The sequence below is a fragment of the Neodiprion fabricii genome, chromosome 5 (assembly GCF_021155785.1).
Source record: "Neodiprion fabricii isolate iyNeoFabr1 chromosome 5, iyNeoFabr1.1, whole genome shotgun sequence".
Lineage (NCBI taxonomy): Eukaryota > Metazoa > Arthropoda > Insecta > Hymenoptera > Diprionidae > Neodiprion > Neodiprion fabricii.
In genome coordinates, this window is record NC_060243.1 from 10,265,625 (window position 1) to 10,409,803 (window position 144,179).

The 144,179-nt window shown below is 38.4% G+C and overlaps 2 protein-coding genes across 2 annotated transcripts; both read right to left on the minus strand.

Moving 5' to 3' along the window:
- Positions 1–801: 801 nt before the first annotated feature.
- On the minus strand, positions 802–110,829 carry LOC124182667 (probable G-protein coupled receptor Mth-like 1). The gene is made up of 6 exons (XM_046570208.1): positions 109,806–110,829; positions 103,132–103,370; positions 62,821–62,899; positions 21,477–21,661; positions 11,750–11,888; positions 802–3,037 (listed from the first exon to the last, which is right to left on the minus strand). Exons 1-6 carry the CDS (start codon positions 110,555–110,557, stop codon positions 2,704–2,706), a joined length of 1,728 nt encoding a protein of 575 aa, XP_046426164.1. The 5' UTR covers positions 110,558–110,829; the 3' UTR covers positions 802–2,703.
- Positions 53,726–55,575, minus strand: LOC124182668 (sodium/potassium-transporting ATPase subunit beta-3-like). The gene is made up of 3 exons (XM_046570209.1): positions 55,299–55,575; positions 55,029–55,229; positions 53,726–54,818 (listed from the first exon to the last, which is right to left on the minus strand). Exons 1-3 carry the CDS (start codon positions 55,432–55,434, stop codon positions 54,781–54,783), a joined length of 375 nt encoding a protein of 124 aa, XP_046426165.1. The 5' UTR covers positions 55,435–55,575; the 3' UTR covers positions 53,726–54,780.
- Positions 110,830–144,179: the final 33,350 nt, after the last annotated feature.

The following is a 144,179-nucleotide window of genomic DNA, read 5'->3' on the forward strand; positions in this document are numbered from 1 at the left end:
ATGATATACTAACGGCATAACATTCTACGTCATGATGTCATCTGCTCAGTCTTAAGGTGCACACCTGAAGAAACAATGATGATTTCAATAAATTTTATGCACATACTGTTGTTACTAAATGACGTAAAGTAGCCTTCGTGAGAGTTGATTTTCTAGTGTCGAGGGGGTGTATTAAGTATCATGGGTCAAGTTGTAAAAATTGATAGTATTTTTATGAATTATACAGAACTGTAAGAAGAAAGAAGAGAGCGCTTCTTAACGGCAAGTTATTATAAGTAACTGCAGATAGCTCTTCATTTGATGAAACTATGAAAACTGCTAATTTCAAAAAAAATTGTTGAAAATTAATGCGCCGTGTAAGCATCTGAAATGCAAAAAATCTGCTCAGTGGATGAGCTTCAAAACCATATTGAGTAAATAAATTGCGAAAATTTCTATTTCTTAATTCTTAGGTCAGCATTCGTGATCAGTTCTTCTATATTCCTGATGATATTATTTCAAAAAGATTTTCACTAATCATTTCACCCTTAAAATTAACTTGAAATCGCCTTCGACACAAAACACTGACTACTAATACCGGAAATCTATGGGATTTTGACTTATGTCAAAAAATTTCATCACACATTAAACACAAACTACTAAGATGAGTTAAACTGCAGGACTATTAAAATACTTCAGTCATATTCGATGCGGAAACATCGGTGCTCTCTTTGTGAAATAATTTGAGGTTCCTTTTTTGGCAAATCTCAGTTCCTTCAAATTACCATTTTATATTATAAAATTAACGAGCACTCATCGCACTCTGATCGGTACAGTTTTTTATTTCGGAAGCGCAAGCTTCCAAAACTGAATACATGAAGTAAAAGTCCTAGAAACAGTTAAATGGGACACCTATTTTTTACGCATGAATACATTTCATTTATCATAATTGTTAGCAAATGAGTAAATACCATGATATATAATTTATGAGCGTTATAAACTTACTTCCATAAAGAAGAAGAAGCTAATATCTACATGTAACCTTACATCAGAGGTGTACTATATACATAGTAATAAATACACGGTTAAAACTGTCAAACGTTTACTCGGATAAAAGTATTGGCAGTCAAACGCGTCATCTTGAGAGGTTATCGCCATAAGGCGATATCTTACTCCTTTTCGCAAACACATGTACATGAGCATACAAGCGAATTTCGTTGCTTGAATTCTCAAAAAAGATGAGGTATTTTTCAAGTTGTTGGTGGATTAATTGTCCGCAACAAGATAAAATTCGACATTCCGTTGGAATTCAGAAAAAAATGTTTGTAAAATATTTTGTAGCTGGTGCAAAATCAAAATGGCTACTGTTGAGAAACTTGTAACTTTACTTTGGCTCAAAATTGAGAATTCATTCAACGAAATTTATGTGCATATGCGTACATGTTGAAGTGCAGTCACGCAAAGGAACGAATCTCCTATCACGGTTTTTCCGTTATTCTTTGAACTTTCATTTCATTCATTTATCAATTTTTCGCAACGTCAACGCAGTTGCAATAACGCATTGTACGTTTACGTCAGTTGCGGTGACAGTTTGTTTAATTTTTCAAACTTGGACTTTGAATTTTTCATATCTGTTAAACGTCAAAATTCTAACTGGACGCAATATCTTAGACGCATTGGCTTCAGGCGTGAAATTTTTTGAATACAATTCGTTTCGGTAAACACTGACGTGTTATATAAAGGCATTTCAAAAGGCATTGATTTCCTCGTTCATATTGTCAGTATCTAATAATATTCACGTATGATTACGCTTGGTCTTCTTACCGCCATTTCCTCCTTGAATGCGCGAAGAGTTTGACTTTATTCTCAAATTTGGAATTCGCACATGTTTCGAAACGGGGATAAAATTTTGTGCGATAACGTAATCTATACAAATAGTATTATACTTTCTTATTCGGTTCGTGAAAACTTTCGACTTCCCCGATGCTTGCGTCATTTGATATGAACCGCATTCTCGATGTATGGAAGAACGAAGTCGTATTTCAATTCTCTTTCCCATGTTGCAGTGCTAAATTAACCTAGGAGGTTAATTTTTTTTCTATTCGTCGTTAAAATCAAACTGATTGAAAAATCCTTGACTACTCATTAACGAACGCTAGTTAAAAATGGGCCGGTACACGTAAAAGAAACAAGAATGTCAATATAATAATATTAGACCGCCGCGATGCCAATTATTTCGCAATCTCGATTAGCTGACGTCCGCTGCAAACGCGTACCAACATTTCGATTGCACAACGAAGGTCAGTTGGTCATCAAGAATTGTGCTAGGATATTCTTTGAGAGTAAAAACGCATTGAATACGTAATATTACGTGTCGGACAATGAATTTGCAAATATTAATCCAAAATTACGATCCAGGATTGTTCACAGATTTACCTCGATGGTGAGTGATACTTTTAACACAATAGAGGTCGAAGTACTCTTTTCATCGTCTGTTTAGCATATGTTAATTGAGATTATAAATAACCATGCGGTAATTTTCTCTTCCTTAAGACTTGTCAAGACAGATACAGTTCATTCCCCTTTCGTCGTTCCGATTCCTCTGTTTTTCCACTAAAAAATGGTCGTCATCGATGACATACTCTGGTACCCATTCCACTGTTTGGTGGTAAAAGGAACTTTTCAAATTTCATCGTAGTATGTCTACCTCGTCCGTTTCTTTCTTTAGCAGATAGTTTCTAACGGCACAGATTTCGTGCTCTGATTCTGTGTGACGCTGTCACCCATGCTCGGCATTCCGTTGCTCGTTGTGCTCACCGCGTTTCCTTGTCTTCCGGCATTCGTACGCGGATTTCTGTTGCACAGTCTTTTCAAAGCGGTCCAAACTTGAGGCTGACAGCCAACAACAGCGAATATGAAGACTCCCTGGAGCGCGTTGACCATGTCTGGGAAGTACCATAGATACTGGGGTCCTCCGGCGATCCACGAAATAAGGTCTACAACCCAAGTCACTCCCATCACGACGACCAGCTTCATGCAAACGCGTCCTAGTGCGGCTCTGAAAAATTGAAGGAAAAATTCTCGTTAACATCGGCGACAGTAGGATCTCTAAGACGCTTGTTCATCAACGAACGACCATTTAAGTCAAGGATTAAAGCTTCGTTACATTTAAAATACTGTTAGCCAGGTCTTTAGACTATCGATTATATCACGAGTCAGGCTCTGGTATTCCCTGATTACACAATGGCCTTTGGTTCCGTGCAAAGTATCGGTTGCATCAAATCGTATCTAATTCTAGTACTGTCAGAAATTGCTGTAGCGATTTGAAGCTTGGAATTCTGATTTTACGAATCATGTAGACATTAGAAAGTTTTGATCCCCAACGTCAAGAGGTGTTTGCCTGTCAAAGACCGAGTCAAAGGCTATCTTTCCATGGTCAATGACAATATTTTTTAATCATGTGACAGATTCGGTGTATGTTTAGAGATGGGACACACTTGTGGGTACTTGGCCCCACGATCAATTCCTACGCGTAGTATAAATAAAACAGTACGTGATCAATTTCCCTTCAACTGCAATATACGTATAACTTCAACTTTCGTTATGTATAGTAAAACACTCCCGAGCTAAGTCTATAAGAAGATACCACTTCGATAAAGCGATCCTAAAATTCTCACGTACGTTTTATTCTATATAAAGTCTTGTTCATAATTTTGATGATGCGTGTTATGGATTAGTGTTAAGACATGAGGATAAGCCGTTCAACACACAAGTAGTGAGAAAATTGAATGAGTGAACGCTGTATTTGCACGTTTAATGTATGAGAAGTAAAACTTTGGGTGGCATCTGCTCGCGGAGGTAAAAATTCTCATTGAGTTGTTTTACCAACTCGAATTGACGTATAAATGGCACAATTTTCACAATTATAAGCAACTGGCACCTGATCTGGCAATCTAAGCTGGTGTATTTCCAATAGAATGCTCACAACGGTGACGGTAATGTGTATCTGTTTATGTTAACGTATGTGTAAGCGTGTGATTGAGGATTGGAAAAGAATTGGAATTGTTATAAGTGAGAACTTATACCTAGCAAAACAACCAGAAGAAAATCGAGATGAGAATGCTTCGCTGTGGGTGGTTCTGACATATCAGCACCGCTTCTAAAATCACCCTTTTCTTCTCCACTTAATCCTGCAGGCAACTATCTGGTTTAGTTTAATCACAGATTGTAAAGCAATAACTTCACTTGACACGATCGATTTTGCAGGAGCCAAGAAACTACTAGTTCTTCATATTTCAAAATCAAGGAACACAAATATTATCCATGTCCGTACACCTTTATCTTTTTCGATAAAAGTTGCAGTTCAATTTTGTCAATGGTCTCACTCTCGTCTGCCTGTCGACTGTTGAACTTTACTTGAAAAGTATCGATTGTGCCATTGTATAGATGAGAAATTTGGAAATAATATGAACAAATTTACGTAACTTCAATACGTTTAAGACCTCACGTGATCATGAATATGGTAAAATTGTGCTGAGAATGACTTGGACGCGGTCGTTAGGATGGAACGAATGTCTGAAATCCGGTATTCGGTGAGGCTAGTCTCTTTTGTTTTAGGAGGGCGTATAAATTACCCTCAGATTCTAGAGATGGCGTGATAGATTGAGGATAATGACGTTTTAATGAGCGCTATTTGCTCCGAAATGTAGCTAGCGCCGGGGACCTGTGACAACTGTCTTTTAGAGAGTCGAGCGACGCCTTCGGAACGATCTTCTGTAGAGTTTCCTCTGCGCGGACCATTCACGAACCACGAACTACAGCCAGTTTATTTTGGATGGCGCATCGCTAATTATTATAAACGACTGGCACTTACGCGGTCAAAGAGTACACCAAAAAACAGTCGGAGAAACTAACAGAAACACGATGGCATTTCGAGTCGTCGTTCGGAAATAAGCGTCAGCTTTACTCAGACTGGTATGTTGCGCTCCGTCCTAGACGAGCCGACGTCCGAAATGACAGAATTGTTTTGTTATCTTTCCATGCACTGCATAAATTCCAAATGTATGAGTACGATGTACAGGGTGAACTTTTTCAATCACGCCAGGCGAATATCTCGAAACCCTGAAGAGATACAAGAAAAAGTTTGACACCAAATCTGGGGGAAAGATAATGCTGATGTGGGTTGACTTGTGAATTGGGGCACTTTCGAGATTGTTTTTAGTACTTCGTGATTTTAGGTAAGGAACGCGTATTTTGACTATGACCGGCCGATGGCGGGTTGCAAGCCAAATTTAAAAACGTAAGAAAAAAAATACAAATTTAATTTATGTTCCTTGTTCTTCGCGTTAAACACCGAGTGATCTCAAAGCTCTAGAATTCGTCCAGAATTTTCACGAATTATAACTGGTGGGCGAATTGAAATGTTGGCCACGGGGTTCTGTAGTTAATAAGAAATCATGTCTGATTATTTCTTTACCATATCAATTTTCAATTTTCTTAATCATAACTTCTCATTGCCAATACATTATGTTTCTTTTCTTTTATAAAAAATGGAAGCGATACTTATATTTGAGATCCAGTTCTGTCACTGATTGCAAATAGTTATTATTTATTGCATGAGATTCTATGCACGTCTAACAATTTAAAATTATCCAAAATACGTTCAGTAAGAACTCAATCGATTCTCGGGATTGACTATAAAGCTATTTCTAAATTCTGGATTTATTTGACAGTTCGTTCAGTCAACTTATTCTGCCAGAAGATGTACATTTCAGCTATTTTATCTGTCTGAATAGTACGCAGAATTTATATCATCGGGATAAAGGGATGTGAATATTCTGAAAAACGATTCAATACACATTATGGTATTTATTATGGATCTCCCACTCGATAAACAGTTTGCATGAATTCTATACGGTGATGTGAGATAAAAAATTAATGTCGGCGCAAGTTTTTTTTTTCACAGAACCGTGGATCTCCTACATATATCAATGACAAAGCATTCCGTGTAAATTTTGCCAAATCAATTTTTTTTTTTTTTTTTAATACATAGGTACAGAAGTACCGATTTTATCGAAAATCGGCGATGTGTTGAAAGGAAAAGGTTGTTTAATATCACTCCTGGGAAAAAATAGCTCTTCTCAATACGTCTCCAATAATTTATCGTATCTACCGCATGAATGTATTTACCATCTAAAAAAAAAAAGTAGTTTTAGTGACGTCAAAACGAATTTGGATACTGGATAATAAACATGACATTATTGCAATGGAACGTATGCCTGTGCGTAAAAATATAAAATAAGTTTATTGCAACGGTGTGTATCATTTCTCGCTGTGTGATCTGCAGAAGGAAGCAATTATTGTATAGAACTGCAGGCATAGAGTGAATTTGCAATAAAAAACAAATTCCGCTGCAGCGAACGCTGCGTGAAAAATAAACCGCGATACCGTGTCTGGTAAGTTGTACAACTTGTGTATACAGCGAACATATTACGATCGGTAAATTCAGTTGGAATATAAATTAAGCAAGATTTGAGAAACGATGTCAGATTTACCATTTATCCGTAGGCGGCGTCGCGCCGGTCGTTTCGATGGCTACTTTGAGGGTGAATCTTGTCACCCGATTGGACGCAAGGTACAAATACGTCAAAACGAAAAGCGTAGCGTCGCGACCAACAGGAAACAAGAAATACATCTATAAATATTGAATGACGTGTTTACGAGAAACTGAAAACATCCAAGGACGAATTCTTCGATCAAAAATATGCTTGTGTCCTAACGGGCATACGTCCACGACTTGGACTCCAAACACTTGTTCCAATCACGTCGATGTTCTGTGTCACAGGGATAGAATCTAACACTTCGGGTTATCCACAATCAGCCAGGCTTCGATATCAAAAGCATTAAACGAGGTTCTACAGGCGTCCGTCTGCGGGCTATTCGAATGGACGCGGTTACGAGAGCGGAGACAGACATCCACTTGGCTACTGCAGGTTAAATGAAAATTTATTTTCTCAGACACCATACGCTCCGTGACCTTCGATCGTGGTATAAAACCAGGCACCTCTGAAACGCCAGGATCGTTGTTTATTTTTACTCTGCAATAATACTTAGATATCGTCGGGTTACAAGTGTTTGTTTTAATGTATCCATCTTATAACGTCCGCGAGAAATTGAGCAGATTTTTGAAATCGTTGGCCAGTTAGAAATAGCCAATCTCGATGGTTAATACGAACTTCAAAGAACTGGGCAAAATTTGTTCATTTTTTTCGAAGTGCATTCTTTATGCCCTCGTAGATGTAAAAGAAAAAATTACCGAAACAATATCCGTTGAAATTTATGCATTTTTTCACGTTTCTATATCTATTATAGATATGCATGCCGTGAGTGAATTCATCGGGTTTCAAACATTTTCAGTATATTTAACAATTGACGATTTCTGGATTACAAAATATTTCACCTTCAAGTTAGTTCGAAAAAAAAAAAATGGTTAAAAGAGTTTAAAATTTTTTCGCATCACATGTGCGTCTCTGTATTTAAAAGGATACCGTGGCATTTTGACGGTTTCAATTGAACTGACAGTGGAAAAAAATCTTTGCGAAACCGCTGCTGAGGGTGCAGTTTTCAATAATTGCTGCACACGCGCTGAAATGTTCAGGTTGAAAATATTCTTTCGCTGTCATTTGACCATGAAGACACTATGGAAAAGATTGAGTGTAGCGCCGCGCGATGCGAAACTTCTCACGCGATCCGGAAGATGGCGCAAGGTGCAAGTACGAGTGATGACGTAAATAAGGTCATGACCAATAGCAGCCATTTGAGGAACTGCGCGGGATATTTTGAAACTAAAAATCGAATACAACCAAAGTTCCCGAAAGACTAAAACAATATACGTTCGTTCCACTGCAATGTATTTCGATTGTATACGAATTCAAGAAGCGTTCGAAGTTTAATAAAGCATAAATTTTTTGCGGGCACAAATCAATAGAGCTGCACGAAGAGGAAGATTTGTAGGCAAACAATTAATCTTGAGAGATCAAGCACAGCTGTTGCCGCGTTGTATAGTTCAATCTTTTAAATCGTTACCGAGGGACTCGCAGGCATCTGCAACAATTTTGTGATAATAAACAGGATCATTAATCAAAGGTGAAGAGCAGGAAGATAATAGTGCTGCAGCACACTCTCGCTCGCAGAGGAGGGTTGGCAAATTATAAATGATCGAGTACCAGCGTAAAAGTTACGATGTCAATTTCGCTAAACCAGGTACCGTGATCACTGTGTTTATGTGATTGATTTATTGATACATTTCATACATTCGTTTGAATTACTGACAATGAGCAATAGACTATTTAATTCGCGTTTACGCGTGTTTTTTTTAGACCAGCCGGCTGCTTTGATCGTCGGCCTTGAACCGAAATTAAATTCAGATTTAGTCGTCTACATCCATCGTTGACCTGGGGTATAACGACGTCTTCGAACGACTGGCGTCCGGTATCACGACACAATAAAACGTGTCGTTTGAAATCGCGTGGGACAAGGGAACGCTGCTCATTCCATACCTATGTTTTTTTTCTAAATTCCTCGTAGGCCGAGTCTTCTATGGAAAAGCTCTGATTTGCCCAGGCGAGCAAACTGTGCCTTATAACTGATACGGTTCACTGTTATTTTTCAACTGGCACAACGCGGTTCGCTGAATATTTTATACTTTCAATCAGATAGATGTTGCCCTCTCATCCGGTGTACGAGACGATGATTTTTTTATGTGTAAATTTTCACTTCAACGTGTCAAGGGGACCAGCATAAGTTAAATTTGATATTAATAGAGAATATACAGATTCGGTCACGCTAATAATATTATGTTCTATAATGTTACGTTTCTCTACTGTAGACGGCATAAATCACAGAGATAGGAGTAAACAGTTCAGGCATCCTTGAACTGGTTTTAGCTTATTAATAATCGGAAACTAATGACACTCATAAAGAATTGAAAAGGTGCAATTTTTTTTCGATTAATGTCTGTCTTTCAATACAATCTATGATCTGATTTCAGTTGACAAGATGGCTATCAGAAAGAAAGCAAGTTCTGCTAAGATTTGTCGTGACAAAGCTATTCTTAAGAATGCCATTTTTTTTACCATTGTAAAATTGAAATAAAATTATTTTGCAAGAAAATAAACCCATTCATAAAACTTCACTAATACCGATTTCCGTTGGTAATATTTTAATTTATTATGTGTACTGTTTCCAAAAATAGCAAACAATTTGATGTTTCTTACAAGGGTGTCTAATTTTTGAGAAAATACAGTCGTTATAAAAAAGCACATGATAGGGTGTAAGGTTTCAGCTTTGTACTATAAGTCCGGAAAAGTTTTCAGAGATACAATAATTTCTTAGCTGGTAGGTCTATCCCGAGTTGAAACTTTGTTTGCTTGCGTAATTTTTTTCACTCAAGTTTGAAAATAAAATAAATCCTTATCTTACAGAAGAGTTGAATAGGTTTCACAAGGTTCTCAGGGATTCGAGAACTTTTATCTTACCCTGAGATGCAAAGGGAAAATGTGTTTATTGGCTAATTTAGGTGAACTCAATTCACGAATTCGATCATCTTCTATACAAGCGTCTAGTTTTATTATAAGCCACATGCCTAAAAAATGGAATGACTAAAATAGAATACAAATGAAAAACAGAATATCATAAGCATCAGTCTCAAATTTCAGAAAAAAATTCACTTCTGGTGAAAGGAATTGTGATAAACTGAAGTCCAGCGAAAAAAATGGATCGCAGACGATTTTTAGGATATTCGTTCACAAAACAAATTGGCCCCTGACCTACCAAAATTGGACAAATAATACGATTTTGATAATAAAAAAAGACGACAATGTGACGTCATTCAAATTTTTATTAACTCTAGTTTCTTTATTTTAATTTTTTTGTTCCGCGTTGAGAAGAAACTCTGTTGACACGATTAAACTCGATTAACCGGATCTTAACTTTCCGAACCCAGCTATCTATCTTGTTATTTTTTTTTTTCAACTTATGTTTCCACAGGACTGTACGGTCTGTAAACATCCTTAAGAACTTCTGCATCCTGGATAAAAGTCACAACGCGCATGTAGCAAAGTGTTAAATTGTGTCCCCTGAATTGTGAATACCGTTTCCAAAAATAGTAGAAGAGGAGTGCAGGAAAGAGTTGACTCACAATCGGACGGAGGGAACAGCGCGAGGTAAACAAGTAAGAAAATTTGCGTGGCTTACGAATTTTTCACGTAAGATATATAATGCCTGGTGACCGTCAAAGTTCGTGTTCACTCGTTCAGCGCGTTCGCTCTCCCGTCTGCTCTTTCTCGAATGTAAATATAATATCACAGAGTGCTGTCGTAAATATTATTTCGTCTGAGATGGGTGGGCAAGATTTTCAGGATACCAATACTAGCGTGTATTTCATTTTATCCGAGTGTACAAGGCGCTACTGCAACATCGTCGCTCTCAGGCAACGTTGGATTGCGACTTTCTTGGATTTCAAATACAGTAGATAATCACGTCAATAACAAGAATGAAATGCATTAAAATTTCGACGGAATATCAACCGATAGAAAATGAGGAGGACGAACCTCAAGTCGATTGTGATACTATATTTTAGGTGCACGAAAAAAAGTCCTGGATTATTTTCAGGTGGTGTCCTGGTCCAGTAAAGATTCCGATAAAATTATAAAATCGATCGAAATTGAATTGAAATCGATTGAAATTTTGCGTCGTATGATCGGAAAATGTGCGCGTGCACTTATGGCCGTTAAGATCTGAGCTTAGTTGACTTTTATCTAAAAAACAGCATAAAACCACCATTCTACATGATATTCTGAACAGATAGATCCCAAGAAGAATTGTATTTCACGCTGAAGAAAAGAAACCGTAAGCTTTTTAGAAAATGGTGACAATTGGCGATTGTCAATTGTTCGCAGGTGCCTAGGCTCAGATTCTAATCGACGTAAGTGTACGCCTACATTTTACAATTCACACGACGTAACATTTTCTCGATTTAGATTGATTTTATAATATCATCGGAATATATTTCTTATGAAAAATCGAACGCCGCAAGAACGAACGAAAAAATTTTGGGCCCAGTATTTTTCGACCAGGGCACCCTCGTAAAAAAAATTCTGACCATAAGCTATATAAATCGTGAGAATTGCTTCGTTCTTCGCTTTCAGGTATTCATGTATATTCAATTTTCCTTCTCAATGTGTATCATTCGCACGCATAATTAAGCAGCTTCTCGCGAAAAATTTCATTTTGCGAAACCAATTTACTGACGTCACATTATTTAGTCGCATCGAGATAATTATATACAACATAAAGAGACGAAAAGCAATCTAATGTCTATCGTCACTTCTTTAGAAATAATATCTACATAAATGAATATTGTTCGTTTTACTTTCAAAAGGTGCAGAGATGCGATCTCATTTTGTTAAAGTTACCTACTCAGGGTAACGCAGTTAATTAGTAATTATTTCACAATTAGTCAACACGCTTTGGTTCACTTTCTCCCTTTCTCTCTTTTTCTCTCGTTACAATATTCAGTTCCCTGCTACTACATCCTTATCTTTTGTCGTTAAGGTGTAATTCCAGGACACACAAACATTCAAATTCATATTCTCGCTCTCTATCTCTTTCACTTTCTCTTTGAAGGTGAGAGAAGAATCGCTTCTCTGCACCCTCGTTGCAGTGTAGCTAATTTGGATGATAATTTAGGAGTACAATTAGATTGGCTTACCTCTCCGTTGTGCTCTTGACTACTTCACGTTTCCATAGGCCACAGGTAAGCTCGCGAGCTGTAGCAGCGAAAAGCAGAACGTTGATTGTCAGCAGAATGCCGACTGGTCCAAAGAAGTAAGTCAGACTCTCCATGCTTCCTGAACAAATAAAACACACGATATTATTATCAGAGATTTGAGCATAGCAGCTCAAGAGTGACTTCAAATTACGGCCGAGCGTTCCTTGGTTGGCCGTGCGCCCAGCTTACCGTCAGAGCATTTTTTATTTAAAAAATTATTGTAATTCCTGGTTCTCGTCTAGCGACCTTAATATTGCATGAATACAGTATCACGATGGCTCATTTTACTCCTCATTCTATCCGGAATTGCGCAAACTGTGCACGTTTTCGTCCCTGAAATCCGTGAAATGTGGGAATAGTAACACCTGTCAAAAAACTTTTAATTTTTTGGACGATTTCGGGATATGAGTAACTTTCCTGAATTCCGCTACAAAAGAGCGATGTACCGTCGAAATTTGAACCCTTTCCGTTCGTTTGTTTACTTAATATAGGAAGTCAAAGGGTGAGTTTGCTCAGTCAGTAAAGGTAGGAGTGCTACATGACCTTAACAAATATCATTTCAACGAAACTGCGAGCTCTCGCATCTCACTGATGCGGTTATACTTTCTGTTTTTCATAACTTGCGGTCGCAACTTGATTCTTAACAACATTTTCCCACTGAGTGCATCGTCTTTCCGGCTGTTACAACGCGTACCTTTTTTATCACTATGCCCCGCTTAACCGATTGCATGTAGAATTATCGAAAGCGGCGGTATACGTGGAATTTCCAGCTCTACTTGTGGCGCAATAAATGGAAGACATTTGGAGTGAAGTCGGAAAAATAATTTCACCGTTGTTCAGGTCGATAACCGTATAATCGCGGAAGAATGTAAATTGCTAGGTAGACGCGGAGATCCAGAATTGAGAATGTGTAGAAATAGCAATCGGGTCCCGCGATATAATTCGCACGTTGTGTAATGTTTGGTTACGTTAAAGATCGTTTACGATTAATTTATTTCACATAGCTCGGCAGAAAATTGGCAACGGCAGCGTTTATTTAGAACGCGATTTAGCAGGCTTGGCGAATCGATGGAGTTTGGAAAATTCGCGAATAATCGGTTATCGCGGCGTTGCTACTCAGCTCGATCGGTAAAAACGAATAACTGAATATTCACTCTGGACAATTTCCATGGTTCAATTTCTTAAAATCAGTCGTTTGGTCAATCTATGCAGGACGTAACGCAGACGTGAACGTGAAATGATTTTCTTCTTTCACAATTTCAAGAGATAACAGACGTATAGTATAAATGGCCAAAAACTTCGAAGCACGCCAGCCGCGTTTATTTCTAAATCACAGTTAACTTCTCAAGAATAATTCATACGTCAATTGGTCTGGTTCTGGGGAAACTGACTCAAAAAATATACGGATAATATAGCTTCTTACACATCTACGACAGACAGTCACTGAAGTCTATATTTACCGTATATGAAAATCAATTTTTCATTGACTTGTCCCATGCTGCAAAAGCTATTTTAATATACTCGTTATTTTACCTAAAACTACGGAAGTGGTTTCTGGGTGTTCTCAAAAAAATTCAGTAAAGCGGTTCATATCATTGGTTTCTGAATTTGCGATATTTTTCCAACAGTCTTACATCAAGCCAGTCGCGTGTTTGTAAATTTTGTAAACTCCCGGTTGTATGTATTCAGAGCGGAAGTAAAGTTATTAGTATCACCCTGAAGATGAAACGTTGAATTTTCATTGGATCTCAATGTTTTGGTTCGTTAGTTTTGCTTCGTTTAACTTACAGGTTTGATCAGATATCTGGTAAAATCGACCGATCCATCTTAGAGTGTATCGCAAAAATAAAAAACTTTTGTTGAAAATTCAATTTTTTCCAAGACAACGTAAATAGTGGGAATTTCCGAGACCGGCTCTAAACTCGGACCAATCAGTTTTCCCCGTTTGCTTCGCAAGTGATCACGGTTTGTCGAAATCTAGACAAGTATTAGATTTACCCTCAAAATCGCAATGCTTTTTCCCAGTTTTTCCCATACTCATTTCCATCGAGTTCTTACCCCGCGAGGTGTGAACGAAAAAATACTTCAATAGGCGCGATAGAATTAGCACGATTAATTTATAAACGTGGTAGCGCGATACGAGATCAGACTTGTATATTTAGACGAAGGGAGAACTGCTTACACAGTTGAAAATTACGAGCCGGAAACCAGAATCTAATGGTTTCAGAATTCGGCGCGGAGTTCGTTTTGATTAGCTGTCAAGTCTCTGCGTGCATTATTAGAACCTGAGCCGGGATTGTGGCGCCTGGTAAACGTTATGGGGTGTCTTGCATGGGGCGTGCCAGGACGTACCGGGAGCTGCCAGGTTATCAGTCGTCAAAATCAATGTCCGTGCATCGCGTTAACGGAAGTCGCGCTATTAATGCAGCTGAAAAGGGTGAATTTATTCCATATAGCAAATTACTCGTCAGCAACGGCATCGGGTTTGTTTATTACCGGCATTCGATCGGGGAGTCGAATGTGATTTTCAATTTGATGTGATTTCGATAACTTGAGAGTGGAATGTTGAAAATTAGGAGGATATATACGCACATTCTTGTTGCAACAACATTTAAACATTAGTTACTGCCGCTTTTTTGTACCTTTTGTTTATGATGTTTTTAAAAAATTTTCTTCGACTTACTTCAATCAACCGGCAAATCAACTTCTGTAAAATCAATATAGTTTGCAAATAATAAATGAAGAGGTGCTTTACTTTGAAATATGTTCATATTAACGAAAAAATATGTCAACCGATTTGTGTTGGGTTCATAGCTAAAAAAATTAGCTATTATTCGTTGAAATTGAAGAAACTGATTTAGCATTATCATAAAGTATCTGATAATGTGTTCCACCACAGATCAGCAATTAATGAAGTAATTCTATCAAAATTCACGGTTTTCAATTCTTTACGGTACCAAGGGGATAGTTTTTTGACAAAATATAAAATGTTTTTTTTTTTTTTTTGAACTGTACACCTCAAGTAAACGGAATACTGTATACTGCATACGAAGCAATTTATTAATCTATTTTGACAATTTTGCCTTCCTATGCCATTCTTATATAATATTAGACGCCTTCATATTCTGTAATAAATTCCACTCGTAGGCCGTTTAAGAAAACCAGCATCTGTAAGTTTGATTGAATTCACACTTTCTATCAATGTTTTGAATGATAAAAAGAACAATTTTATCATATCGGAGTTTTTGCATTTGTTGACCGACTCTATTATTCCTAATTACCTTGTCAGCTATTTGTCTAGAAGAATAACGATAATTCTGCTTTCATTTTCCACGGAAATTCAGTAATCCCCGAATAGACCAAGAGCAGCTGTAGTAGAATGGATACTGGAAAAGTTTAATTTAAAGTTCTCATCACCGCGTGAAATCGTTTTCGGAGAATCAAAAGACAAACAATGCTTCTGACTGGTATTGGTTTATGACTAAAATGTTTAAGAAACAATCAATTCAATTTTTAGCAAGTGTAAATCTATAAAATAATTTAAAACTGACACAAATATAAGTTGCAGATTTGATAAAAGTTGTACAAATGGCGATGTCGACTTCGCACGGTAACGATTCAAAAACAGATTATTGTTCCAACGATTCAATGTAAAACAATTTTGAAGGTGGGGCAGAATTTACTTTCGCCTTTGCATTGAGTTGCCGTATAAATATAGCAGTAAGATATAGCTTGCTCGGTCTCTGCAAAAATAAACTTATACATACGCAAAGGAATCGACTCGTTCGAAAATATTCTTCGAACAAATAAAGACAGGTACAGTTTTGAAGCTGAAACAATAAACATCAAGAACATGCAACAACCTCAATATCGTAATTCGTAGCTGTTCTTGTAATTCCTGTTTCGATCTACCGAACGGCAGAGTAAGTTGAATTATAATTATGGAGGTTGGTTGGCCGACAACCGATCGGTCGTGCGTTGAGCATTCACCAAATCACGATATTGAGAAACTACGACGATCTACTCAGAAATACGGAAGTAAAAATTGGGGGAATTATAAGCAAGGGCTTATATAAATATGCTTCATTTTAAATAGATTCCAAATAGCTCAAAAATTAGTGGGTTCCTTCTATTTCACTCTATGATGCCCCATCTTAATGCGGAAAATTGTTTTCGATAAATTCACTGAAAAACTTTGTTTTGGTTATATTGACATCGTTAGATATTCAATTTTTTTCAACGCTTCCTTGGAAAGTTCGATTTTCGAATCCTGTGCAGTTCGCGTAAATCGCCCCATTCCCGAACAGTGCGGTAAACCGACGTTGGCGCATGCGCACAAGTAAAGTGCTCAATTTTACACACTAGGATTATCTTTTTTGGTGCGTTTCAAAAAAATCAATTGTATGCACTGTTTCAATGGCGGTAAATTACCAAACCGCAATTTCACATGCTGTCTATGGCACCGTCGCGACGGTGCTTCTCAAGTAATACTTTCCTTCAAAGGTATTGCAAAAATAGCGTGTGTCAAACGTATGGGCAATATCTGCCAATATTCGTCTAAACGGAAATCGCCCACTTTCCACATTGGTAATACAATATAATATGACAATATTACACCGGTATTGATTATGATCAACAAATGGCAGTATTAAATCGACTTCTGATAAAATAGGATAACTGTTTCACGTTTGGACAAAATGAGCCATGTAGAGTGAAATGGAATGACTCTATACCGACTTTAAAAAAGTTTGAAGATATTTGAAATAAAGAATCGAAATCTACGCTTTTGTACATAGTCCCGGTATATATTTTATTTTATGTAACATCGAGAATGTTTTACGCGATTTTTCATGTGTGTTTTCCGAACACGAACGCGTTTCTATGACGGTCGAGTGAAACTGCGAATGCGCATGCGCGGAGTACTGCACGCATGCGCTGTCGCGAACAAATCTGATGTTACGCGACCCTAACCTCAATTTCGTACTTCGTGCAAAAACGCGTAACATACGCTTGCAATACAATGAATCGTTTGCAACAAGGTGGCAAGGGTATTTTCGCCTCGCATATTTGCAATATTCATCTACGGCTCACCTTCAACCCATATTGCAAACTTACGCTCGGTCCGAAAAGACCGAGTTGTCCTCCTTGTTACACAATATAATATTTATTTATTTTTTTGTATATTTCGGAAGAGATCTTGATGCTAATTTGCGACTAGAATAATGTGATAAATACTCGATCTACGACTACGTCTTACCGAATTTAACGAACAGTATCGGTTTTTAGCCAATCAATCTCCTTGAGTATGTGGAGCGAGAACGAGAGAGAGAAATGGTAATGAAAAAATAATAAGAACAATAGTACAACAAGTGTAATTGTCGGGCGGTGAACTATGGAAGTAAAGCGGAAGTCGAAGCGATGGGAGAAATTGGAGCGAGGGGTGCGGCGCTCCAGCTTATAGAATAGAATAGCGATTACTAACTACATCCCTCCGTCTATCCAGTATAACGTTATCAGCTGTGTCACCCCATGGAAGACAAACCCATAAATAATCTCCCGGCTGGAGTCGCTGGCCCTTTTGCTCGCAAAGAGTATCGCATTATCGTAATAAGTGGAGAATAGTAGCTTGCATTGTAATCGACCCAGTTTTACTCTCTCGCAATTTACGTACTTGCTGGCCAATTCGCGTATGGTAAACACGCCTGTGTGTGCTGGGAAATCTCGTGCGTTTGTCGGCGCGAAGCGATGTTGGTCGCACTGATGCACCCAAGTAGTGCTGGGTGGCCGGCCGTATATCTGGGGGTCTATTTTTAAATATAGGTGACCGATAAATCATCGACGCCGTAGGTGTGCTCTGTGCATTTATCAATTCCTTTAAACGAATCATAGGTGAGATCAAGCGGGGACGTGTAAATTATTCATTGTACAATTTTTCCGCAGAATTAAGTTATAAAAATTATACACATGCACCGCGTATTACTTTCAACCCCATTTTACGACGTTGCGTGACTGGTGTGTATCGTTTACATATATTTTCTAAAATTTTATTCATAAGACTGACTTTTCCCGCATACCAATTACCTACCTAAAATATAGCTCAATTTTCTTGAAAACAATGAAAAATAAATTCGCCATTGAATTTTACAATACGGAGATTTTTCTGTTTGGTATTCAATTTTTTTCTACACCACGGTCTACATTATTTTCAATTTTGATTTCGCTGACATTAAGTCCACTGCGAATTAGTCAAGGAATTAATGCGGTTAGTGATAATTCGAAAATATTAAATATAGACTTAAGATTCAGATTAAAAATTTTCATTTTTGTAATTTTATGATCAACGACTTTTGTTTTATCAAAAAAACATTTGAGTCCATAACTCAATGATGTCGTGAAAATGATTATTAATCATTCTTGATCACATTGTGGATAGTAGGAATACTTTTCAGAAGATGTAAAATTCCAGCCAATAATTCATTAAATTTGTTTCATTGTTGCATGGAAACTTGTATACGAACGTTCGTCTATAGACATACGGAAAAAGATTTCCTTCATTTCAATCTGTCAGCCTGGCAGAAGATAAACACAACAGATGTACAGACGGTGAGCAATATTCAACGTTTGGTGACATAGACGCTTTCTGATCAGAAGACATGCACCAAAAGATTTTAAGTAAAGCTCATTGCGATCTCACCCTCGAAGCAACTTAGAGCGCTTATCCTCTGCAATTTTTTTTTTTTTTTGAGAGGAATAGCTTCTCCCACCCATTCTAGTGAATGGTTGAGCAAAGAGAGGGAGGGAGGGAAAGAGAGAGGTAGAGAGAGAGAAAGAAAAGAAGAGCTCTCGGTCTATGCTCCCTCCATAAAACCAAACCGAAAAAACAATTTTCAATTGGTCTGTTCGACAAACTTCGATGACGGCGATTTCGAAAACAGCCGAGTGAGAAATCTGATACTGATAAAACTTGGCAGCCAAATGAAAAAGATTTGAAAGAAAAATGAGAATAACAAAAATTTTTGGAAAACCAAAAATTTATACATTTTTCAAAAATAAATATATAACTGAGAAAAAAATGATCGTTTATTTAGAAAAATAATAAGAGGAAAAGTATACGTTTGTCTGTAGAACATTGAAAATCGATTTATTTTCGGTATAACCGGAAGTTTAAATTAAACTGGACGTGGCAATTTTTCATGCCGATCATTAGATTGTAAAATCCTCTAAGTTTCAAATTTTTTCATCCAGCTATTTTCAAGATCATTGCGGAAGTTTGTCGGTCAGACCGACATACCGGCAGATCGACATTTTCTGAAAACCTATTTTTCGGATTCCATAGGTTCGAATCTCAAAGATTCGTTGAATTTAGAACAAGTGATTTTCGACCGAAATCAATACTTTTCTTATATCACTAAAGATGATGAAGAGTAAAATTGTTTATCCCGGGATTACTTCTAAAAATTGCTAAATGGAATGATTGAATGTTCGGTACTTGACTTTTATACCAGCTTTCCAACTCTGAAATTATTAAATAGATAAAAGTCAGAGAGCGGGTTAGAGAGACGAGGTGAATGTCTGAAGAATTTTTTGTCCGGATGAAGAAAAGTTTAGATGCCAAAAATTTCTGGCTTTTTATTGTCTAACGTTATTTGTACAGAACCGTAATAACGTTTCAGAGACAGGGAGTTCCTGTGGACATTAAGAAAGTTTCTATCTGCAAGACGTGTAGACATTGTAACGTTGTATAGAGGCGATTCTTCCGTCAGGGATACGGTTGCGTGCGGACTTATCTCTATATATCCGCTTGGATTTGGCCGTTGGCCAACGATAGCTGTTTCCCTAGTTATATCTCACTCAGTGGCAAACCATAACAAACACAAGTGTCTTATTGCTACACCGGTCAATACCTGATGCAATGGGCCACAATTTCGTTTCCCGTTTGTCTTCGCCTCTCTCGTTAATGTGTAGAAATTGAAATATGACCACAGTACATACCAATAGAATCTGTGACTGGACGTGCAATGGGGACAAACTTTGAACTGTCATTTGGCTAGCAGACCTAGAGTTATCAACTAAAGAGTACTATGTAAGTTACTAAGTGTTAGGAATAGGTACCTCTGCAGATATCAAACGGTAAAATCTCACTATTATAGCTTGTTGCAGAAAATATTGAAAACTGAGAAGGTGAAGTGTTTCATCCTAACGATGCATATCAATAATCGTAGGCAAATGACGACGGGATGAATGGTAACAGTATTTTGGTATACTAGTTTCAAGATAGATGGAACTTTGGTCATTTTTATCAAAAGCATATAAGACATACACTGTTTAAAAATTCAGGTATCAATGCAAGTTAACATCGTTTGGTGTAAAATTTATACCGCCAATCGGATTAAGAGAGTCAAATTCACATCAAGTAATTTTAAAATCACCACCAAAATGGTGTAGAATTTAATAGAACATTTTTAGCACTACGTATTTTCAACATTATCATTCCAACAGTCTATCTTTGGAGCCATGGTGGTTTGGTTGACCAACTCATTGGTAGACGAAAAAAAGTAGGAAAATCGGAAGTGCAAATCTGAATTATTACCTAGGGGAAGTATCATCAAGATGGGCTATGGAAAGGCAAAAAGGGAATTCGCTTCGACAGCTATGTATAATATATGCTATGCATTCGTAACATTTATCACACAAGCACCATGCAGAATTGCGGACTAGTTATTTACCCTATAAGAGGATTAGTCTGCGACGGTGGTTCAAAAACGCTCTGAAAATACTCTAAAAACATTTTGTACGATTTTGCACTGATTATCCGAAGAGCCACGCCAGTGTTTTTATTATTCAGAAAAAATTAACAGTATTCCGTTTTGATGAATGTATATTGAAAAAAAAAACAAATGTTATCGAATTTAAATACTATTATCTACACTTATTTTAAATTGATCGAATTCTAAAGTTTGAAGAGAAGCTGAATTTCGTCGAGATGACGAACCACGAAAAACTTTCCCAACTTCAACGACTTCGTTCAGCCAATTGGACCTTCCCCTATTCTGAAGTTTTACAGGGTCAGAGGGACGGTTGGCCTTTCGGGGATAATAACGATTTTCATCCCGGGGCATAAATTTATATCAGTCACCGTACATTAACGAATCGCATGGATCTTTCGAAATGGCTCTTCCTATAGGGACCGTGCAGTGGTAGTTGGATCCATTTCGTTAAATCCCCTCTTGGAATGCCGGATTTCTGCCTGCTCTCTCATGTCCCGCGAACGTGTGGAAGGCATTTACGCGTATTCAGAGCCATCACACACGGTGGATGCATGTGTGCGTGGGTATTTATATACTTTTAGATCTACCCCTCGGTTTGGCCGCGGGTCGACTGTGTATCGCCAAGCGCCAGGGTGTCTTCGGATGGCCGGCTGGCGCCGGATTTATATCTACCCCATAGCCGGTATTCTCTGTGACGAGATAGGCAGTCGACGCCAAGGGCCATTGCATCGGTAAGCGAGACTCGGAAGGAAGGAAAAGTGGTGTTCTTGGAGTAACGGAGAAAGAAATACCCGGACTTATCGTGCCGAAAATTTTTTGAATGGCCCTTAGGAAACTTCTTTCACGGAACAAGCAAGATCGCATATCGCTGTCATTGTTAATGTAGACTTTTCACCTACCGTAAAACCAGCAGTATTTCTCGCCGAAACGTGGTCTGAGGAATATGAGTCCAGGTTGTTCCGGCAGATTGTCAAGCAGTGCCGCTAAACCGGCTATAAAGAGAGGACCGCCCCAAGCGTAACAGGCGTACACCCTAAGCCTCAAAATTTCCTGGCCCTTTTCCAGACTCGCCGGCCTCAAGTCTCTGCAAGAGAAAAAGAAAACACTTTACTTCACCAGTTTATTCCGCATGACGGACCGTGTCAACGTGTAGAAGGATTAGAAAGACACAGAGGGAATTTCAATGAGAATTTGTTATTTAGTGAGTTCAAATGACTCACGTAGAGAATCGAGGAGATTATCTAACGATCGGATTTGCTGTTTTTCTGGTCTCGTGTATCCGAAAGTACGTATCGCTAATTGATATGTTGAGCCAATGTTAGACGGTCTCCATAATATGGTGCGACTGTTTCGTTGAATTACGTGACCAGACTAGTAACGATTTAAGAAGATTATTTTACACCGGACGCAATTGTGCGTGAATGACGTGTTTCATTCAACCGAGAAAATGGCATATTTAAAATTCACGTACAATTCTTGCAGTCTCAATCGAACTGCAAGCCAAGATGGATAAGGATTACCGTTTGGTGTTCTGTGATGTATACAACTGAAGTCGTAGGTATTAATTGGCTCATTAGTTTCGATCATTCATCTTGCCATTAGAAAGTTGTAGTGCCGATTTTTTGATCTCTTTCTTGAAAGTGAGCCACGACCGACTGAGAGAATGTAGGGTGAGGACGTCATTAGGGATTTGGGTCTCCTGTAGTACGGATGTAAGACCTGCATCGATCATGTGCGAGCTGGCTTTGCCAAGTGGGAGAGGTAATAAATAAGAGTGATGTTGGCATTAGCGTTAGTGACAGGTCGTTGCTACTCAGGTATAAGTGTATACGTTATAGCATGTGGGCATGTACGCGGTTGTCAAGACGTCGCTTTATTAGGGACGGGACATGGCAGTGGTCATCGTCGCAGACGCCAGCGAATCACCACCTTGAAATAAATGTCTGGATTAAAAATACTCTGTCGATGTCGTCCCTGTGCCGACTATAAAATCTTGGAGCTGTAAAAAATCAATGCCCCTGGTATATGTATAGCAACAGTACGCTCTACGGGGCGGTTATCCACAACGTTCCCCTCAGCCAGAAGCTGATCGCATATTAAAATCGATCAATAGATGTATCACGTTTCTGACGCACAAGGAAAAGAAACTGCTTCTAGACGTTTATTGGATCATTGCATAATGGCGCTTGATCGGCCAGATCTGTATCGAGATTTTCTAAGCTGGGAAATGGGCTCACTCGGTGACTACTTATAATACCAATGCAATATTGTAAGCAAAATTTAGTAGTTCCTAACTAGGTTCAAGTCACGCACAAGTACGACTCGCACTGTCAAGACGATGCTATATTCCTTCATAACTTGACCAACTGAAATTACTTTTGTTACACTTCTTAGTAACGACAAATCAGTGAGACTGTAATATAGGTTATATCACTGGGCCAAGTAGGAAAATAGAATCACCTTAAGATCGTGTATCTCATTGAAGAATTTGTGAAATGCAGTATTAAAGATATGTGGCATCAGTCAGAGTCACAGAAGTCGTTACATATGATTTAAAGTCACCTGCAGATTTATATAATCATGTGTCGGGTGAAGTTGTAGCCTGGTAATCCAATATCAATTATTGCAGCTTGGAATTAGGTACACAGACTGATTGAACTTGATTCTATATAAAAGCGTAATTTTTAGAAAATTCTACTCCGGCTTTTCAGTTTTTTACATGGTGTTATGGTCAGGGTGGATGTCGGAGATTCGATAACGGGAGACAATGCGACGTCAATCAGTTGAAGCATCGTGTCGTATTCACCTCGCGACGCTGCGGTAATTTCCCGCAGAATACCGATCAGCGTGAATGACGTCATTAAAACGGAGCTCGAACAATGACTACGGACACAGGTTTACGGTTATAATTATTACTCGGCAGGTTAGCACGACGAGACTGGGAAGGTGCTAGAAATTTTAACGGGTTTGAAATCATTCCATCGCCCCATCTCGGCGAGATCATAAACTGAACCCAACAATGCGCTCGTAACGATCTAGTCGGTGAAATTTGTATCCAGAATCGAACCAGTTTAGGCCCATGAATTCTGAATGTTGCTTTGCAATACTACAGATTTCGGAACCATGCCTTACTCTTGATACTTAAACCTTAATGACGGATACTTAGAATCTAGCAATCATCAAGATTATTGAGTAACAAGGTTCTATATCCTAGCTTTGTGAAATGACTTTGCTAAAAAAATGTATTATGATTCGTCAAAATTCCATATACGAAAAAACCATGATTAATTTCGGGGAAATATGAAGAGACGTAATATTGGAGAGCTTTTCGCCCTGCGGATGAAAGCGATGAGGGGTAGAGCATGGTTGGACTTAATACGCGTATCGATTGGGTATAGAATAATACACCAGTTGCGTTAAGTTTCGATGGATTAGGATAGGTTAGGATTAACGACACGAACTGTAAACGAGCTCAAGTGTGAGTTCCGTGGTGACAATTGCAGGATATTGGCAGGAGGGCCCAGGTTCACTGTCGTTCGTGAGCATCGCGTGTCGCACGGAAGCGAATTTCTTTCGGCTCGATCTTGCGCGCGTTCTATACCCAGTGTGGAACAGAAGCTGGTATAGAAAGGTATCACATAACGTACCGCTACGTCGTCGTAGTGCTTCCATCCTTCGGGTTAGGCTGAATTTACAACGACTGTCAACGAGTCTCATTCCACAGTCTCACTAAGATCCGGTTTTGGGCCAACCTCTTATCAAAGGATGAAAATCGAGGAAGATGATCGTGATGGGTAAATTACGAATTCGACTTGAGTCGGTGTGAACGAAAGAACGTTCAAGTTCTGGAGCCGGATCCCGCAGTGTGAATTCTACTGCAGCCACTGAACGCGAATGCGGGAACAAAGCGAGTGCAAACTCGTTTCACCAGATTGAAGGATACTTGGAATCGTGAGGTCACGAGAGCTCGATGGGATAATAGGTGAGAGGGTCGCAGGAGAGGGTTGAAGCGGAGATTTACGCGCGGCAAGAAACCGTCCGCGAAATTGTACAGAGCGTCATAAGAATGTTAGGAATTAAAATTTTTACCCTTTGAGCAACGTAAAATATTCAAACCGAGTTCTACGCTGCCTTTAGGGACTCCCTATCCCCCGGACAGGAGCTCTCCAAAGTCCTCGAGACGGTTCTACAGTCCAAACAAACGGCTTCGAATCCGGAGTAAAGAGTGCCAAGGGAGTTTACGGTTGTCTCTGACAAGTGGTCATTTGTTGATGAAGGGAAAGGACGCTTAGCCGTGAAACTCGGAGGACTCAGACTGGGAGACTGATCATCAAATCGGTGCTAGATTTTGGAACGGGGAACACGTCGGTGTCCTTTGTGATGTGATAATGGCCTCTTGTTGTTTTCGAGGAACACTTCGTAACACGATCCTTCAACAGGATTGTTAAGCATCCAATGAAACCTACAATGACAGTGAGCGAAGCTTGTGAAGGACAGCAATCTGCAGGTACGAATGAAAAGGTCATAGTTACGCGGACTTCTCTAAGCCGTACTATAATTACAGTACGTGAACTAGGTACAAGCTGGTCTAACTGGCTGCAAGCATATCTTTTGCGGTACGCTATCTGCGCGTGATTGGTCGTATCGATTTAAGTTGTGGTTAACCAGACTACCATGAAGAGTCGACGCTACTACATTCTAATGTACCGTGGAGTAATTATTTATAACACAGGGGTTACTTTCACATATTACCTACATTTTTTGTTGCATTTCTCAATTGAAAGTTCTAGATTTGAATTTTTTTCAAAGTAACATTTTGACGTTCACAGTTCTTGACGACACTAATTCTTCAATTATGGCGTAGCTGGTGGTTCTATACATGCACGTTGGAGATGAACATGAATGCATATACTAAACGAAAGTGTGTCCATAACTCAATGTTTGTAAATATTTTTTTGATTTGTAGATCGCGTCATGTTTAATACACCGTAGTGCAAATGCAGACTTGCAAAACTGCTGTGTCTTGAAAAAATCTAACTTCTATGAATTTGGTGCACACAGTACATGCGAGACTTCTTGGGTAGCTCACAGCTCGTCCTTGACAGTCGGAGGACAAGGACATTCTCGAATCATTAAACCGCAACACACGACCTTTCCGAGCGGCATGCTCAGAGAAGACGGAATAAATTTTCATCGGATGTACATGTATAGGTGTAGCGGCAGCCTCTCTCGGACGTGGAAGACCAGAATCTATACTCCGCGTGTATACTGTACACTCAACGACTCTTGAAGGTTTCCCATTTGCGAAGAAGCGGAATGTGCGTTTTATACTACTGCACTTACGGTAGTCCCAGCATCTTGTGTAAAAACGTTGAAGTATAAGCTATAAGTATATGAGTGGTAACGAGGGCTGATGGCAGAGCAAGAAGTGCAGAGTTAAAAAAAAAAAAACGTCGGAAAAAGGATGGAAAAACAACATGAACTGACTGCATGGCGTGGCGGCGTTTTTTAGCCGTGTAATTATTTACCTCATAAATACATTCCATATTGTCACTTATTTTTTCGATCTTACTCATCTTCTTCCTGCAGTTATCTACGCGTTTGGCATTGCGCAAAATTCCACTTTGACTTTTCCATGCCAGTGTTCGTTGCGAACGCGCGGGATTAAAAGACGAGGGAAAATTCATATTGTATGGATCACATACAGTATTATACACGCACGGAGTAAGATCAGGCGACTTCTTTTCTTTCAAGACAGAAATCATATTTCAGATGTGCTGCACGAAGAATGCTCATATTCGTGAAAAAATGTCCGTAGACAATTTCTGTTCAAACTCTGTCCAAGGATTTCATTGCCGCCTTTGGAAGATACGATTCTATGAATAAAGTCGAAGCATAATGCGCCTCATTAAATCCAAAGTAGCGACTTATAACTTGGCGCCTGCACTCGTGGAGGCTTAGGTTCAAGGGGGGAGTCTGCACGTTCCTGACGTGGCATTACAGAGGATTTGGATAGGAATGAAAGCCTGGCGTAGGGATTATTATACCCCGAACAAATCATTGCAACCGAACGGCTGGAAAAGACCCGGCAAGTTCAGGTCCCCCGGATCCATTGTCGACCGTATATCTTTACAAAACTGTATTATATATATTCACCAGTTCCGAATCCTCACCCCGTAAGGTCTTATTCCGCTGGGGGATCTTCCCACATCGGGATTTATTTGACGGTCGCACTGCATCATATTTCAGTTTAATGAAAACCTTTTCTTCCTTATGAAAAGAGCCCATCTGCTGATGCTCGACGGCCGTTCGAAGCGAATCTTTATTCATAGGACTCGCCTTTTTCCTAATGACAAACGGAAAAGTCTTCGGCTAACAACGTCCCGTTTCTCTTATACGACAACCTCAATTACCGATTCTGTACCCAGACCCGGGGTTGCCGAGTAACCTTGGTTTAAAAATACGCGAACCCATCTCTCAGCACATGGTCTGAAAATTCGCGCGTGCTTGCAGACTGCAGCCACAAATGGACCACTCGAAAAGCAGGTTGTGGATCGTAGGAAACGGATAGCAGGCTTTCTGCGTCGATGTTTGTAGTACGCAATGCAGAAAGCTACACGCGATTGCGGCACAGCAAGCGGACGCGAGAGCTGTGATGTGAAAGTGTTCCAGGAAGCAGAGGAACGCCTGCAGACAGTAGACTGGTTCAAAAAGCGACGAGAACGTTTCAAGCCGGACAGATACTCCATTCATTCATTGGCGCGAGTCAAAAGGTAATGCGCTTTTAAGTAGATGAAATTAATGCACTGAAGTTGCGAAGACGAGTCGTTGGAGATGCTCGTCTGCTTTCTGCTGCTACCGTGCTGGTGCGATCTCGTGTCTGGGACTGCGATTAATTCCTCTCTTGCATTCAGAGCGGTTTAATGTATTCCTCAAGTCTCTAAGGTCGCCGTATTACGCGTTACTGGCTGGCTATTCTGCAGTCGCGGCGAAGTTGCTTATAATTACGCTGATTATGTCGACGATACATGTTCATCGGCCTTGCGTCTTGGAACAAAACCGAATAGACAACTAAGCTACGCGTGGTACGCAAACAATTCCAAGATACGGAAAGATGCGGGAGGAAAAGGATTCTTTGAATGTATATAAAATTGAGTCTGAAAAATTAAGTTCACATACCATCAATCTCATTAGAATCTAATCAGAGTTGAAACAATTTACTGGTAAAACCTTTTTCTACATTTTTTATATATCATCTATGATCCAACTATTCAAATTTTCTTTTATTCATTTCCATTAATTTCTATTACAATAGACATGTTTTTTTTTTCATTCGTGGTCACTGTCATTGGGGCAAATAAGATTGCTTGAGCTTAATTAAACGGTGCTTCATCTTTTCTCAACTTTTGATGTGGACTATAGGTGTAATTCTATCTCGATATAGTGCACTACTGAAACCCTCATACGGGCCCCGAATTTGATTCCTTATGAATAATAGTTTTTGGAATGACAGGCAACTTTTTGACCATCGGTATTGAAACGACCCTCTTCTAAGCAATATTTTATCATTAATTGGCGCGTGTGGCTCAATCACACAGGTCCTTTCTGCAGACTTGAAATCACAAGGACGGGGTGTTTTTTACAGCGGTACCGTCCTTTGTGCCTTTGCATTCACAAGTTCTAGGCAGTCGTTGAATATTAATAAGCTACCAGTCACGCTGGCGCGAGCGAAGGGTTCTTCTTGCTCCAATGTACAACGCGATATGTATGTACATGCATCGATCGGAACAGCTACCCCACAACCTTAAATTGCATAAATGTATGCGTCGCGTCTCATATAAAGTCGTTCAAGTTCCCGACGAAGACCAATTTTGTAGAGCCAACATGTACACCTTTCGAGATTTTGTGTTATTCCAGGCAGCATTTTATTACCCTCTATTACATCTGGAGGTCGAGTTTTCTCATAACTATCCATGCGCAGATGTTGCAACACTAACCGGCAAGAAATGCATACATATATATATATATATGTTTATAAATATATGTATATATTTATGACTCTGGAATGAGGTGTCGAGCGGTTATATAAACAGTTTCTGCGCAAAAATTATATAGTAGCGCAGGAAATATCGAGCAACGCTCTTACGCTTTTACGCTTTTTGTCGGTTTTCAAAAAGGTTTCATCATTCTATACTTTCATACTTATTTAACGATACAGAGAACCGCTCTCAAGTTTTGATTTCGATTATCCTGCAATGAGACCGCATCTTACTTCAACTCTCAAAATGGTCCTAAATTTCCTGACATGATATTATGCCATAATCTTCCGTCATTGAGTATTTAATTGGCTAAAAAATACTTCGAAACCGATTCATACTGCTATTCAATTATAACAGGTCAGGGTATTTTACTAACGAATTCTGAAAATTTCAAAACCGTAGAATCGTCACAGAAAACGAGTTATAAGCGTTAGTTTTTTTATTTCAGTGCCCTGATTTATGAACAACTAATTCCAGTTCTGATTAGTTTAAATTTCAATTAGATTTAATACTAAAAAGAAGTAAAGTCTACGCAAAACGGTTTGGCAACTCTGTCATCGTCTATCATAACACTTCTCCATTTAAATAGTAGCCTAATTTTGAATCAATAATTAATTGTTAGAAATTGGACGTTGAAAAAACAAGTAAGTAAATAGATGAATGAAAAGAAGAATATTGAAAAATAATCATGAATTTGATATTAGTATTCTTATTAAAAATTTTGGATTTTTTGATGTAAGCATGGGGGTTAAATGGAGAATATATACACAAAATCTAAAGTGACGATTTTTTCCTCGCGAAAATTGCGATAAATAAAAAAAGCATGCGTTCAAGCTATATTTATCGTCCCACTTAAACGATTTTGATAAAATAATTTGAACAGAAACAAGTAGAAAACATTAGGATGAATACTATCTTTGTTAAAATAAAACATAGACAACAATGTACAAAGGAGATGGCTGAATTGCATAAGAAAACGAGGTCACGAGGTGGCATGGTGCACGCCTATTTTGTGTTTTGGCCAACGAATATATAAACCAGGAGTATCGTTCGTTTTTCTTTCCGTGCATTCAACGGCGATTAGCCCGTCTTCGAGTCGTCTTATCGTGCGAAGTTAAACAGCAACAATTGTTGCCTCGCATCGCGCGTTGGAACCGCTGCGTGGTAGCGATGAAGTAAACTCATTCCTGTCACGTACTCCTTCATTGGAGCAGCCGATCGGACTGTCCATTTAATTGCGCCTTTGAACTCTGTTGGTATAAGTGACGTGGCTAGTCACAGAAGATCCTTTCACGCTTATGGGATACTCCCGCGGAGGTGGAAGTGGAGGCGGAGGCGGAGAAGCCGCACTATGTGCAGACGGTCGTTGCAGAGGTCAACCACAGCGGATGTTATCCGATTTTTCACGCAGCCGTATGAAGCCTCCTGACGCCTACGCTGCTTTTAGATGATATTTCCGAACCTCCCACTTATGGAATCGGTAATACACTCGAATCTATCAGAGGCTGGATAGTTAAAATATTCGAATACTGCTGTCCGACTATTTTCACGCGATTAGTCCAGTCAAAATAGGTCTGAATTAAAAATACTCAGGATATAGGGGTTTTTGATCTTCACGAACTTAAATCTCAAGTCATTTTTGAGCTGCATAGCCGGCGTTTCGAGAAAACAGCAAAATTTGACGTTTTTTGCGTGTTTCTCAAAAACTGCTATCGATGGGTAAAAAATGAGTTGACCATCGTGTAGAACGGAAAATTCTACATCGAATTATGCCCGCACATGTCGGAAACGGAGTCGGATTAACCAATTGAGAAAACCGGAATTAGTGTACCAAAATTCCCCAGATGGCATCGATAAGTAGGATTTCTGTTTTCTTAATTTGTTATTCGACTCCGTTTTCGACGTGTGAGGACATATTTCGATGTAGAATTTCCCGCACTCCGCGATGGTCAAGACATCTTTCATCTATAGATAGTAGTTTTTGAGGACAACGCACAAAGCACCATATATTGCTGTTTTATCGAGACGCCGGCTATGCAGCTTAAAAACGACTACAGATTTGAGTTCCTGAAGGTCGAAGACCCCTATACACAAAAATGCAGCCATATCCTGAATATTTTTAAGTCAGACCTAGGTCAACTGGACTATCATACAGAATTTGTATGCAGAATGCAGCACATTACTCAACTCAATTGTTACTCAACATTGTAAAGAAATGTGATTTTGTCAGTTAGTGCTTGATTGAGTTAATGCTGCGTAAAAAATAAAGGCTTTTCAAAATGTCCATTAACGACCATCCACTGTAGTCCATCAAAGAGTGTATCACGAATGTTCAATCGCTTGATTTAACTTTACTGCAAAGGTTTAAGCTTCAGGTATGAGATTTCTAAGCGATTCATTTCACCCGTAACTGCGATACCTTTGCAAATGGTTTTGATTAAAATTGGCCGCAGGGTGGCGAATCCTGAGAGTCTGGCTACCCTTCCCGATATTCAAATCAGCACTTGACCATTTCTGCATGCACCGTGGCTCCTGGCGTCAGCTGACCAAATGCGAGGAGCGTTGAAAGAAGATTCTTCTCGGTCATTTCCCTCTCTCTTTGCAACGTAAGCTTATCTTGTGCTCAATCTTTCGCAAGAGGTCGCAGCCAAATTGAAAATTTATAGCAGTTGAAGAATTCTCGCAGGATTTTCGCAGAAATTCAATAGATGGGTAGCAGCTTAGTTATAGGGAATTGTTACATCACACTAATGGAATTTTATGAGGGGTATTAGCGCGTGAGATTGAAAAAGTGCGCCCACTCGCAATGGCAGCAATTTTGCACGTATGTTATATATTGAAGTAAATAATTGAGTTGTGATGTCACCGGACAGACTTAGATCAAGTGCTGAGCATTGATTTGCTCACCGAATATTATACTCTGAAATGATTTCACGAGTGTAAATAGCATCGATAGAAGTTTAATTTGTAAAAAAAGAAACAAGACGGTTTAACATAATATTATGACTGTAAATGAATAATGATTTTCAATAAAGCTATTCGTACCGTATACTCTTTACTGATACATATTTTAGGATGTAAAATTTCGCAACGGGGCAAGATAAAAATTAGGCCTTGAGAATACAATAAAGATTAATAAATATTTCAGCACAGTATGCGCTTTTATGTGTCTTTCTTAACTGTGCCTGTCCAACATGCGATAAATAATAATTCCCACCTTCAGTCATTGCTACAGATTACTCCGAAACTATCGCTTCACCACAATTTTCAGGTTCTCATATGAGATGAATTTTTGATAATATCGACAATTTTCAATAGTTATACAAATAAAGTTTTCGAAGAGTACACAGACAGAACAAAATTGAAAAAGTTGCAAAAGCCTCGTGATGACTTTTTCAGTTTTTCAAGCATATTCGCGAGTACCCCGGTTTACTCAATTTCCATTTTGTGTATGAACACTGTCCACATTTTATCAATATTAAATGTTTGCTCGAGTCATTCACATATGCGGGAGGGAAAGCGTACAGTTTTACTCGATTTTACCAACAAAAATTCGACATGCTCGCGATATTAAATTTGCGATCTCTATTAGCCGGGTTTAGCTACCGACCCGCGAAGCGCGCGAGCAAGGGCTTCGTCGCTCACAATCAGAGAGTAATTAACAGAGTTACCACACGAAAGCTAATCAATTGCCAGCAAAGCCAGCGTGTAGGTGTATAGACCGACCAGGAAATATTAATTACTGTTTGGTCAGAGCTGAGGCATTATATACGGTTGCTATTGACGTGCTTCGATCAAAAGTTCATTATGAAGAATTCTGAATTCGGAAGCCACGGAGCTACATATTTCTGACTTTCCGTGGAAAGCCTGGCGACTTGGGACGGGGTTGAATTTCCGAATTTCAAAATTTCCGAAAGCTCAAAATTCCGAATTTTTGGTTACGTAACTTGAACTGAAGAAATCAAACTTTGACGAAACATCAAAGTTTTGAATGGTCTGAAACCCAACGCTCAAAGTTCCGAAAGTGCAGAGTTCCGAAGGGGCATAACGCCGACACGCTAAAGTTCCGAAAGTGCGACAATGAGAAAATTTGAATCTGAAACATCGAAATTCTGAATGATCAAAGATTTTCAGTTCTGTGAATTTCTGGTTTGGTGAAATTTCACCACTTCGATATTTCTTGGTTTTGCATCCTGGTCGTACTAATTTTCGTTTTCTTTTTCATTTTTTACACCCACTCATTGAGAAAACTATACTGTCTAAGTACATTTTAATTTTCGGAATTTTGCTCTATCGTAACGTGAATTTTCAGAATCTTACATTTGGGAACTTTGAGTCGTCGGGTTTCGAACCATTCGAAACTTTGATCTTTCGTTAGAGTTTGATTTCTTCACTTCGAGTCTAGCCACCAAAAATTTCGGTTTTTGGCATTTTCGAAACTTTTCAAATTCGGAACTTCAACGCCGCCCCATTCGAGTGAACATTAGAACGTTTGGCTGCTAATTCCGGCTGCTACCTTCAGCCTCGTAATTCCCCCCACAAGTACATGACAAGAAAGAGTTCGCGAATCAGTGTCTCACTACAGCAGCGCGTTTCAAATTTTGGAATCCCCGCATTTTGGGGATCGCGCAGACTTCGGACTGGAAGGCGCGAATGATAGATCCCTGTAGTTGCAGGAACAAAACCTTCCCGGATTCACGTCCACTCACCTAGTAACAGGGTAATCATCCCACGTACGCTTGGGTCTATGGTGGAGGAGGATCGCGCAATGATCAAGCACACTAACACACTCTCGGAAACATCGATAGGCCCGGAAGCGCATCGTGCACACCTCAGTCGGTATCGGAAAGCGATTACCGCTGAAACGTATGGCCATCATTATTGTCACGGTCATTATTATTAGCGCGGATGCTGCGCTGCACCGTTGCACCGGTGCCTAGGTATGTACCTACAACAAATGGGCATGAATATCCCACGTAAGCGAGACCGTTATTCAGCAAACTACGTTATTAACCGCTGTTACACGTATCTGCGACGGCGCAATCCCTGCGATTTACTGGATTTTTATATTCCCTGGTTTAATGTTTTCACCATTTCCACAAAGCCCACGAAACGATATTTTTCGCTGCTGGTACTCCCCGTTGTACGTTGTTCCACTGTACCATGCTGTCCGTCAACTTCTTGTCTACGGAAACAGGTGACGCATACCGTTCGACGATTCGTAAGAGACGAATTAGTCCGTAGAAGTTGAATCGTTGATTTCCAGTATCATGGACGAAGAACGTGTATTACAGTTTGCTAATTTTTTGCTGCGTACGATTTTAAAATCGAATGAGTGGATATTTTCATCTCAATTATAACTATGAGATCTTCAGAATAAACGCAGTAATATCAAAAAATATACGAATTCAGGTTGAACTATAGGATTCGAAAATTAAAATGGTTAGAATAAATACAGACTTAAAAAGAAAAAGAAAAAAAAATAGGGGAATTTAGGCAATTGTATTTTTTGGCTTCCTAGATTTTTACCCTTTTACAGTTTCAAGTTCTGTTCTTATTGTCGCTTCTTTCGGTATTCGACACAAGAGATTGCAGTGATTCTTGTATCGTGTGGCCATTGTACTTTTTGACCATTGGCTGTCGGAAAAACTTTGAATTTGACAAACATGTGATATCCTGTAATTTCACAATATTCCTGACTAAAAATTACTAGACTAGGAAACTGTGTATTTGCATCTGAAATTCGATAAGTTAAGATGACAGATATGTAAATTAGGGGTGCGAAATAAAATAGAATATAATATATTGCACAAGAAGAAAATTGCTTATTGGACAAATTGTATGCTAAGATTGAACTGATTGTAATGTGGCGTCACGTATCATACAGTGTTTGTAGACGAAGTTTAAATCAGTTTCGAGAGAGATCAATTATTTGATAACGACCTTTACATCGTAAACGATCCAGTACTGTAACCGAAAACTGATAATAATTCTAACTAATAATCAAAATTAGTTATTTTAGAGCTGCGTCGACTTTTCCGGACCAAATCATGCACCCAGAAGTACATACAATTTGAATATCCGAATCTGTTGACCTATTTAGTTGTACATCAGGCGTAATAATTTCTACTCATCACGGTTCAGGGGCCACATTAATACTAATAACAGAAGCCCCTACATTCAAACGAGTTGATTTTTCCATCCGAATTATCGGCTAGTTAATCATTTATCCAAACGAACGAGTCTCTTCCACTATATAAAGAAGATTATACAAATTTAAAAATACCACTCGTTATTGAAAGCTTGCTTCTTGTATTGAAGTACAATTCATATGTTACGCTGAATTGAACTGTGAACAGTTGAACATTTCCATGGGTTTTGGATAGTGCGGGTGTTGACGTGTCTATCAAAGAAAAGAAATTTTCATTTCAATATACGAATTCTACAGAATTGTTTTTCCGCTACATAACTCGTGATTTAAAAACAGTTACCATCGCAAATTTCGGAGCTCTTGTTTTTTGTTTCCGGTCCCCGGTGGGATTTACAGCTTGGTCCGACGGTATCGTGCAGGTATTCGCAACGGTCGAAGCATTCCAGTGACCAGCGTCATCTGGCATCCGTTCGTCGTGCGTTCCTTTTTTCGCTATTCTTTTGCTCCTTTTTCTACATTCTACTTGTCGCAGTTCTGCGAACGTCGGAGCCTTCCAACGGCCTTGCATCCTCACCACGTATAGACCTGGACCGAGGAAACCGAGACCGAGGTCGCCACACTAAGGTGCAAGTCGTAGGTATTCTTACGGTCCATCGGAACATCTACCCAACCACTAGGCGTATAAGGAAAGATGACTCAGCGTGTAATCACGGCAATAGCTCTAAAATGTCACTACGTGTGAATTGGTACGTGATAGTTAGTTCACGCAGATCAATGGAGAATTTCACTCTTTCACTTTCACGCTGTTACAAATTTATTTACTAAAAAACTGGTCATTTTTGTATCCTCCGTTTATACTTCGTTCTCGGAGTGTCAATTCTTCGAAAAGTACGTTTGTGTTTTAAAACTTATCTTCTCACAATCGACTAAACGTGACTCATTGTCAGACCCCTTGCCATGCTATATAGTGTATTTAGTGCACGCGGTCGAGCTGTGTATGCAAGGGCATCATCTATGAAAGAACTTGACACCCTGGCCAGGTAGTTATAATTGTTTTATCGAGCGCAGGGAGTCTTTGATAATGAAAGCGAGGCTTCGACCGTCTCGTATGGTGTCGGATGCCGGGTTTAAAGTTTCCAGAAATATATCGAGTTACTAGCTACATGTGGAGCTTATTAGAAGGCCTGGATGAAAAAGTGTTCTGAGGCCCCTTTGAAGTGAGTTACCAACGAAAATTTACAATAGTTGTTTCAAGTAATGCTTTCAGCGTTGAATTAATTTCAGCATGTTTGTAATAAGAGTTATGGGCAGGGCGTGTATGACCTCTGGCAAAGAGGTGAACAATGACAGGATCAGTGCTGTGGATCACGAGCAACGTCAAACCGGACAAAAATTTGGCTTTTTGGGAATTCAGGAAACTCGCTACAGGTGCAGGTAAAAACTTGTTGGGTCGTATCGCTGCGGACGATGGAAATCTCGGTCGCGAGTTCATCAAACTTGGAAGGCTAACCTCCACGCACGACGGGAGATGCGAACGTGTTTGTGGGTTGGGAGAGAGTGAATGGCACGGGAAGAGATAAAGAGAAAGTTTGAAAATAAACCTGGGATAAGTAACTGTGTTCAGAACCCATCGGATGGAATACCGTCGTATTAAAAACAGATTCAAGTCCCTACCTATGCTGGCCTCCACCCTCTAACCGCGTCCGTATTGTGGTCAGAAAACAGTGCTACTCGTGTAACGCGATCGTAACCTTTATTGACCGTATTGCATTCGCAAGGGGATCGAGAACACAGGGGCGTTAAAAACTGCGGAAGTATCAACGCCGCATTGTTCACAATTACTTATCAACGTTCCTGTTGTTCTGCAATCGTTAGGACACCCATCCGTAGAGATGTCGATACGTCGTTTATATATGGTAGGAATGTGAAAAGGTGAAAAGTTGTCCCTGAAAAATTCTGAAACTAAGTGCTTTAGATTATCTCTCTGTGAATTATTTCACGCAAAGTTCGAAATTTTACATTCTAACAAAAGTTTTTCACAGATTCAACGCAACGTTATACGGTTGGAAGTACCGAACAAACTCAAGGTTGTCAGTGGGTTTCAGCAGAATTTAGATTTGCAATAAAACTTCGACGTTTCCATATATTAGAAATTTAGCTCGGTGCACTTTTGATTATGACTGTTCAGAAATCGCTGGAAACTTGTTGAAATTAATTTCAAATGGCTTGGAGTCATTTTTAAAGTGCTCGAAACATTTCGGAACCACTTTGGAAGCGATTGGAACCGTTTGTCTCGTGACCTGTAAGTGCATAGTACCTTGGTTCAGCATCTATATATCGATTTTGGAGAAGAACCTCCACTTCCGGTCGTTGATTCTAAATGCATTAAAAATTTTAGGATGAGTATGAAAATCATGGCGGTCGAATCTGATTTAACAAAGTGCTATTGTGGAAAATAAATTCAATTCCTATGAAAACAAAGAGAATTTTGATCGAGGATTATGTATTTTTAATACTGATGTCTGAAATAAATGCTACGAAAAATTTGTGCATACGTATTTCAGTGAGAAAATTAGAGAATTTGTACTGTTTGAACATGTTACGAAAAGAAACTTCTTTCGACAATTTTTTCTTACAAATGCCCCAACAATAAATCGGAATTAACAGTGTTGAAGAGTAAGTAATTTATTCCGGTTTGAAAATTGAACGCCTATTTCAATCCGAGGGAAATGATACTTTCGTGAAACTTCTGCATATTTCAAAAAGAGAGAGTTGAAAAATATTTGCACTGACGGGTACAATGAGTTGCAGAATATGCGAACTTTCTCTTTTCTGAAGCACGGAATTACAGGCGTTGGCATGGAAAATTCGCTGTCGCCAGATCTTCCTTGGGAACGGTTCAACGTGCCTCGACAATCTTAGTAAGTCCGGCTATGCGTGGGAGACAGAGCTGAACAAGGTGTCATTGTCCGGTCCTTACAAGAAGCATCTATCTAGCTAATAAACGCGAGGCTAGTCGCTCAGCCAGAAACTCGACGCTCTGCTTCCACGGACGGTTGAGGATCTCATCGTGCACAGAGCGATGAAAAAAGACCCAGGTAAAATTTGCTGTATGCATCCTGTACTAATTTATTCGTGACTTTGATCCAGGGTTTATTCAATTACGCGTCACTCTATCTACGATTGCTAATATAATGGAATTGCAGAATATAGATATAGACAAAGAAAATAGTGATACACGGTATGACGAGAAACGAAAAGACAGATAAATGTTTGAACGCTCTTTATTCTTTTCGAGATTGATTCGGAAGTTTGTGAAATTTATAAAGCGTTTACGAACAGTAAGAACTTATACCCAGATATGCAAACAGTGATCCAAAAACTATCTGGAAGATGCGGTGAATGATCTATGCAATCCACGGATTATAGCATTCAGGTCATGGTCATCGAATGGTGTTTTCGTCATGCTTGGTCCGAAGTATCATTAAAAACGGTACTATTACTGTCAATAATTTTGTCGACGGTATATAAAATATCCATAAAACTATTTTAACCGGCCCGCATCAAACATGATATATAAAATGTCCTTCAACCGGTGAGCATCGCATATTATATGTACAGTGACTTGTTGATGGTGTGGGTGGTGTGCGATAATCGACGCTAACTTGATATTCAAATCACTTTTGGAGCTCTTGCTGCACGTACAAAACGCGTTGGATTCACGTCATGTTCTCTGTTACGTCGGTATGTCGATTCGACGTGTCCCTCGAGCACGGGAGGCGACTACACGGCGTTGCTGCAGTTGTGTTAAAAACGAGTGCAGACATCCCGGGATGTGTCAGCGTGCAGCCATGGCGAGAAATCAGAAACCCATTAGCAAATTATTTCGTGATAATCTACAACGCGGTCCGCAATTTTTTCCCACATTTGTACCGGTTTCATCACTTCAACTGCCACGAGCCGGAATTGAGGGGGGAATCGTTGCATATTTCTGACTGCGGTATAACAACAAATGCTGCAGTTTTTACTTTTAGTGCAACGCCTGGCGCCACTGACGAGTATATCGACTCGAGACACGAACTTTCCGGTCTCGAAAAAAACGAAAACAAGAAAATAAAACAGTGAAAGTGAAGTTGGAAAAGAAAGAACCGGATAAAACAGACGCCAAGTGCACGCGGCTCCGGATGATCTTGAGTCTCTCCGAAAGACGCATGACTCAAAACTGTCGGCCCTACACGTGTGACTCTCTCGAGCTTTGACACGGGTTGGTTAATTCACGCCCCGTGAATATCGCGGTATGCGTTTTACTGGGATTTTCAAGAGGCTCGGCCCAAAATTACAGAATTGTAAACACGACCCGTGGGTATACCGTTTGCGCGTTCACACTTACTCGATGGAATGTTAAAAGTGTTAGTGATTTAGCTTTCTCATGCGCGTGGCGCCCATATGCATGTACGCAACGCAGGCACACATTGCATGCAACGTGAACGATGTGTTACTTATCCACAGGGCCGCCGACTTATTATTTTTTCACAATCACAATCGAAAAATATAGCTCTTGGTAGAAAATGAAAATTAGTTTCGTAGCTGTTACCGGAAAGTCTAGTATCCGTTAATTTTCCTTTTCATTACGATCACTGTTGCTATATATTTTCTTGCAACTGTTGCGAAAATCTAATGCCTGTGCAACGATAAATTGACGTTCAAGACTTATTTAAGTAAAAAAGTAGAGTAAACATCACAAACTGATTTTGCTTTGCAATTACCAAAAAAGGATCGACGATAGCGCAAAATGGTTACGCGTAGCTCGTTTTTCGTAATTCCAACTATATTCAAACAGTTTTTTTTAACGATACCTGTTTTACTGAATTTTTATAGTTACTATGACAAATGAAATTTTTCACAATGTAGAAGTGGGAACGTAAGGGGGTTGTTCATTTACTCTATCACAGTTACATGGTATTTTGATTAACGTTATAACTTTGCACTTTAGAAACATATGACCCTCATTTATAGATTATTTTTTAATAAAGTCAAAATTAACTTGAAGTTCAACATTTCACTTATTCGTAATCGAGGCTCGATTGATTTCTATTACCATTTTTGTCCGAATGTAAAGGATCGCTGTGTGTATCCATCTAGATACCAGTATTAACATAAGATATGAGTTTTCAACTTCTGACGCTGGGATGAATGGAATAATCCTAAAAGAAAGAAGAAACGAATTCCGGATGGAATGCAATGGGTACGGTATTTTTTAGACAGACATATGCAGAAAGTTCGAAGCAACGAAGTTACTGACTCAATAACAATCTTCTATAATTTTTAATTTGATTATATTCAAGTCTTCGCCTATCAACAATATCCAATCTGCAGATGTGTTTCGCTACTTTTCCCATGTATGAAAACTCCATACTCGGCATACACCAAGTGTGTGTTACTTCATACTGACCATGCCGAAGTCGCCGACGGTGCTTATCCATTAATATATCATATTGACGATAGTGTGCTTTTCACACGAGAGATACGAACAATTGGCAAAAGTAGCTAAGCCGCGAATAAGGGGAATGATAAACATTATATCCGTGTGTACAATTGACTGAGCGATGCGGAAGTACACTGCAGTTGCCCGAGATGTTTATTAAGTGGAATTAGCGTAGGTTTGTTTTAAATTTCTATAAATTACAGCATCCTGATTATGACCGTTCGCAATTAAGTGCAATTGCACCAGTTTCCGTGTCGTTTATGCCGCTGAGATCCATCCCTCTGACGATGCATTACACGATCTGTGTTACCGAACTCCCGAACATCACAGTGTAATAGGTGTAATTATACCTATGAAGATTAGAACGCGTGTATGAACTCCTCTTGAGAAAACCTCTACCGGGACAATCTCTTGAAACTTGAAAATCAACCGCGCATGCGCCAAATAATTCAATCTCATTGGTCGGCGAAATCTTCCCGTAGCGATATTCTTGTCTTCGATGCAGGCGGGCCAACGTACACAAAATGTGTACCTTTGAATTTTCAAAGAGCATAAGCATTAAATTCCGACCTTTCTTTCAAGAATCAACTTTCCGACCCAATAACAAATGCTTACCAAACCTTTCCGAGTCACCACCTCAATTATTTCAGATTCTAACCTCGAAAATTCATATCAACTACATCGCCGACAGAAACAGTTTGATAGCTGAAACTCGGGATGGTCAGCCTGTACGAACTGCCGATAAAACTCGCGCATGCGCAGTTGATTTTCAAGTTTCAAGAAATTGTCCCGGTATACTCGTTAAATGGTCAGGATTCTTTCCACTCCACTTGGTAAAACGAGGACTAAGGTAGTCTTGTAAAAATTCACAACGCAATTTTTTCCTACCCGCGCGTTGCGAGTCATGCGTATTTCACATATATCCACAAGTTTCTGAACATATACCTCGATTCGAGTCACGCTCGTCAGGATAAGAAGAAGAGGAGACGCGTTTCTTTCGGTGACCAAGGGAACCGCTTGTCGCCGCTTCCTGTTAACGGTGATTCCAGCATGAACGCGCAACTGTCACTATCCGTGTTCGCCGTCATGTTCACCACGTTTGCAGTGGCCGATTCCTCTTCCGGTTATACCGTAGATCTCGTAAAGTTAGCGCTCAATTACAACAGACCAGCAGTGAAGCTCATTGCTCTCATTATTTGCCTCGAAGAGCACGTATCCCGTCAAGGAAACGGTTAAAACAGTCATCTGGACGTTGATCCGGATTCTTGACAAACCCTAACGGGTTTCTTTTGTCTTTTCATAACCTCAATCATAGGTCTGGGCTTTAACCGAACCGTGATGATCCGCTACGTAATGTCGGGTATTTCTCGGATCGGAAATAACGCTTTGATAAATAAAGGTAATTGTAAGCGACGGATGAATTATCAAGTCAGGTCGACTTTTACATCAGGATTATATATGAGCGTATGGGGCTAATCCATCAACTTCCGGCCATTTTTTCAGTGTCAGAATTTTGACGTGACTATAATTGGATACGTTACTGTGGACACTTGGATATAAAAATATTTTTACAACCCTTGCCGAATTCGAATTCGAATTCAACCTTTTTCAGCGAATTGACGGAAAAAAATATGACCCAACGTGTTTGTCGTGCAAAAAAAGTCTGGTTTTTGCACATATGAAATCTATTTTAAGGCAGATTCTCAGAAGTTACAAATTAAAGTCGTGTTTCTGACATTTTTTGTATATACGAAAGGGATCAGATACGTTTCACATATACTGAAATAAAAATGTCGAAAAAACGTATTTGAGATTGAATTTTGGCACCGAAGTATCCGACCGAACGTTAGCGGATCGGCCCATGTACTTTTTCCTGTGTCCGAAATGAAATATGTTTTGTATTATACAATGTAGGAGATTTCAATTTACGATAAACGGTTCAGCAAAAAGTGAAGAAGAAAGAACCTGCTGTGAACAGAAATTAAATGAACGACTCATCGTCAGCCGCCGTCTTAATAACATCATGAATAGAATTTTCGGTATTGAACGGAAGTTTTGGGGTGTTGAAGCATGAAATTGGCGCATTGGCCGCCTTTGAGGGGACGTTGAACGTGGGGGCGCATGTTTGAAGCTGAGTAGAGTCGAGGGGGCTGTTTCATGCAATATTTAAACGACCGAGATTCGAGGAAGCTTACTGCGGGGTTTAGTTTCACCCGATTTGCTCGTGAATGCACACCATGTGAAACAGAGCGAATTTACTCGTCTTCAGTAACGACGTCGAGCGGCGCGAAAAAAGAAAAGTGGACAGATCGGGCACCTTGATTTTACGACCACAAACTTCCGGACTTCGCTCTACTTCACCGACCAGGTTTTTTTTTTCTACAGGCTTTCGTCAATGCATGCTGATCGTTTCTAGACTTCAGTACGTTTCAACCGTGTATCATGGTACGAGACTTCACTCCGCAGACAGAAAAACCTCACCATGTAATAAACGGCATTGACTTATCGATGATATGTTTACGTTGCACTATCGGATCTAACATTTGCTCTGTCTAAGGGTCAGTTTTATCGCACAACTGTATCGTCCGCCTTCAGATAACGAGAGTTCACCGTTCGCTTGGTCACGTTCGACGGGAAAATCAATTTTCACGGAAAATTACGTACGGAGTGAAAAAATTGTTATGCATGTTCTGTGCATCCAGATTTCCCCAGTCTGAAAAGTACTGAGATTAAAAAAAAAAAAATTCCTTCTCAACTTGTAACAAAATTTCATCATCAGTGTATTTATTTTCTAGCTTATACCTTGAGGCACGAACAGTTTCGGTTTCAAATTCCGGAACAATGACTCGATTCGATGCGGATAAGATTTGAGTGAAAATCGCGTAAATGTTATCGGCCAAGTTGAGGCATCAAACTTTTTAAACCTTCGCGTATTTCCATGACGAAACAGAGATACTCTAAACTCTGTTACTATATTAACATTATTTTTAAATCTCTTAATATCAACTAAATTCATCAAATTTGGAGCAGAAGTAATATTTACCAATTCAGAACTTCATAATTTTTTCGCAGAGTTTTCACTTGGCCAACTTATGTATTTTACTCATTCTAATCAGAACTTTTACCACCATGCATTTGGAAATAGTGACATCTTGATCTTCCATATTTACCATTACTTTCGTAAAAAAAACGTTGCTTCCATAGTCATAAACATTAGTCTTCTCGGTTGTGAAACCAAGCCTAAAATACGATTCGCGGTAAAAATGCTTAGTGCTGCTTGATTATTGGGTGCAAAGGCGCCGCGTTGTTTGTTCAGGAGGCATGCAGGTAGAAACAAGGTTTTCTACCCAGGTAAGTGCAGAGGGATTTTCTGCGGCCAGGTATCTGCGACTGAGATACAGGGTAGTTTTATGAAAAGGATCAGCCTATATTATCTGTGGACTCACAATGATAAATTTTTACGAACCTCAAGTAGTAGATTTTGACAACTTTCTTGAAACAACGATTTACCTGAATTTTCCTATCTGAAATATGTTTGTTGCTGATGGTATTATCCGTCTGCTTTTAGTTGCGATTACTGCACGGTCGTAAACTCTTGAAATTTTATACCACAAACGAAAAATATAATTTTTGGTAAAAAATGCAAATTCGTTTTGCAACTTTAACCAGGAACTCTAGTATCTGTAACTATTCTTTCTGATCATGGTCGCTTTTACTATATTTTCTTGTAACTCTTGCGAAAATTTGATTACGGTACAATAGTAAATTAACGTTGGGGCCTTATTCTACTAATAAGAGAACAGTTGACTGAACAAACTGATTTTTGCGTCGAAATTACCAGAAAATATAGTAATGATGACTCTGAACGCATAAAATAGTTACTTGTACCACCTCTTTTTGTGATTCCAACAATATTTAAACAGCTGTAACGATACGTATTTTATAAAATTTTTTTGGTACTGTTGAAATTTTTTTCAGTACAAAAAGTGCGCCTAATTTTACAAATTTAGAATTAAAAATAAACTCACTACGCAAACGTTTTTACCTGAAATTCAAAATTTTCCCAAGTTTCCAAAATAGAATCTCTCAGTGAGCTTTTATTCATGATATTTCATAATATACGGAAAATCAAGCTTTTTGTGACCTATTCTCAAGATTTCCAAGGATACTTAATCATCCACGTACGCGTTGCAGTTGCCAGTTCTATGCACGTTGTCTATAAAATATTTCAGAGCGAGCTGGTCGATTTTATGGTTTTTGCGAAGTCAATCAGCGTACCGCAGCGCACTTGAGTGTCATAAAAAGCGATAACCGTGAGGTGAAAAAGTGCTCCGCTTCACGGCGACCCCTCATACCTACAGAGTTCTGCTTCAGGTCGAATACCTTATATATATATATACATATATATGTATATCCCTGCCATGTGTGAGCTGAAACTGGAGCCATTATAGCCGTAGGTAAAACGTCTCTGTCCGTGCACCAATGACGAAGACAATGCAGTTAAAAATGAGAATAAAAAATTTCTTGGAATCTCCATCCATTCATCGAATGCGAATTCGTGAACTGCATTAAGCTGAAATCAATATTGCGCCAGCTTCGCAACTAGAAATGGAAAGATAATTCCCAGAATTGACGTGCTACTGACGGTCCAGGCTAAAAGCCATTGCGAATTATTTTTGGCCAGGAGATAATTCGGAAAAAAATATGCCATAACCATTTGATAAAAGATTTTTCGTAAATTTATATCATCTTCTATGCGAAATCTAAATTTTTACACTGCTATTATATACAAAGAGAAAGCATCAGTTAGTTCGTTATCAGTGATTTCAAAAACGGCTAGGCCAATTTTGGCAAAATTTTACGGATGCATCTCTGCTATCAGTAAAGTATCATACGAGCTGCGAACTAAATTCATTTAAGAACGATTGAATGCGTTCTGCGGTTGTCACGTGTCAGTTCGCGATCTTCCGCCAGGTGGCAGGAGCTCAGACGTCATTCTCGCAGCTGAATTGGCCTGTTATTTTGGTTTTTACCAATGGACATAGGTTATTCCAAATTCTGTATACGTGTTGAAATACAAGCGGTGAATGAATTTTGTGCCCTGCGCTTAATGACGGCTCATCCCAGATTAAACCGGTAGGCATAACGTACCCGAAGCTGTGATCCTTTCACGAATGAACGGAAGAATGGTTTCCTAGTTGTTGGTGTACTATTATTTCCCTGCTCCATCCCCGAGGGACCCTCGAATTTGTACGATGAAAAATCTCCCTGAGATCACAGACAAAAGTGCCGCTGCAACTGAAGAAGCGCCAGCTTAGCAACCCATGTTCGATCAATTCACAATATTTCATCTTCTGCTTCGAATTTGCTTTTACAGAGTAGGGTATCTAGTATACACGTAGGCAAATCTAAATGAGAGGGAAAAGCAGCTGCGCGTCTCAATTACCTGATGCTAAAGTTTCGGTCATCCGGATTATTGAAGTGCACTGAATTCTCTGCGGGTAAAATGTTTTCACTGCATTTCTTTTTCCCTTCGCAAAGATGCACTCTGATTAATTCTGCACTACCTTGTAATTGTTTATCATGAAATATTCGATGTCTGAAATTTCCAACTTTCTGATCTGTCACGCGTCTGAATTTATCTGCAGAGTGAATGACCGCAGGGCTGCCAATATAGGATCGTTGATTAAACCTCGCCGTTTGTTTATCTCAAGTCAAAAGGACCGCTTTTAATCACTGGGTAACCGCAGCATTGACACGGTTTACTATCAGGTCTATATTTACCAGGTTCGCTACTGCTCGTAGTTGAGGGGCGCCTGAACTCTAATGAATCTACAGTCAACATCGAATCGTCGTCGTCGCCACGGTGAATCCCAAGAATTAGAGTTGAGCCCTATGGATGGATATACGTGACGTGCGGTTCCATGCATCATGCGTTTATCGCTCGTACGGCGAGGCGTGTGAGTCAAGACTCTGTTTATATGCCAAGTCAAAGTTCAAAGTTCAAGAGCCTTTGAAATTGACACATTGACAGAAATTGGACAGACACTTATGAATGAATGGCTTGATTAAAAAATAACTATCGATGTTGCATTTTTTTTAACCACATGTAATAGTTATACTTTTACAAGCCGAGTATAATTGTTCATTTTTCAAACCAAAAATATTCACGTCTCTTGGATCTGAAAGTTATATTCAATCACTTGTGTGTAGATTTCGGAGATCGATAGTCTATGAAATCCAACGTGATGATGAAACGATTGAATTGGTGGTAATTACGGATGATTGAAAAAAAAAAAAATTAAAATAGAAAAGAAGAGAACACTTTACTGAGGAAATGCAGTGTCAGATTGTTCTTTGATTTGTTCAGATTGACACGGGCTTGATTCTGCGAACCCGAGTCTGGGCAAAATTCTTTCTGATTGATAAAGTTCGGAAATCGGTTTCACTGAGTTAGTACCAAGTTATCAATTTTTTAAAATCCGCCCCCAAAAAAAAAACTCGAAAATTGTTGATAAGCTCCTTGGATGTAAAAGAGAAAAGCGTTCTCCCAATTAGATGAACCGGGTTCCCAGTAAAGCAGTATCCTGTTTCCACTGAAGATAAATTTTGGTAAGTACAAATCGTTTCTGAGCTCAAAGCGACTCGGATCTCCATGTCCAATCTGTAAACTGACACTTTCTCCCGAATCTTATCTGCCTAGCCGGGTCAAGACAAGAGCGACGAGTTACTTTCATTCAGATAGAAGGAGAACTTTGACGTCAGTTAAGGGGCGGAAAGATGCGAGCTGTCGCCAGTTTCGTCTGCGGTTGGCGTCTGCCGGCCCGTTTTGACTACCAAATTAACCAATTAAGCAGGGTCGAGGGGCGTTTGAGGCCAACGTGACCCAAACTCTTAAGAATATGCGCCAGGGCTCCTCGATCGCAGATAGAAATCGGTCCATCCCTCTAATTGCCGGAAGGCCCCAGGCGCATGGATTTACGAGATACTCTCGGGGGGCAGACCGTTTTTCAAAAAGGACCACGCCAAGGAAATCGATAAGAATCTACGACAGTTGTTCGAAGCTCAAACCTCGGGCAGTACAGGCGCCTACGCTGGAGATGGCCAAGAAGTACGTTTTGCCCCTAAGAAGACGTTGCCGCCTTTATCTACGGATATATCGCTTCGGACGCGTCATTTTACTCACCGTTACCTTACCACTGGGAGTTTCGATGCTCAATTGTGGCATTTGAAATCAGAGAACGCTTGAACATTAAGATATGATATTTTAACCTTGCGTATAGAACGGAATTTTTTTTTATCGAATTGGCAAGTCATAAAATTGCAGCGAGTAAAATATCGTAACCTGAGAAATAGTTCAATGCCGGTGTTACTTGACACTTGACTCGACTCGGGAAGTGCATCCTGAAATGTGAGCTTTGGTTTGAGGCGATGAGTAATTATGGCGATTTAAATGAGCCGGGTGATAACATCTGTGCGGAAATAAGCGAGTTTTAAATGAATAAACGACGCTAGTACAAAAGCCTCACGCCGTCGACGCCACAGCTATAATGACTTATGGAAGCCTCGGAGGCATAGCAATTAAAATACGACGACATTGAGCCCGATGAATGGAAACAGAGTGAAGAATACGCGATACGAATGGAGGAGAATATGAATCGACGAAAACGCAACCGCTGCAGGGCCGCGAAAAGATCCGGAAGACCTGCGATACTAGAACCTTGGAATCAATTGGAAATTGCCAAACTGCATCGGTGTGTAAATAGCCCCAGACGACAGTTGATCCGACGCTGAGTTGAACCATTAAAACAAAGAGTATTCGGCCCGCTCAAAGTGTTCAAGATGGTCCGATGTACGTGTATCGCATTCCAACTGTTCCCTATATTTGGTTGCTCGAGTCTCTCCTGAAAAGGCTAGGCTGTCCTCTGCATCGTCCGGTCGGTTGCCTGCGTAGACCGCAGAGACTCGAAAGTTATAACTAAACTCACGTACGCGGTGCGTTTTAGTCGTAGACATTGGCATTCGTGGAAAAAAAAGAGAAATAAACGTGCAGGAAATTCAGTATTTCGCAACATTCCGCAGACAGTTTTGTGCCAATCGTCTCTTTGGTATGCCCACTATAAGTGGAAATGCAGGATGTGCAAGCACGTGCTTTGTATATTTTTCTTTATGCCTACAAAGATCCAGCGACAATAAAGTTTGATTCAAATTAATATTCGGCAATTTGCAATTTCGCGAATTTTAGATCAGGTTCACAGCTGCAGTTGTTCAAAATAGCATAGCTACAAGGTGAGTAATATGGTCAGGAGTCAACCTACTTCAATTTCCAAATAACGTCCAGACCTCCTATTCAGTCTTCGACTCGTCAATGCATGAAATTCACGTATAATCCTGAAGAGGTTTGGCAGTTAGTATGATCTGTAGGAAGATACAAGTCTGAAACTGGTCTTTGCAATTTCAATGTAAATTCCTTCACCGATGCACCTGCGTGTTGTCCCTGACGAGACGTTCTCGTCATCGCATAAGGCGACATTGCACTATCATTACTACTTGCAATTTGATGAAAAAGTAGATGCGGTAAACGAGGATATACAGTCATGAAGTTGTAGGAGTAACTTCGCGGTCCTTGAATTTTCCGAGAGAGTGGTAACAATGCGCAATTTTAAAAAGTTCATTAATCGCACGAGGAGAGCTAATGAATGAAGTAGCCCAGCTCATCGTGTCTCGTCGAGTTTATTACACCGTCTCGTCCCTCTCCTCTGATGTGATATAATTGACTCCTCGGGAAGAGAGTTATTAAAATGCGAAAGAGCACCCTTCCCGGTTCAGCCCTTTCGAATTCATTTCTAATTACAGCAGGCCCGCTACATACTAGAGTTTGACGTGCAGCGGGTTCGACCTGGGAGAAATATACGTGTTTATTATAAAGAATATGAATTAGCATAAATTGATCAGGACCCACGTCATTTCATTCTGTGAACGTCAACATACGTGGCGCGATGGAATTTTCCGGGGTACCGATCGATAGTCCGCACATATTTTTTACGATAAACTCGGGAAAGCGAGGACGGACAGCCTTAATTTAATAACCGCGAAACCCGAGCGCCAGCAAAAATTTACCATCTCTCATACGATCTTCCAGTCCGTAAGTTAGTACGAAAGTATTGTATACGACGACAGCGATGTAACCCACGTCAGTTAAGTAAAACCTGGAAGGAACGGAAAGATTGAGAAAAAGGAAGGGCCGTTTCTTTCGCTAAAAATCCAGCCCTAAGCCTCTTTCTTCCTTTCAAATCTCTTTGCGATATGATAATTGAGAATATTTCTAGAAGCAACGTTATCTGTTCTCCAAATTGTCCGGTTAAGCCCCGTAGGGATTTTTTCTTCTCATTTCTGTAGCCTCTCGCTTTTTTGAGAAGGATAAAGCACGAAGAGCATACATGGACCGGTTTTGGTTCAATCCCTTTCTGCCACCAGCTTCTGCGCAGTAACGTTCATAATAACTTTGTTTCACCAGCGTTTAATTTGTTTCTCGATTCCGCTGGGCCCGCTGGATTTAGAGGCTTTGCAGAAGTTGGATCACGCTTGCCAAAGTCCCGAGGGTGGGTAGCCGACGTCACGGGATTAAGAGGGACTCTGATGAATCGGGACTACTTGTATTATGGCCATCGCAATTTTTTAGCGTCTTTGCCATGGTTCCGCTTACGCCCTGACGGAGACAAAAAGCCTCGATGAGAAGTGGAGGAGCTGAAAGGGTTCTCACCCTCCAGCTGAAATATATACCGCGAAGAGTCTCATCCGGCAAAGGGAACACGCGTTACTTCGCTTACATTTTTTAAGTTTATTATATGTACAAAGTAAGAGCAAGAAATGGATACATAAATTGTATAAAACTTGCGCACGAGGCGGTTGAAGGGAAAAAATAAAAAGCGGTTTCCGAGGCGTAATTTGTTTTGCATCGAATTTTGCGTAATGAAAATACATTTACTTCGATAGAATATTGTACGTATTTAGATATCATTCTTAAGGAGTGTGATTTCAACAGCTTTTCCATTATTGATCTTGAAGTCTATGGGGAATTTTTGGTAGGAACGGGCGTGACATTATTGTTTCAAGAAACTTTTTACCCGAGTACACCAGATTCAGTCTCTACCTGAGACTGTAACTGCAGAGGCAAAAAGATTTTTGTACGAATAATTATATATAACCTCTGAGGAACGTTAAAGTGTATATTTATAACAAGTAAGAAACAGAGAGACGAGCTAATTGCAGGAAGTTGAAAAACAGACCGGGGACGGAGAGTCAAGTGTTGCGAGAGAAGTTGGAACAAGATGACGTCGACAAAGAAAAAGAGCTCTAACCGAAGCCCGATACGATTCGTTGCGTGTTGGATATTTCGATCAGTTGATCCAACCATCCTGCATCCGCCTGGTCAAACACTTAAATCCAAGGAATTCCATCGCTCGGCTTCTTCAACCTTTTACCATGATTATCGAATGTCCGAGGACACCCTGCGTCACATGAAATCCTTCCAATAACTGATCTTGCGAGCATCCGTACCTAGGAGTCCATCAATCTTGCAGAGAAGCTCCTTGGCTCGAGGAGCAATCCATTAAGGGAGTGTCACTTTGGCTTGTCGGCATGATATTTGACGAAGGAATATCTTCCGGCGAGGGATCAATGACCGGTAGACTCTGTAGACATTCCGTGGCTATGGTTTGCGTGCAGCCTCAAAAATCGACAGGTGGAGAAGCGCAGTTTGGTAGCCGGGAACGCGTTGGGATTTCTGGTGAAAATTGAGGGCTCCTAGTCTCCGGTAAAATGCTTGGGGCGGCTGATCAAACGCGAAGTGTCATTGGACGGGAGAAGGAAGGGGGGGGGGGGAGGGGGCAGTTTAATATTCCCTCGATATTTGCTTTGCAGCTAGCTAGCCAAACTTGGGCGCGAACCCGCCTACTCGCCTCTTCAGCCTTCCAAGAAGACCGCTTTGAAGTCGAACATTCAACGAGGACAGAATGGCTGAGGTCTTAATTCCACCCAAACGAGGATCCTTCCGTCAGAAATTGCAAGTCTGAAGCGAGAGGCAAGCATGTGGCCATGGAAACCCTGGTGCAATAACGCACGAGTGAAACTTTCCCAAGATCACTTCACGCATATCAGTCTCAAACCAAGCGGAGAGCCGTCGCTGCCTGTAGAGCACCCCCTGTACCTTGCAGTGTCTCTTTTCGCGCAACGCTGATCAAGGAATATTGGAGAGGATCACCCACGGCGCGTATTCTACATTCTGCAATTCAGTTTTCAGATTACCTACATGTGCGTGTACACATCTGTTTGATCTCGAGTTCTCGTTGTACAAGGGTACATGTCATATACGACTAAATTCAACGTCTTCAGAGGTGCCCGTTTGCAGACTACACAAGAAAATACATCGCAGCGACAGTTCTGTGACGGTGTGATATCAATTTCAAAAAAATTCCAGCATTTTCCTTTGTGAAGCTACCTTTTATCAAAATATCTATAGTCAATTTGTGAAATGAAACGAAGACTTCGTCCGTACCCCGATGACGAGGAAACGTCGAAATGACTTAATTTTGGCGATGCGCACCCCACTGTGATCAGTTTGAAGGTTCGCTACTTATTCTGAGCTCCATAATATCATGGCGTCTGTTTTCTCAAAAAAAAAAAAAAAAAATGGTAGTTTCGCAGCCTTTGGGAAATAGACAAACAAACAGATAGACGAGATAAAACCCTAGCAACGTTTTTTTTGTACGTATTGTTGAGTTATTCTCTTAGTGACTATCGATACTGTATTCCCATTAATACGACTAATCAACCATCAAAATCGTTCCAGCTTTATAAAAATTAGTGACCAATAAGTAAAAATTTTCATTTTTAGTTTCATGCACAAGTATTCTGAGGCTGCAATCCTTCCAAATCGAAGCAACTTGACGTAAACCAATTGCTGTTACCACACTTCGCCCTGGCGGAAAAGTACAGAGAAAAGCGCTGATGCCTGACGATGTTGATTGGTCGAACGCTGGGAGGGCCGTTATTCTTCGCCGAACCGAAACGCCGGGTGCGATTAGTTAGCTAATACTGTTTCCCATTTAAAATTTTTAATAGCTTTGGCTATTTTACCGGTCACAGTAATTCGTCGAGGCCTTTCATGGTGGATGTAACGCAACACGAATGATAGTGTTAAGATTTGTAAAAGAAATACTCGTCGTACAGCGAGTACTTGTTTGTTTGTTTTTTTATTTCGACTAATTTGATCATCCGTTAATTCACTCGTCGTCATTTCCGTGTACAAAGTGGCCTCGGCCGGCCTCATTGTGCAAGTGTGGGTCGACATCATTGTGGGCTGGATAAATGCGATGCGAACGATGACTCGAGAACGCGTTGATCACGCGAGGCACACGCACGCACGCATCCACAGTGTATCAAGAACGACCGCGAGTAATCTAATTGAGACTTACAATGGACCAGGGCGATTACGTTATTCGGATAACCGGTAGTTAAATTTCTCCCTCTGTAATCCATTCGGGGTTAGTTTAATTTGTCCGTCTACGACCTGTCTGACTTAAGCCTCCTGCATCTGGTTTGCTTGGGGCTTATAATTCGTGACCTTCTTTTTTATTTCTGTTCCGCTTTTGCAGGATTAATATAACAGTGGAAATACACAGAGGTGAAAAATGTTTTCTGGTTAATCCCGGACTTACCTCATTTCCACGAAAAAATTTACTGACGTATTACGGTAATAGCAAACTACTCGGTGTATAAAAATTCGCACACGGGGGAGAGTGCATTCGAAATTGGAGATTAACTGCTGCCCCGGATAGTCCGGGGTCAGAAAATGCGGTATAATTTGAAAATCCTCGAATAAAAAGGCGGGCATTTTGTTCAACGACCGTCACCGCAGGTTCCACCTTGAATACAAAGTGCATTCTCAAGAGTCTCGGCACCTTCGCGGGAGGGAGTCGTGCAATCGCGTAATAAAACACTCGGCGATTAGGAATTCTTACGCAAGAGTCATGGCTGCTCCCACCTATACGTGACTCCTGGCTGAAGATCAGCATGCAGAAATGTAATAGAAATCGCGCCAACGACGCAGAGGTCAACCGGAATTAGTGGGAAGGCTGGGAATTGCAATTATCAGAATAGACGCGCACATTTCAAGCGTTTTGTATAAAACCCACACTCGAAGGTTGGGAAGAAGGAAATGAGTCAACAATCAAGGATGCGCTCTTCACTAAGATTGGTTCGCAGCCATAAGCTTCGCATTCTTGAGTATATGCAAATTCACCAGACTTTGTGTCACCTTGAATTTGGCCTTGCAAGTGATGTAAGTTCTTACTCATCTCCAAAATATCCTAAATATTAATTCTGTTGATCGAATGAAATGTTTACTCCAGTTCAGCGGTACAACGATCTTTTAGTAGAGTACCAAAATCTTACATATTATTTTCAGGTAAATATAGGAAATGGAATGTATACTGGCTGAATTATTATCACACAGTGCCTCCCTGGATGTTAATCAAGGCTTCGTATCTCAGGCGATAGTTCAAGCGTAAATAGACTGGTATAGTATAATCGACGATAAAAGTAAATAAAAGCTTTCACGTATCAGGCGTGTCATGAAACGCAGTCCTATACCACAGGCGCGGTCAGAATATTAATGTAAATAACGATATTACAGCTAGCAGCAATCTGTTCGACTGAATAACACCGAAGCAAAGTTAGCATATAAGTCAAAATAAGGGCACGTGATGAGGAACATTGCGATTCTACCAGTGTTCAAGTAAACCAAAGGAGAGACAAGTATACCGTACAATTTTTCTCGGGACAGTTCATGTCAGGATCGACTTGTCCTTAATTTACCGAGAACAATATAAACTAACCCCAATTAAACGGAGATAATTGAACAATCATCGAGATACCGATCTCTGCATCGACCTCAATGTGATACCAAGAAAGACGGCTTCTGCCACAGGTGATGCAGGTGTGCTGCTGTGGCGACCTGCACTTGAGGGGTCGTTGTACTCCTCCGGCACTCTTTACAGCTGCTTGCTACGGTAGGCTGTTAAGTCTTAGGCCTAGTTCACACTGAGGCCCGATTTTTACCACGGTAAAAGCCCACGGTGGCGGTAAAGAGCTGAAAGATCACACCGACGCAGAGCTGCTGGAAGATCGGTGTGAGCGCAGTTTGAGATCGAGACTCTTTGTGCACGGCGTTGCTCTTCGCGGCTGAACGAGTAGGTCGTGGATCGTGACGCAAACGGTAACAATGTCACGATCCGTCGAGTTCACTGTCAAAGCCGTATTTACACGCGATACGCCAATCGGCGTATCTTCACCTCGAGCTTACAAGAGCACGTTTCGATAACCGCCGCTGCGTAGTTTCCTCTGATAGGTACGTGGTTTGGCACAGTCCAGATTGGGAGAAGATCCTTTGTTCCTTGTTACACACTTGCCGATCGTACGAGGTTGGTCGCTTGATTTGCTGATCGACGCGTAGATCTACGGCTCCTTTATTTGTGAGTATCGTTTTTGGGTGCGAGTAGCTGGCCTGCGAAAAATTGATTTAAATCTATAGGGACAATTCTATAGTCGGCAAAAAAGTGACTAATAAACCTACAAAGATGTCGATTTTTCGCTTAAATCTCGGGGTTTTCGAATCCTGCTAACAGTCTTCGAAACCATGGAATAGAGTAGATTTCTGATGGAACGATGACAAAGTAAAGTATAATGAACTGATTTGTTTCATTTTTGCACTAACCATCCTCATGACTGCCGTAAGTAAACATGGGAAACTGAGGGATTCTGTAATTCCATAGACGAAATAAATCTCTTCTGTACGTAGGGATGAAAGTGTGCGGCGCATTTACAGAGCTGATGTACGTTATCGTGATCCACATTTGAAGGAAAAATAGCGAGAATATCACTCCAAAGAATACCAGGTAGAATACAGTGAGTCGAACTGCAAAGAATAGTATAATAGAGAATCAATTCCATACGAGCGAAATGAAGTAAAAAATTTTGATATTACTCCAGCTTTTGCACGTTCTGTCCAGGACTGATTTGTTTTCAGGGTTCCAGATGAAACGTTTGAAGTTTTTTACTGGTCCCAAGTCAGGCTGTGGTTTTCTGCTCTCGTAGTAGTTATCGTCGTGTAATATCAACATTTTTGTGGCGAATTAGTATACGTTTGTTCAATCTCGTGATTTTTTGAAGAGGTTTAATGATTGATGAAAAACGCCGTTGCTACTGGTGATGTGAAGACTGAATGGCGGTTTCTGATGTTTTTCGACCATAGAAATGTTCGTGTGTATACAATTCGCACAGTGAATTGCTAACGCAGAATAGCCCGTCGCGTGCTACAATTTAATGCGCATGCGCTACAAACCGAGAGTAGTTGATTGTCAGGGTGACCAACCGTCGTGAATATAACCTCAAAAATTTTGACAGTTGTCTTCAACATCGGCAGCTGTCAAAATTTTTGAGGTTACATACATCACGGCGAACTGTCTTCTAAATTTAGGAGGACGGTTGGTCACCCTGAGAAACAATTGCTCTCGGATTGTGGCACATGCGCATTAAATTGTTGCAGACAACGGATCATTCGGTCGGTAACAATTCAATCTGTATAAAAGCACAATAGGCTGTTAATTGGTGCTTTAAAATGATCAAGATTACGGCGTAGAAATTATTTTATGAAACGTAAACGATTCGCAATATTTTAAATGATGCTGCGGAGCGAAATGCCGTATAACTTTGATTGCGATTTTCATGCGACACTTTCCACGTCTTCTCGATTTTTCGTTCTCCTTCTATTTCTCTGTTTCTCGATTGACTTATAGCTTCTGGTCTTATCTCCACGACTTCCTGGCTACTTCTTCGTCTGTTACATCATACATATATGTATTCTTTATCTTGAAACCTTCCATTTCAAACAACCTACATTTTTCTACCATCATGGATGCTCCAGTGACTCCAACTTATGTAATCTCTCTGACGAAAGTATCTCTACTTCTTTTCTCCTAACTGCGGCCTATTTTTCTCTTCTTCCTTATATATGCTCTTCTCTTCTGTCTCAGAGGTTCTGGAATTCCTCATACATATCACACATTCCTCATACCCTCCAGCCACTGTGTCATTCGTCTTACAATTCGCATTCTAGTCCACATTTACTCGTATTTACATACAAACGTTTCTTTTTTTCAATGAGCTCTTCCACTTTAGTGCTTCCGCACTTTTTCTTGGTCTTATCTCCTCACTTAAATCTACTTGCGGGCATTATCTTGGTACAAGTTTACGTTTTATTCTTGAACGGTCTCTTCATGTTTGGTAATTTTGTACTTGGTTCATACTCTTTATAATTTCTAACTCTTTGTACCTGTGTATACTCGTACATTATTTTGGGATTATCCCTAAACCAAGTTCAAGTCTCCATTAAAACAATTTAATCATTTAGGATATTTGTTTCAGATATGTAGTGTTCAATCTTTCAGTAAACATTAGTGAAAGACTTCTATCTCGATGAACCTAGAATCAAGAGATAAGTAATAGTTGAGCAACGTTTAACCAGAAAAACAGAATCTCTCCGACTATACTGAGAAGAAAATAAATTGCAAAAGCACAGTTGCGCAGGTCTTTAAAAAATCAGTTCATGGTTCAATTCAGCTTCGACGTGATAGTTTCAAGTACTGTCCTGATCACAACGATATTTTTGTTGGATTTATCCTTATCTCGAATGAAGGTTGAGAACTTTGACGATATTTTTTTTTCAAGTGTAATAAACCTGAGTATTTTTATACGTGGCCAAGCAATAGCCACGCTTCGGATTACATTTTGATGGATCTTCTTGTGAGAAGCCGAATCAACATCGCATAGTGCTCGTTCTGCATACGAATCAGGCGTGAATCACGATTGTATTCTGTCATCGCGATAATTTTATTCCCAACGTTGGGGCGCGGTTCAAGTTCCGAAAGCAGCCAATTAAAAAAATGCGGAATTTGGCGCTTGCGGAGCTTTTCAAATTCGGAATTCCAACACCGCTCCCTAACGTTTGTACTCAGCGTATAGGTACACATACGTGCATTGTCAACAACCTCCGAGTTTCCAGGTGGCGGATTACACTGAGTTCCGACGTAAACCGAATTTACATATTATTAGGCAATGTCGCTGAGATGTTCCTTGGATGTAGGGTCACAGGTCACGGCGTGGGTCGTGCTCTCTCCACGTCGCGGCGTCGTCCCTCTCGCTACACCGGAGACACGCGTTCACAATCTTGAAGAAAAAAGCTATGACCGCCTGACTCGAACGTGAATGCAATAGCGTTTGGTGAATTCGTATCACCCCCAAGCGTACCATGACGAGAATGTCACTCGAAACTGTTCTATGCGTTATGTATTACATGAAATTTTTAAACACAAGATTCATCATATGCACCAATTTAATTTGTAGGTAAAACATTTTTACTCGTCGCTGGGAATTTCGAACGAAGAAGTTTTTCTTTACTCTGCTCATGAAATGCTCAATGAAACGTCTGAAATCCAATTTTCATTTGCAATATTTATACGCTATTATTTCGAATTAGTCGTTGAATGCTGAACGACAACGGGTGAAATTGAATTATTACGGCACAATTATTGCCCGCAGTAAAATATTGTTGAAAAAAGAAAAAAACAACTTAAAATTAGTATCTCGGTTTAAATTCAGTACAAGGCAGACTTTTAGACTTTTATGGCAATGAAAACATCTTGTTTGCGAACTTTATCGACCCGGAATGAGATTTTTAGATTCTACAAACGGCTATTTTTTATTGTATTCCTCGTTTATTTTTATAACAATAGGGTTTGTGAATTTTTCTGCAGCTTTTCTTGTCTCATTTTTATTTCGTTTATTTTTTTGAACAGAATTGCGATCTCGAAACTTTTTAACCAATCCGGAAAGTTTTTTTCCTACTTTTTCACAGGGAATTGTAATATCTTTAACTGGTCCGGTGCAGAGCAACGTTGTTTCAAAAAACAGTCGCTCCATAGCTGGCGGCTAAGCTAAATATTATACTACGGTCTAGTGGGTGACCAGCACTTTGCACCCTCATGTCCTCGACAGCGGTGTGTCTAATTTAATTGTAAAATCGAGCAAATTAATATTCGTCGGAATATTCCGCGAAAAAATATATCCGGAGACTTTGTTTGTTTGGAGTAAAACAAATATACACACCAAAATGTAAAAAAAAAAGGAGATTAACAACACGGAAACGGAAAAATGCGCTTGGAATAATAATAATAATAATGATACTAATAAAAAAAAAAGGTTTCTGTTATTGTATAATATTTTTTGATATTTCTTCGAAATATGAATCATCGAATCATTTTTTACTTCGTTGGAACGCTTTTGATAAATTTCTCAACGCCGGTCAAACGCGGATGAGTTTGAAAATCCAAAAATATTTCAAAGCTTGGTGTATTTTAGTTTTCTTATACATCAACACATATTATGCTTCGCTATATTCCGGCAAGTAAACAAATAAATTGACGATCTGCGCAAGGTCCGATATTGAAGTGTCGGATTCTCAAAGTACCACCCGCATAATATAATGATCTCCGCCTTATATAAAAAAAAAAAAAAAGACACGGACGTCCTAATTCACAGCATCAGTAATATTATTACACATACATTCATATATAAATGTGTGAAACTTTTGATGCAGAAGTAAAACAGCGACGTGGTTTTCACTTTTCCTTGCGTAAATATCAATCTAATTGACAGCTCCGAAATCTGGCTACTCGCCAAAGTTCACTTCTTACGATCGTATGGTGCGACGATACGAGAAAGACTTTGTTTCAATATCTCTCAGCCATTATTCATGTTTTTTTATCGGACACAAATTGTGTTTACCGAAGCAAGTAAACTTCTAGACTGCAATATTTTCTCATTTCTTTTGTTGCCCGTAGATATCACGTGGTAATGTGAAAGGAATCGATGGGGGTTGACATTTTCCAGAACGCCGTTTTTGCAATCTTTGAGACCGAATTCAGAAGGATTATCAAGCTTGGTTGAAATATCTATTTTTACGCTGTATAAGTTTGTCAGATGTCGGGATTGTGGAGAAAATCGATCTGCGGATACAAGATAAATCGCAAACGTACGTAACAAGTTTTCAATTTCAAGATTGTTATTTAAATTAATGTTTTAGTTGATAAAGAAAGATATGTTGAAGATGGTGTTTCAGTTTGTTGGAGATATCTAGATGTTGTGGGGTTTGACGTATTTTATGCATGAAAAATTTTAAAATCAGTTCTCTGAATTTTGTACCATTAACATAAAAAATACCCTCAATTGATCCATTATCTTATCCTGATGCGTTGATTTATCCATTCGTTTTTCACACGAGTATCAAATTTCTAATACTAGATAATAAATTTTATTTCTGTGTTATAAACAAAATAACAAAGATTACAATATTTTAAGGTAATGATTATAAATTATCGGAATAAACGAACTTCAACCAATCTAGAAACATTACAGGTGATTAAAAATCGGTTAACAAGTTTGACTGTATTATTTTTAAGACGAAATACGCGGATTGAATCGGTGAGAATAGTAATCAAGGACCCGTTATTGGCAATTTTTCTACTCGACTGTTTGCTACATTTAAAAATAATCATCAATTATCAGGAACATTTGTTATGAGACGCAGCATAATTTTGCGTAGGATCGATGCATGATCCGTATAGCATGTTGAGTGTGCAAAATCTGGTGCAAAAGTGCATTACGCAGCTACACGACCGTCAAACTTGGTTGAGCAGCTAGGTCACGGTATACTTACAATTAGCCGTATAAATCGTCCGTGAGAAGGTGAACTTTGATTAAATTAACTGTAAAGTTTCTTCCTGAATCTTTTTTTTGTGTTTTTTTTTTTGCATAATACACGTTTGTGAAAAACTCCAGGTGCAGTAACATTCTGCGGATGATCGGATCTAGCATAGATCACTGAATTGTAACTCAGTATGTTTATCGGCGAGGTTGATATGTGTTATTCAAAGAAAATTGTCATCTCGATTAGCAATTCAAAATTTGGGCCGTTCTGTGCGATTCGGAGAAAAAAAATTACCCCACGCTTGAAAATTTTCCTGTTTTCAAACCTGATTCGCGTTTTTACTTTTCTTTTTTTTTTTACATTTACTGACAATGAATAGGTACAGGCATTAGTCGATAACGACTTTTTCAAGTTCATCTTACTGTAACTAATTTTTTCATTGATAGGTATTAAATTTTAGAAATTCATAATGCATAAGGTTAGATAGATAGATAGACAAGAAGGACATAAAAATACTATTCAAGGTGTAATTATAACAACTAATCTCTTTTTGACGTCAAATTCTCTGAATGATCGCAGAAAAATTGCATTCATCTGGACACGTGTGTTTCACCGTTCAGTAAGAACAGTATCATCTTCTGTGACCAAACGGATTCACAAGCATACGTGTTTTGATAAAAATAGTTTGAAAGACTCGACTGTTTACCGTATGAAATGCGCGATTAAGATTAAAATTTTGGGATTGAGGTACTAATTAATTTTAATCGGTGTAATAATTACGAGCGATTTGAATCGCGGTGTGATTTGAATAGATGGACTACTTCGAAAGAGAAGTAGAAAGATAGTGAACGATGAAGAAGAATCGATGTTCAGCCCGTTGGTTGAATTATTTTATTTTTTTTTTTTCAGCGAAACAAGAGCGGTTACATCACAGCTAGTCTTTAAATAATGACGGTAATTTGTGTAAATGTCTGCTTCGCGAGATTGACGAACAAGCTAAACAGTTAACCGAGAGGCGTGTGCTTCTAATTATACTAATTATTCGAATTAGTCAACTGTTCTTGTACAATACAATCGACACAATGCCAACCTTTATCTTTCTTCACGGTTAAGTATATTTTCGTTGTTCTTCTTCTTCTTCGTGTCTTTCCCGCTATTGTGCGGGTTTCTTCAGGAAGTCTTTCTCGCAATGAAATAAACGCAGCTAATTTTTTCACCGCTTTTGAACATAGAAACGGTATCTGACTTAAAACGTACGTAATGTATCTCTGGAAACGAACATAACTGAATAAATCGCTAAACATTAGATTTTTCCTGTTGTTCCACTATAGGTCGGGTCTGTATTCTGTCTATTGTTAAGAATTTCATAGAATGTGAAATGACGTGTTTTATAACGTTTATTATAAAATCGGAACCTATAACAACGTAAGTATTCTTAGGCAGTATAATACGAAAAAAGCCTCTAATGCAAACTGGCAGGAAAATACGGTGAACGTAATTTTATTTACCACGTGCATAAATATGCGTTAGTTATCATAATTAGCATGTGTATGCAATAAATGGAATTAAACACGTGTTAGCTTTTAGAAAGACAGATGCATTGAATTATCCCCGCAAAGCCTCGAGTTAGCTTTGCAGTCGAGCGTATGAGCATCTCCAATCACGTAGCTATTCTATGCTGATTGCATTATATCCTCTGATGTGCTAATTAAGAAACGATTCGCGGCGTCAATCGTCGGCGTTTGATTATATCGAGCATATTAAGCTGCAGCTTCGCAAGATGCACCAACATTTTATATAAACTATAAGTTTGCGAATGATCTGCAAAAATGGTGATGTCAATTCAGTCGTTGAAATAATTAGATTTTTCTCGGACCAGTGATTTTGAATTCATCGAAAGAAAAAGAAAACTTCATCAGCTTCAATGAATTACATTACGCATTTCATTACAGTGTTTTTCACGCGATGATTTCACAACCGCGGTATCAATAATCTTCGTCTCAAAACATCGTCAATGCATTCCGGAATACGAAATAAAAAACCTAACATAAATCTCATAGAATGCTAATTTTCAAATATAATTTATGACGTTACCAATTTTCAATTCGAAGTGCAGATTGTGTGGGATTTCAATTTCTACATTCAATGTGACAGTTTGATATTGCGAAAGACGATTTAATTGCGCATAAACTGTTTGTGGAATCGTAGAATTATTGTCTCAAACCTAGAATAAGTATTTCAGTAGATAAAAAGTAAACCTAAAAGTCGCACCAGCATTGTCGATATTAGCAGTGCGTCGTATTGGATTTTGAATATTCCACGTAGCGTTTGAATGGAAATAATCAACTCCGATGAAGAAAAGTTGGACTCTCGAATTAACTCGTCAGAAGCAAAGATGTTTGGGTAATTTGTCGATCCGAGTCAGAGCCCCCAGATTTTCTTTTCTTCGAAAAAATAAAAATCAAAAAACAAAGTCAACGAGATGCAACAAGTATGTCGAAAGATAAATCGTCGAATTTCATGGTAGACTGAAAAAACACGCATTGCTCAACTATTCGAATATTTTACAACCGTAACATCGAGGAACGTCTGAAACGGTAGACACAATGTAACGGGGAAAGTGTGTCGACATTCGAATTGTAAACCAAAGAGTGTAGAAACGTGTTCGCAGACATTGAAAAAAATTGAAAAAAAAAGTAGAAAAAAAAAATAAAAAATAAAAATGACGGTGTTGTAAACTTACCTGAAAGTCCACCAGATGTTAAAGCACATGGTGTTCAGCCAGAAGAATGCTGCCAGAAAGAAGAAGTGGGTCAATACCGCTGAAACAAAAAGAAATGGAACACATCTGTTAGCCACGAATGTATGTGTTTTGAACGTAAAAAATAATTCTGCGGTTTTATCGCGTGTTTCTAAACATTTACGTTAGTGCCAAGATTGAGATATCGTTAATTTAGGATAACAGAGGTTTACCCATAAACGTCTGAGCGTATCGTTACAGCGATCGAGGGATTGACGCCTAAATTTAATTAGACACGAAACGTGGTTCGTGAAATTTTTTTAGTATAAAGGGAAAACAGGTTGGCGGTGCGGTAAATTTTGAATGTAAAATCTGTTGTGACAAAGGAATCAGGGGCAGTCCTTAGAGACCGGAAGGCCCATTGTGTTCTCGGAGAGTTTTCACATAAACGCGCGGCATTATAAAAATTGTGGGAAGTTTATTTCTGGACCAAAATAAACCGGCCTGCTCCAAAGAAATGTGAATTCCCTGGGCCCGAGGTAAAAACCCCGTAGCTCCCCAATTATTTATAAAGCAATTAACCGACGGCAAAACCATGCCATGCATTTTTCTAACACGACTATAAGTAGGTACAATAAGGCGCCAGAACGACAAACAACACGGACCACCATGTGCCACGGTATTGAGGAAAGTTTCCGGTTCAACCATTCGGAACACTGGATTTGAATGGGGGGACGCAGATTCAGTTACTCCGATTAAATAATAGTTAATGCAATAAATTATAGTATTTTTTCAAGATGCAAACTGATATTCAGCAGATATATTTCGCTGTTTTGATTACGCAGATCCGCAATGGATGAATTTGCGGTGGAGCTTTTTATTGATAGCTGAATAAGCAGACACTTACTGCGTCGGGTTCCAACCCCTGAGAGAGTTATCAACCCGGGTATTTACCGAACGTTTACCAGAACTGGTAAAAGAAACTGGTATCAATTTCAATGTGATGGAGATGGATAAATTGTTGACGATTGTGAGAAGAATAGAACAAGAGAAGAGGTCGATTACTTGTTTCAAGTAGAGATATAGATAATAGAATATTGGACGCCAATGCTGTTACTACTATAAAGTTTGTATGATAATATATATTGGATAATAAAGTCGGATAAGAATACAAGTTTACAAATTCATTATAAAGTAGAGTTCAAAAGTCTTGAGCTAATACTAACGATAATTATTGGTGTTAATTTTAATTTCTAGTTGTTGGTACGAATGTTCGTAAACAGTTGAACCATATCTGAAGAAGGGAAATCATAAACCTGGTAAAAAAAATTCAAAGGGACCACTTTCCTTTTTTTCTTTTTTACGGGGTATAGACTGCGAATCCTCAACGTCCCTGCTCGTGTGACTCGTAGATGAGTTGCAGTCCCAGCAAGGTATTCAAAGATTATCGTGACCATTGTCCACGGTTTGGACCTTTGTCAAATAAACAATAAATCAGTTACCCAGATTTGTAGGCCCTCCTCATGATGGTAGATGGCTATTTCTAACCTATATACCTGTACCGTGACAGTCTCGGGATATTGAAGACTCCGTTCCGCATGCGTTAAGTTTTTTGGTTGTTATTTAGACAGGCTGGCCAACTATATCTGGTTGGGTCCCAGCGTGAACTGTCAATAGGTGCACATGGGGCCAGTGATTCTGAGACGGTGTGTATTCGAAAGCGTTTAGAGGTTACATTGACTCAATTACAGAGCCATCACATTCAGGCCATCTTAAATTCTCAACGAAACATAACCTCGAAGCGCCTAGAAATTTTGTCAATTGGCGTCTGACCGCAACCGAGTTGGTCAACCTGACAAGCAGACTTGAATCTATCAATGGGATCGCACGATTTGGCGCATGCGCATGCGGATGTTAATTTTCCTTAGACTATCGCGGCAGATTTGTATTCCGAACAAGTGTTTTTTGCCCGCGTAAAATCGAAGGTTAATCGCTACGTGAGTTAGCGGTGATAATTAAATTCCCGCTCAAACTAATTACGCCCACGCGGCAATTATAACTTGGGGTAAACAAGGACGTCCGTTGATCGTTGGGTGCGTTCCCTTCCTCCTCCACCTCCTCCACCTCCTCCTCGATACACTGCGCCGCGAAAATCGAGAGGCGGAGGGGTCCTGGTCTGTAAAAGACCCTTAGGTGTATAACGGGAATTGGTTCTCCAGTGCCCACTGGGTGATGGTTAATTCAAGTACGATATGGTTCGCCGACTCCCATGGTGCGGAGGGTCACGCGGATGACGCGCGCAATTCGCCAAGGGGAAATCCGGACTCCCCGTATCCCGGGGCGGCAGCTAGTTAAGTCCTTGATTTGCATGGGGCGAGATTAGATTGCGTGTTTCGCGTTTAGCTTCTCATATTCACTCGTTTTTGTTTCCCGCCACTTTCAGACTCTCGGATATAATATGGGGCAGTTGTCGTCGCGAGTAGCCACCCACCCATGAATCAAACGAAGTTCCTGCGAATTATCACGCCGATCAAGATTATACACTCTACAGTTTTTTAACAACCGATTGTCTGTGCAAAAGCAAATATCTAGTTCTCTAGGTCGAGATAAACGGCTAACGGCAGTTACTGAATTCTTTCATGCATACATTATTCCTTACGTGCGATTCACTTGAAACTTTACATAGGTATATGTATATGAGCTTTTGGGGTCGCTCATTCCGATTCTAAACTCGGAATTCAAAAATTCAAAATGGTGGATCCAATATGGCGAATAAACAAAAACAAGAGAAGAAATTTTTTTAAAATTCTGTAAAATTTTTTGTTGTGTACGTGTTAAGTTTGTGTAAATATTGGAATTTGGATTTTCACCGTAGATTAGCAGACAATCCTTTTTTCTAATAAATAAATTTTGTATTTTTCTTAGATTTAGAAATATTTCAGGGACATTGTGGAACTAAAAAATTCACCAGCTGTTACCAAAAAAATATTTTAATAAATAAAAAACTGCAAAAAAAAAGGTTGGACGCCGCGTGTCCCAGCGTGAATCAAAGGTCTAAAAACCGCGCAGCATTGCCTCAAATTTTAGTAGTCCGTTTTTCAACAAATTCTCGTGTAAACACTCGGTTGACAATTTTTTCTTTCCTGTTCAAATACAAGTGAAAAATAAAATGACCGATTTGATAGTCAAATACTCGTTCTGGATTTGCATAGAATTTTTCACGCTTTATTATAGTTTTTGACAATACGACGAAGTATTATTTTGGTCCTATTCAAGTGCTGTTCTTTGTTGGTTTTGCATTCTGCGTACAAGCATATTCCATGGGCGCGTTACATTGTGCCTTATTATGTAAGAAAATGATGATATTTCGGGTTACAAATACGTGGATCGTTATTCAAGTGAAAGCTACTTCTTACCCACACTTGTCGTTTATTGTTATTTCTGAAAAATTCAATCATCCTAATTGCTTCAGTTTTGAATCATGTAAGAAGGCTGGTTCCGTTCCAAAGACTTATTTATGGACCCATAAAACCGTGACATTGGAAAGTTTTTCTTCGCCTAATGGTGCAGGAAAAGATGAATTTATACAGAATATACTTTCTTCGTCGCAAAGAATTTTCAAATGAATTCTGAAACTGGGCTTCGGGAAAACGTTGAAAACTAACGAATTGCATCGCTGTACGAATAATATCTGCAAATTTATGCGTCAAAGTTCGAAGCTTTTAAGTATAACATAAACATTGTGCTCAAGCATCAAATTTATTTCTTCAGTCCATTTTAGTTTGCAAATGATGAAAAAAAAAAAAATAAAAAAAAAAAAAATAATAATAATAACTAACTTGAAAAAATATGGGGGTTTTAGGGGAAAATTCAATGCCTTAGGGTACAATTAGAGGGTACTTTTGGAGAAACAGGGAAACCACTGTGCAGCCTATAATCGTGAAACGAACCTCAATTTTGTTTTCACAATTTCTCGAGACCCGTCCGTAAATGAAATTTGGAAAAATGGATTGTTTCGAGTCCACGCGTTGAACGCAACGAGGCGAATTACCATTTTCAGCGTAACGGCCCGCGTATTAAAGTCAGCCACACACCGTGACGGGGTTACACGCACTTCGTCAGCCCTGCGCACGTTACTTCCGCTCCTTCGTCTGGGTGTTATAAACCGAGTCCAGTTATATTTGCGCGAGCTGGATGATTCACTTCTTGTTCATTACCGTGGCACTAGGTCGGCCGTGTCTCGCGATCTCTGCAGAGCGTTGGGCCGGCGGAACTTCTGCGCTACGCCAAAACCTTTCCTTTTCCGCCAAATCTGGGCCAGTGTATATACACGGTGGCCGAAAATTTTTGGGAAACAAATTCCATGAGATTTCCAAGTTTTCCAGGACCCAAATCCTAGTGTTCCCTGACATTTTCCCGGCTCTAGTAAGTTACTAAAACCCAAATCTTTCAGCCGATTAACTCGATATTAGGTTCAAATTCAATTCAAATTGACGAAGAATATAATCTACAAAAATGTCAGTTTAAGAAACTTTGTTTTCTCGACGAAAAATATCAAACTCGTTGTGTCAAAAAAATATATTTCTAATTCCCAAAATACCAAACTGATATTTTCAGTTTTTTCCACGTTTCTTGGGTGTGTGGCCACTCTGGAATATTTGCCTGTCAACTCGAAACTCGCTGCTGCGATTTCTACACACAAATATGATGCAGTAAAATTTTCCAAGTTTTGATGTACATCCAGAACACTATTTTCTACAAAGTAATCGAAACAATTGTTTTTATTACTCTGGTATTGTTGGATATTTAATTTTGTAAAATAGTACCGATATTGATTATAATCAACAAATGGCAATATTGAATTATCTGCTAGAAAAAAACGTAAATCTGTTTCAGTGATTGAGTAGAACTTGCGAATAAAATGCACCGTCAAGTGAAATCAAACAAATGAACCTGAACAAATCAATCTGAAATTAACCATCGATATGCAGGCTTTTATTTATAATTCGAGTATTTTTAATTTTCATATTTTTGAAGAAATGTTTGCTGTTCACAATTGTAATACTGTATGTAAAAAGAATAGATTTTTGTCAATCAAGATCTAAGATAATTAATATCTCAGCGAAGTGTAACGTAAATTTTTCAACTTCAGTTAATTCTGGTTTTACACAACGATTTTTCAGAAATATTACGTAAACACGGTTTCGGCTTTTTTCAAATGTTGACCTCGGATATTTGTCTAAGACATTCGTTATACGTATATGCATTCTGACAAAGTGCAGCGACGAAAGAGAAATGAAAGAAAATGAAAATACGATTGAATGTTTATTGGCCATTATTTACCCTGCAGAATGACGAATAGCCAAAAGAGAAATCTGTGAAAGTTGGTAAAATCCACGATGCTACACATATAACGGTGAAATTATAATCACGAATCTCGTGATATCGTGACAAGTGAAATAGCTGCAGGTTAAATGAAAACTTTGAAAAACGTTAGACAGAAAGAATAACATACACAAACTTTATTTCTCATTCATTTTATGGATCGGAGTTTTGATAAAATTTGTTGAAAAAATAAGCTTATACACAGGAAGCCGGGGATGACAAGGTCGTCTTTCCCCTCTTCATATTCAAAGATAACAACCCGGGGCAAAAAGCTTAGGTTCAGGCCGAAGCTGACGTGACAATTTTCGAAGTAGGGGAATTTCTACATGCACATGCTCGTACACGGAATTACCTGCTGCGTAGGGGCGAAATGTAATTTATTCTTCACACCGTGTCAAGACCAAGAAAAAGAGAGAGAGAGGCAGAGAGGCGAGCCCTCAGGAACCCTTAATCGAGTTCTGAAGGCAGGAAAAATATACCGGTGAATTAATATTGTCGCTGAAAGTTCGGAAGGAAGAGCGCGTGTCGAGAGGCTTTGAGGTTGAATATTTCAACATTATTTTTTCCTCGGAATAACAATTACCGCTGCTCCTCGAAGAGACGGTAAGGGGAAAAAGAAAGCTTAGCCGCGATTCTTCTTACAGTTCCTTTTTTACTTTCCTGAAGGATAATGAAAGTTTATGAGGTTTAAAAAAAATTCAGGAGAGCAAAATCCAGCCAACACAATCTTCGCTCCGCTTGTCCACAAATTACAAAGAATAAAAGTGAGTAATACAATTCTATTATTTTCTAAGAGATCGCATTTTCCTCGGTCTAATGTAAGAAGCATTAGTGATATACGAATGAAGATTCAGAATTTCTCCAAAATTTTCAGCAGTTCGTGATATATTTGTACAGTAAACATCAAGAAATTATCAATTTTTTTTTTTACAGATCACTCGGTCTATTCTAATATTCGTATAAGCGAATAACGTTTTTTTAGTTACTATTGTTGAGAAATATATTCTTGAAAAAAAAAAAAAAAAATTGTTCATTTGAAAACTTTCACTACAAATGAAACGATGTAAAAGGTTGAACTCGGAAAAACTGACCAAAATCTTTTTTCTTAGTAAATCGTCCGAATTCCTCCACTTTTTTAAGATTCTCAATATTTCCTGGTGACTGATAAGCGAAAAAGTATTCCTAGAAATTACACCGTTTAGTTACATGACTAATTTTCAGTTCATTCAAAGATATAAGAGTGAAATTATTAAGGCGTGAGTATCTATCACGAATATCTTCAGGTATACGAGTACATACCTGGGAACCGGAAATAGGAAATACCAGTCAGTCGCAGAAGTTACACGCCCCATCGATGCTATTTTTGAAAGTAATTAGTCAGCCGTCAGCCAGAGATATTTCATGACGAGAACCTAGGAAACGTTTCAGCCCTAAGGAAGTGCTTCGCTGATACCGGAAGTTCAACATACGCGGGTAAAGGTAAAGAAAAAGCGATCTCAATTATTCAAGAAACCATCCGTGCCGTAGAAAATTATTTTATAATATTAATGAGACTCTGATTAATTAAAAGATATAATTTACTGCTTTGAGGAGCTAAACTCTGTAGAGTCGAAGACTTATAGGTAATGAATTTTGGTTCACAATGTAACGTGAAGCGGAAAATAAATGAACGATCAAAAAATTCTAATCCATTTGTTACGGTCGATAAATCGGCAAAAGAGATTTCTTCTCAAACCCGTTTCACTGGTGTGTGGTGTGTTAAAATATGAAACTACTTGACGTTCTTTGAGTGGTGGTAAAAATGTAGAGATATCAGAAACTAGAAGATAACAATACGTATTGAGTTTCAAAAAAACGTGAAAATCTATTTTATAGAATGTCGAAATGTCGAATAGTCAAAACGTAGAAAAATCAAGTGTGTCTATGAGAAACTTAAAATGTAGAATCGTCGAAAGTCCGACGATAAGCGACAAAGTTCCCAAAAAATTCCGACGGTTCTATATTTTAGTTCTCTCTGCCTACGTTATACTTTTCTACAGTCACAAAATGGAGAAAAAAAATGAATGAATTTATCAAGTAGGTATATGATGATCAAATATGCCGAAAGAAATGATTTTCGAATTAAAGTAAATGCGGTTTCACTTCACGATCCAAACTCTCGTTCTAACAACTTCTTTGTTGAATCAAATAGCGTTTCTTTAAATCGTTAGAATATTTCTTTCGCTATATTTGATCGCCATGTTTGGTAAATTCAATAAATGTTTTCTCCATGTGTACGTTACGTCTTTTCTGCATTTCGACTTCGCGCATTTAAAAATTTTATATTGCTGTATTGTATTACAAGTGCGGGAAGCGGGTGATTTCCAATGAGCGTGCGGTTTTCAGCGTGAGCCGCAAAGGCGAGTTCTGCAATCGCACGAGTCAGATATCGCCGTCATTTTTCCAACACCCGTGAAGGAAACTTTGACTCGAGAAGTAACGAAAGTGCCACAGACAGCATGTGTAATTGGAATTGGGTAATTAACGCTCAACGACCCAGTGCGTGAAATTGAGTTGTCCGAAAGTGCGCATGCGCCAAACAAACTTCCAGTGCGTAACATATGCCATACCAATTGTGCGCATGCGCCAACTTTGTTTTCCCGCACCGTTTGGAAATTGTGAATTTTACACACGCTCCACAAACTGTGGAAATCGAACTTTCCAAGCATATGTCGGAAAAGCTACAAGTTTACAAAAGATTTAGCTTGTTTCTTAGATATCGTGACCCTTCTATTTTCTAATCTCCTATAATTGCATCATCCACTTTATTTCACCACGATTTCACGGATCGCAACCTGAGAAGAATCTCCCGACACCTTGAACTTGAAGACACGAAGGGCAGGCGGAATGCAGCATCTGGTGACGCCCGAGACAATCAGGATTCGATTGTTCGGGGGGGGGGGGCCATGCAGGGTTCGAGAGAAACCGGACGTGAATCAGCGAAAGTCACAGGGTATTGGTTGGCAGGACGATTCGCGGAGTCGCTGGTCCGTTGAGAAATAGTCCAAGTGTGCATCCCGGGGTGCAAATGCCATTTCCCTCGCATACGACTCGCATACCAAAACGAAGCGTTGCGACGTTCCCCAAACCCGGGGTCAAAACTGGTCCGCTTCCAAACCCGGAGTTCGGTCCGATTGGGCTATTTCCGTTCTCCCCCGCCTCCTCCACCGTGCCTTCCTTCAATTTCGCAGGATTATATTCCCGTTTCTTGGTTACCCTTTTTTCAACGCTACACACCCCCTGCCAATTAACCTGCGTTTGCTTTACGCAAATTGAAGTACGAGGCGAGGCCGAGCCAATTACAAACCTTGCTCAATTTCGTAAGAAATTTTTATCCACGGAAAATATTTCAACTATAGTATTTTTTTTTCTCAATAAGAAATTCGTAACCGAATCTATTGCACACTTTTATCGACTTGCAGTCGAATTTTAACCGTTAGAAATATTTTGCGTTCGACGTTGTATGGTTGAAGAAATTTTGTCAACTAATTTATTTTCTTGGAGCGGGAAAACTCAAGGTTTTAATACCGAAGGTGTGGCCACGATTAAGGAAACGCGGATTGCGGTTTGGCAATTTGTCCAATTTCCGGTCCAGTTTAACGTGCGTAGCGTATAATTTTAGGATTCGATCTTCAATTTACCGTGTTCCCCGGTGTTTTCATTCGATTGAAATAATTCTACGTCTCGCGCTAGATCGACGCAGTGCACGGCGGTTTACCAACGGCAAACAGCTGCGTTGATCGTTGCAATTTCTACACGAATTGCTTGAATTGCTCGATTGTGTGCTTTGCAATTTCACTTGTATACTTATAAGTAATGCCTATTACGAAATATCTACAGACTTTCTAGAGGGTGAAAGGAATTTGTCTGAAAAGTTGGACTTGGTAGTGGATGAATTCTCATATCTGCTTATTGTAAGATAATCGATCTTTGACTTTTTCATCCATTCGCAAACATCTGCGGATATGACGTAATAAACGAATAAAAAAATGGTCAAGGTTGGCCGAGAATCGGCACTTGTTATTAATTTTAATACGAGATAGTCGTTCGTTGAGTATTTCACAGGAACAGAAAATACCAGAGCTATGAAAAAAAAATTTCAGATATCAATGTTTTATTTCAAATTGGTTCAAAATGTTTGAAAGTACAATCTGTTCGTTAGATTTTACCCCATAAGGTGGCCCATTTTATTCAGAAGACTATTTTCTACAAAGCTGCTGAAACAATTGTTTTTATTACGCTGGCATTATTGAATATTTAATTTGACAATATTTCGTCGATAACAATTATATTTACTATCAACAAATGGCAGTATTTCATGGACTTCAGGAAAGAAGAAAATCCGTTTTATCAAACTTGAAGAAACTAAAATATGCCACCGTACAATAAGATCGAACGAATCAGCTCAATTCATATTAATTTTTGAACGATTTGAAATGACGCATTAATGGCGAAGCTTTCGTTAAAATTACAACTATTTTCTACGTTCACATAGTTCCAAGAGATGTTCGTAGCTGCCGAATACAATAATTTATTAAACAAACATCCTCAAGTGAATACAAAAAATGCAAAATCGATACTCCAGATGTCTGAATTGCAACACGAAGTTCTAACAAACGTTTCGACGAATTTTTTTTTTTTTTTTCTTTTTGCAAACGTGCACAGCCTGTCAATAACTAGACACGTAGATACGTGCGATGGTCGCATCGCACGATCACCGCAATGCGCCTCCGATGACTGACAGGTCACAGACGAACAATTTGGAAATCCCGTCAGGTGAGGGTCGCTGCAATTAGGGGAGGACAAGCTGTATCGACTATAGCGGTGCGGAATTAGGGCGCGTAAAATTTGGAAACTAATTAGCCGCGCTGGGTGCACCAGCCTAGTCAACAGCTCATCAAGACCCCGAGAGCTGCAGATTTTCATCATCGTGGTAGGCCAGATTGAAAATCGAAATCCTTTTTACCTTTTCTATTATCCTAACGACCCTCCGTTCCGCATCGACCCGCTAAGCCGTATAATCCCTATTAATTAGGGCAGTGATTTAATAGCTGCAGGTATAATTAGCGATAATATCGTAGAGCGTTATAGCACCGGGGTTGAGCGTAGCGTCGATTTAAGCGTGTCAGGGATACTGATAAATCATTCACGTTTGTATAAAGTCGTTATTTCGCAGTATCAAGGATATCCGATTGCGAGATGCAGTCAATTATAGCAACGAAAAATATATACGTATTTTGGAAACTAGACTGCTTTAAAGTCATTATAAAATTGCAAAACGGTGATTTTTCCTCTCAATGTTTCGTTACTAATAACTTTAGTCTCTTGAATACTGCAGGGATATGTTCAACTTCCGGATAGATTATCAGGTATAATTAATTCTTATGCGACTCAATTCGACAGTGTATTGATCAGCATTCCCTGTTCTCATTGGTTGTTTACCAATTTATATGCAGGTATGATAAAAACAATGTTTACACAAGTATGTATCAAATATCAATACAAAAAACGCTTGATGTACAGCGAAAATTAAGAAACGGATTTTGGTTTTCCATTTAAGAAAAATCATGGAAAAGTCAGAGGACTCTGTCGAAAATCTGAAAAAATTGAAATTTCAAGCACAAACTTTTAGATCCATTCAAATTTTACAGTTTAAACCAAACTTCGAGCAGAATTAGCGGCAGCCTAGATTATTGTAAGAGCTCAAGACCATGGAGGAGGTGAACAGCGCCGGCGGTAACACGCTATAATTCAATACTCGCGCAGTACATTATTTACTTTATGGTTGGAATACAGCCGGTAGTACAATGAGCAGCGAAGATAACACAAAGCGGCATTGTCCGCGAATGACGCAGGGCCCAAATTCGCGCTACTATACTAGTGAAAAGCCGGGCGAAAGTCGATCGGCCCGAATGGGCCCAAACGGGACTTGAAATACCCGGGATCCCGTCTGACGGGACAATCGAATTTAACGGGATCGGAGAAAATTGTTATTTGCAGGCATCGAAAGGCTTGATTATAGGGAAAATTACTAGAGTGAAACTTGATCGACACATTGAAATAAAAAGTCCAATTTCGATCCTTGTAACGTCAAGCGAGTTTTAGATTGCTGTTCATTAGATCTAGACGATGTTTTGGTTTAATGTACACTCAGAGAAATTTTTAGTTCCGGTTACGGTTTAGTCCTTAAGTAATTTCATTTTTCACCATAATCGAAAAATATAGTGAAAATTAGTTTTCTAGCAGTTACCGGAAAGTCTAGTATCCGTTACTATTCTTTCTCATTACGATCGCTGTTGCTAGATTTTCTTGCAACTGTTGCGAAAATTTAATGCTTGTGCAACGATAAATTGATGTTAAAGTCTTGTTTGACTAAAAAACTAGATTAAACCACAAACCAAACTGATTTTGCGGTGCAATTACCAAAAAAGGATCGACCACAGCGCAAAATGGTTTCGTGTACCTCGTTTTTTGTGATTCCAACAATATTCGAGCAGTTTTTTTTAACGATACCTGTTTTACTGAATTTTTCTAGTTACTATAACAATTTTTCTCAGTGTACGTTGTTCATAGTGAACGAGTTTTGTCTAGCGACTATTCGTAAAAAATGTGAAAATCGTATAATCTCGTCTATAGAAAGTATTTCAACGGTTTGAGTATGTTAGAGAAATACAAGAGTTTTGGGTAAATATTAAAAATTAGAAAAAAAAATCTCAAAAGGAATACAGGATAAAAGAAAAAAAAAATTTTGACCATCATTTTAATTCGTTTATACTTTTTCCATTTTTTCTGCCATTCTTCAGAATACTCAAGTCTCCTGAAACTACAATATAAGTCTGAAACTGACGGACATTTGACTTTCACAAACTTTTTTTTCTTAATTTACGAAGACTTTATTAGGTTTCCAAGAAATTTACCCACTAATTCCCTGCAATTTATTTAAAATGAAGATATATTTCTGAGATTTTTTTCTTTCAAACTTCAAACAGCCAATTTCCATTAGTTCATTAATTACTTATCCGTAGAGCGAAGAAATACGCACAGTTTATTCTTAGCATATATTTACAAGTTTACTCTACAAATATTTTGACCGTAAACTTATTCGGAATGTGACTCGTCCCTTTGCCAAGAATTCAGTATTCAATTTACCTAAACTATCAATATTCTTACGCTTCTTCCGCACTTGTCAATCTTTAAAAATTACCCCACGGATGAATTTTCCAGAATTCCGCAAACCGTGAAATTCTGCAATTTTTAATTTTCCGTCTCTGCGGACAATTAGTGCAGATCGGATAATCTGCGGGACGTACTTCAAAGGTCAAATTCGTTCGAAGGATGGCAGGCGAAGCGGAACGAAATTACGGATCGTCGCAACTGATCGGCGTGTTTAATGCAGCAGAACTTAGTTGTCGAGTTGAACCAGGTGGTCCAGGTCGACACTCGATCCTGCAGGTGAGCCGGAGTTAATACAATTAAATAATCCTCAGAGTAATTCGATTACTCACCTACCCGTTGAACCGTACCGTTCCATTACTCTTCCTCGAACCTACCGATAATTAGTGTTAGTTACCTGACTGTAGGGTTTACCGTTTCGACCTCGAATTTCAAATTTACAAATTAAGAGGCTGCAGAAAGTAATCGGAGGCGACCGGATCGATTCAATGTATCCCTCATTTCAGAATTGGCCTGAAACTCTTTATACTTTTTTAAAAATGAGTGACGGTAAATCGACTTGATTCTGAAATTCTACAGTATTATCAGTATCTAAAAGTTCATCAGTACCTTGTCATGTTTCGCTCTGAACTTCTTGAAAACAGTACTTTTCCATAGATGTCTCCATTTTACTCCCGTCCAGTCAATTTCAAACGTATCGAATAGTAAATATTGGAAGTCAATATCAGTAATTCATGATGTTCACGATTCTTATTAGGTTCTTGGGGCGTAAAAACCAAACGATAACCAATCACGAGTCATTTAAGAGCACTTCATCGTTCCTTCGGTCAGTTTTTTATGTTTCCGATAGTGTTTTTTACTGTCAGTACAAGTAGTTACAGAGTGAATCGTTAACGATAGAATGATCCATCGTTTAATGCGCATGCGGTATGTTTCTAGAGCAGTTGTTTGTCAGGGCGACCAATCTTTATGAACGTAACCTCAAAAATTTTGATAATTGATGCAGGCAGTTGTGTTCAACACCTACAGCTGTCAAATTTTTGAGGTTACATGCATCGTGGCTAACTGTCGTCTAAATTTGTGACGGTTGGTCGCCCTGGTAAACAACTGCTCCTAAATTGTAGCGCATGTGCATTAAACTATTGTGATTGTCATTTTGTAATGCTGGTGGAGAAAAATCAAACTAATGCAATCGGGCTGACAACAGCTGACTGTTGACCTGGTTTTTTCACGTTTGGATGGTAGAACAGGTACATTATTGATTATGTTTAATTAATTTTTGTCACATGAGTAATTTGAAACCTTAGGAATTACCATTTGCCTTTATTAAAATTAAAAGCTTAGGTTATGTGGTGATAGAATGACACCGACAACCAGGCTCTGACGTCATGAGGACATTTTTCAATAGCAAATGACGAACGGAAATAGACTTGGGGAAAAGACTCGTAGATCTGTAGAACAAGCATCCTGCATCGAGTGATTTGAACAACAAAAACTTAGCACTGCGAGTATAAAAAATTTCCGGACGGCGACGAAGAGAATAATTACCAGCTTAAGTTAGGTTAGGTTAGGTTAGGTTAGGCTTAAGTTTCACAAACCGACTGTACCAACATTTTGACTAATTTTCAGATTCCTTGAAGTAATCGTAAATGTATGATATAAAAGTGATCTTCTTATTGGTAATTATTTCCTTGTTTCGTCGATTGTTGGTCAACGCGGCTATTTATTTGTTTGTCGATGTTTCGGCCGGGCCATCTGCCGACCACCTTCAGGCAACAATGATACATAAATGTTTAACACGACATTCATGCGTAACTTACGACTAGTTTAATGTTCATAAAGGACACATTTGTTTCCATGTCATGACGATATTTTCCAATAACAAATGACGGACCATTTCGTCCTTAGCTATTCACTCCGTATTTACAGACGGAAATCTGCATCTGTAGATCAGATGAAAATTATCAGCTGTGTAAATTCAGAGATATGTACGCAGCAGCGGTTCTGGACCTAAATGCAATTGTCGATTTGACTTGTAGGCATGCACTGGAACATGTATGCATACTGCACAGTGTGTATACCTATAACTAAGCGGTACTGAACCGCATGCAGGCTGGTATTTAGCACGAGGCAAGTCAAACGTGACTATATTCGATTCTTGAATAGTGTGTACGCGAATATATAACGTATATAGTATACGGTTACGTAGGTATAAACAACACCGTAAGATACTCTACACCTCTCCTACTGCTGCTGCACAGGCTCAGGCCTAAAGAAACTGCAATTTGCATAGCGGCACGTATAAACCATAACCCGTGTCCGCAGCCTTTCTCGGCGACGTCCATGCAGCGTTCGGACACATTCGAACAAAACAGCAAAACTTCTTTCTCACTACACAGCCGAGCTTGTACTTTAATCAGTGCACGGTGTTCATGTTCAGTTGCAGAGAATCTACTTTTATTGCATATTCTTGTCAATTTTTAGAACGTACATGTCACGCGGTTAGATATTCTACATATACAGCGTCCCCTTTGGTTGCAACGTTATTGTTTCCTTACTGCCACCTGAAAAACTTGTGAGTATGAGAAAAGTATGAAATTTTTAAAGATCGCTCTTCGAACTCGAAGGTTCTCGTTTAAATGGTACGGGACATTTTTTTTTTAATTCCTAACACCAAGAGGAATTTAGTGATGCGGGGTTGATAGAGAAACAGCGCTGCGGAGAGTTAAGTTTTGTAGAAAAGTGTTATTCGGGCTTGTGTCGTAAATAAATCATAGTTTTGTCACTAAGGACGTTTGAGGATAAATTTTTACATAAAATTGACCTTTCAGCCGAGGCTTAACTATTGAGCGGTTTAAGCTATGGATTTTGTTGTCAAAGCACTTAATTGTTTTTGCGAAATGCTTTCAGCATCGAGTTCGCATTATCAAATGTGACTGAGTAGTAGGGAATTTAAAAAAAGGCATCTTCTCTGTGTTATTTAAATGGAAAAAACTTGGAGTTCCGAGTGCATCGTTTTAAGAAATATCCTATTGCGAGGATCCTCCTCTTGCGATCTGCAACAAGTTTTTCAGGTGAGAGCGAAAAACCGAAAATTCTGCTTGCAAAAGAAATACTCACTGACTAGAAGTATTTATCTAAACCACCTCCCACATAACAATTCTCAAATAATTTGAACATTAAATTTTCGAAGTGAGTCCTTTGAATCTCGTACGAAATAATTTCCTTCAAATTAGAAGGTTGCCTGCTTCTAAATCGAGTCCATAGTAGCTCTAAATGAAATCTATTGACCCTCGTTGAATGGTTACGTAGTTCAGCTTGAAATTATTGATTATGGTATATAATTAAAGAAATACGATAAGTCCAATTAGCCCTGGAATGGCTGGTCTTTTTCAACGAGCCAAGAGGATTAAAGAAAGGTAAAAAAAAACTAAAACAAAAAGAACCGCGAACAAATTGAAAACAATTAAAAGAAAAATCAGAGCGATCCGAAGCGGGCATCCGGAGCCATCTAATCGATTTTAACGTCGGATATCGTTCTTCACAAAGGGCGCGGAGGGGATTCGACTGCAATTAAATATTGGACATAGAAGAGCGGTACCTGCGGCACAAAACATGTAATTACGAGGGAAAACATGGACAGCCTGGTGGTAACCCGTAAAGGAGGAACTTAAAAGGAAGGACTACGGAGTTTCGAGGGGAAGAAACAGGCGGTATGGAGAAAGATTTTACAACGATTCGTTCAGAGGCGTGACTTTGCCGACTGATTGAAAAGCGCAGAAACCCTGGTAGAGGGAGCAGGGTGAGAAAATTGTTTGGGGTTAAAGTGGTGGACATAAATCGAATTGGGCGATGCATTGAGCCGTTAAAATATGTCAGTCTGCAGTAGCCGTAATTTAGGGGTTTGATACCCGTACAATCTGGCCCAAAGAGTAGCGAAGCTGAAAAAATGTACCAAACAGAAGACCGAGGAGTGCGAGTGAAGTTTGTTCGTTGAAATAAATTGAAATACGGCGTTTTAAAAAGGGGCGGAAATTCGTTGATTTTTGTATTTTAGTTGAAAAATCGCAATTATTTTGATTAATGGTTTTAGAAATATTAATTTATTGTACCCATCTTCTTCATGGCAATATTTCTGTCTTTCACTGGGTAGAAAGTTACTTAAAGAATATATTAAAGAAAATTTTTGCGTGGTATCATATTGCCAAAATTCCAACATCTTATCTACATTTTTCACGTTGAAAAAGCCGTCAGTACCAGAACATGGTGATTCAAAAATTTGTAACAATTGAGCTTTTTCGAATACACACCTCTTCAATTTTTTTTCACGTTGGAATATTAATGTAATCGAAGATGAGGCGAATATTGTAAAGACCGTTTTCAAAGAAATATGTGTAAAAATACAACCTAAGCTAATCGAGTATAATTCAACTAAAACAACTGCTCCAAATGATAAAATTATTGAAAACTATTAAAAAATTTTTCCTAATTGTCTTTAAAAACTTTTTTCTGTGATATAGAATACAGTTTCAATCAAATTTAATTCGATTGACCAAAGTCCCAGTTTTTTTGATCCCCAAACTCATTCGACTGTACTGTGCAGTGAAACATCCTTAAATTCAACTCAATCAATTAACTTCGTGTTCACAATTGTTCACTCGTTGTTGCAAAATTTCTATATTCGTAAATTTTTTGACCATACTGTACGAGTAACGCATTCCTCTGGTATAAATCCAAGATGCACCGAAGATTCGTCCCCAGAAAAGTGAAATAGGAAGTCAATTTAAGAGAGGGTCGAGGGGACGTGAAGCCGAGTGAACGAGACTGGAATATATTGAATCTATTTTTCCTGATAAATATCTAGGTCCTGCTGCTGCTTCTGCCGCTGCAGGCGATCGGACATGTATGTTGCATACACTTGGCGTTACTGTATATTACTGTAAGGTGAAAACGGTAGGTAAGTGCAGAATTATCTGGACCTTTTCGCACAATCAGCGTTTGCAGAAATGAGACTGTAATTCTCTTTTGAAACATGTGCGTGGCGTGAGTATCAAAGTGTAACGTATAACGTATAAATGTGGTTTCATGTGCGCGAAGGAATTCGCTAATAAGAACAGGCGTAATTTTACTGTCGTTGGTGTTATCAGCTGATTAGCCGGAACGGCTGAAATTGTGAATTATAAACGAGAGGAAAAATTCTTCACGCGCCAATTGGGAAAATTTACTGTAGTGTGTGACACAGTGTTGTGAATTGAGGGAGTGTGCTGGACCTCTCGGACTATACATAAAAAAATTTAAATCCGGCGTTATGTGAAGTACCGAGTAGAAGAAACTCGATAAGTCAGAAAATGGTTAGGTATTGTTTCTACGAGGAGTTTCGCTCGAGTTGATCCACTTTATGTCACAATAGGAGACATTAGTCGTGCAAATTCAAACACCGCAAGTTTCTCGATGATGTTAATGTATATTATTGGTATATTTCCTGTATTTGAGCTAGAGTCAAACTTTACAGAAAAAATACATAAAAGGTTGCTTCCAAATGACGATATTTGGTTAAAGTAAAAGTTCTTCCATTGATGAAACGATCAAATTGTAATAAAAGTAGTGAGGTAGAAATGAAACATTCAGAAATAGTTCTTTTGATTTGAAGAAAAATCATTATCGTCGATAGAATGTGTTAAAAAGAAATAACCAGTGCAATATCCTTGAAAAATTTTTGGAATCGTGTGCAAGTTTTCGGAATTCTCAAAGATTGTACAAAAAACTGATAAATTCTTAGATATAAGTACAACGTGTTCGCAAATATATTCCAATGGTTTCACTATTAATCCTGTGATTCCAGAAATGTTATCTTTACTTAACTGATTGTGAGCGCAAATAAATCGAAGCGTCTGAAATTGTTGAAAAATAAAGAGACTACAAAAACTCGAGTTAGTCAGTCCGGTTGTACGGCTCGAAAATTCGACGATATTTATTTATATTCCTTGCACCGCCGTTTCATCATGTCATGATGGTTTGGCAAAGATCAAAGTCTCCAGCTATCAAAATCTTCGACATGTTTTCCAATATTATTTTATCAAATGAGCTGGCAGAGACGCGAATTAGCGCGTTCAGGGGATTGGAAAGTCTCTCCACCCACCGTCTGTGTAACTTTCGACAGTAAAATCCGTTGGCAGCACGTGCAGCCATTCGCTTCGTTAAGGGGATGCACTTGTAGATTCCGACGTGGAGTATAGGAGACGGGTTTTAGCTGTCAGAAGGTTCATATTTCCACGGCTAGATATCGGAACGAGCCACGCTATAGATTGGAGTTGTAGTTCAATGTTTGAAAGAAATAAATGTTGTTAACTAGAGTATCTCACTGATTGAAAAACTGAAATTGGACCTGATATGTAATTGTTTTCCATGCCACGAATATGTTTTTTCTCATTTTCTTGGCTGCATTGGGATATTTCGCAATAAGGTAATCGGAAAAGTGATTCTTCTTGCTTTCATTTGATATATGTACATATATGTTTTTGATACTGAAATAGCGGGTCAACAAGATATGCACATTTTTAAAGAAAATCGCGAGTTGGGGTAAATTGTCACATCTGACAACAATTTCGAGACAACTTGCCCCATTTCGACATTTTCGTGGGTTTTTTTCATGGTTTTCGAGGTTTCGGAGTCTGTGCCGAATATTTTGTGGTCTCCAGGGAAAAATACAATGGAGAAAAGAATTATTACTTAAAAATGTACATTCAAAACCCAAGTTTCTTACATCAAAACGAAAAAAAAAAGAAAACAAAGATGCAAAAAAGAAAAAAAAATTATGTATAATTTTTTACCCGTTTTCGTCATTTAAAATACTTGGGACAACGTACCCCGCCTCCAGGGTGAATTGTCAAGCTCCGAAAGTTTTTGGAAAATTCGAAAGACCCTGTTCAGACTTGCTTCGGAAAAACCACGAATTTTCCCGAGGCACGCAAAGGATGCATCTAAAGCGCCCCGTATCTGAATTAAATCAAATTACATTTTAAAAAATTCTAAAATTCAGAGATTAAAAAGTGTGACAACTAGAACCCGTCTTCCCGATATCTCCGAATATCGAAGTCCACGTATCTGAAACGTAAAAAATGGCTTATTAGTCCCATTCTACACGCAATCCTGAATAAAAACACTCTAAAACATTTTCAATTGACGCAGAAACGACGAAATGGCACGGATTCTACGAAATCGCAATAGTAAATTCGTAGAATTCATACCATTTTTTTAGTTTACGTCAATTGAAAATGTATTGGAGTGCTTTTGTTCAGAATTGCGTATAGAATGGGGCTGATAATCCCTTCGTCGCGTTTGATTTACGTGGAATTCGATATTTGGGAATATACCGGGACAATCTCTTGAGACTTGAAAATCAACTGCGCATGCGCGAGTTTTATCGGCTGTTCGCGCAGGCTGGCCATCCCGAGTTTTCAGCTGTCAAACTGTTTCTGGCGGCGATGTAGTTGATACGAATTTTCGAGGTTAGAATCTCCAATAATTGAGGTAGTGACTCGGAAAGGTTTGGGAAGCATTTTTTATTGGGTCAGAAAGTCGATTCTTCAAAGAACGGTCCGAATTTAATGCTTATACTCTTTGAAAATTCAAACGTACACATTTTGTGTACGTTGGTCCGCCTGCATCGCAAGGAGATTGAATTATTTGGCGCATGCGCAGTTCATTTTCAAGTTTCCTGATATACTCTAGCGTCGAAATCGACTAGGCCCCTTTAAGTCGGAGCCTAGGTTGTTGGGAAGTATTTACGGGGTGACGACGGACAGTGAAACGCTCCACGTGTAGTGCTGAAGTTAAGAACTGTAGGTAACCACAGTAGAAATTTCTCGTCGTGCAGCGACGGCGATTCGCTTGGAAATAGTGTCTGCTGTACGCGCATGCTGCAGCGTTCAGCATGTGGTTCTTATACGCTGGCTGCGTATAATGGATTTCCTCACATAAGTTTAGGATTGCCTACAGATGCGTACTAAACCTTTCAAAATCATGCCTTCTAGAACACGTGCCTCAACTTTTTCTCACTATAATGAAACAACTTCAGTGACACGCGATACTTCACCCTTGTCAGTCAATTACATTGCGCGAGAGAAATTTCTTGTTGCAATCACGAGGTTTGAAGCTAGTAACGTTATTGTAACGAAACACTGGGGAAAAAATCACTATCTTCTTAATCTTACAATGATTTTGAAGGGAGTTTGAAATATGATTTTGAAATATGAGTGTGTTTTGTTTCATTACGATTTACTAAATTTCGGACAATTCCAAAATCGCTAAATAACGGGTTTTCCTTTTGTGATCACTGTACACTACGTAACTATTACAGTGTTTTAACGCATCCGAAATAATACATTGCGTACCAAGAGCGGAAAAAGCAGTTACGAGTATGGTGTTTGACCTGTATTGTAAGGTTTAATGACCGAAATTTTTCCCAATGAACTAAAAATCTACTTTGTCTACGTTTTTCACTGATTCCAATCGTGCCAAGCGAGAGATTTTTGGTTGTCTTGATTGTAATGTCACAGAATAAATAAATTTAGCTACGTACTCGTGACATATTTTGTTTCGAGTCAGATTGAAAATTGTGCCCTGAAAAATGAACACGAGTATAAGTTTATAGTAGAGCTCTGCTTTAACTGTAACACACTCGTCGCAGGTTTTGCTACACGGAGAAGCGAAATGAATACATCTTGTCTATCTTTTAGTTCATGCTCTAATAATTCCTGGTAACTAGCGCTCTTTCTTTGTTCGATGTCCCACTTCACCGTACCTTCCGACTATCCACGTTTCTCTGTCTCTACTTGATTATGTTCAATGGTCGCTCTAGTTTTAGTACCGTTTCTTCCTGAGCTGATTTCTCTGCAATGTCAACGAACGAACTACAGCACGTTCAGTTGGGGCATGAAGATGGCTATAATATAGCCGCAAGGAAAAGACAAGCATCCTGCATCGAGTGATTTGAACAACAAAAACCTAGCACTGCAAGTATAAAAAATTTCCGGACGGCAACGAAGAAAATAATTACCAGCTTAAGTTAGGTTAGGTTAGGTTAGGTTAGGCTTAAGTTTCACAAACTGACTGTACCAACATTTTAACTAATTTTCAGATTCCTTGAAGTAATCGTAAATGTATGATATAAAAATGATCTTCTTATTGGTAATTATTTCCTATTGAGGTAAGTTTCGTCGATTGTTGGTCAACGCGACTATTTATTGGTTTGTCGACGTTTCGGCCGAGCTCTGCCGACCACCTTCAGGCAACAATGATACATAAATGTTGAACACGACATTCGTGTGTAACTTAGTAGTTTAAATTTTGTAAATGATACATTTGTTTGTCGAGAAAACATTAGTTCCTTGTTTAAATTTTCGTTGATTATTATGGTAGTTAGATGTAACGAATTGTAAAGATTTTTTCAAAAGATGTGATTTCTGAAGTAGGTTATGTACGTGGTGAATAATATACGCTTTAAAATGACTAATCATTGACTAACATACATTGGAAAAATGACTGTAATGATTTTAACGTCACGTTACGATCGGTAACTGACGAGATTACGTTGAATAAAGCGGTTTGCTCACATTTTTTCTCCTGTTTTTGTTTATTTTTATTCATTATTTCCTACTGGCATAGCATATTATTTACTCATGCTAACTGTAAGCGAAGAAATAGTTTCAAACGAACGAAAATCGCAGGGAAGTGTACAAGCGGCGATGCTCGAAGATAAACGAACGCCGACCTTGGGTTATAGGCTTGGCAACATTCCTCGAGTCACCGATCTTGGTCACTTTCTTATACGAGTATGCAGTGCTGAGCATCCGCACGCACTATCCTCACACTGGCATGTGACTCTCATTGTCAAACTGTACAAGATCTGGAATATCGGGCACAATATTTTGTAACCGACACTTTTACTCAACTATTAACGGTTACTTCGAAATTCATTAATATCCTGGTGCAGGTTTTCTAGTCGTTGGATGAACCCCGAAAACTAAGCGACTCGTCGTGATGATGTATTGAACACACATTGCGCGAATTTATGAAATGAGAAAAATTTATCCTTCATGTTATTTGAAAATGACCGTTTTCTTTATCGATCACGGACTAGACTTTAGTACGTCAAATAGCTGCGATATTTATTACGCACCTGTCATCCAATCTTTTTTTCGCATCTTACAAAATCCACTTACTTTTTGTACCAACTTGACTAACCGTGAATATTTACAGCTGCTTATTTAATTAATTTATTCAACCGCCTTGAGGACCAGTTTTAACGGCTGTACGTTTTGATATCAAGCAGTCACGCTGTCTGCGGGAAAGTATGAAAAAAACATAGAATACGATATACATGGAATGAAATTCCTTCATTAGCGGTTACAGAATTCATGGTTATTTTGGTAGTCCATCGGTTTTATGAAAAAAGAAAAATTTTCTAATCGGAATCGCGAAGAATTGGCATAAATATGTTTCAATATTCACATATTTCAAGTAGACTTCATCAAAACATTTTGAGGTCTTCATCGTACATGGATCGCCTGAATGTTTAATGTCTAAAACTAACAAACTGGTTCGCTTTGTTTAAAAATTTTTATTTCCTCATTGTCGTCCGGTATAGTGATAATTAAAAATATAAAACAATAATCATAAAACTTTTTCGCTAGAAATCAATTTTAAGTACCTAAAACTATTTTAGCTGTCAAATTGCGTACCTACAATTAAATTAATGAAATTAAGGATTTGTTAAGTTGTTACCAGTTACTATTGTCAGATAAAAAACCTGTAAGGTCCCGTGAAATTCTTTTCTACGGAGCCTAAAATAAATGATTTGTAATAATTAATTTATGTATTAATACGTTTTTCGGTTACGTGATTTGTGCAACTGTCCTAAAGTTCAATTAATTTATTTGCTCGAATACAACGAGCCAGTCCGACGTGCATTTACTCTATCATCGTTCGCAAATTGACATCACGACTCAGCAATTGTCCTTAATAACACACTGACATATCGTTGTATCGTTATTATAATTGGAATTGTAAGCCATTGTAGCTTTTACTGCATTGTTAGCTTTTATTGTATCATCTTGAGATATAGTTACGTTCGTTATAATATTATCGCAAACGATCTTTATCATTGCCATAGACAACAGGTACAATAAAAGAATCGAGCATCGTTCGCGTTTTGTATCTTTACGAGTTCAAGTACAGCGATCCGCAGAGAAGATAATTGGACGTATGCTATGTCAGCCGTGAGGTGAATAACGAAGGAACGAGTGAAACTGACAAAAAGAAAATGGAAAGGGAGGGATGAAAATATAATAAAAATGTAAAAGTTATGCGCGTAAAAGTGAGAAGGTAACGAGGGACGTGTACACGTACATAATATGAAGTAAAGAAACGGAAAAAAAGGGAAAAATCGTACAACACGGTTACACAGATACCTAAAACTGAACGAGCGCATCTATGCAACGTTGCACATCTGCAGCAGCCAGCGAGGCGGTAAATTCGCGAATCAGTCGTGTGTGAGAGAACCGTGCGTTAGGAGTAAACGAATAAACTATTAGTTTTTTGTGGACCTGATAGATCCGGATATTCGTAAATTATTTGTCTTGCGAAATGTGCGATAGTTTTTATTTGATTATGAGTATAGGATAACATTGATCTGCCTGTAAGATGGTTGAGATATGTTTTTTTTTTTTTTTTTAATAGGTAATGGTATTAATTAGTTGTATACGTTTTTTGTCACGTAAATGTATAACATTAACTGGTTATTTGATTCAAGGTGCTTTTATTTACTGCTAAATTTTTCTCGCCACGTTTTTATCCTAGCCAGCTCATTCGTTATGGATAAAATGCTAGAAAAAAATTGGTTGTGTTTACATTCAGGACCCGGTGACTTTTTTTACTTCAAATCTTGTACAGGATAATTTAAAGTAATCAAAAAAAAAAAAAAAAAAATTCCACCTCACTGGATCAAATCTGCAAATCTCAACACAGGTTCAAATTCTTAACAGTTATTGAATTCAATTCGTGCAAACGCGAAACTAGCATGAAAAAAGCCTGCTCCATTCGAGTTTACAAGTAATTGAAAAGTACGAAAAAGTTACGCGACTGAAGTGAATGTAAAAGAGACAAAAATGACGATTTCGCAACACGCACGATTTTTATTGTATCTTTGTGTTATATACGTTTTCCTTTTGCTTTATGATGATAAAAAATGACAACTCCAGAGGAATCACGATGTAGAAAGTTAATTCGAATCATCGGATCCTCGTTCTTTTAAATGAGTGTGTTTTCCAAATTCATCTTTTTGCGCGCGCACGGAAGCGCAAGACAATAAAAGCAGATTTTAAATTTAATTCGTAGGAATGTGAAATCCCTCTATCAACTATTCTAAGGCGAGCTTCCGGCTGGTGATATCGTTTCTTGGTTACTTCCGGAGCGATCCGGATGCTCGTTTTAACGACTGTTGATTCATGGCGCTCTGACTTCAAGTTTCGTGGAAACGGTTTGCGGTGATTTTGCGCTTCTCGACTAGGCGCATAAACATTATGAACTCCGTTTCTGGTGTATCTCCTCCATTGCGCACAACTGCCAAGTTCAGAAATAATTTTCACGAATCAGTCATATACGCATGCATTTTATTATCACGTATAGCGGTAGGTAACGTAAGCCCACGAGGTGTGTTTGATTATTTTCTTACCAAACTCACCGCCTCTGCATTCTATTTGTTTATCAATCCATCCTAATGCTCGCCGTTTCTACTAGTTGGATAATATTTGGCAAGAAATTCCAGAAATCTTAAACCCACATTTGCGCGGAGCAGAGTTTCTATTCATACCGCGTGTAAGAGTCTTTTCCAAATCAATTAAACAATGGTCCTCTTCCTAAGAATAATTCTGAATAATAACGCCATTAATTTTTTTTGGAATTTCAAACGTTTCTTTAAAAATGAAAATTCGTTGAACTAATTTATTTTGAATTGATTACATTCAGCGAACGCAATTTTCTGTATGTGTATTATTTTTTATCGTTTTCATCCTTCCCGTGCGATTTGAAAAAAAAAACCAAAGTCGAAAGAAATCGTGTCATTCGATAAAAGCTGTTGAGCAATACATTTTTTTGACGATATAAAATGATCTTGCATAAGAGAATTAGCATTGCATGAAAGCAAATAAATTTGCAATCAATATTCATTATCATTCCGACTATTATAAAAAATCTTAGTTTTACAGTATCGCACAAGTTGTGAAGTTTTGGTAAAACTGTATGAATCCAACTTTTACTGAATGTTTACCGAGAAAAGATACCGACAATTTCATGAATACAATATTATAAATTTTCACAAATTTCACATATAAAGTTATCACCCTACAATACTCGAATTGCATATTACTTCAATTTCATAATTTACTGCATAATCATTGGTGTAATTATATTTCGTGTACTTTCCTACAAAGTTTACAGACAAATGTGCTTTATACGTAGCTGTACGATCAGTACTTGCGAAGATTATCGTGAATTGTTGTCTTTTATTCTTTAAAAAAAAAAGAAAAAAAAACAGAAAACGCTCTCGACTTTAATTCAGAGATATTTCATTTTCATGCACCTATAACACGTAGCAGAATAAAGAAAATATCAGGTTTTTGCCCATTTCCGGAACATAGTGTTAGTTTTTTTTTTCTCTCCTCTGCATATCAAAGAGAGTTTGCAACGACGAGCGAAGCCGACGATTATGCAATCAATTCTTAACGTCTTTATTGATTTTTCGGCGGGCATGTACTTTGCAAGAATGTTTTATACGTAACCGGTGTACAATTAGAGGGATACGCATACGACGTACAAGGAAATTGTTGTATAAAATTACCAACAAGTGGCAGACACTGCAACTGCACCATTTGGATATTTATACTTTTTAGAGGCAACGCTCTATCCATGTCGACGTATTATCGGTATGTACAGGGTGAAGTGCTAGCGGTAGAATGGTTCGTCGTCTGCTATAGTTAAAAATATGCATGCGCAACAATTCGAGAGCAGTTGTTGGTCAGGGCGACCAACCTTTATGAACGTAACCTCCAAAATTTTGACGGATGACGCTGGTAGTTGTGATCAACACCGAAAGTTGTCAAAATTTTTGAGGTTACGTTCATGACGGTTGGTCACCTTTGCAAGCAACTGCTCTCGAATTACCATGTTGAAGTAAGTAACGTTATCGTAAAGATTCAAGCTGAGGAAAAACCTTTATTTTAAAAACTTCGTTCCTTCATAGTCAGAGTAACAATAAGAAAATTCCTTTTTTTTCAATGTTTCGTTACGATAACGTTACTAACTTCAATCTCGTCTCGAATTGTAGCGCATGCGCACTAAACTATAGCAGACGATGGAACACTTTATCGTTAGCAATTCCGACGTATTACATCATTTTACTCAAAACTAGGAGAATCTACAATTTTTAGCCATTTCATATTTGGTTCGAATTGCAAAATTAGCTGTTATTAGTCAGCCGATGATGATCATATTATGAATTCTCATAACTCTCAAGAAAATAATTCACGTTATATCACGAGGGATCATTCTCTTGGAAATCGAACGAATTATTTCAATTCATGAACATCGATTTCTATCGATTTTTACTCAGTCACGTGTTTTTCGTTAACTTTCAACATGACTTCTGATTTTCGATGATTTCCTAGTATTATATGTGATTTTCAGTGATTTCCGGATTAGGTGAAGTCACAGAAAACCACAAAAAATTACCGCAGTCGCTGCACAGAAAACTTTAATTCGCTGGAATAACAAATTCAGATGTTGATTAATTGTCAGATACAGAAAAAAAATTTGTTGCAACAGGTAGAATTTTTCGAGTTTAACTAACGGGTTTGCTACATTGAGAAGTCCACTACGCTATGCTTACAAAACTTTGCTCTGCCATTTCAGCGAAAATTTTTGCTGCATTCATATCAACACTAAAATTTTCTAGTCCAACAAATTATTTTTCTCTCATGGAAGTTACTGAGAAATCACCTGGAACACTGTAACATCATTGGGAAATAATAGTTGTCACTCGGTAAACTGGAAATAAACGGAAACAGTCAATTGGATAAAAATTAGTAAAAAACACTCGAGATCCATACGATTAAGAACCGCTTCGCATTTATCATGATTTTTAATAACGTTTATTGATTCCAAGTCATTCGCAATGATTTCCGTTAATCAGTGAAACGAATGGATTTCTTGTAATTTCTAAGAACATCCCTCTCAAATATCCATCTACAGATTGTGATTAATTATTCGTAACTGGAGCGGATTCGATCGAAAGGCTGCAGGAAGAGAACAGTTTCATAAAAAAAATCTGCATAAATTTCGAGGCCCACGACTGTAAGCGTGTACAGGAATGTCCATGCAGGGTGAAATATATATTTAACAATTTTCACCGCAAGTTCAAAAGCGATCACTTTGAAAGACTTCAAAGTTAAACAGAATTCTGGCTGTTTACCAGTCGCGAAAATAGGAATGGCGCTTCAAAAATTTCTTGGAATTATCATATTTGATATTCTCGAGTTTGTAAACAGGATATACACGAGGTTTTTTTTTTCCTCAGAATATTCAACCCCGAACTATCTTGATCGATGATAAACTAAATTTTCTTACAGCGCAATACTTAGTTATGCACATACACACAAAGCTAGAAGGCGAAGTTTCTCGTGAAAAGAAAACAACTTTACATTGGCAAGAAATTTTATATCCGCTAATATTTTATTTTTACTTAAATGAGTAATTCGCGTTGAAATACTTGAAAAATTAGACAATCTTTTGTTTATACTTGGATGTGATCAATAATTAGCGCGACGAAAATACTATCGAGAAATAAGTTTCATACCGAGCAGGTTTTCGATTAGATTTCACTATGAAAGTCGTTCTCCCGTAATGACAGGCTAATTATTCGACGAATTAATTTGGTAATCGTAAGTTCAACCGACATGCCGGGAGCGAACTGATCTCCATCAATATTCAATGTACGGAATGTTCTCACGCATTCATAAATTGAATTCCTCTCTTCTACTATTCAAACTATTAACTGTACATTAATGTATTACTAATCGCACACGTGTATCTTCAAAAAACGAACTTTTTTTTTTTTCTTCGAATGAATCACAAATTTACTTAAAATAATATCTCATTGAAATAGATTTGGACAATATTATTCTTTTCTGTGTATAATTTTTAAGACGCATCAATTAATCAAATCCGCATAATGAACGTGGCTGAATTTTTTTCTTGCTAATTACAAGGTTTTCAGATGGAAGCAAAAGAAAATCTTTTCAAACGTTACACCCTGTTGTAAAATTGCAAAAAATTTTAGTCACGTTAAAATGATTAACGTTATACCTGAAGTTCGGTCAACCATAACAAATCAACGTGCCTCAAAGGCCAAACTAAATATACGTCGTTTACATTTTTGCGCGGTCTTCTCAGCAGCGAAAATTTCTAAGACGATCGTCATAATTTTTCAGTCGCAAGTGACGCGGACATCTACGATAAATCAATTATCTTCGGCAGGCAGATTGTCTTCGAGTTTTCTCCATTGCAGATGACAAAACCTCGTTTAGTCTAGCGGAAAACCGAATACACAGGACAGATATCGGAGCGGACCTTTTGTTGATTCGCGAGATATAGACATCGGCGCGACGATAACAACGACCATCCACCGGGTTTGGAATGCAGCCATTTTTCTGCACCCAGCTCCAGTCACCACAATGCATTTCGGCTAGACGCACAAGCGGTTGAAATAACAGAGAGAAAGAGAAGCGTCAGGGGGCGCGAGAGAGACAGACAGAGAGAGAGAGAGAAGGAGAGAAAACCGCGGCGCCGAGAATCGCCAGACAATTGGGGGGAGTCCGAGCCTCCTACGGTGGTGATTTCCACCCCCCCCCCCCCCCCCCCCCCCCTCTTCTTCCCAGTTTCTCCGTCCTCATCGCCTCGGAGACAATATGTAGGCTCCACCGTAGTAGGAACGACTGGCTACCACCCCGGTGTACATAGATCTCTTCCCTTGTTTTTGTACCGACCTGGGGGAATCCCCGCGGTCGATCCTCCCTTACAGAGTCCCGCCATCCGGCCCTCAGCCCCCGGAATCAGGGACGATCCTCATCTTCTCAACACGCTCGTTACGACCGATGAAGGAATACCCGAACGATCTCCGTCCTCCGACGTATGATGGGGGGGGGGGGGGGGGGGGGGGGGATGACTGCAGCTACGGTTGTTCTGACTTTCAGGGACACCGTTACGACGGAATATCTCAATTATCGAAGAATCTTGCGGGATGATGAACAATTTTTCCATCGTTTTTTCCACGTTAGCAATTGGTCGGTTCGAATAAACTCAAGAGTGATTCTCAAGTTACTATTATGGTGCTATTTTCGACTAATCATTAGATATCATGAATACAGATGTGTTGTAGGCAGAGAAAGTTTCCGAGTATTATACTTCAAATTTATTCACGCGATGGATGATTCACCTTTTTTGGAGAATACTACGGATAAATGAGAATATATTTTACACCGGTGTGATGAACTGTGTGATACATGCAAATTTGTTAGAAGTAGAATTTTTTTTTTTTCTCATTCTTTTGTAAACGGACTTCGTCAAATATTGAAATCACTGCTTTGGAAAGTTGATATAAAATTTAAACTATACTCGACTACTCACATTTTGTAGCGTTCAAGATTGCGCTCCGTGTCGCATATGATACAGAGAGAAAACAGCGAAACTTACAATTAGCAGGCCGAATGATCGACAGCGCATGCGCGGAATAACTGGATTCTGTTGGTCGGCGAGATCGTACCGTGAAAATATTTTCGTCTGTTAGGTATAGAAGAGCCAACTACTCGAAACGAAACGTGAGATGTCAAACTTTCCCGCATCAAGCGGCAAATTGAATTTACGTTGTAATCTTGACTCGTAACAGTTGTCAGTCACCGGTCGATTATGTAACAATAAAACTTCACCACGCCTTCTCTACTCGCTACATCAACAATTTGAGATCATTTTACAATGAATAAAGGAAAAAACAAATTCGCATCATCTACATAACCTCCGTGAGATACGTTTGACAGCTGAAGCTTGAGTTGGCAAGCCTGCATGAAGAGACAACAAAGCTCGTGGATGCGCAGTGAGATTCTCTTTTCAGTCTGCCGAGTTTCGCAGTTCGTTTTCTCTCGTAATAATGCAAACTCGCGAGAAGTATGATTTCCTCAGTTTATTCAGCAAACAGTCTTTGTCAATTTTTCCGCCATGACGTAGGTTTATACCGCTTTGTAGCGCGTGTCGATGTAAAGTACTGAAGTCAGTTCAACACCGAGATCGGAGAAATTTGAGAGCGGATATTATTCTTTAGCGACGCAGCTGGATGTGTGGTGCAGGATCGTTGCGCAAGATGAAGCCTGTGTGAATTATATTTGAGGGTGAACGGAACTCGGCGCCCCTGCTTGCCTCGTCAGCTGCACCAGAACTTCGCCGCGTAGGGTATATAGAGTGGTTTCTTTTCATTCGGTAACAAGATCAGGAGGCGTCGGGGTACCAGGAAAGATAATTCCTTCCTTTCAGAAGAACCGGGGCACCTACCGCCACGAAAATGAATTGCGAAGGAAGGACGATTCTTGGAAATACCCGTCGCTTCCCGACCCATCCCTGCCATAAAGTGCGGGGAATTGATTGCTATACCTACCTACATTTCGGAAACTGTTGGATAAGACCGGAGTTTCTCCTCCTCCTCGCTTCCTCTTCACTCGGTTAACAGACTTTTTTTGCCAGCGTAACAGGGTTACAGAACCGTTCGAAGAACTCTATTTTCTTTCCGGTCCTGCACGCAGGGTTCGTAGTTTTTGCTCGCCCCTCTTAAACACATGGTTGGCGATCCGGTGAAGATTTCTCTTACGTGTATAGTTTTTTAGTGGAAAAGAGTCGATCAACATTTTCGAGAACATTTATTGGGCTGTTGCGAGAAAAATTGATTCTTGAACACTCGATAATGACAAGGAATTCAGTTTTGACAGATTTGTACCATTCGGTGAGAAATGTGAAAAGTTTGTCGTCTATACCGTCGAGCATATTTTCCCTTCTACCGGGACTCATGTTTTTCCTTGAAATTGTAACTCGTGAACTTTTCATTCGAGTAATCGTACGGTCATCTTATTTGTACTGGAGGCATCGGAACAACTACCAGATGGCGCTTAATCTTCTTTACTCAAGAACCACAGCTACCGGACAATAATCTAATCGGAGACTGGTTAAGAACGTACGATTAGTCTTTCAATGTGTTTATTCCTGAATGACTGAGAAATTATTAATACCACAAAAAACATCAGGCGTGTTATTGGAACTTTTGTGCCTTTGACATTGAAATTCAAAGCAATACGTTGTACTAAAGTCGAAATAAAGCCGGTATAACAATCCAGCATCATAATTCTGACAGTATTCTAAATGTTTAGACCTTATATATTTTCCTAAAAATTGTCTTACACGATTTGAGAGTTTCTTAACAGTATTGAGAGTACGTGGAAATCAAAAGCTCTTCGCCAAGTTTCTAAGAAGAATATTTCCACACTACGTATACGTGAGAAAACTGCACAGGTATAGAAACTTGACCTTTTTTAGATGCACGGTACACCTAAGTGCATATTAAAGTTTGAAGGATTACTGTTAAAAGCAATGTATACCTAATCTCTTTGCGTGCAGGTAGAGGAGTGCGTTTGAGAATTCCTCGCACGATAAAAAAGGACAAGGATTATTAAGAAAATGACGGACACCTTTCCTGAGCTGCCGATCGATGGATTAAGGAATAATTGACCAATTAAGAGTCACGAACTGGAAGGGCTCGCCGCTCGAAGAATTGCTAAGCCCGATGACCTCAGCAGTGATCCGAATCTAGGCTACACTTATACCAGGTTCTACACTTACAATTAATTACTGAGAATGGATTAAGCGCCGTACTAATCACGACCATAAATAAAGCTAATCCCCGTCTATTGGTGTATCGGTAAAAATTAAGAGGAACCGAGGAAATGAATTTTGAAAGAAGGTTGGACGTGTGATGTCACTGCATTATATCGTGTTATATTAAATAGTGATAAAAAAAACAAACAAAAAGAAATAAAATAAACATCTCCAAACCTTTAGTACAAACGGACTAACAGAAGTAATTATAAACTTTTGGTCAGTAGCAATTTCAAGCTGTGCAGAATATGTTTTTGACGTCTTTTCAGAAACAGAACCCTGTAGTTTTAAATACTGTTACAGAGATTTACAACATTTTGGACTCACCTTTATCGTGGCAGTTTTTCGAAAAAAATTGATATTTATAGACAAATGAAATCTAAAGATGGATATCATTGAAGCACGAATCAGAAAATTTTTCGAAAATCTCATTGAAACTTTAAAAGCCATTTCCGTCCGAAGTCAATTGGCCATTGTAACCCGACTATGGCCTTTTTTGAAATAAAAATTCAAGGGTGGTGTTCGCATCTGGGTCTAGCAAAGTCTAAAATCTCCAAGATGTCACAGAAACAAATGATGGAGCCGTAGAGCTTAGTTGTTAAATATTGGCACCGTCTGCATTTATACAGGGTGACAGTCACCGCTGAGAAAAGCAGCGATTAAAAGACTGAAGTAAAAAAATGAAACAAAAGAAACGAGAGCTGGATTTGAATAGGCGCCAAAGTTTTAAACCGAATGACTCGCGAAAGTTGTTGTCCGTGACTGCGGCCTTATACCTACTACTACAAATATACCGTAAGGCCCCAAAATAAAAACCGAGAATCAATTCGAGTCTAAGGCTAAACGAATTCACCTCTATCTTTGCTTTGTTATATTAAATTTCCATCATTGGTAAGTGACGTATATATACCAGTATTAAATAAGCAGCAACGATTCAATCTATGTCATCGCGAAAATTAACTCCGCAGGCGTGATCAAGTGACAAAATAAAAAAGAAGAAAAAAAGAGAAGAAACGTGGCAGATTAAGAAATGTGTAAAAAAAAACCAGCAACATTTGCATTTTCATCAGTTAATACTGACCTAAATTAGCGTAACTGTCCTCTTTTCTACAACTTGTGTTTGCATACATTGCACACGAGCAGAATCATCATTACGAGTGCGAATCAAAGTTCTGACCTGCACTATCAATCGCAACATGTTCGATCTACGGATCAGCAATGTTATTAGTAGCGGTAAATATTTTATTTCCAGCTACAATCCCGACGGTGTGATGAGTTTAAGATAAGAAGAGCATATATCGTTGTGTATGCAAATCGCCATTACTGCATCCATCGCTTTATGTGTTCAGACTACATAGACGAGATAATGCTGTATGGAGGTTTACCCACGATAATATTATACGTATTTGATAGGAAGATATTTTGTACAAACTTTATTTAGTTACTCAATGAGAGAAAAAAAATTATCCTGCCTCGCAGATAAGCTGAAGCTGGTATAAAAACGGAGAGCTGCAACCTTGTTTTCTGACGCTGACACTGCCACCCGTGAGTTAATATAGTCCACACTTTCAAAAAAAAAAAAACTTACTCACGTTCGTACGAACAATCTACACACTTTCTACTCATATGCGTCTTTCGGTCTATCTCGCTGCTTCGTGCGTGTCATTAACTCCGAGATGTACCGAATGCGCTGACGCCACTGCTCTTGGTAACTGTACTCAATCAAGACCTAGAAAAGTATATTGGAAGTACCTCTTCAGTTTTGGACATTCGATGTACCGCACGATAACCTTAACTCATTTCTAAGTAGATTTTCATGAAATAATGGCCCAATTGTGTTTGACCTTTCGTCGCGATTGTGAAAAAAATTACAGGGGGACGTCACTTCCTATTCTCAAAGTCTGCGGCATCAAATGCTAATTGCTGCGACAAGTTCAACGAACCTCTGTTCAACGAGTTTTAAGATCGGTGACCTCGAGTCGATCTAAAAAAAACGGTGAATACACGCAATTAAGACTACCGCAACATTTTTTGGCAAACTTTATCTTTGCGCCAGCATTCGTCATGCTCAAGTCTACTGAAACGAAACATTCGGTAACTGCCTTGAACTTGAAATCACTTCGTCGCTCGTAGGTTTCTTTTATTCTCAATGTTTCACCCCGTGACGATTCTCACGAATAAACATTTTCCCGTTTTGAGTTATCACATTCGTAAAATTAACTTGACAAATTTCTGCAGTTGACCTGATTCATCCGTTGTTATAACTATCCCGATAATCAATGCACGTGTTTTATGACACCAATTCTTACTGTGCTTCTGATTTTTAAAGGTCAATGTTCTCAGCCTTATGTTTTCGGAGAATTTCGTTGGCCAACGTTTCAGTTGACAGATGACAACGCTCACGCGTTGAGTTCCGCTGATTTTTGCCATCTCAGAACGTTATTTTTACTAACGAATTGGTAAACTTGCTTGATTGTTGATGTGCAGAAAACAGGCGGAGATCAGCAGACGTTATATGCAAGCAGTCGACGAGTAATTGAAAAAATTTTAATAGTCGTATTTCTATCTTTGCATCCTCCATCAAACCCTTAGAAAAAAAAAAATGTCATAGGTTTATCCTATAATTCAGCGACCTCAAAAACGATGATTTATCAAATTGCAGTCAAATCGATGTAACAAGAGCACGTTTTTTTTTATCAAATGTCCACAATTGTGTCACGACACAAAAGTGGCACAACTGTTTTCCATCCATACGTGTGTCACTGACAATCAAGGAGTTAATTCGTGAGATACGTTTCATTGTGTTACAGTTACGCCAAGGGTTATGACTTACAGTAATTTGCTGTGTAATCGTTGAATGAATTGTAAAAAATGTTAAATTGCCATTTCCAAGAATATTTACAATTCTCATCTTCAGGATAGACAATGTTGGAAAATGAACGACAGCAAAGTCCCGCATGGGCTAACCATAAGCAGAGATCGTTCTCAATGCAATAAGAGGAGACGATCGTAATGAACGACTCATTCTTAGTGGTCCTATACGGGGGCCAAGTCAATCTAGGCGACAGTTTCTTATCAAAATCCGTGATTACGCCGAACTAGAGTCAAACCAGAATCAGTCAAGCCAGAAATGCAGCCGAACCGTTTTTGAGTGGCTGAAAGATTGGAGCGCAGGCCTCTGTTGGGCGACGAGGAAGAGGCTTATTTTATGTGTACATGTATGTAGCCACGTATATAAACGCATGTACAGTGTGCTTGTACGCTACACGCAGTAGTGCTCGAGCTGCTAAGAATACATCAACGAGTCGAGAGAAATAATTGAGCGTTTATGAAGATTCAAGAGTTGGCGCCTACAATGCAACGCAGCGAGGGCTGCATGGATTCGCTTTTTACTTACATGGATGTGAGCTTTTTACGAGCACAAGCCACTCTTTTCTTGCATATCTCAGATTTTCTTACGATTCATGTGTCAAAACATTAACGCTAAATCATCTATTCCTCGTTTACTTCGAGCTGCTGTATTGACGCAACGTTTTTCACGAATTTGAATCAGTTTACAGTTTTAAACTTTGTGCAGTTACTACAGATCGGGAGAAACGAAGGTGCTGAAATTTTAATGCATTCCTCTAAAAGTTTGTTTACTTTGAAAACTTGATGTTTTGTTCTTAAAATGTGTAAGATAACCTTGGGAAAAAGAAATCGATCTCCGATAATTTGAACTAATTTGGAGTATTAATTTGGGTGATTCAACGTTACAAGTGAGCAAAAATAATTTCATCGGTTTCGTTGCAGTAGGTAAAAATTTATTTCCTACCATCACGAAGGAAGCAGAAACGACCAAGCATTGAAAATTTTGAATATTTCGCGCGAGTTGATTATAAAAAAAGAAAACGTGTCAATGAGTTGAGAACGTCGTAACCGCGATGAAGTCTATATTTTGAATAATGTATACTCGTAACATTCTGTAACGAACTATGAAAGTCGAGTCGTTGAAAGATATGCTTTGACGCGTATGTTAACACAGACATGGACTGACAGAGGAAAAATAAAGAACGTTCAGACAATTCACTGAAAATTCAGTCAATCCTGTAGAACAAACTCCCAATTTCAGCAGACTTGAGATCAGATGTTTTTCCCGTGAAATCAGTATGGCTGCTGTTGGTGCTAGTCTCGCCTGGCCGTATTATCGGCATAAATACACTTTTGAAGTGCGTAAGAATCGAGTGAAATAATTCCCGTCAAGGACGCTGCAAAGACCGATCGAGCACTAGCCTAACGAAATAATTGGACCGCACCCATTATTACAGACTCTGAACGTCGTCGTGTATACGTACACGTTACTTGCGCGGTAGAAATTACACGCCGCAAGTGCAATAATAGATACATTATCCACGTTATAAACGCGTGCATTAATTTCTCTGGATAATAAATCGCCTCGCAAAAAAATAAAAAGACGTCGTTCCGTATGACGACAGTTGCAAAAAGTTCGAAAACTGCGATCAAGACGTTCGATTAGGCCTCTCTGAGTCACCGTCTCTAAATTTATTCAAATTACTTATTAATATATTTTCAACCCCGAGTTTCTCGCCTATTACATAAAACGTGTGTGGGTGAACGATATTGCAAAAAACGGGATACACGATGCGATTGTTTCAGCAATCATCACTGTGTCTCGTGAGTGAAGAAACTGGCAAACTGTTTTTAGTCTTCTCCACGTTCTAACCGATATTCGAACTGTAATTTTTTGATGTCTTTACCGATCACTGATTCGCAATCATGAGACCGTTTGGCAAATTATTTGTTCTCGCATGTGGTTATCAAGTCTCGGAATTGTTTGAGAATTTTCACAATAGAGGCTTGAGCGCGAAGATACGATGTGAATCGCTACTGAGCCTGACTCAACTCATTGATATGTGCATCAGAAACGAAAGCATGGCGTACTCTATGCCACTCGAACGCTTTCACGAGCGTTAATGAATTTCATGCCTTACACATTGTCACACATTATTGCCACACATCGTTGCATTGGCGTGGGAAATGATCGTGATTGACTTTTTCTTAATAATCAATAACCGTTTGTTAGAATAATTGTTTCTACTTCTGCCTGCCACGTATCAATTCCTCTTAAATTCCATTCAATGGCGATGTGAAATAATAATTATGTCTCCCGTGGTGCAAGTACCAATTGTAAAAAAAATTGGTTTCAGACAAATCGGTCACAGTACCATCTTCTTGTTAATATCCAAGAGCTCGTCATTCGGTTTCTTCGAAATTTTAAGCCGAAATAATCCGTGTAAATAAAACGGTATCTCCCGTCTATGGACAACGGCACAAATCTTCGCCTCATTCTGAGGATCACAACCGCATCTTGCCCTTATGCGGGTGTTGCGGTCGCACATCTGAAGCCCATTACTTTTGCCGCTTTGGTGGCATCCATGTGCTGCGCGGTAAGGCGGTGAACGTACATATTTTTTCGAGTAACAAAGAACGGTGGAAAAGATCGAACAGCCGAGGCGTAAAAAACAAAAAAAGGAAAGTGGTTTGCCAAGAATATACCCAAATGCATTTGACCGCTTGGAGGAATACACTTAAAAGTGAAAGAAGATGCGAGTGATGAGCGTTTTAGAGAGATAACTTGGGTTGCGTGGTTCGGGGAATTTGAAATACTGGTAAAAAGGTTCAGCAGCGAACGTTTTAGATTGCGGCAATTAATTCCCAGCTTCCAAACCCTTCTTTTTCACCTCTCTGTAATATGTCTGTGTCACGGAGAGCCGCGGCGTGTGCGTGTTGATAAAAATTGCCGCGTATGCTGCCGACGTTGTGAATGTATGCAACATTATAACGTACACAGAGAAAAAATTCATTTGTTACAGTAACTAGAAAAATTGAGTAAAACAGGTATCGTTAAAAAAACTGTTTGAATATTGTTGGAATTACGAAAAACGAGCTACGCGTAACCATTTTGCGCTATCGTCGATCCTTTTTTGGTAATTGCAACGCAAAATTAGTCTGTTCGGTTTACTCTACTTTTTTAGTTAAACAAGGCTTTAACGTCAATTTATTGTGGCACAAGCGTTAAATTTTCGCAACAGTTACAAGAAAATATGGTAACAGTGATCGTAATGAGAAAGAATAGTAACGGATACCAGACTTTCCGGTAACAGGTAGAAAACTAATTTTCATTTTTTACCCAGAACTGTATTTTCCGATTGTGGTAAAAAATGAAAATAGTTAAGGACTGAGCGGTAACCGGAAGTAAAAATTTCTCTCAGTGTACACTCACGGGTGATGAGAGAAAATATTCGATAACCTATACGTCTCGGCATTTCACGGAGTATATCAAGTGACGTACCGTTATATCAGTTTCCCCCAAGTGTTACCCCGCACTTTAAATCACCGTTTCGGCTAGAATTTCCATTACCCTTGTCCGTAGCCTTTCTGATTACGTATCAAATTACATAGAGACAAACAAGCAGGTTTAATACTGGCATCTTATCCATGCTATGGAATTACGGGTATTCCTTACATCCATCACGATGATTACGGGGTATCCGCATTTCTTTAAGAGAAAATTGCAAATCCTCTATACATTTATTCTCAAGATTAGAACTATCCAAGTTCAGATACCTGACCTCGCGCGCGTATCCCGACGGCTGCAATCTGTGCATCACCGTTTCGCAAATTTTTTCCATCGTCACTCTGCAAATCATCTTTGTATAAATTGAACGCCACGCGGTAATCCCTTATCTACGAAAACCAGCAGACATATTCAGAAAGAAACGCAGAATTTGGTAGTGAAAAAACGATCACGTCTTTAGAAATGTCACCAGCAGAGCGATTCGTATATCCTAACAGAATTAGACACTCTATACGGTCTAACAGATTCATCGTAGGCAAGAATGTCCGTGACGCTTGTGGGGTAAATGCAGGAAACGGAATGCGTTAAAAGCTCTCCGCACGACCGGAAGTGGCGCACGGGCATCTGTTCGAACTAGTGGACGGAGAGCTTGGAGGCACAGGCACAAGTCTAATTTCTCGAGGGATAAGTCACTCCGGCAGAAGTTTGATCCCGTTGCACCGTCTCGCAGATGATGACGATTCGTCGACTTCGCTGTAATATTTAAACTGCAGTTTCAAACCGGTGAACAACTCGCAGCAATTGTTTGCAAAGCGGACTGCATCCGCTTGGTCTAAACCAGACCCATTTCCGTCGCAGCATACCGTACGACACGGAAATTTCAGAATAGGAAATAACAGATGGCAAACTATGATCTGGTAATCATAGCTTCTCGCGGTACCTGCTCTAGGCTGAACCGAATTTCCTCTCGGTATATTGCAGGAGGGAAACGATATTCCGAAACTGTGATTTTCAACCCCGGTAGACGAAATCACGCAGGAGTTCGATAGGGTTTCGAATGTTATCGTCGTTTGCCGCGATGTCAGTTTCAGGCTTTCGCGAGTTCTCGTCCTTCGAGCATGGCGTGTCCTGCAAAGTCTTACCTTATGGATCGCGTCGCGATGTCCGATTTTCACTGCACTCTTGAACGATTGAAAGAGAAATTTCTCGTACAACGTATCGCGGTGTGGTTGAACCGAAATATTTTCGCGAATCGTGCGGGAAAATTCTAACCGTTGAATAGCAAGTCCAACGATAAACGAGGGGCTGTATTTTGAATGTTAATCTCTACTCACCTATGGATTTGCAGGCATTGGGGTGTAGCGACTTGCTGCCGAGGTAAATGATGGCCATGAGAAGGTCGGCCAGCATCAGGCAGACAACATGCTGCGTCTGGCACCGCCAATGGAGGACATGGTGGGCTGTTGGCAACAGCCATCCGGCTGCGAGGGTGGCCGCCAGGAATACAACGCTGATCAGGAATCCGACCGCATATAGAGTGAAGTGTGGGCTAGTTTCCTCGTCGATTGCAGACCTGTAATTAGGACGTTAAGCGCTCGTCAGATTTTATTACTCATTTCCTAGACTAGATCAAGATACGAAGTACGTACAGCAGGCAGTGGTAATTGGTAGGACATCTGACCATACTGGGACAATAATTTTCAAATATCATAAAAGTAGAAGAATTCGTTACTATGTAAAATTGGCCAAGTAATTTTTTTCACAGGAGAAAGGACTTCTGTAGCAAAAAGTTGCTAGATTCTATTAACGTTACTTTTGGAACATTACACGACATTTTTAAGAACCTTTCGGTGATGTAATTTCGCTAGGAAAAATCAGAGCTTGTAAAAAGTTAAACTGTGATAAAACAAAAAAAAAAACGATTTTACTGAAAGTTCAATCGTATAAGTTTGTTCGTTAATGTTCAAGAAATGGTAACACGGTGAAGCAAAACTTGAAATAATAAGAAACCTGAACCCAATTAATTACTAATTCTCGTATCATTTCGTGGATAATATGATTTTTTTTAAAAACACCAACTCTGCAGTAAAAGTTAAAACAAGGTTGGACGATTATGTTTTCCCTGAATAAAAAACATCCTGTGAATTTATCGAAGTAGCGCGTTAGCAAAATGCTTATGCGATACAAAAATCAGTGTCTTCGATTCGAATAAATACGGGTATCATAAAATTCACTAAAGGCTGAAGAAGCTTGACACGGTCGAAGTTATGCCAATTGTAAATATATACATTTTGTTAAATGAGTAATAACATGCGGGTCAGCCCGTCGCGGAGGATCAAACGAGAAAATAGTGTACAATCCTTGAAAAGTTAATATACTGGGACGCCGCACAAAGTAGCGTAAATAACTCGCCGCAAACCGAGATAACGGAATCGCTATAATTGAGAAAATAATGTTCATCGGGCGGGAAAATAGGATCTGCATAAAAATTGTATATACATGCAGATTCCCGTGTGTCAAGTCGCATGAAATTTCATAAAGATATGCAAGGTATAGGAGGTTTAATACCCAGCACGAATCCCATATTGTCATGTTTCAGAAGCTATCGCAAGTCAAGACCGTCATGACCAAAAATGTTTCATCATTTAGCAGGCAATCAAAATTCTAGCCTTATACACGGGTAGAAATTTTGCAACTCCATCGTCTCAGCGAATTCTGCTGAAGCGACAGAATTTATAGTTATAGTAACTCGAGAAAGAAATATTGTTGACCTCGATATGTTGACGGTACATCTCGTTGCTGCGCCAGAGGATTCGCTTTTTCCTTTTAGAAAATGACGATTGCATTCCGAGTTCCGGAGAAACTGATAGGCTTGCTTGTTTCGATGAGGATGGATAGAAAAATGTAATAGAAGTGGTGCGGTTTCAAACATCTATGGTAAAAATTGGGATATCGTCTTGTATTTGGCAGTTCGATTGTAGCACTGGAGCAGTGCATGGCGGTTTTAAATCCGTGGAGCAATTGATTGTACTAAAGTTGATCGATCGAGCTGAATACTTGATTGGAAAGCGTGTATAAAGATTAATAGGATATCGTAAAGCAGAACGCAGTTAACCTCACAGAGCGAGATAACGACGAGATATGAAACTGGTTGGTGCAGCAAGGGATTGCGGCGCTTTGAAGGGGTCGTTGATGATCAGTTTGGATCAGCGAACGTTAGAGGAAAGTTGCGTGATTGATTATGCCGGAGGAAAGAAAATGATACGTGGAGGGATTTTAACGATCTTTTGATTGATCCATACGCCATCGCCTGCGTGCCAGAAAGAATTAACGTCTCTCTCTCTCTCTCTCTCTTTTTTATTTTATCTCCGTTATATTTATTGTACGACACGTCCTCGAGCAGCGTGTTAAAGTTGTTCGTAGAAGAGTTTGCGAACGATAATGCGAAAGCAAGTATTTCAATTAATTTCCATGCAGGTCAAGTGGGACGTTACCAAGCCATTAATTGCATAGCTAATAATTGTCATAGGCGAGCATTGATCCTTTTCACAAGTTGCCCTGTCGAACGGGAGATTTATCCGGTAGCGTAGCGCTTTTGGGAATCAACTGTAGCATACAAAACCGGTTGAAAATCAGTTTTTAACATCATTAGAGTATCAGAATCATCAAGTTAAAAGTGATCCAGGTTCAAAACATGTCAAAAATTTCTTGCATAATTGATTTTTTTTAGGATTATCTCATGTGAATCAGATGCTTCCATGAAATTGAAAGTATGTATGGATACATTATCTTCAAAATACGTTTTTTCCAATGACATATCCACAGATCGTCGATCGATTTTCTATTGTTTCAACAGATAATTTATATACATCTACAATATACGTAAATTTTTTTCGCTGAAACCGAAAGTAGAGTCGGGAACTTCAATATTAAAAGAGATTGTCTAATTAACAAGAAAGCCTCATTTAACGGGAATCGAAAAATTGATCGAAGATAAAAATAAACGAGGTTGAAATTTGTGACGTGGACGAAACGATGTATTTTTAGAAGAAGTCTTTCTGTATCAAAAATTTAACACCTTCAAAGTTATTCAACATTTTATTACTAACTTCAACTTTGTCGAGAAAAAAACAAAAGAGAAATAAAACTAAACTACAAATACCGCAATAATACGAGAACGAATGATGCGTCGAAAAATGTTCAAAATTTATTTACTAAGCCTGCACGGTGCTAGTAAAACAATAATTATCGTGCTGTTTGTTGTTTTCTTATTTCTTGTCGGTGTTGCAGTACGTATACCGATGACTTTGCAGATCGCGGTTCGCCTGCTCTTGACGAATGTACGCAGGCACGCAAGTTTTGACAGGTGAAAGCCGAACCGTTGTATTATTGTACAACAACGTACGTTGGTTCCTCGTACAAAGTACGCAAGTTTATATTTCCGACATTCGACATGTTCAAAGGCGCGCGATTGATATACACATAAAGCATTTTACCCGATTCGCAAGGTGAGTCTAAGGATGTGGTCTTCTTCTTTTCGCGTGTATAACGTATCCTATTAGATCTGCAGACACGTCGGTTTGTTATCGCTAATATTTTTGGATTCAGCCTTTGCGTAGGAAGTGTAACGAATTTAACCTCATCTCTTTCGTTGATCGCGATGCTCCAACATACACAGGTATAACAACACGATACTCGGAACCATACTGAAATTATTTTTAAAATACGCAGAATAAGAGGTGCCGTCAGCTAATCCTGCTTTCTCGGAATGTTTGGATTCGGAAGAATGTGGGGGAGAAATAAAATAATTTATTACCGTATACGTGTACACAATATCGGTAAGAATAACCGTCGATCCCGGTTTTAAGTGGGTCGCTACACGTTGAACATACATAGTAGGTACAATGTATATACCGTGTCTTCCGATCTCGATGTTGTAAAACCCAGAATATAATCAAATGGTTGCGAACTTCGCTGTAACTGTATCGTGTAGCTGTTTTGAAAATCATCGATCGAGATCTGTTCGACGATCGCTGTTTGCGAAGATCATATAATATCAACACTAATTGCTTGTTTCAATTCCAAAGTCTATACCCCTCGTATAGTATTTGAATTGTGAAATACATATATATTATACCTGATATGTAATCTACCCGATGTATTTATGATTTTCAATGATTGGCGTTGCGTTTTTGCAAATTTTCTGAAAGCTTTAATGGTACTAAAATTTACGAGGTAGGATTATCGCAATTAACATTGCAACGAATGTGTAGGTGAAAAAATACTTTTAACGTTATTGATTCGGCCGATTTTTATGTTGGTGGGAATTTAAATTCGACGAGGAAAAATCAAACTCTTAAAGCGAGGTTGTCGATACCTTTATTCAAATATCCAAGACAATTTCACTGAGATATTGACGGTACGAATTTTCTCCCAAGTTCTGCCGTTATGCTAGAACGATGCGTAAGGTCCTGTATGTACCTTTCGCGAAAGTGTTTCGTAGCATTGGTGCTACGTTTACTTTCTTTTCTGATGTTATCTGAGATTACAGAGTAACGGTTTCTGAACTGCTCGGCAGTAACGGATACTAACGATTTTCCAAATGGCCGATATAATCAAAAATGAATCGGTCAGTTCTTTCACATCAATGACATTTGATGTAAAGCGAATTACGTAAGGACGTCACGTTTTCAGAAATGAGAATCAAGGGTTCGCTTTGATTTACCGATTTCCGATTCTCTTTCATTTCAAATTTACTAACCGAGTGAAATATCACTTATTTTGTCTTTCATCACGATGCGAAAATTTCGCAGTCAGTGCAATTCTACATGCGACGCCAAACAAAACTATCCGAAAACTTCTTGGTTTTATGCGAAAATGATTCCAAGAAATGTATTCCTGCGATAAGAGGTAATTCAATCGTATGAATAGATGGCTTGGTACTATTGTTGCTCGGTACAACAAATCTTTTTTTGGACATTTGTATTTTTATGCGGTATTATCACATCAGTGACGCGTATGTGGCTGAAGTTAGTAACGTTAACGTAACGAAACATCAATTTTAGAATGACTTTCGAGGAGTTTGTTTCGTAAAATACGAGTATATTTTATTTACGATGGTTTACTAGATTTCAGACATTTCCAAAGATGCGAAGCAACGCTCTTTCCTAAACAAGCATCGTTACAGTAACGTTACTAACTTCGTACTCATTGATTCGCAGAGACTTTCAAAATAGTCAAAATAAGTGACGTTTGACGTGGTTTGATGCAGACTAGAACCCGTTACAATATCCTATTTCTCAAAGGAATGACTTAAAACCTGTTCTGTGGTGATACCAAAACAGTCTCTCTCTGTAATCGATTTCGATCCCGACCCCCTTTGAACAGACAACTTACAAATAGGGTTGTCAGAAAACATATAAAACACACCGCGGAAGTCGTAAAACCCTTCGCATATTCCGACTTTTTGTTCACCACGTTATACAAGTTTCATATTTCCCGAATCAGCTCGATCTTGGAAATTACCATATATCGCCAGGCTTTATTCAACCGCTGTGCAATCCCTACAAGAATAAAACATGACATGTTCTTCTCTCCTTTCAGACTTCTGAATTCGAGCCACGTGTCTTGTCTTCGAGTATGTGTGCGTATGCTATCAACATTAAATACATCCCACTAAAATATGGATCCTTTTAAAATTCTCGGTAGAAATTTCGTCACCAAACATCAGATAGTCTGAAGATTCTTCACCAAAAATCTTGTGTCGGATTGACCGAAGTCTTTGATACTGGCAAAGCTGGAACTGGAAGTAAAGCTTGCCAAATTATAGGCAATACTTTCAAAGAATCTTGTACGACAAAACTTACTATTTTAATTATTTTAATTATCCTAGCATCAGCTTTATCGGATACTCTAGTGAAATAAATTCTGATGGAAAATCAACTACGGATTACAGAGGACTTATTACGTCTTACATACGAGTATTCTATGTAATAAAGAATATAAATACTCTAGCTGGAAACATTCTTCAGGTCTTTGATATTCTGATGTATATCTACAGGCCGTCTTTATTCGTATCATTAATAGCTTCGTATAATATTATAGTATACTAATGATATGCTTTTTGGCAAATGAGAATTTTCAAGACGAATGTTTCGGATGAAACAAGGATGTACAGTCGGATCGATAAAGTGGTTTGAATGGAAACATGACAAAACAAAGGCACAGAATATCTCGCTCAAGCTTATCTAGCTGTATATAACTGAAAAAGTCTTCCGTGACACGGTAAAAACTTTCTAAAATCTAAATTTCGAATTGTATTAAAAACTTCAGAGAAATAACATTATTCTATCGCTTATTTCTGAAAAAGTGTCGATTATTCTGACTTTGCTGACAACACTTTTTACAGCCGAAATTCAGTGCATACAAATTTTCTTTCCGGATCGCAGGGATTATTTCAAAATCATTTTCAATTTCGTGAGGTTGAGTTCCACTTTTTACACGTGTGTTTGGTCACGCATTTGCTGCATCAAAATTATCAGCGGACTGTAACGTACGACCTCTACATCCTTAAAAGCTCTCGAAATCGCAAAATAAACACACGATTTCAATGATTGAGTATTTGAATGAATTTTTTTTATTTCATATTCTTGTAGATTGGAAAGAAATATTTTGGACGTATTTTTTATTTTCCGATTGAATCCAAATTGCCATTAATATAACAGATTGAAAACTATAACATTGTGACGTCACCCATGTTAAGATATATCTATATATTTTAAAATCAGTGAAATTCAATCACCTGTAACGTGAAAAATTATGATTTTTAACGAAAAACAAAAAATACGTCCTCGTTATTTTGGCTTGCACTGCATTGTGCACCCCTAAAACCGAAAAAAAACAATTTCACTCGAATACTCAATTCCCAGCCTCACTATTCGCTGAGATCACCGGTACCGATTTGCAACAAAAATACCGGTCAAATTTTACCCAACGCTCCGTGACTCACCTGACTTTAGCGTGTTCGGTACAGGCGATAACCTTGACCGATTTCATATCGTAAGTTTTCTCGATGCAAAACTGTCCCGGCGGGATGTTGAGATGATCGAAAATCAGAGTCCCGTTTTCCATGATGTGTGCATCATCCACGTCACCGATCACCGAATAATTTCCCACATGATCGCAGTTTGGGAAATCCAGTATAATATCGTAACTGGTAGCGTTCGGTATCGCGAAAGTGTCGGGTGGCGAGCCTTCCGGCATTAGGGCGCACTGAGATTTATCCTCGTGCAAAGTGGCCTCGCTTCCGCAGCACTGGAAGACCATCGGCTTCAGTTCCTCCTTCATCCTGCATAGAAGCAACGCCTCGTTTTCGGCGCAGTATTGGTCGGGCTCGTAGGCATTTCCGGTACCACTGTTCAGGATCAGGAGACCGTTGTCGAAGAAGATGAACGGCTGGGTCTTCGAGTTCGGATAGAAGCTCAGGACCCTGTCGACTCCGCAGTGCGGACGCGTGTTCTCTCGGATATCCCAGTCGTCCGGTATTGGGATTTGCCCTCGGCTCGAAAGCGAGAATATCAAAGGTTGCCACATCGCCGTTGTCGGTACGCACCTGCCGACTTCGCCCTTCGACCCTTCGACCAACGTCTCGCCGGATCGGCAGCACCTTGGAATCGCGGTCCGTATCTTTTCCACGCTCGGCTCCGACGAAACGATCGTCGAAATCGCGATCAGGACGACGAGCGAGGTGAGGAGGCCCATTTTGGTCGGTGGAATCCTTGCGATCACTTTCACTGAACACCACCGTCACTTTTTTCAGCTCCGATTCCGCCACTCACTTGATTCTGTTCGTGAAGGGTGAGGGGGTTGGGATTTCAACCCTTGCCGATGATTTTTTACCTCGTTCAATATTCTACTCGCAGATCTGCCCACGCTAGTTTTAGTTGTCCGAGGGTAATTTCGCGGTTTTAAATAAGCCCGGTGTCGAGGGGAGTACGGAAATCGTTCGACGCACGACGTTACCGCAAAGAAGTTTCGGAGTCACTAAACCGAAGGGATCCGAAACACGCGGGTAACGTCCGACCGGTCGCTTGGCAGCGTGGTTTCGAGATGCGCGCGCATACTTTCGCCCCCCCACCACAAGCCTTTGGAGGCGTGTGACTGAGTAGAGAGAGATTCAAACAAACGGTAAAACCGCTTGTCGACGCCGGCCCGAGTTCTGAAGAACGGGGTAGAAGCCCTGTGGCTGCGCTGGAGAACGCCCAACAAGGCAACAATGCGTACTCGCACGGAAACTGAGAGATGCATTCTATTGATTGTCGTAGAATTTCACAATTTCCGGAAGCGGAAGGAAATGCGAAAATCGGCCGCACAGAATTTTCGAAATGTACAAACTCTGGGTATCTGAAATTCGAAATTTAGAAATATCAAGCCGAAATGAAAAATTGCCTGAATTAATCGAAACATAGCGCGCCGAAATTTACAATCGGTAAGGATTTTCAAACCACAAAATGTAAACCGTCTGAGCTTTCTACGATTTTAATCTTTCTATATTTTGATCCCCACCCCTTTTCTTTAATTCTAAAAGTTATTGTTCACATTCCTTGGAGAAGTTTTCAGTAATGACTAAACTATAATGCGTTATAACTGGAAAAACGATGGATTCCATTCGTTTAATTCGATTGAGTAATAATAACTTGAAGTTTGTTTTAGTCTAAGAATGGTTTGTTTCCTTCGCACCAGGTTCAGGTGACGGTGATAAGTTTATCTCTTTTTCATGAAATTCGAATAATATGCATCGAGGACCCAAGCAGTTTTCGTTCAGCTATATTTTAATTTGGCCTGTAAATGTTTGAGCAACGAGAACAACCAATTTTCTGTAGAGTCTAGACCGAATTATTGCTTTAACTACATATTTAATCAATTAACTCCATATTTTTCGCAACGTACTTTGGTTTGCCGTTATCGTGAAATTTTTTTCACTGGAACATTTCGATAATTGCAGCGGCTGACAGCTGAAATTTCATCCCCATAAAATATCGATACTACCGAATTACTCATTTCAATAATCATTCGTCATTTTGTTTTTGATAACAAACAATGCTTTGGACAACGCAACTTTGGTGAATAATTACAGGTCTTTAGAGAGCAGAAATTTGAACGGTTCACACTGGATTTTCACCATTTTTCTCACACTTCGCAATTGAAAAACATTTTTTTCGTAGGTCAAATCAAATTCAAGTTTCAGATAATATTCGAAATATTTCAGAGAGTAAAATATAAGATGAACGATTATTATTATTGTATTCTTACGTGGTTAATATTGTGGCCAACGTCCAACGGCTATGTCAATAGCGTCTGTCTGCCTCTTGAATTTACTAAAGACTTGGGATACCAGTTGGAAATATCAAACTTGTGGACTTTGTGACACGAATCTAATGCATGCAATGGAAGCGTCTCTTGCTGATATTGAAGAAAGTCACTTGCAGTAAAGATAACAGTAGGGGTTTAAATAAGCTATATACTCAATGTCATCAACATGAATTCTTGATATTCGATATCGCTTGCATTGCTGTCATTGCCACCATGGTTAGGAATGTCAAAAGTTCTGCGAAGACGGTAAATATCAACAAGAAAATATGGTCATAATATTGATGTAATCAGTAAAATGAAACAAGATTTCAGTGTTAAATTGAGTATAGAATTTTACATTTCTCATATAACGGAGTTTAGTTTAGTTCAGTTTAGTACTTTCGTAATACAATAATGCAATATAATAATAACATGTAGATTTTGTTTGAATTTTCATGATTGATTACTGTATTATATATACTCATTGAAACGAGGATTTTTCCAGACACTTATTATCACATTTTCAAACACTTTTCTTGCAGGGTTGACAGTAACAATAACTTGAAAAATATCAGGATTAAAAATATTTAAAAAAAAATAACAAAAAATCAAAATCTCTGTAGTATCAATATCTCACACGGTTTAGATATCGGTAATAAATGTTTCACATGTTGAAATACAAGCGTATAATTACGTACAGCAATATCGATATTCGTTTGAGCGGGGAATTATTCTACCAATTTCTCGGTCTTGTTCAAAATTCTGACGCTCTGAAATAATGGATTGATTATTGGGCTCAATAAAAAGACTGATGGATCTGATGTAGGATGAATTTCATGCACACAGAGAAAAAAGATTTATTGGGCGAAATGAATATTCTTTCACTGAACTAACTACGGCAGTTCTGGACCGCGAAATAAACACTAATTTGAGGCCGAAAAATTATTCAGTTGATGAATATATATTTGATTACATCGATTCAGGAATCGGTCATTTCAAACGACTTTTTCTTCAACTCGATTTTAGTCCACGCAAATTAGATCAAAAACAGGTAAATAGAAGAAATAATTTATAAAGAGTTCAAATTTGGTGTACGAGCTCGTGATATAAGCGGAAACAAATGTCCGAAAAGTTGGGTGCATCATCCCCTAAATTGAGAAAAACAACACCCAGCAGGTACTTTTTTTTGGGTTTTTCAATTTTTCCAACGAACCGTTGCTCGAACGGGTAGAAAGTATACAGATCAAAATGTTTATCATAAAATTTTACATAAACTATGTTCTATTGACTTTTTAGCTAATACTCACTTAACTCTCACAATTAGCGCTTAAAGTGGGGGGTAGTTTACAATGCGCAGTCAAAAATTAGCTTAAACTATTTTTTTACAGCAAATATCACGAAAACGGTTTGTTTGGCGAAAAAAATTAATCCGAACGAACTTGTGGCGTGGAATCTCATCTTCAAAATGAATATTTTTTTTTTTTTTATAATAAATTTGAGGTGTTTTTTCTCTTGTTGTTTTGCGAACATATGTTTGCTATTTTAATCTATTTTTAATTTTTTCTACAATTTGGTGATTTTTATGTATTACAACGTACTTTTCAGATATTTTTGTCATTATCTTCTTCGACCATCGGAACTAAATCTTACGGAAAAAAAAAACACTTTTATAAGTTTTTTCAACGCAATCAATTCATTTTATTGAAATAGCGAATAAATTTGAAAATTCCTTTACAACCAATTGTTCTTAGGTCTAAATCATATTTTCAGCATCAAACTCTTCGAGATCTTCATCGGTTGTTGAGTTGAAACAAGCTTGTCCATGGCATGAGGAGCACGTATATAAAAAATTTAATATAGATTAAAATAGCAAACATATGTTCGCAAAACAACAAGAGAAAAAACATCTCAAATTGATTGTAAAAAAAATTTAAAAATATTCATTTTGAAGATGAGATTACACGCTACAAGTTCGTTCGTATTAATTTTTTTCAACAAACAAACCGTTTTCGTGATATTTGTTGTAAAAAAATAGTTTAAGCCAATTTTTGACTGCGCGCTGTAAACTACCTCCTACTTTAAACGCTAATTGTGAGAGTTAAGTGCGAATTAGCTAAAAAGTCAATAGAACATAGTTTATGTAAAATTTTATGATAAACATTTTGATCTGTATACTTTTTACCCGTTCGAGCAACGGTTCGTTAGAAAAATTGAAAAACCCAAAAAAAAGTACCTTCTGGGGGTTGTTTTTCTCAATTTAGGGGATGATGCACCCAACTTTTCGGATATTTGTTTCTGCTTATATCAGGAGCTCGTACACCAAATTTGAACTCTTTTTAAATTATTTCTCCTAAAAATGCTAATTTGCGTGAACTATTTGTAGCTGCTCTGCATTGATGGAATATTTGATCGACTTGATTGGTATATTTGATTATTTGTACCATATGACGTTTCAGTTTAAAGAAAAAAGAACAGGAGACGCGAAAAATCTATCAGTTCTGTGAATCTACAAAGAAACGTTTGAATTTGCCAAATAAGTAATCCCAGAGAACACAAGATTGTAAAATTTAAAATTGAAAATTTTCTTAAAAATAAAAATGAAATCCGCATTGTAATTAACACAACTGAAACTTACCAACCACGTTACCTATACGCCAACTATTGATAATTAGTTGTATGTCGAAGAATGAGCGTCTTGGATTTTTTTTAACGCCATACTCTAAACGCATGACCTACAAATGTCAAAGTCGTACACTTATAACCACTACGCTAAACTATCGCTTAAAGGCTGGATGACTCTTCCTTATTTATTTTGAGCCATACACATACTCACAATTATATGTATTAAACGGATTTGTTTACTACATATACTACTCAACTAAATCCGAATTGTCAAATATTATAATGTTCATTTGATTGAAAAACACGTTTGTTGATTCAATTGCTTCCCTCAACTAGATTATTTATTACACTTAAATCAATCACTTACCATGTTAAACTAAATCATTCACCGAATTCAACTGAATTCGAGTGGCTGAATAATCTGTAATCCAGTTAATTCGAGCACGCGTTAATTGATTCAATTAGGTTTCCCCACTAAATCATTTTCCACACCCAACTAAATGCGATTTATCAAATATATTATTCGTTTACTAAACTCAACCACATTATCAAGTTTACTCAACTATATTGGATTTGTCAACTGTGCTTTCATTTATTTGATTGAAACATTAACCGGCCTGAGTCAAGTAACTCCCTCAACTATGTAAATCGTTTACTAAGCTGAACTACACAGAAATTGTTTTAGAAATTTTCTTTTTTTTTCAGTTGATCTAAATTCACGCTGGTCCATTCAAATAAAGAACGAGAAAAGTAATATTTTATACGTGAGATTTGAACAATCCAGTGTCAACTTTTGGGCTGATACAGTTGACTCACACACGCTCATCCCTATATCTATATGCGCACACTCATGTACATTGCGCAGAGACTGGCCGTGGCAACATCGCAACGTCCAACAAGGAACAAGAAGAATTTAAGGTTACATACATCCCGGCGACCGCTCATCTGAATTCATGAAGGTTGCTCGACCTAACAAGAGACCTGCTTTTGTTCTAAAATTTTAACGCATGCACGTTAGACCATTCTATCGATAAATAGTCAATCTGTACATTGGAACCTAGCTTCTGAAGAATGTATGTATTAGTGTACACTTATGTACACCGGACGCAATCTCTCAGAGTGCAACGTTGCCAAAACGTTTCGCTCTCGGCCGTCGCACGAGAGAATTCGTCGTGGATATCGAACTTTTTCTACATCTACCGATAAACGCTATGAGTAAAAAGTTGGTGGTTTTTTTTTTTTTTTCTGGGCAAATTTCTAATTTTTTCTTTCTGCCACATTTTCGTTTTTCATCAGATTAGCACGGACGAGTCAAATGCAATAACAAAAACATCCGCGTTTTATTGGCTCGGTACAGTGAATGTGTTACGAGTGCTGGCTTCAAGCGTGATTTTTTCGCAAATGTTTCAGACAATCGTGTTACAAGTTTGTAAAAAGGTGCATCGATATACAAATTAAGAGTAAACAAAATTTCAGCTACATTACGCGGTACCGAGTTTACCGTAGTAATTTTTTTCCGTTTCCAGTAATCAGTTATCTACTGTCAACAATCGAATCAACTACGTGTAATAGGCCAAGAATTGGTCTCGCATTTCCATTGTCATCATAATATTAAGATCATGTAGTACTCCTACCTTTACCGACCAAGCAAACTGACACTTTTTCTTCCTGTATTAAATGAAAAAACGAACCGAGGGGGTTCGAATTTCAACGGTGCATTGCTCTGTTGTAGCAGAATTCAGGAAAGCTAATCTTATCATGAAAATCATTTAAAAAATGTGTAGCTTTTTGACAAGTGTTACTATTCCCACATTTCCCGCATTTCAGGAGCCGCTAAATGCATAGCTGAGATACGTTGCGCTATTCCGGAAAGAATGAGGAGTAAAAGGAACCATTGTGCCACTGTTCTCATACAATGTTTAGGTCGCTAGACTAGAACTAAGAATTACAATAATTTTGTAAACAAAAGGTGCTCTAACGATCAGGTGGGCACTCGGGCACACATTTTTTTGACGATTTCCGGGACATGAGTAACTTTCCTGAAATCCGCTACAAAAGTTGAAATCGGAAACCCGTTTCGTTCGTTTGTTTATTTAATATAGGAAGAAAAAGGGTGACCTTGCTCGGTTGGTAAAGGTAGGAGTATTACGTGACCTTAAAATCCTGTTTGAAATTTACAGAATAACAGTATGCAAAAACGTAATTCTAGGGAGTGAGTACACATTATACATATGTATCTAATTCCGCTTACACCTCGAGGCACCATCTCTCAAGTACAGCTCTGTCGCTTTGTGTAGAAACCACAATCGTACACGATTGCGTGCATGCTTACGACTTGCGTTCTCCCGTAACACAGGTACTCAAGATTCGCCGACGGTCACCTCTGGTGAATCATCTTGCGTTTAAAGTTACCGCACGATTACTGCCTGTTGCGTTCCCGGCTTCGTTTGCGTCGCATTCATTGGCGCTGTGTGCTTCTAATTGTAAGCGGACGATCATGCGGTGTATATATTTGAAGCGTGTGACTTAGCACTCGACGAGTTGCGACGCCGCAGCAATAATATTCGGCCTGAATTCCACCACGACACGTCTGTTGTCATTTCGGGACAACTAGATTTCGCATGTTCAAGGACACATTTTCCCGCCCGTACCTTCATCTTTGTTTTCATTCACTTCTTGCTGTACCTCTCGGAGGACAAAAGATCGGTTCCATTGTCACGAAAAATTAACATCCAATCGATTGTTCGTCGACGGGGTTAACGGGTCAAATCCCTAATGTGTCAATGTGCTTTCACAATTGACGATAACAGCATTGCAAAGTTTCGCTAGAGTTCGGATAAAAAGGTTAACACAGATCCGCTGAAGAAACGTTGAAATGAAAATGTTTATATACGTTTCGCTTCCGGGTCAATTGTCAAATACTCGTTTAAATGCTTTCTCCATCACTGCGGACGTATATTGAACAATATGAAGTCTTTCCAACTTGCACGCGTAACGTGCGACAATTTCATCCGACGTTTCACAAAAAGAAAAGTACAAAAGTAGATTAATACGATTTCTGAAAGTAATCCAGAACTGAGCTTCCACCAAACTATGAGTTCAAGTGGTTTTCGCTGTAAATCTCAAATCATGTCATGACCGTTATGAAAATTAATTAAAGTGAAATCATCTTCAGCTTTTCAGTTGTTGAGTTTTACTATGGTTCAATTTTCTTTCTCTGATTGTGAACAATGATGCGTGAGAGTAAAATTTTTATAAACATCTGCAAAGTGAAATTCGCGAATTATCAGTTTTGACTACTCGGAATACTTTTTATTCATGATTTATCAATCGAAGACATGAATATGATGCGGGAAGCTTGATGAAATGTCAAACTTTTCCAACCTTCTGTATAAAACATGAAACTTTCAGTAGATGTAGTCGATGATTTTATATTTGCTTTTCATAATACTGAAAAGTAGTAAACGTTTATTACACGAAGAAAGCGAATCCTTTGACTGCACATTAAAAAGATTTGACCTTTTCGCTGTTTTCTTCTTACTAGATCTCGTTAATTTGATGAATCACGCAGGCTCAAAAAGTGTCGTCTTAGGATTCGGTCGAACGTACGACAGAGTTTGGTTTAAAATTGGAAACACACGCTTGGTGAGTTAAGCAGTATTAGGTACAATGTATCCGTTTTTTCCGTCTCAAGATTTTATCTTTTCGTCATAAGTCTGGACCGAAAATCATATTTTTACAAGGTATTCTGTTTCGAATTGGGTAGATAAATAAGCATCACTCAAACTATTGACTAGATAGAGAATTTTCAAATGGCAGACTCGGGTTTTCAAAGGAAATACAAACAATAGTATTTACAGTTCAGTTGAACGTGACGCTACAGCTTGTATATTCGCGAAAAAACAATATAGATTTGAAAAAATTGTCACCGTATAGATTTCACAAAAGCGGTTTCACTTGTCAGGAATACTCAATTCCGTGGTGTCCATTTCGACTGCCTTTGATGTTTCAGTAACTATTATCGATAATATTTTCTCTGAAAATCCGCGGTTCCGGGTGTATTTCACGGCCGCCTTTCGATGTCCACGTGTTGTACGAATTCGTGCACATACCGGAACAATCTCGTGAAACTTGAAAATCAACCGCGCATGCGCGAGTTTTATCGGCTGTTCGCGCAGGCTGGCCATCCCGAGTTTTCAGCTGTCAAACTGTTTCTGCCGGTGATGTAGTTGATACGAATTTTCGAGGTTAGAATCTCCAATAATTGAGGTGGCAACTCGGAAAGGTTTGGAAAGCATTTGTTATTGGGGTCGGAAAGTTGATTCTTCAAAGAACGGTCGGAATCTAATGCTCATGTTCTTTGAAAATTCAAACGTACACATTTCGTTTACGTTGCCCCGCCTGCATTGCAGACAAAAATATCGCTGCGGGAAGATTTCGCCGACCAATGAGATTGAATTATTTGGCACACGCGCGGTTGATTTTCAAGTTTCAAGAGAAAACGGATAATTAACGGCCATTAAGATTTTTTCTTTTATCGTTTACTTCCTATTCCTGACTCATTTTTCTCATTCCGTGGTTCCATTTTTCATCCGGTAAACAGTTTTTCTCGCCAAATAACGAAACAATAAATTAAAACAAAAAAAAAAGGCGTTACATCGCGGTAAAAGTCTCCTATTTCGAACTCGACGGAAATGGTTTGCAACGTTTAACTTGCGCTTGGCGCCACTGCGACGCTTGCAACGATGAAATTTTTTTTAGTTCAATACGTTACGCGGCACTTACACGTGCGGTATTTCTTATAAGTGCAGTCGGCAGAGACTTATATCTCGATCAAGCACCCACTCTCTTTCCTCATACGTACGGTAGAAGCTGCAATTATATTGCACACTACACCCACTTTATTTTTCAGCAGAGTGAACCTATAACTTGACACATATCTCACGGTGCCCAATTTCACTTCAACGGTACATATTTACCACTTAAGATATCGCTGAGAGGGATACCTTGAACCGTGCAGTCTCTTCATGTTACAAGTATCTCTCCATGCTCATTATTTGACGATCTCCGTCATGCCGATATGAATATTTATAGAATCTTCGACGCGTGACATGCATACGCTAGGTATAAGGATAGAAAAAGTAGCGCGACGTACGATATCCTGAGAAAACGTACGTGTAAATGAATATTACGTTGAGTGAACTTGATTTGAGTCCGTAGTTTGACAAAACTTAATGCAAATATTATAAAGTCATCAGAATTCTTGCGCTGGGTTGAGTTAACTAGTCACAAAGGACAGAAGCAATTCGAATAAACAAATCAATGTCATGAGGATTTGTAGTTCTCGAATAGCAAGTCCAATAATTCACAAGCCATTGTGGTATGGACGACAACATTAAAGGTAGCAGTACGACATTACTATCATCAATACTAATGCGAAAACTAATTATACCGACGCCAATATCGATACTAACAACAATAATACTATAAGAGTAATAATAGCACTATAACTGACGCTAACAATCAGAGTAAAAACATTGAGCAGCAAGTAAAGAAAGCAAGAAGTTCACGGAGTTGGACGAATTCTTCGAATGAAATTGAAAAAAGATTTCATATCGGGAAGTTCTTTTTTTGTTGGATCCTAGTTGAAAACTCGCCTTCTCGCGCATGTGTAGCGAGTGCAAATGTGGCGTTTTCAAAGGAACTAGAACGAAAAAAAAAAAAAAAAATCGTGTGCAAAGACGGCTGGAGGGCGATTTCACTCGTAATTATCTTCTTTCCGCCCTTGATGCACAACGTACTATCTGTCAATCGGCCGTTTGTGTTAAAGTAGTCATCATTTTTGAGGATGCGATGAGATAATTAGTGTCCAATCCACGTAATCACCGACCCGTGATACGAAATAATCCCTGGACTGTGTCTGCCAGACGTACATCCACCTTTCGTCCCCCTGGTGGTTGAACAAATGACCCGAAATTCTTGACCAACTCCACAAGCCACGACGTAATTCAGGTTTAGGGTAGTCCGCAGTTCTCTGAAACACAGCTTGACGAGTCGGGGAGGGTTCTGCGTAAACACACACGAGCAAAAGGACTCACACCCGCCCCTACATGACCTGCAGCGCATGTTTGGTGTTTAGGTTGATTTACCAGAGTCCCCGTCTGCGTGACGAAGACCGGGTTTCGAGCCGACTATCTCTGACCCTGGTCCCCGTCCTGCAGGAGCCAAGGGGTAGATAAAATCTCAACCACACCGCCAAACGTTCTGCAGGAACACGCGCGTGGAAACGCATTAACGCGCCAGCCGGCTCGCAGATACTTGCGGGAATGCGAATATTGTATTTACACGTCGTTTACACGGTGTGCTAGATGGAAAATCACTGCTTACATTTCTAGTAAGCTGCTGTATGAACCTTATGTATGGGACATTATGCGTGTTATAAAGCTGATCATAACCCTAATCCTGTCAAAATCGATTTAAATTTGTGTAGGGAAGGCTTGTTCGTTGGCTTATAGCTTGTAAATTAGTTCTAAGTTCGTTTAAAGTTGTTTGTAAATGTTCGATTGCCTAGGAAATAAGTTCAAGTTTAATGAACAACGCTCTTTTCATGGGATTGTTGTGAAAAGGGAGGAGAAAGCATTCTGTAAAAGATGTTGGAGAAATTGGGATGTTTTGTGAATAATAAATAAAGTTATTTACGAATTTCATATCGCTGGTATCATGAAGTGCACTGGAAAAGTTTATTTAAATTCATTATTCAATTTAAGTCGTTCCACCTCTGTTGTAAAAGTTCATCAGAGAGATACTGGCAACTTTAGTTTATCTAAAAGGACAAGTCTTCCAGAGAACTAAAGACCAGGATCTAACCAGCTGAAGGTTTCACAAATTCATCAAATTTAAAAGGAAACACCTTAAGCAAATCACCAATTTATCTTGCGATAAATTGATAAGACTTCTCGTAACGAACTAAATAAATAAATAACCGTAATAAAGTAAAGTTGAGGATAGAAATTTGGGAGACAACACCTTTTCATCACAAAGTTTATAAAATATCAATCTTTAACTGTTTATAATATATGTGAGTTTTTGTAGGTTTCTATTCGAAGTCGTTTAGACGTTAAACTATAAACGAAAATCGATAATTTCCGATGATTAATTATAAATATAACTCGAAAACTGTAGATTACACAAAGAAAAGTGGGATATAAAAAAACTTCAGTTTCAAGTGAATTTTTAAATTAAAATGAAGTTGATGAAATATCAAAAATAAACCTGATAGTTTCGTCAATTTCTCGAAGATCTTTCAAGAAATACTTTTGTGTTGCTGTAATAAAACTACATGTGTAAATACCATTATGGAACCGGGTAAAGTTTGGAAGATATGACTTTTTTTCTCTTCTTATATCTTCCACGCAGTTTTGTCGTCCAATCATATAATGAGACAGATCTAAAATGTAGATACTATAATTCATAATATTTTACAATTTTATTAGGTATTTTATATAGGTATATATTATACAATATACGCATTCTAGAATATTTACAATTTGCGTAGGATTTTGCAAGAGAAAATAATTTGGAGTTCCTTCACTAAATCCAGCCCCATATCGAAATGTATTATATATGTTTTTTTTTTTTTTCGACACTAACACGCTAGTATTTTCACAAGTTTTAGCGAAAAAAATATCGTTTTCGATGAATCAAAGAAACTTGGATTTTTATTGTATGTTAAGTTACAGGTTGAATCAGTTTTCAGATGGTCAGACACCAGCAAGTTATATATATATTTATTTATATTATATAAGTTATATATTATATTATATTATATTATATAATATATAATAAGTTATATATTATATTATATATATTATATAAGTTATATATATATTATATTATATTATATAAGTTATATATATACACCAGCAGTTATATCGATAACTCGCGGTAGCGCAGAAAAATTTCTGTACCCAAGCATTCAAGTACCGAAAAGGGCCAAAATATACTTTTATATAAAGTCGCAGTTTTCCCGGCTAATATCTTGTAACCTATTGTAACGATTTTAGGTTCTTCTACGATCTACGCGATAAAATCAGATAAAGATATAAAAACATGAAATCAGACTAGAGAAATTAATTAATATAATTTTGGCAACTTCTTTATTTTTTTATTTCTTTTATTTATCCACCCTTTCTTAAATTCGTTATTTTATTTTTACAATATAGAAGGGACCCTACTCGTCACAGGTTTAACAAAATTAGCCTGATAGTTTAAAAAAAATACATAATAAATAACAAATAACGCACATATGTATAAATAGAAAGATAAAACAATGAGTGAGGAGAAAATTGTTCGCGAAATAAAACCGAGCCGAGAGAGGTTTCTTAGTGAGATACGTAGATATATGTAGAATACGCTGACGATGTTTAAAAATGAATAAAAAATATTGCGATTGAAGGTTTTGTGTTCTCTGTACTATATTCAGTTAAAATTTCTACCTGGCTAGGATTTACGCTTCAACTCACTGTTATGACACGTCTTATATTAGCGAACTACGTAGATCTACTAAACCTTCTCGACCCAAACTCGTCTCTCTCTCTCTCCCTCTCTGTCTTCTTTTTTATATTCAATACGAATCGTCAGACCATCAAGTTGAGAATATACGTAGGCCGGTACTTTTCGATGCAGAATTTGATGCACTTTCAGATCTCAGGAAAAAAATATACCATTGCATTAAAAAAAAAAAAGACAAACAAAGTTGATTCTTACACGTCATTGACGTCTCAACTTGCAAAAAATGTGATACCGTTAAATTTTTTACCTCTTCGAACCCTCAAGTTGTTGTATTTGTAACTAACGGTTTTGCGTAAAAAAATCACCCTGTAAATAAGATGGCATAAATTCGTTGTTCCTAAGGTTCAGAACCTAAGAGTGAAATTAGAGAGAAAACGCTCACCTAACATCGTTGTCTTATTATTTCCTGTAATGCAGAAGTCAAAGTTCACGCTTAATAGAAGACAAGAACTCAGATCTGGGCCTCTGCAAAGCGAGGGGCCTCAAAAATTTACAATTACATGCCTTTTGTTTTACGCCTTGACACACATAGCAAATCATCAAATTTTTAATCACGGATATTTGCTGGTTTCGATAATCTTTGCGCAAGAATTTTTCATGCGTGTACGAAGATACGAAATACCTCCGTTTAATCCTGAGTGCCGTAATTACACCACACGTTAGGAATCTAATGGAGGGCTAAGACTGGTCACCGGCAACCGCAAGTAATTGGCGGCTTGTGTATCGTGGACAAGAGGTGAAGAGGAGACTGCGGGATGCTCGAATACTGCAGAGGCTAGGATGTGTGCTAGGTTTCAGAGTTTGTATAGGATACTGCGCATGATCCGTAATTACAACGTGTATGCAAATGCATCTTGCTGCACAGTTCAATTTATATGTTCGTGGTAATTAATGGTTGAATGTCACTGCCGGAACCCTCAGATTATTCTGCCTAAAATTCAGTGAATAGACATCTAGTAACGAACATAAATTCAGTCACCTACTGCGAAAAATAGAATTTTCAAATTTTTTCCTGCTCGTGATAAAAAGATTTTGACAGCAAATTGTAAATTACGCGTCATCGAATCCTGGCAACTTTTGGTTACCAGAATTAGGTACTTTTTACAAGAAATATATGCTCCGATCGTGACACGAACAGTCAACAAGTACGTCGAAACAAAAAATGGAGAATATTTTTGAACAACTAATGTATTTACCGTTAAAGACGTGGCAAATTTGAAAATCGGTACGTAATTCCTTTTTATGAGGTGCCTAGAGTCTGTCCTTACTGACCAAGTGAAATATCAGTTGTTTTTAATATTATCAACACCTGTGCATCATTGACAGGAAAAAGTCACAGCTGGCGCAATTCTACGTCCGAGGCAAAAGAAGGTGGGAGTGGTGAAACCGAAATGTTGCTTCGAATCTGAATACCCTGCTATGAAGCTAGAAGAGTTGCAGCCCTTTCCGAAACGAACGATAAGCAATAAACATCGGGCTTGATTATTCTTTGAATCCCAGTGGCATTCGAACGAGTTGTGTTCACGCAACGGACGTGGCGTCGAAGGGGTGATTAGCATAGTGTCCCGTCACCCTTGAACGTATATCAGCCGTTGAATTTAAGATTGTATTCGATTGCGCAGACCTTGGATCGTGACGAGGCATATGTAAAGGGGCATAAATGGCATATTATACAATGCGGGACGAAGCCCCTGCCCCTCGAGCTTTTGGTAAAACGTGTTAATCTCCTCCGAGCTTATACATGCACACACGACACTGGGAACTCCTAGTCAGTTATGTTCGCTCGACTTACTCACACCCAGGCGTGAACGGTCGTTTAAAAGATTATAACTTAAGATCACCAGGGGCGATACGACGTACGAGGCGTTATGGATAACCGGGCGAAGATCGGTGACGTCGTTTATACTACGAAATAGAACGTTGTTATATCCACGTTCAATTTCTTTTTATCAGATTCGAAATGCCGCTTCACTGGCAATACAAGATATGCGGGGTTTTCAATGTAAAATTAGATTGCTAAGTTCCTGAACTCCTCCTCTCAAGTTTCTTGCACCTTTAACAGGTTTTGAGATTTTTATAAATCAATAGTTCCTTTACGATATCCACGATAAAGATTGAACTTCATAGCTATCCGATTCACAGATATTTTTCAGAGCAAGTCATGACTCATGAATAACGCGGGTCGGTAAAGTAGTGGACCATCGGTACGATTGAGGCAAAAAGAGAGGAGATAGAGATTGCGAAATATCAGGTGCAAATAATAAGTAAATAGATTATTGTAATAGAGCGAATGAAAGAGGTTAAGAATAAACATTGAATGTAGTTTCTTTGTTTATTTCAAGTTGTATATAGTAACTATGTAAGTTTGAATAAGTAAATAAAATGCAAAATCTTTGTTTATTTCAGAGAAACGGTTCTTAGTTATTTTACACCCACCCATTTGACTACTCAATAAAGTAACATCATATTACATATATTATACCTGTACAAGTTTTGCATCTTTGTATGAAATTTCTGATACCTATTTGAAAACAAGAATTTCACTGAAAGAGTGCAGATTTTACTAAAAATCTACATAAACCATTTGCAGTATTCCAAAAACCATCCAAATTGATTTCGCTGAAACTTACACATAGCGTGTCTTGTTCAAATTCAAGAAATTTTTCAACGATATACACTGTTTTTTGGCCCTCTTACAGTCGGGAAAACATTATAACAAGTACCGAAATCTGTTATACGAGTGAAAGAACACTGGAAGTTATCGGCAGAGTAACATGATAAAAAACGACAACCTTCGCAGTGCGGCAGAAGGGTAATCCTAGTAATATTGTCACTTATTAACCCTTTTGTAAATTTAGTTCACAGTATCGGCGCATAGGATAAAAAGCTGCTTGTATTGATAATAAAATGAAATCAGACCGTAAGTAATTAATTGTTTTGCAATTAGTGCAGCGGGAAAATCAGGACGAGCCTGCAAGCCACGCACTGCTGGAAGAAATGAGAACTTTCCATCGAAAGAAATATTCGAATACCTTTATAATAACAAGTAGATCGAGGGAGAATTCATTCTACCTCATACCGTTTTTTACACGAAAATTGAAGTTTCAGATTAAATGTTTCGTTGCAGTGAAATTCGTTGCGTTAGTCTTATATCGTCATCGGTATGCTTTAATACATCACTCGCTATTTCCCTAAAATGTTCATTTTAGATTTTCCGAAGTTACAGGAAACAAAGAAAAACCGAGATTTTTCGGAATTTCAAATCTTTTTTCCATTTGTTTTGTGTAAGATATACTTTTTGTTCCTTATAAATCAATCGGCTGCAGATTAGTTCGTTTCGGAATGAATAATTTCTACTTGTGCAAGGAAAAGGTGTATAAGCAATGTTACAAAGACAAAGTACACGATGAAGCAGTAAACCTTCAAAATACTGATCATTATGTTTTTGTACCTTTTACGTTTTTCAGTTAGGCGACACGTTGTATGTGAGGTGCTGTTAGTGGGCAACCGTCGTTATTGATACGAGGAAAAACGAGCAAAGCTTTCGTCTTATTTTTGTGAATTCGATCAGGGAGAAGGCATCATACGAATCTAACTGTCAGTTGGTGTCTGAATATTTAATACTTCGATTTCGCAGCAAGTTTGTAGGTACAAGCAGTTCCTACTCAAAGCTGTTGACACTGCGCAACTCAATGTCCATTCTACGGTATCATACATTATGGAAATTCACATCACTCCGGAGATTAGAAGTCTTGCGAACAAAAACTCATCCCTGCAATTGAACACATACGTTTTGTACCGCTTATTCTTCAGTATATCGAAAGACGATCGTGTTGTTCTTCTGGTGAAATTCATCACACAAACGAGTTACGTTAGAAGTGGCAATTTTCGTTCACCCCGAGTTTTCTGATATCAGCGCAGCGAACGAAAAGCGACGAACAATTGGAACTCGAAGTTTGATATCATTGTCAGGAGCGAATGAGAAGGAACTTCGTGAATAACTCGCGAGATAATAAAAATAAATTTAATCTTGCTACATGCTTCATATACTCTTCAGAAAACTTAACTATTGTTCGTTCTATAAATTAATAAAGTCAGAAGAACTATGCAGGTGTAAAAAATTACTTGTATACTTTTGTGCAAAGATGATCGACGTTTACGTGTGGAATCGATGAAATTCTAGGTCGTAGAAATACGAACTCAACCTATTTAAACATCACATACCCCGTGTAATGAAAGTTATGTTATGCAACAGAATAGATTAGGCGTTGAATCCATTCACAGCCAGAAAATTTCAATTTTTGAGCACGTGTCTCGAGTTTTCTCCGTATTCAAGTCCGATTTGAAAAATCCCTGCATTTACAAGGAAGGTACCCCAGGTCGATTTCTCCGATTTGAATAATTTTGTAATATGTTTTATTAGACTAAAAACTGAACGACACGAATTTTTTTTGATCTGCCGTTAAACACTTTAAGAGGGTGAAACCACCCTTCGAAGTAAGGCATGCCGAGGAACGATTTGACATTTTTTTTTCCTTATTCAGAAAATTACATTCTCCATTTCTCGTTACGTGAAAACTATCTCGGTTGAATTGATTAAAAAATATTATGTTCTTGTGAGTAAAACTGCCGAATCACCCCTCGACATGCCTTACTTTGGAGGGTTGTTTCACTCCCTTAAAGTGTTTGATGGCAGATAAAAAAAAAAATACGTGTCGCTTAGGTTTTAGTCCGTTATCACATATTACAAAAGAAATAAAATCGGAGAGATCGACCTGGGATACCTTCCTTGTTAGCAATATCGTATATTCGAACGTAATACAATTTTTTAAAATTTCGGTTGAAATTATTCCATTTTATTTTAATCTTGTAATTAAGTCTTGGCAATGCGTAATGTACATTATGCAATGTGTATGCAGGGTTTCCGCAATTCTCAAATGGATTTTTGTTTCCACGATTCCAGCGTGCCGAATACATATGTAGGATTTGGTGCTGGGCAAGTTGGGTAAACCAAATATGCGTCGAGTTACGATTAGTTATTCCTGACTTGACCATCCATACCTCTAGTCGAGAGGTCGACGGAGATCGGTTTGTAAAATGAAGCTATAAATTTCGACATTCCTACATCTGTGTACGTACGCGTTTACCTATACAGTGTATATGAAATTATGTAAATGTTTGGTGAATCGACGCGGGATTTCGAACGGTTTGCTCGGTAGGGGGGGACAAACGGAACGGTGATAAATTCCAGAACAGCTTACGATGAGCATTCGTGGGTTTTGGGTATTCAGAATTCAGTTAATATCCTCTGCTATTACAATGCTAAACGGGATGTCAGCAACAAGCAACAACTCTCGCTAAACTCATATAGGTTAGGTTAACTAATCAGAGATAATAATTCGTTTCGAGTTTCCAGAGTTGCACATACTTGGGTTTAACGCAGATGGTTAATAATCAATTTGCAACCAGGAAACTGTAGCATGACCTCAATTAACATGATTACAATTTTATTTCAGCTGCACAAATATCTGTATATCGATCAAATCAATTATTATACAACAGCAAGATTAACTGAAATACGATTTTATCTTCCACTAACGCAAGTCCCAAAAATTGAGAATGTAATTTGAAAAATCGGTAACAGACGATGGTGATATAAATTTTACAGTGAAGTTTAGACACAAATTACAGTGAACACTTTCTGTCAGTTGAATACCTGCTCAAAGGCTGTAAAAATTACACGTACACTAGAATTCCTTACCACGTAATTGCTATCGAAGAAACACCGCGTAGCTACTCTTCTTCTGAAACATTCCAAGAAGATTGAAACAAGATCGTATTCTAAAATTTGAGAAACAAGTGTTTGATCCTTGGATTTGCAACGTGAAGCAGTTCGGGCTTTGATCTAGATTGTTATTTTTTCTTGTTACTTTTGTTTCCACCCTCTGAAAGTACTCTGATTGCGAGTAGTCATCCGGAGCCCGAAGGTTTAATTTTCTCATCGTGTTGGGTAGATAAGCCTCCATGACCTCATCTAGTCAGGGTGGCTGGCGCTCTTTGATATTGACGAGGAGAACGTTCGCTGAAAAGTTATTCCAGAATAAGATTGATGCGTTTGATGCGTGCGCACTGCGCACAAGCTTGAATCGGTACCTGAGGGTTTTAGCCGGCTGTCCGGGAATGATGAATTGCATTTTGACACCCTCGCCACCGTCGTACATTCACCCTGCAATAACTTCCGCAGTGATGTGAGTCCGCGATTCGAGCCGGAGGCCGAAAGTGTTCGCAAACTTGCCCCGTCATTCAGTTCGGGGATTCCCAACACCTGTCAAATTGCATCGAAAAGGCACTCGGTCCTCCGGTTGCACATACCCAAGTGTTCGCATGCTCATCCGTGAAAATCGATTCACACGTTACACACATTTCAAATTACACACATACTGTATTGATTTGCCTGCCAAAGTTCCCTTATCTTGCATGAGGGCGATCCACCAACTTTTGCCCAGCTTTCTAGGGTCAAAATTTTTATCTCGCAGCAATTTGGATATCCTTTAGTACACACCAAGATATGAACATGCTTTAACTTTTCGGCTCTTAGACTTTAAGGTAGTTGGATAGTAATTTCAGAAATGTTGAATTCAAATGAGTTTTAATTACATAATTTATAAAGTAATTTTAAACAATCCTGTAAAGTTTGAAAATGATTTACCGTTTAGTTACTGAATTTTTTGATTTTAAATTTGAGCTATTTTATATTATGTAGATGGGGACTAGGATGAAAACAGATAGTTTCGAGTTGGTTGTTTTAGAATAAAATATTTAGGACGGGAAAAAATATTGAATAAGATAAAATGAATATTTAAGAATAACATATCAAATTTTTGTGCATTTTGTCCGTCATTTAATAATTAAAAACATAATTTAAAAAAGCTATCCGATTGTAATTTTAGTTAGGTTGTACATTTGGCAACATCGGAAGTAAACACATTACGCGCGGTATTCAAATTATTGGTTTTCTGCTGTTTAGATATGGTACTGCTAAAACACTTTATTTTTATTTTTTTTTCACCACGAATCTCCCTTCAAATCGTAACTGATACGACATTTCGATTCACAAAAATAAAGGTTATAGCGAGGTAAACACCGAAGTTTCAAGCAGACTACAACACAAGAAAATCACGCCACGTTGCCAAATTTATTTACTGATTATTTGAGGAATACAGTTCTCACGATTATCCATCGGATGGCGTTACCGTCGCTACCCAACAAGCTTACACAAGTTCGTGATTTTTTTTTTCGAATAACCTCAAACTTTTGGCGCTTCCTGTCATCAGTCAGCCACATGACCTATACAGTTTTTAGTGAAAAAAAAGTCTGATTTTTCTCAATACGAAACCCATTTTAAAGTAGGTTCTCATACTGTATAAAAACAGGTTTTTTCCACATTTTTAGTCGAGTATATACCAAAAACCATGTGAACTTTGATTCAGAGACGGCTAGTTCATAGGCCGGCCGACAGTAGCACTGCGAGCTGAATATGCGTTACCAACGTAATCGATTCGGCCCAAAAACTAACCTATCTAACGTCTCTGAATTAATGCCCATATTTGTACACTTGGTGACAATGAATCTGAGGTGGCTAATTTTTTATACTAAACAGTTGCGTTCATAACACAGAGAAACCTAGAGTGCCATAGTCGGCCGAGCGCGAAACAAACTCAATCTCAATAAACATAACATAAATCATGACCATCGAATCTAACCATAGAATACCGGGGGCATAATGATTTGTTGGATTGCAATCCCGAGGTTAGATTCGACGGTCGTGAGTTATGTTACGTTTACTGAGATTAAGTTTGTTTCTCGCTCGGCCGACTATGGCGCTGTAGGTTTGTCTGTGTTGCCAACATAACTGTCTAGTCTAAAAAATTAACCGTCTCAGAGTCATTGTTTCCAAGTGTACATCTTGAAATTTTTCAAGTTGGATGAAAATGGTATCATAATTAAATTGGTATAAATATAGAATGTATTCCAAATCGACCGTATAGTAGCTAAATTCAAATCCTCAGCGTATCCTCGAGGACTTCAACATCACTCGCAAAAATTGTAAAACGGGTCACGTCGTTCAGGCGCTGCACCAGAAATTTGAGGTTTGAATTCGGTCCAGCTACACCTGGGCAAAGTTTTCTGCATATTTCCTTGCCCCTTGTGCGAATGCAGGTTTTTCTATTGAACATCTCAGGACTGTTGCAGACGCATGCATAATGATGCTCACTAATCTATCCCCCTCTGCCCCCACACAAGGCAAACGGTTCATGGGGACCGACTCTATCGGGCATGGTTATTATTTAGAAAAATCAGAACCTGGAATATTGACACAGACCTAATTATGATTCCATCTTCAGTCAAATATGAAAATTTCAGGTATCATCGATGTGACGTCCGGTGCGGAGATGCGGGGACTTTTCAGATTTTGTTTAAGAGACGAAAACGGATCTGTGTACCAAAATCGAATAAAAAGGAATTATTCCGATGCAAAATGCTAATTTTCCTGGGCTATAAAGTCGATTAATATCTACGCAGTAAAAATGTGACGACTTCGAAGTCAAAACACGCTCGTAAAAGTGTAACGTATGTGCCAACTCGCAGCAGACGATTCAACATAAAATAAAAAAAATTTCGCATTTTTTATTTCCAGAGCTTTGTGTTATTCTTTTTGTCTTTATTTCTTTCTAGCACATCTCGTGTCTTTGTATATAATTTCATCGATATTTGTGACGCAAACATGCTGAAAACAAAAAATAACACTTATCGATTGTTTGTGATATGGCGTACGCGTTTGTTGCAGAATGAGGTTTTGCCGCAACAATAGATCACGTAAATATGAAAGAGAGAAAAAATACACCACGGTTGATACGATAAAATGAAGATTGAAAATGGAAAATTTAAAAACTGATCAGTATCTTGGATATAATGAAGCCCACGTCAGTATTGAATCGGCTAAATGTTGAATATACATATGACTCCGTGCGGCAATGTGCGTCACCAACGTCGGAATGTATAATAAGTATAAACTGATGTGTAATAAGTATAAACCGATGTATAATAAATGCACATGTGGCATTCCATCGCTACGCAATCAACCATCGATATTTGTTTCAATAACATACTACGTCGGAGAAATTTTTTTTTTCTTTTACATCAGCATAATCGTATAAAATACTAATGGATAGAAAAAAAATTGGCGTGCGGATATTATTAAATGCAATTTTTAAAGTTTTTTTACAAATCGTTAACAATGTAGTTGCATATGCAATGTAGTCGTAGAACCGAATCAAGCCTTTGAACGATCATGGTGGCTATCAATTTATTCAAGATAACACGGCGTGAGTTCCTTCCAGTAATGTGAATTTTGTTTCAAGAAAATGTGTGATTGCTGAATAACTAAAAATTTGATTGAACGCGCACCGTAATCGTTTTGTTTCCAAAATATGTAACTTTTGTTTGAAAACAAGTTGAGCTTGTTTTAATACATGTTTTGTTTAGTCAAGAAGTTCAATGGTTTTAATATGTAATGAAATTTGTTGTTTAGAAAATCTGCTGTATTTACTGAACATTAGAGTTGTTCAAGCGCACACAAAGTATTCTACGAAGGATGTCATTTATAACTTTGTTGACTCAAAATTTTGTTGAATTTCCCCGATATTTAATGGATGAAACTCATTGTTTTATAAGTAGAAATATAAATTGAACATGTGTCAATAACTTTTGTTTATTTGTAGTCATTGTTAGTTTCTTCGATGACTCGAAGTTTAGTATTATGCTTTCTTCGTTTGCAATAAGTCTGATGACAATTTTATCTATCCGTATCTAACTTCCGAGTCGACTACCCCGTTTTATAACTATCTCTGAACCTACTACCGTAGAGAGAAAGTTCACTGCCTGGTGGCCATTTACAGTACCAGTCTACTGATGTCTACGACGAATATATTCTCTATATTATTTCAAAGCACGCGGTGTTTCTTTTATCTCGCAAATACATTAGTGCAACTAATTCAAGCAGTTACGTCAAAAAAGCTCCGGTTAGATCAACAAAGTATATCATTCGAACGATATAAATGTTTTGCTAAATTCATCCACTTATTTTATTTAAAGTACCAAATTGTTTCTGTTAGCAAATACGCGAAATGGAAGAACAATACATAAACTTCAAATGACTCAATTTCGAAAACGCATCGAAAGGGTCACTCGAATCAATACTTCACTCGATCACGACAAGAAAGGCTTTTGTTGAATCAAAGAATTCGCTTGAATAAATCATTTTGACAAACCAACTGAATTGAAATTATCGAAATGAAGTCATTGTATTTGAAACAAATAAGAGATACTAGATTGTTGTGCGTGGACTCCAACAAAATCTATTTTGTTGGTTCAAGAATTCCATCTGTGTACAATCCGTGATTATATAATATTGTGCAGCCAGATCTCAGAAGGGTTACGAACAATTTTGAAAATTACACTTTACTCCAAATTGATAAAATGGATAAAAAATTATTCTATACCCTTCTGGCCCGAGTGCAATCAGCACAATGAAGAAATGTGAAGAGAATTGCTGTCGGCACGACGTAACCAGCAAAACTTGATAAATGGTGTTACACCCTTCTGCAGTATCGTGCGAAAACCGATTCGGGCTTACACCCTTCGAGTTGAAAGCTTTCTAATATTCCGTCCTATGCAGCCCCCATGTTAAATTGTTCTCAACGTATAACGTAATGAGATGGTTGCTAAAATAAACTTTCTTAATATCGTTAGAAAATGTCTAGGTAAAAATTTGAATACATCCGCAGAAAATCCAATTTTTAAGCTTTCAACTACTCCGTTTTCAGAGAAAAAGCAAAAATATTACTACCAGCCGAGGAATTCATTACTATGGATAGAAATGGTGTACACTGATTAAAATTACAAAGAATACAAGTTGATTATAGAACTGACAAAGATTGCCAAAAAAATGCATAGATTATAGAAGTATTAACATGAGATTACATTGGTTACAATGGTATCACAAAAATGAAAAGTGATTACCAATATTACCGGGATTTCAAGGTGCGGAGTGTTGATTAATTTTAAAGAATATTACTACCGGAGAGCGTTCACGAACAGCGGTTGAATAAATGAATCAAGGAATTATTGAAATAACGATTATTATTTCGTGAGACTAAACGATCATTTTGAAGATGGAATGTTAAAATGAAATGAAAATTGGAATACGACGACGATGGCGTCTGAAATTATCCGTACGTGGCTACGAGTTATGGTAGACTGATTTTGAAAAAGTGATGCGTAGGAGGTGTCAGATGATAAGCTTGATATTGATTGATAGAATGAAAAAACGAGGAGTGAAAGAGTATTTCGCGCAAAACATGTGCGAGGAAAATGCGAGCAGATGCTAAGAATGAAAAATTCCAATCTTTAGCGTCGGGTTGTACGGGAAAATTGAGTCCGTAGGTAGTTATGGTTTTAAAATGAGAAAATTACCACATGACGCTCTTGAATATCGTGAATGAATAGGTTTAAGGACAGGGAAAGGAGCGAAAGTGAATGAATAATGTGACTAAAAACCCGCATAACTCGGCCCGAAGTTAAAAATTGACCTGGGATGTGAACAATTACAATGGATTGCTAAGATTACGAGCGATTTCATAGATTACAAGAATTTCAAGAAAGGCAAATATACAATGACAAAAACAAATAAATCAGAAAAATAGTGCGAAGAATCACATTAATTACAAGACATCGCGAAGATTACAAATGGATTACAACGGATTTAAAAAATTACGAAAATCGTGCAATATTACAAGAGATAACAAGGATTACATAATATTACGGGGAGTAGGTATACGTATACCAGAATATGACAGTGATCCCTTCGAATCATTCCGAAAACGAAAACTTGAATTTATACTAGACCTCCATGTTTTTACAAAACCCAATTTTTTTTTTAAATGTAGTACGTAGTTGACTGAACACATAATACAAAATACGGAAATATTGAAAAATTATTTTGTCGCAATTTTGCAATTTGTCAGTCAACGACCTTCTCCGACGAATGTCTTCCTCAAGTTGTAGTTGTATTAGAAAATTTTTGTAAAATGGGTATCGTTAGAATAACATTTACAAGAAAATGTAGCACAAGAAACTATTTAGTGGGATTATAGTTGTCTATACTACATTTTCTGTTTATACTACAAAATTAAATCTATGAGCTTGGTTTACTACATTTCTTCCAATAAATAGGCCTTGACATCAATCTATGTTGCCCCAAAATCAAATCATCGCAATGGTTTGAAGAAAATACAGTATGAGCGACTATAGTAAAAGACTAGTGATATAATTTAATTAAATATCCGTCGATTATGGTGAAAAATGATGATATTTGAGTTCGATTAGTTAAGATAGTTAGAGCACATTCGGCTACAGTAGCCGTAAAGGCATGTTAAAGTTACCTGAACTACACCAAACGTTGCACTGCAGAAACTCGATCTCTCAGCCGCCGCTTCCGGACCCTTGTGTGCCTTTCCAACCGTTTGCTACAGGGCGTGGTTTCATCCGAGAACATTGTGATGAGCACTGCAGTTGCCGAAGCAGCTGTCCTCCGAAGCAGCTCTGATTGTGAGTACGGAAACTACCGGCAGTCAATACCTACAAGCACGCGGCAGTGATCGATGTCCCTGCGGAAAGCTGCGTGAACGATGATCGTGCGAACACCTGAATCGGACAACCATTGCGTGAGGTCCGGAAAACATCCCTACCACACTCCCAGGTTCACGGCTACTCGTATCACGACATGGGGTTTACGATCCCGGTTTGGTTCCTCTTGTGATTCGGGATCTGGTCAATATTTTTTCGGCTAGATTAGACCATCCATGCTTGTAAACAAGCTGGCGAATTCGTTCATTTGTATTATAATTAAAACAAATTTTTTTACACGAATTTTTTGAAGCTCTGAAATCTGATAATACCAAGAAAGCCTTCAAATCGTGAGCACTGAAAGATATCTGAAGTATTTGGTATTCCTAAAATCTCGTCAGATCATTGTGGTTCTGAAATTTTGTCATTTTTTGAACTGTCACCATTCGCTTTAAAAATTATTCAAACGTACAAATAAATTGAAATGAGAAATTTGAAAATTTAATCGCAAACGCAAACTTTTTACCATTTGAGTTCAAGTTGACGAAAAGTTAAAAATCACGGCAAAATGTTGTAAGCACCAATTTGAAAAACATCACTTTCACGAAATATTATATACACAGATGAAAATTTGAAAAAACGACATTAGCCTCACCGAAAATAACTTTCGGTAATACGACTTTGTGCAATTAGCTGAGACATTTTTTTAATTGGTGCAATAAGCTCGTATCTACGAATACATACAACCTTCTACCATTATTTGACATATTCATACTCGGCCCAAGAAAAAAGATAACTTTTAGTATTTTTTTTATTTTCGCGGTTACGATCTTATACTATTAGTTATGCGATATCTTTATTATTGAATAATCATCATATTTAAGATTGTGCCCATTACGTACGTTACAACGTTCAACATATTTTGCAAAGAAATTCACAGCTTGAAAGTTTAAATCAAAGAATTAAATGAAATGAAAAAATTGGTAGAGGAGAAAATTGCAGGTGATTCTTCAAAGACGGATGAATAAATACAACTTTGGCAAATTTATGATTCCAGAGTATTCGAAGCGTCCCTTAGCTATACGTATAAGTAGATCTAGTTAGTGTAATGCAGTCTGCGGATCAAAGTGCCGAGGTTGACTTTATATAATCAGTGAAATGGCGTGGAAAATCGAATAGTGAAATCGTGGCAGGGTGCAGGATTTTCTAGAACGATACGACGCTCCGTAGGTAGATAACCCGGCGATTTGAGGGGGGCAAAAATGGTTTTCCTAGATTATCCAGTCTTAGCCCCTTAGTCCCGTTCTACGAGGCGAATCAGCAAGGCTAAGCCACGATCTACCCTCGTACAGGAAGCGGGTGAGCTAGTCACCCGGGTAAATTAGACTCTGCAACGCGGGTGTAATACCTAATAAGTTTTATGCAAATTTCGAGGTTAATGGTTGCCAATCATGAAGAGTCATATTCGTTTAACCCGCAGCCAAGCCACGCCGAGACCTTGCGAGGGGCGTCGTAGAGAAATATTGGGGCGAGAAACAAGCTGCATAATATTTCTGGCCAACGATCTGCTTAGTCCACGTGGGAGAACCCAAATCGTCGGGTTTCGACTTTGGGGTGCGGACCACTGCGGGATGCAAGGGGTCTTGGATACCCAGGGGACAGTTTGACCCTCCTGCTGGCATCCGCCAGTTCCCGATGGGATTCCAATCCCTTGGAACAAGAGGGTAGCAAATCCAACCACCGCGCATTCCGATGGCCGATTATCGTTTCCGAATGTCTCTTCGTCATTTCAAGAAAATTTCCAGTTTCTTTTAATGCTCTTCCATCGCTGTATGACTGCGAAGGCACTACTTGTCGGCGTTGTTAGGAATTATTTTAAAGGTCCCAAGCTGCAACGAATGGCGGGGAAAAATCGGGTTCGGCGGATTAGGGGTAGTGATGCTGCACGGTTAGGGTGAGGCGGCGCCCTTAAAGCTCTCAACGTTTCAACGGCACATTTTATAGACTGGGGTGTAAAAACGGTAGGGATGTTTCGGGTTTGATTGCAGTTCTTAGTGTCTCTAACCGAGAATACGCGGGTCGATTTTCCGAGATATGTGACCGAACGAACGGTTCGACCACGCTTCCAGGAAGTTGATAGACATACTTGGACAGATTTAATTTACGGCAAGAAAATAAACAGAACGCACATTGTTGCGGCGCAATCGTAGCGTCTTTGATCGCGACAAATTCTGAGAATTTTATTTAATCCATCGGTCATTTCGAAGATCGGTCATAGTTCCAGGCTGTCTTATTGTTGGTAAACATCAGAATACGACGAGCACTGTAGCTCGTACTCCCAAATAATCCTATGTGCGTATAATATCTAGAGTCGTATTTACCCACTTGAAGAAAAAAGAATGCGCAGCTTGCGCCACCTGTGTACATAGACGGCGCAACTGTCTTGTCGCAGCATACGGACTGCAGTACTGTGTAAACGATCCTATAGCCTAGGTTATCGGTATAATCGACGAACTATCACGAGGCGCAGTTCCCGCGAGGTCGATCAACCTTTTGATATTTTCCATAATATTTGAGCGAGATCAATACTTCATGACTGTCCCTATGAACCAGGAATATTCATGTCGGGACTGACTATACGGGACTTACGAGCAGCTCTAGAAGTGTGTGATCCGCAGCGAGGGCTGGCCGATTTTGCAGACATTACCGCCGTGCATCGAGCGTAATTTTAGAAGATACGATATTCGCTCTGATAGGGCAACGGGTCACGCTTTGATAAGAATAATAATAATCGATAAGAGTTTTCATGAAGTACAGGAAATTTGGGCAAACTTCAAAGTTAATTCAAATAAGCTTTGCTCTCCCACTCTCTCTGATTTTCTTTTCCAAGTGATGCAGTAACGCTCAAAAGTATTCTGACAAAGATAGTAATTGAGTTATTTACATGCAAGAATAAACTACAAAAATCAATAATATTATTTGTTGAAACAAATTCGACGTTCTACAAAGTTGTTGAAAATTAACTTTCGCGTACTCGAAAATAAAGTTAAAATAAAGAAAAGTAAGGAAAACGATTGGTCAAAGTAATAACGAATTTCATATTATCAAAATACTTTTGTGCGCTACTGCATGTGATTGTCTTAAACAGATTGAGAAAGCGATGTGTGAAAATTCAAAAATTGTTTCATCGGCAGGCATCTCCTTCGGTGCGGAGAAATTTCAGACAGTGCTTTCAACAAAGATATATTTGTAGAATCACTTTTGACTGTAGGAAAAATGTATTACAGATTATTTTGGTTATCTAAATCTAAAAATATAAAAATTTTGGCTACGCTCTGAACTGAACTTAAATTACTCATTTTATTTTATGCAGAGTTGGGCGTTTTTTTTTTTTTACTAATTATATTCTAATTGCAAACAAATTCAATTTATAATCGAAAAAAATAATTACTTATTACAGTTTCAATTTGTATTTAGAGCCACGAAAAATGCTAATTACAATTGTGATTTGTGATTAGACAAATTTCAACTACAAGATAAGGATGTAATTAGTATCGATTTTTCTCCTAATTACAAATTACCAATGTAATTAAAATCGATTTTTTTTCTAATTACATATTGCAATTGTAATTAGTAAGTTCTTCTTTCCTAATTACAGTATAACAATGTATCCAATATTTCTTTTCTCTTAATTACAAATTACTAATGTTATTAGTAATTTCAATGTAATCAATTGCAAGTGGCGCTCAGCACTGATTTTATGCCCGAATATGAATCTTAACTTTATACATTTTGAGATAATTGTGACAACTTGTGGCAGTTCGTTGTAAGCGTTTTTAGTGTTTCTTTGAAACCAACCAAATTGCGTCATAATTGTATACGGAATTTGAGGCTAATTCCGGAATGCAAATCAGTCTAGATCAATGATACAAATATTCCTTTCGAGAATATTTAACACTAAGATAAATATTGAAAAGATATTGGATCTTCGTGCAATAAATTCGACACTGACCGTTAGTCGATTTGAATTATTTCCAGCTCTGTGGGTGGTTCTGCATGCTCGGCTAATTGTAAGAATGGTACAAACGTTCAGGTATACGTATTGTACAAATTGTAAATAATGAATGACGAATCCTCATAATTCATTCTGAACCTATTCACTATTACTTCTTTCCTCGCAACTAACTGAGTTTGGCGATTACACTGATTTTACTATTTCCAAAAATATCTTCTACTACTGCATCAGTCATTGAATAGTTCAGATACGCGATTTTCAAAGGATAACTGCATACAGTATTTCCAAAGTTCACCGTCAGTGAATTCCAGAATATTCAAGAATAGAATAGACCAAGGCCAAATACAGAGGGTTGAGAGATAGATATATGCGAAGAAAATTTGAGGTGCTCATCAACATATTACTTACAGTCTCAGCTAGGTAGTTGAGTAATTCGAATCAAATTCAGATCTTAGCAAAATAGTAGGAACTATTTATTCAGTAAAAGATCATCGCGAAATGAAAGAAAACATGTGAAAAATGATACTAATTGTGAGTAAAAATAAATAGCACCGGATCAACACGATTTTTGGGTTTGTTTTCTGCATGTGAAATTTTGGTTTCTCCTACGTTACAAATAAGGGAAAATATTATTTTTCTGATCAAAGTTTGCTTTTGTAGAAACGAGAGAAATTTTTTGAATTTTCAAGAAAAATGACTGATTTTTATATTTTTTTTATAATTGTATTTTAAGTTACGATCAGAAAAGTTTTTGCGGAACATCAAAGTCTTTTTTATTCAAGAATTGTGATAAATAATTATAATATGCAATTTGCAATCGGGATGATCAAAGTGCTACCATCTATTGATCGTAAAATGAATTAAAATCTTTAAAACGTACTTATCGACGTAAATCAGACAAAAGCAAACTTTAAAAGCTAAAAATGGATATTTAAGTATTTTTCGATGTCTGGAATCAGAATTCAAGTATTAGAACCGAAAACCAAAAAAAAAATTTTTTTTTTTGTCGACCTGTGTAATGATTTTAACATTGGAGAGGTTCCATTATCTGAATTTGTCTTTTTTTAAAAATAATATTGAAGAACCTATATGCGAGTCTCTGAAAAATTCGAAAGCCATGCTTCTCTAAATAAAAAAATACCTCACATATCTGGGAAGACCCATTGCCCGAGGTATGCAGGCAAATCCGTCGGCAAAATTCGCATGAAGAAATACACAAGACAAACTATACAGAACACTTGAGGGGTTATACATATACACTTGTACCGCGCAAAAAGATGAAATTTTCTCGATTTTTTTTTTGACACCATAAAAAGTATTTATTCAAAATCTTCTGTCAACGTCGAATAGTACATGTTTCTAAGAACTTGTTGAAATTTTTTCATAAAAAAATATTAATTATTAAAAAAATTATAGGCGAATTCCAGGAACTCCTTTTTTTTCGACGTGACTTGCGGTGGACATCATATCTTGAGAACGGTTAATCTGAAATCAAACATTCAAAAAAATTCCGTTAGAGTATTGTATTGTCTAGTCGCTGAACGAAGGATTTGTAAAATTTTTGATTTAAAAAAAAATGGTGACGGTCGTAACTAAAAATGTACTTTTTCAATGTATAACATTTTCGATTTTTTGCTCTAAAAAAAAGTTTTCAAAAAAAATAAAAATCCTTCGTTCAGCGACTAGCTATTATCATAATAAATAAGTGGTATAAATTTGGTGTTGATCGGATTAATAGTTTTCTAGTAATCGTGTCGACCGCAAAGGTAATTTCGAAAAAACAAGATTCTGAGATAATCGCGTTTAAAGTTTCAAGTTTGTTTCTTTCATATTTCTAATAAATATATTTCAACTTACATCGAGTCGTCTATTCCAGGGCCATATAGTAGTCCTTCTGCATCATTTGCAGCCTCCAAAACATGGATTTGTTGCTGTCGACGAGCCATCCTTCCTTCTTTAGTGGCTTCTTGCGCGCGCTGCTCAGCAATTATAATACGGGATTCGTTCATAAATAGCTATAACTTCGGTTCTGATGCTCCGATCGTTATGAAATTTTGTGAGAGTATTCTCGAGAGTATATACTTAAAGAATATGCAATAAAAAAAATGTCTTTTTTCTTCCATCACAAGTGTATATAACCCCTTAAATTATCTCCAGCATGATAAGTAGATATACATTAAAATAATACAATACAAATCATATAGTCAGTATTCATAAACATATTCAAAAGATATTGAGTCATAAAAATCCGAGTAGAACCTTATTCAGAGATGTTAGCCAACGATGATCTAACCATTAATCGATAGTTTCGATTATTCGTTTTTTTTTCGATTATTCGATTGAAGGAGTCTTTCAATTAATCGTTCTTCCGATTAATCGTTTTTCCGATTGATCGATTAATCTACGATTTCGGTTAATCGTGATTTCCACGTAATCAATTAATCGATATTGTCTCATAATAATTGTGCAGTTCAATCGGTATATACTCGCAACTCATTTACCATGTTCGAACTGTACTCGTCTCTGACCAACGTGTACAGAATTTGAGATACTTCGATTAATCGATCAATCGAAGAAACGATTTATCGAAGCTGTGAATTTATCGATTAATCGAAAAAATAGTTAACCGGAATCGTCGATTTTTCGATTAACTGGGAAAACGATTGATGGAAAACTCGATTAATTGATTAATCGAACAGCCCTGGTTTTGGCACGATTTCAAACTCAATTTATACGAGAAATGACAACTGTACGTTTTACAGTCACATTTGATTAACCAAGGGTGGTGATCATTTTTTTCAAATCATCGATACCGATCACTACTTAAAATCAAAATAGAACCGAATAAAACCATCTAAAAGTAATTGCAATATCGGATGAAATCACAGAAAACAATTACACGTAAACGTGGAAAATAATCCTCGCAATCATACGAAATTTATTGCTCACCTGTAATAGACGACTGAAAGAATGCCGTTTTCGAAAATTTTCAGCGGAAGCCTATTTTCCTTTTTTAATAAATCTAGCTGTTGAACGTCTCGTCGCTTATCAAGTTCGAATTTCTTCGACTCCGCGATCTCTCCACATGTAGATGAAGATAGTCATGCTTGCGGCAATGGTTGTAGGTACACGTGCGCATTCTTGCCTTTATGTACCGGTGTCCGAGCAACTCACGGTACTGCTTATCGATGCTACCATTGTTCCGTCTGGATGTTGGCACAATGGTACCACCTACTTTTCGCCTTGGGCCCTAGACTCGCAACGGTAATCTGATCCTTCGCCGACGGTCAAACGAATCGTATTAAACGGGCTCGGCTCTGCTGCATACGTGAACCTTATCGTCGTCCGTCGCGGTCCAAAGGCATCGTCAGACTAAGCTAACGAACCAAGTACGTTGGTATGCCGGATCCGACTGAAACAGCTGTACGTCGATATTGACGATCAGCCGCTTTTAATGCTACCGTTTCAAATAGTTTACGACTGCTCGGGAAGTGTATTAAGAGGGGAACCTGCTTTACAACGACGAAGAATAGTTCGTACAGAAAAGCAGCAGTTTTCCATTCGAAATTTTTTTTTGTAATTTCGAAACAGGTATGTAATACAATACCCCAAAAGTTTCAAAAGGATTCGTTTCCTCGTTGTCGAGAGAATAAATTGCAAAATCCACCCTTTTTTCAAGCGTTCTGAAGCAGTTTTCCCCTTGAAGAGATTTATACTTCAGTTGAAATCTAGATCTCAAGGGTAATTTCATGAAAACGATGGAATTCTCACTTAATTGAACGCTGTTACATTTCTCAAACTTTTCTTCAGCATTAGGGGTTTTCAATCTCATACGTTGTCACTCGTTCGATTGGATTGTAGGATCAATCTATTTTCGGAACTTTCAATCCAATTCGAATAATAACACTGGATCTGAAATTAAAGATTATTTTACAGATTTGATAAACTGAATCTTAATTATACAATTCGTACTTTAGTTCGGACCACCTACATGTTCAGTGAATTAGTTGGCTGAAACACTTGGTAAATGCTATACTTTACTGAGATAAATGTCTATAGTTGTGCGGTCATCACATACTCCACAGTTATTTTGATTGTTTATCATTAGCGAAAAATATCATTGCGAATGGAAAGTTG

Excerpts from the sequence above, each read along its gene's own strand:
- LOC124182667 (XM_046570208.1), bottom strand. The coding sequence starts at position 110,557 with ATGGGCCTCCTCACCTCGCTCGTCGTCCTGATCGCGATTTCGACGATC. Across the intron at positions 62,900-103,131 it reads CAATGCCTGCAAATCCATAG|CGGTATTGACCCACTTCTTC; the intron begins GTGAGTAGAGAT and ends TTTTTGTTTCAG. Across the intron at positions 11,889-21,476 it reads GAAATACTGCTGGTTTTACG|GAAGCATGGAGAGTCTGACT; the intron begins GTAGGTGAAAAG and ends TTATTTGTTCAG.
- LOC124182668 (XM_046570209.1), bottom strand. The coding sequence starts at position 55,434 with ATGTTGATATTACACGACGATAACTACTACGAGAGCAGAAAACCACAG. Across the intron at positions 55,230-55,298 it reads CAGAACGTGCAAAAGCTGGA|TTCGACTCACTGTATTCTAC; the intron begins GTAATATCAAAA and ends TATTCTTTGCAG. Across the intron at positions 54,819-55,028 it reads TTACGGCAGTCATGAGGATG|GCCAGCTACTCGCACCCAAA; the intron begins GTTAGTGCAAAA and ends AATTTTTCGCAG.